The sequence below is a fragment of the Dermacentor variabilis genome, chromosome 5 (genome assembly GCF_050947875.1).
Source record: "Dermacentor variabilis isolate Ectoservices chromosome 5, ASM5094787v1, whole genome shotgun sequence".
Taxonomy (NCBI): domain Eukaryota; kingdom Metazoa; phylum Arthropoda; class Arachnida; order Ixodida; family Ixodidae; genus Dermacentor; species Dermacentor variabilis.
The window spans coordinates 136603801-136747563 of record NC_134572.1 but is presented as its reverse complement, the minus strand read 5'-3'; the positions used below and the strand labels follow the sequence as shown (position 1 = coordinate 136747563).

Sequence of the window (143763 nt, the reverse complement as noted above, 5' to 3'; positions counted from 1 at the left end):
TTTGTGGGCCACGTGACCAAGCCATGTTGCGTTTCCTCTGTGACGTCATAGCATCCCCCGGAGCCCAGAAACCGAAACCGAAATCACTCGGTATAATAATGCTATTATTAAATTATTTATCGGATATATATGAATCCCGCTGTGTGTATCGTGCTCCCTGAAGCATGACGCAACGTTTGAATCAACAAACGCATGAACGAAAATTTTGATGTCCCCACCCCTTTAAACAGAACCTCTTTGCTATTCAGTACAACAGAACATCGCTAATGCATTAGTTTCAGAGGAAAAAAGAAACACTTGGTTCTCTTGAACAGAAATTCTATTGATAAAAAAAAAAAAACTTTTCCAGATCTGCTTAATCCGGAAGTGAGCTGTAATCAGTGCTGGCATATTAATTTGAGGTTCCTTTTGTAAGAGTTGGGGTCGGGCATCTCTAGAGCCCCTAACTTTATGCAGTGGAAAATTTGAAATTCTGCAAATCAAAATAGAGAAATCTGCAAAATTCCGCGGAAACATTGAACAGACATAAGGTACATGTAACAGTTTATTTGTTAAGAACTTTCAGACTCCAATCATGCTTGCATATTTAAAGCTGAAGGAAGCTGTTGTGGCTGAACATCAGATGATGCTTTGTACTCTCTTCACTAAGAGAATGGCGCTTGTGGGACAGAATGTCACCATAGCGACCGAATGATCTTTCTGCGTCAACAGAGTTGATCGGCATTTACAGGTATTTAAGGGCAATAGAAGAAAGCGTTGGAGTGAGCTGTTCCGTCCCTAGCCAGAACATCAAAATCTACACCTGGATTTTCTTGTTTAGAAAGAAACAGCGCTAAGTCCCTGTCACTAGACTTGAGTTCTTGGGCAGACTTAAGGTACACTCTCCATTCAGCAGCTAGCGCTGGTGACTCTTTCCCAAGCCCAGGAACACCTAGAAACTCTGACCTCTTCTCTGAGAGACTCCCGACTTGCAGAGGATCCAAGCACCTCACACTCTTGAAGAACTTCCAAGTGTCAGATTTCTCCAAATATACTAGTGCTTTGCTAGCTGCTCTACTCATTGCAGCCTTCATTTTGTTTGCAATCCAATGGGCCTTGTCATGTGCAATGTTTTCTTTCTTCAGTTGTGTTTTAAAATCTTCCTGTGCAGCTGCTTCCAAATATCCCAATAGTACAAACAAAGCATTGTACATTTTATGACAGGCTACACGCTGACCCTCAGCTGCTTTCAGCAGGCTGGCAACTTTTTTAACAAATACTGCAATGCACCGCATGCTGTACTTAAGCTCAGTTGAGGGCTCATTCAAAAGTTCCAGAAGAAAATCAACACATGCAGTTTCTCCGTACCTTTCGTGAACTTGCCTTAGCAAAGAAGGATAGTACTCAAAGTATGCAGAATGTTGCTCAACAGCTTCAGTCCACGAATTCCACCTACTTTTGACAGGTGCTGGAGGTGTCTTGGCACACTGAATCCTGCACTTTTCTAGATGAGATTTATAGAAAGCTCTCTTTCTACTCGACGGCTGAAATGCCTTCTTCATACAGGCAGCAAATTCATCCACTAAGGGAAAGGATACCTGCAATGTACTGCCTAGAATGTTTACTGTGCGGGCTACACATGTAATGTGAACAGCACCTTCGCACAGTGGCTTTATGCACTCATTAAATGATTTCACCATATAAGCAGCGTTATCGCTTACAAAGCCTGTTACGTTCTCGAATTCAATTCCATACCTCGTCAGTGTTCTTGTTACAATGCAGCCTATCACAGACGAGTTCACTTCATCCACGAATTTAAGTTCCACAAGTACTACAGGTTGTAGCGAAGCACTCGCGCTTGTGGCTGACTGGACGAACAACACGTTCACAACCGATTTTGATTGGTCATCGGTGGTTTCATCAGTAATTACCAACACTGTGGTACCTTGAAAGATAGCTTTCAAAGCTGTTTCGTGCTTCTCAAACAATTCTGGAAGTCGGCGGCGGATCGCATCAGTACCAGGCACCGAACCGCCGTTCCGAATGTGTGTCTGCAGAAACGTTCTCAGTTTCGGATTGTCCACCTTCTCTAGGGGAATATTCCAGGAATTTGAGCACAATGGTCGTGCCTCGCCTCGCCAGCGGTGATTGCGAATTCCAGCGTTTGCAGTCGGCTTTGTTTTCTCAGCGTTCCTGAGCCCCCAGCGCCGTCTTCTAATGATTCCTCGCCACTTTTTCGCTCGGAAGAGTCTCTTGCTCCTGCATTCTTACGATGACGGTTGCTCTCGATGTGCTCGTCAATAGTTGACTTGCACTGATGGTCAACTATTCTCAACTGCTCTCGCACAAACTCGGCAAAAAAGGACTCCTGCATCTTCGTAAAAGCTGGCGTTCTTGTATTCTCGAGCACATTCTTTGGCTGTCTTCTTGCTAAAATGAGATCCTGTGGGAGCCATCTTGATTACCAACTCGAAACACAAAGCAAACAGTAAAATGATGCACTTTCTGTTGAAGCAAACGTTGGATGGATTAATGACTACGGCTACGGCTGAGCCCTTTGATTCAAGTGGCGGCTGCGCCACGTTGCCAATTTTTTTATAAGGCGAGAATATTTTAATATGAAATTTAATTTCTTCAGTAAAAGGTGCCAAGGCAATAGAAACCCTCTTACTATTAATTACTAAGAAACTACTTTTCCGTCACTTTTATCAACTTTCACTTGATCTGTCATTAAGATGTGTAGCGCCATCTTGTGAAAACTGCGAGAAACATCGTTTCGCTGCTACTTCAAAAATGTTTAAAAATTGCATTTCCACGAAAAAAACATCAATTCCATGATTTTTTGTGGAATCACGGAAAGCTAAGGCCTCTAGGCATGTCAAAAGGGGTAGCTGGCCCATGCTGTCGTTTGCCTCATCCATGCTCAGGCCAATTGTTGAAGAGAGGAATAGGTTCTCATTGAGAACAAAGGGTAATGGGTTCTTTTACAATATTGAAAATGTCCAGCGCCTTGAACAGGCTCCAAGCAGCACGCAATAGCCGTTCTAAGCCTAATTTCAGCGTGTTCAGAAGTAGAAATACGATGAGGGCTGTGTCAAACGGATGCGTAGGAGCGAGTGTTGATTTTCTGATGAACAGGAGTAGCACAGCCAAGTTTGCCTGTGATAGCATCAAGCGCCTTTGAATTTCTCCAGCAATGCTTGAATATTAGACTTCTCGGAGGACGTTGGGTTTCGGTCGAAATGGAACATATTCCACTCGACTGAGTCATTGCCTCTCTTTAGAAGTACAGTGTTGCACAGCTGCGAGGATGGAGCAGGACTGAAGGGCTTCCCCTGATGCCAACACAGTTCCGGAGGGTAGTCGCAGCGGGCTGTCTGATAGGTTGAACACTAGGACATCAAATGCAGAAGAGGAGCGCAGTAAAGAGCATGGGATGACAAATAGATTGTCCGGTCACGAGCAGATAGTGCAGTCAACAAAGACATCTGCATCTAAGCATGCGCATATGTCGCAGTGAACAGGTACCCATGCAGCAGAGGACAACTGTATAGTTGCCATAGATGTTGCCAGCTCAGGAAAAGAAAGTGGTGATGATAGGCAAACATGTTCCTTTCTTTTTTTAGGCCTTTGGTAGAAGCACGGTTGTTAGAACACATATTCGTGCTGAGAGGGCGCATACTCTCGTACGAAAGGAAGATAAATGCTTGCACAACAACGAAAGTACATTGCTCAGAAAGGAGCAAGCTCCTGCAGCCGCTTGGCTGGCCAACTTAAAGATTGAGTGCCTACACAAGGACAGCACTTTATTTGTGACTGTGTTGGTTGCCTGGTTAGGTGTCGGATCCTGAGGGAGTAATCCAATTGTGCATCTGGCGTGGTTAAAAGTCCATGCATGCACCCAGTCTTGAGCATCAGCTGAAGCCCAAAATTAAGGGAACGCAGAGGTTTTGCATCACAATCACAGTCACAAGCAGTCACGGTCGAGTTTTCTCCAAGGGATGCTAGATAAGTTCCTTCAGCTAGGAGGAGGCTGGCTGGTGCAACCATAGCCGTGTTCAGATGGCAATGAATGGGGAGCAAATTTGGTGTCATGAAATTAAAGACTGCACTGGTGTCAATTAGGGCTTCAATGTTTTTTGGTGGCTCACCTAGGTGAACTTTCAACGTGGGCATACCTGTAAACGGACCCAGTGACAAGAGAGGGACTTGACAACATACGCGAAGTCCTACCCTCGGTAGCCTGTGGTGAAATTTTCCGACGAAATGGTATGATGCACACAGTCTCGACTGTAATGGCAGATTTCGCATTGATAGCAGCGCATGGCTGGAGTGCACTGATGGTATGTGTCGGAGCGACTGGCTTGGCCTGCTGACACTTGTTAACTTGGAAAAGGGTGGGTGCGTGGCCCTGCAGTTCAGCGTTCCACTATGTGAGACTCCAAGGCAAGAGTTAAGGCAGCGTGAACTGTAGACAAGCGGGTGAAGTGGACGAAGTTGTTGAACGCTGAGGTCAATGATGTCATCGATGAAAGCTCTTTGGTAGCAATGAAGCTGGCGGTAGAGTTCGGACAACCAGCCAGGGCCTTCCACGACAGGTGCTCGACATGAACAGTAAGCTCTTACAGGCTGTAGAGATCCTCTTGCATGTGCTGTAACTCTGTAAGATGTAAGTGCTCGAGATGGGCATCACCATGGCAGGACTCGAATGGCGAGACGAGACTTGTTGTAGCTGGAACATCTGGATGCCGGCAGGAGCTCCAGAAATTCAGTGGCAGCAGAATGGAGCTGAGCCACGAGAATTTTAGCTTTGTGGTGAATTGACCAGAAGTGGAGAGCTGCGACAGACTCAAACTGCATACGAAAAGTAGACCATGACATGGTACCATCAAATGTAGGTGGAATTGGGAAAGGGAGACTGAGGTGCCGAGACAGGTGGTGTTTGACCAATGGAAGCAGGCGACACGAGGCTTGAAACACGTGGGGTGAAGTCGGCGACGCGACTCTCTGCGAAAGACATCATCATCATCAGCCTGGCTACACCCACTGCAGGGCAAGGACCTCTCCCATACTTCTCCAACCACCCCAGTCATGTGCTAATTGTGGCCACGCTGTCCCTGCAAACTTCTTGAATTTTATCCATCCACCTAACTTTCTGCCACCCCCTGCTATGCTTCCCTTCTCTTGGAATCCAGTCCATAACCCTCAATGACCATCGTTTATCTTCCCTCAGACATACGCTGAACGAAAGTTCTCAACGCAAGCAGTAGCTGGTCAAAGCGTGCTTCAATAGAGCCACTAGGCCGGGCACAGGCTTACAGCGAGTGGAATCCGAATAGGCAGGGTGAATTTTTGATGGTATTGTACCAGATTCTGAAGCCTGAGATGGCGGCAATGGTTGGGTAGTGGTGGCATCGCTCGCGGAAAGGGCACGGTCCAGTTGAGTGTCCGATGATTGTGATGGCATAGATTGCGGAACCGATGCGGGTGAAGGCATCATACTGGTAAACATCTCGCTGCAGATTAATATGACCACTGCCACCAAAATGTAACGGCAGTCCGGCACCTTGAACAAGTTCCAAGTGATCCACGACACACCTGAGTCTAAGCCATTCTGAAAACCAACTATTCCCTTGACCCACTGTCACTCTATCCTTCTGCTAGCCCCTCTCTCCATTTCTTTCACTTGCAGCATTCTTCGTTATGTTGCAATATCTACATGAGAAATACAGATTGTTACGTCTCAACAGTCTAGCAAGACTGACTTGAAGCACTCATGAGGAGCTGAAAAATTCCACTTAAATTTCCTCTGTCCTCTCTAGATCTCTATGCCAGGGCAATCTGCCATCACACCTCCCTTCATCCTGAGCATCCAAAGTGCCAGTCTCCACCTTGAGGGCGGGGGTTTGCACAGTCACTCCGTCACTTTTGGTCAATGAAAAAAAAAATTATGGGGTTTTACATGCCAAAACCACTTTCTGATTATGAGGCACGCCGTAGTGGGCACGGACCCAGCGAGCCGGCAACGGCGAGCGGAGACCCGCGCCGAGTAACCGCACCTTCGAGGATGACGTAGGCCCTCGTAGGGGCGCGCGAGCGCCCAACTGCAGGCATAAATAAAGTTTCTCCAATCCAATCCAATCCAATCCGTAGTGGGGGACTCCGGAAATTTCGACCACCTGGGGTTCTTTAACGTGGACATAAGTCTAAGTACACGGGTGTTTTCGCACTTCGCCCCCATCTAAATGCGGCCGCCGTGGCCGGGATTCGATCCCGCAAGTTCGGGCTCAGCAGCCCAACACCATAGCCACTGAGCAACCACGGCGGGTTCTTTTGGTCAATGAACACAATCGGGGAAATATTCCCAGGTGCACCCAGTTCACTGCTCTAGAGAAAGGAGAGGGCACTCGTAGACAGGAGGGGTCACTGTTGACTGAATTAATGCGTCTTGGCTACTGGAATGGTCCAGCAATTAGTTGATTCGTCTGTCGATCAGCCTTGGTGGCTAGCAATGGCTGTAAGGAAGCAGTGTAGAATGCCATTTTCCTGGAGTTTCTTGCTCCCAGCATCGGTGTCGGGGCTGTAGTCGTCAAACGAGTCTCGCCTTGGTGTTGCCGCTGGTCTGTGCGATTGGATGTATTGTTCGCTTCACAAAACTGATTCATTGTGGCAAAGCAGAAGAGGCTCAAAGTTCGCTGCCCCCACTGGCTGATCATAACAGCCTTAATAAAGGTAGACTACACTGTACACCTTGATTTTTATCTACCTAAGTTCCCGATAGCTTGCTACATTCTTGTTATGTAATGCTAGGACATTCCCGAGCATATGCAGCACCGTATTTTCTTGCCCAAAATTTCTAAGTATTAAATTTTGTGAAAAAAAATTTCTTATATTCAATTCAAAATCTATTATTTGGTATTCACACACCTGTAAAGAAAGGCATTGCAGCAGAATCTTGGTGTCAGTGTTAACAGCAGTAGCTGTTCATCCACTCATCTTCTGTAACCACATTTTTATGACATATCCCTATGACTTACCTTGTTGCTATAGTAAACTTATGCACATCTCATTGCCAGTAGAGAAGCAACTTCAGTCGTTAAAGGTGGCACGGAGGTTCTGCTTTTGTTGTCTTAATATGGTAGATATCCGTTAACTTGACTCTGCTTAATCAAATTTTTCTGTTAATTCAATTTCTAATGAAGTTTCCAGCTGGTACCTATATATTGTCCAAAAGCATTGTCATTCTTTTTTTATTTTTGCTTAGCCCTCTTTTTTTTTGTTTTTTTGATCCCCCCAATCTTTATTTTTTAGGCATATATTACTGTTTTGAGCATCTTTTTTTTTCTTGTTAAGATCTCCTTATGCTTGGTATGTTCGGCAGTTCTTTTTTTCTCCTTGTACTGTGCGCTAGTTATTGTTCATTTCCTTTATTCTGTTGATGTAAACCTTTCTTTTTCTTAGTTCTATAAAAATTTACTGCTGTTTCTTTTTTCCACTTTATTGAATGTACTCACTACCCTCTGTAATGCCCTCAGGCCCTGATGGTAATTAAATAAATAAATTAATGAATATATGTCATTCCTGTGGGCACAAACTATAGTCATTTCAATCCTAAAGTTGGCCTCCGCCGGATAATTAACTTGACTAGTCAGCACATATGCTGCTATGAGCGGCGAGCAGGGGCAGCGACCTTCTAGGCTCCGCTGCACCACCGCGGCGAATCGCTTCGTGAAGCTAACAATGCGTTCATTTGGACAGCTTCTGCCGACAACAAGGCGAGACACGTTTGGTGGATTGAGTGTTGATTGGTGGTTCACTGTCGCCGTCATTGATGATGGGAGCAAGAAACTCCTGGTGAAGGGCGTTCGACACCGCTTACTCACGGCCTCTCGAAGAGGCCACTAATCGATGACAGAGTCATTGTGAAGGACTTGGGAAGGGATGTCAGTGGTGGGTTCACAGTTCGCCATGTGGCTGCCTCATATTGTGCCACGTTGGAGACAAGTGTGCCATGTTGGAGACAAGTGGGGCTTCGGCGTTTGTGATTGGCCAGTGAATTCCATCAACGATGGAAAGAGGGAAATAAAGGGCATAAAAAGCAAATCCGGACAGCTGTGAGAGTAGAGGCTCTAACATGCAAAGACTCTAGAATGTAGTGTGCTCCGAAAGTTGGAGTCGTGCGTGTAAAACTCAACCATGTACCTTTGAATATAAACCTTTTTCTGTTCTCTTAACCGTCACTCGGAAGCCTTCTTTCTCCTGGCACCTTGCGCGGTACCATCCATGGAACCTTCTTGGCCACGCGGACCCCCGACTTTCACAGCACCGCTTAGCCTACGTGTGACGCCTCAGTTGCTTAGAGTGACCCTCTATGTGAAGCCAGACTCTGAGGCCAGGACCCCCCGCTCCTACAATGTGTCTGACCCCACCGGTGACCCCAATGGCGACATTGATAGTGGCAGCATCGTTTTGGTGGTGCATATGGGACAGTGAAAACGTCGAACAACCATTATCTCTCCCTAAAGATGTCTGTTTTTGACCTGCCCAAGAAAGATTTTCTAGCGAGAATGGTAGCTTGCAATGAATAATTACAGTATATTTGCGCTATTCTAATGCCCACATTTTTTTCTGAAGAAAGCGTGTCTGAAAATTGTCTGCGTGCTACAATCAAATAGGAAACTAATACAAGGGTGAATCAGAAAGACTTTTATCCTATTTTTTAAAGCCAAATTATGGTTGTAAATGCGAAGTCAACATATCCATTCCTAGCGGTGGACCTTTCTTGGGCCCACTTGGCCTTATCTTCCTTATCTGCCGGCATGGCACTGCTGTCAGTTGTTGAAGATTGAAGATTGTTGTTGAAGCTTCACATGCCCATAGCGTATGGGATTGCTGAGGACCGATGCTGCTGGATTTCATGCCACAAGGTGCAACCATCAATGCCGACAGTTATTGTTCCACGCTGTCACGTCTGCTGGCTGCCATAAGGCAAAAACGCCGAGGCATTTTCAATCTTGGCAACACGGTTATCCTCCAAGATAGTGCGAGGCCACATGTGGCAATTGGAACCGCTGAAAAGCTCCAGTCATTTCACTGGGAGAGTCTGGACCACCCACCATACAGTCCGGATCTCGTCCCTATTGATTTCCAGGTTTTCGGTCTGCTGACGAAGTTCCTGACAGGATAGCAATTCACGTGCAACGATGAAGCCAAGACAGCAGTCTGATGGTGGTTCCACAGTCACTGGACGAATCCTACCACAAAGGCATCTCAAATTTAGTACTGCGATGGGACAAATGTCTGCATCATCATCAGCATCAAAGCATCATCACCATTGCCATCACAAGATGGTGACAGAACAAGTCGTGTAGTGTGACGGTGAACAATGGACTGCTTTCACTTTTTGTTTATGAAAGCAAAATATTTTACGTGCTAAGCTAGTGGCAACAAGTCACTTGATGTGTTTTCGTGTTCTAGAGAGTTGCACGTGTTGCAGGACAAACCAGCAAAGCGTTTATTCTAAGCAAAGGCCACCATCTCATTTGTGATTGTTGTGGAGTTGTTTGATCAATGCAGAGTATCAAATGTGCTATGGACCGTATGGAGGACATATGTTAGTTTATAGACAGCAATTAAGTGCTGTCTGAGAGTGGTGACAATGAACATTAAAGACAAACACTGAACCAGTTTAAAATGATAAAGCATTCTTGAAGAACTCAAGAAGTAATAGGTTGATTTTTAAAAGAAGATGACAGTCTTAAGTTTCAATTATGAATTTTGTGCCGATACCTTCGGACTGGTACATCAGTGGGGCATTACAGATTGCAAAGTATGTTTGTGTGAAGTGCCACATTCTTTTAATAAAGTGAGTACATTGCTGGCTACTCTCCTACATTGACAGTCATCATCGATGGTTCCTGCATAATTTCTTTTTGTCCACTCTTGTATGTGAGGGAGCAATCCCCTGCTGTGCATGACCCTGTCATCTGGTATCACTCCCGCAGAGCCAAAGTTCCTGGCTGCCCTGACTGAGGACGGCTCAATCAACGAGCAGGCTCTTTCTGTGGAGATGCTGGGAGAAGCATATGGTCCTCTCACGAAACAGGTTTCGGAGAGTATTGCGAAAGAGCAGCAAGTTGTACAACGCATCCAGGTGAGCCACAGTCTTTAAGAATACACAAACAGCTGCAGCATTTTCGAGCAATCACTTTCAGGGGTACAATCGCTTCTGGGAGATTTTGTATGACTAGGGGTAGGCGCATTGAAATATATTGCCGACAGCGTTCCTGACACTGCAAAGACAGCAAGCTTGGCACAATGCAAGGGAAACTGTGGGCCACATACACGGACACCCCCATGCCCGAGTCGCACAAAGTCTTTCAAAAGTGGTCATACCTCCAGAAGTGATCGTCCTAGAATACCGCCCCAGGTTACCTGAGAGTTCAGACTCGGCAAGGAGACCACGACTGGGCTAAAGTTCTTTTTTTAACTAATAACATTTTATTTTCTCCTTCAGGAGAATGAGAACTGAACAATTTCTCAGAATTCTGGTTGTGTAAATTTTTATCCTGGTTTTACAACTTCAATTAATAGAGAATTCTGGCTTATTCATATAACGTATTATCCTTTACTGAATACAGCGTAAATAGAGACGTGGGTGGCGGCAGCAGTACTGCTAGTGGCATCCCATGACGCGTTGTCTAATCATAATTAATTGGAAACGTTTTGGTGTTGTATGGGTGTTCTCACTAAGAAAAAAATGGCATGTTAGCAATTATGTAGGTGCTGACTTGTTACAGAAGTAGCTAGTTGTAATATAGGTGGTCACTGCAGTAATAGCTCTCTGCCCTCCACGGCCTCTACGCCACAGCATGGCACCACTGACGTGGCTTCTCACATTTGTCTCTGGTAAGCCAGCATTCCATAAATAGTAATACGTATATTGACAGACTGCAACTGCCTAATATTGTTATGGTTACATGGGAATATAGTCTCTTTTGCCAGTCTGTTTTGCACTTTTTTGCCCGAAATGTTGTTACTTTTTTTCTAGGCTGCAAATGCCGAGTTCTGTCAGGAGAAGCAAGGAAGTGGTGGAAACAATCGCGAAGCTGTCCTGAAGGATCTTGCTGCCGCCCATGACATGTATATGGAATTAACGGCAAACTTGGAAGAAGGCACCAAAGTATGTTGGCACTGATTTACTTTCTTTAGTTAGTCCGAAGTCGAGTTCCGAGTTACTCTCAACTCTTTCCCTCAATAACTTGTTAAAAAGTATCCCCTTGTCTTATTTCAATTATATTGCGAAAACAGGTAGAGCGCATCCTTTGGGGATGATTGTGTTAATGTAATTGGTATTCAAGTGGTCGCGTATGTGTGGTTTGGTGATGGGAAGTTCATTATTATTATAAATTTTAATGATTATGTTTACACGATGTAATTATGGAGTGTAAGTTTTCAGTTTGAGCACATACCCAGTGACACATGTCTGCTTGGCAAGACAGCAGTCATACCTAGTGGCCCAAGCTAGTAGACAATTTGGGTCACTGGGAAGAGGGGTACCAAGAGGCTGATAATAGATAGAAAGTTGCTGAAGTAGGCTAAGAATGCTAATCACATTTTAGAAAAATGGACACATTATTGCTGCTGCTGTTGCTGCCGTTACCGCTGCCGTTACCGCCGCCAGCCGCAGCAACTGCGCGAACTTCGTAAGCTTCAAAGAACCGCACCTTCAACTGCCTTGTGGTGCAAGATAGACAAGCCTTGACTCCAATTTAGCGCCCACTTGAAAACATCGTGACAGAATCAGCGCAAGCAAGTGGCAGCACTGCACCGTTTTATATTTTTGGAGAACAGAAAGTGAGCCAGTGAAACTTTCAACTTATGACTCCATGGACACTGCGTTCTTCACACTCAGGGTGGTGGCATTCCTTTGTGGGCACAGTGCAGAAATTCTACAGATGTTGGTGCAGTTGATCTGCAATATGGCTTAATTCCCTCGCGAAGGTGTTGCTTCATCAAACAGAAGGTTTTGTCTTCACTGGAAGACTTCCATTTCTCAAAAGAAGGAAAGTTCACGGCTTTGTAATCTGACTGTGCGGGAGGAATGGTTACTTACTGTCCAAGACAAATCAGCAGTGCAAGCACAATTCAATGTGCTGTTAGACACTACGATCTGCAAACACAGGGAAAACAGCTTGGAGATGCTGTTGGCAAGAGACCAGCACTACATGCTCGTGAACAGCGTGACAAGGGAAGGGTCAGTGGCAACCAGAAGAGAGCTACAGGCCAGCTGCAGAGATCACCCTGCCTTGTGCATCTTGGGCGACCTGCTTGTGTGTGTGTCAGCAATGCCATATACGTCACTTGTAATGAGCTGCTACAGGAGGTGAAAAATAACAAGCAATCTTCCTCGTATTAAAATTTTGACTGTTAAAATCAATTGCAAATGTGTTTTTCATCAGGAGCACTTACATGTTCATGTGGAATGACGTCTGCTCTGCTCTACCTACCATTGTACTGAGCTTTTGTATCGGCATGACCTCAAGATTGTATGATACACCTCTCTATTGCTTTACTTATCTTGAAGGCCATAATATGAGTGCTGTGGTGTCATTCTCCACCAACAAATAGTGGCACTCCTAATGATGAAATTTCTCTGCTTTTGCTTCTGCCAAAGGTGCTGCTTAGTCATGACATCTAAGGGACTCTGCCAAATGGCCATCATGCTTAAAGGTGCTTGCAAATATACACAATAAGTGATGAGGACTTCAGGAAGTTGAAGGGAGGACTGTGTAGCTCTTTAAACAGATCTGTTGACTCCTGCTTCAAGTACAGGATTAGTATTTATCTTCTTTCTTTTTTAGATGAAAACAAATATTGGAGTTGTTGCCATTTACTAGTAATGGCTGTTACCCCTTTCTCCTTAATAATAAAGATAAAATTTTTTTTATTGTATAGAAAAATATTTTCATTCAAGTAGTATTACTTAATGCAAGATTATTTGTCTCACATATGCTAGCATTGTCTATTTACGAAGCAGGTATATTTATTATTTACCATGTTCAAATACTGCTGCCGGGCTCCTTAAAGAACTTCAAGTGTTTAAGATCAATCTTGAGCCATGCACTATGATGTGTCTCATAGACCTTGCTGCTTTGGGTCTCTGGTTAATCTCTTGACTAGTTGTTAGTACATGCCACCATGTCTAGTTTGCATGCCACCATGTCATTGACTACATATGCAGTCGATGAGACAGCAGCTTAAACTTAAGTTGTGGTCTTTTTGGCCGAAGAAGTTTTTGCCCCCTGCAAGTTTTGTCCAGCCAGACAAATTTTTGCTGACAATGTTTACTTTCAAACTATAGCTATTGCTTCTTCTGTTCATTTTGTGTCCTTAGATGTTGCTTTAAATATTACGTGTTGTTTTTGGGTGTTAAACTTCGTGAAGAAATTGCGAGGCTGAGCGCTCTCGAAGTGTGCAAGAAGGCATCCTCGTAAAGTTCACCTGCTACTGTGCGTCCCCCTCACATGTGTTGTTTTGCGTGTCCACGTTTGTCAGAATTCTGGTGGCGCAGCGTTTGTGAGCTGTGTTTCATCGTTGTTCTGCGTGTTCAGTCAAAAGGAATTATTTGCAACCACCAGACTATTGTTTACTTTAGCTGCCCTCGTGTGGTTGCGCTGGCCAACAGCCTTGGCATCTGATGATGCGACCAGCGTACAACACCCAAAGCTTTCTTTCGCCTGGAAAGAAATGATTATATATGCTGGGTGCAATTTTGAAACACATTCAACAGACGTGTTGCTGCATCGTTTTGAGAGCTAAATACTCAAAACACCGATCGAGTCAAATTGTTGGGCTTTGGAAATACAGCTCCACTAGTAGACCACGAAAACAAATTTCCCACCTTTGACAACTAAAATGACGTCACTTGTGTTTCTTTAATGGATATGTCGTCGCAATATATTTTTCTTTGTTGTTCTGTTGTTGTCCTGTTGTTTGAAAGTGGTCCCACGTCACATAGATAGCACTAAGCCACATGAACTAGCAGTTACAATGTTTTGAACGTATGGGCTTCTATGGAAGCTTCACTACTAGGTATATTTACCTTGCAAACGAGCTGCAGGCTCAGAAGGCTGAAGCCAGACAGCAGGAATCATAGCAACATCTTGTTGAATGAATTCATAGCGCTTAGTCTTTGCATTTTGTCTTCAGGGTTTTTTTGCTCATTTGAAGTATGTAGCACTCATGGTTTATGTGTTGTTCAGTGTCCCTTTGTTCACACGGAACATTATGGTTGCCCACTGTGAGCTGCGTTTTGTTTCTCGATAAGGTGCAGGCAGGTTCTTTATTCAACCACTACACACGACCTTTTTCTTTTTTATTGACAGTTTTACAATGACCTCACCCAAATCCTGCTCGCCTTCCAAAACAAGATCAGTGACTTCTGCTTTGCTCGGAAAACCGAGAAGGAAGAACTGATGAAGCATCTGCAGCAGTCGATTGTCAACAAGCCTCCGCAGCAAACCCCTGCACCACCGTCGCATTATGGTAGGCCACAAGGCACATTCTTTCTTGCCTTTTAAAATATTGCAGCCTAAATGGTGCCATGAAATTCACATGTTTGAAGTCACATATTTTGTCCCACACATTGGGAATTAATATATCGAACTAGTGTCCCTGGAAATTCATTTCAAGTGGATTGATCTTGCTAACTCACCGGCTGCTATTTGTAAATTGCAGTATGTGCTGTAAAGTAATTAAGAAGTTAATCAGTGTATTTATGTTAATTACTTAAGTATGTGTTTCTATTTCTCGCACTAGTAGTATCTGCCTCCTAATAATAATCCAGCTCAAGAACAAAAATTATGCTATCTGCCACAGATGGTTTTTAAAAATTCTGTAAAACTTGAAGGGCCCCTCACCAGGTTTGAGCTGACAAGCGCAGAGCATACAATGTGCGATAACGACCGTGTCTGCAAAGTATTGCAACACTACACGCCGTGGAAAGATGTGAAATTTCAAACCGAACAATGTTTGCCCGTCTCCTCACGGCCGCCGCGCTTCAAGCCGGAAGGTGATGTACACGTACTGGTGCGCCTGTGCACACGTTTGCGCTGTGACGTCACTTGTGGTGATACGTGACTTCAAGGATTATTCAGGGCAACATCTGTTATTTGTATAATATGTTGCTTGGATAGACGAATTAAAGCTTAGAGAAATAATAAAACACACAAACTGAATTTCTGAGTGTTTTTGTTTTACTTCACACCGCAGCAAAAGAGATGTACTTCCCTCTCATCTGCTCGTTCCCATGTCGTGCAATCACCCGCGCAGACACCGAAACCTTGTCATTTTCTACTGTGTTCCTGCGCGCGATCATGCTCTGTGATCTGCTTGTGTGTGCTTCAGTATTCGTGTTCCACTGATTTATACCGCTAGTCAGGCGTCCTCGTGCACAGCTCGCGCGCGACACCATCAGCGGAAGCGTGCCACACTGCAAAAAAACGAGGAGGGGGGGAAAAAAAAAGAAGGCGGAGCCCGTGATGTATACGTCACGCGATTCTCAAGCTCCAGTATGGGAGAATGCAGGGGAGGAATTTTGCTTGCGGAGGGCAGACGGGGCAAGCGGAGAGAGTCTCTCTTGGCAGTGGCCCTCACCTCCTGAGCTCACCGGTTCACGGCACTGAAATATTTCTGTCTTGGCTATTAATGAACCAATTCGAAAAATGTTTGCGGCAGAACGCTCCCTAGAAGGCACATAACAAATTCCAGCACATAACCGAAATTTGCTGTGTGGCCTGGCGAGGGGCCCTTCACTAATGCTGCATATTTCCTTCCTCTTGGCAACATTTTCAAACTTCTTTGCCGGTGCCATTCCCAGCAGGTGGATCTGCAGTCAGCAAGACGCCGCCACCGCGGCCCCCTCCGCCAGTGACGACCAGCAGCACTGCGCCAACGGGCGGAGGGGGTGCCGGGGCACCGCCCTACCCACTGCATGGTCCTCAGGGGATGCCCCAGCCCCAGGTGGCCTACCCAGGATACCCGCAGTACCCGGGCTATACACCCTACCCGGCTGTGCCCATGCCCACCGTCTACAACCCTTATGCACAGCCGGGATACCCTGGGGGTGGTGGTAAGCTTTGTGCTGTGTTGCACTAGAAAAAAAGAAAACTAGGGCATGGAAACATTCATTTTTAAAAGTAAGGAACTTGCTATCTGAGAACAAAAGCTGTAGATGGATAAAAATTTGTAGGCGTTCATTTGGCCTGATCATCGACGACAGTCCACTGACATCCAAAAAAAAGTATGTGATGCGTTCAGCCAGTGGAGATTAACAAAGAAAGCTAGGGATTGCACATTGAACGAAAGAACATGGTTGAAAAATATTGGAAGTATATAGGGTGCCAGTTCTGCCGCTAGAAAGGCTGGCATGACAGCACCACGTCATGGCAACCATGGCTGGTGTGAACTGGGAGCAAGCCTCTAGCCTAGAACAGTGCTGCTCAAGCTTGTTCTTTTTTTCTTAATCTAATTTGTAACATTACAAGCGAGAGGTTATCTAGAAACGCCAAATGCAGCAGTGTACTGTTCTTGGCCATCATACCATGCACCTATGCCACTGCGGCCAATGTAAGCCTCCACGAAGATCCAGAAGGAGGGCTATTTCAAGAAACTGTGCCGGTTCAAGTAGGTAACTAGCACTATTCAAATGGAGAAATGTGTTGTGTACAGACTGAAGGGGCTCTGCAACACCTTAAAAAGGTGGAATATTGTCACAATACAGTAAAACCTTGTTACATACCTGGCAGGAACATGGCATAACTACACACTAAATGATGGCACACTAACCGCCAAGTACAAATTTGCATCTTTTGATATGCCCCGTTGCTACCAACAAAGAAATAAATGCGATGTCATCTGTAAATGTGACTTAAAATGTGCACAGGGAGTTTTCTTTAATTCTTCTTCCAAAGTTGCAAGAAAGTTAATATGGCTCCTTTGCACGACCATGCAATAGCGCAAAAGTGATACAAAGCACCATTTTTTTTATATACCAAGCACATATGGCAGCCGAGCGGATGCCTCATAAGTCATTTTGAATCTTTAGCAGGGAAGACAATGGCAGACATAGCAGCAGAGCGAACAACTCATCCCAATTTCCCTTATGCATATGTGCGCATTTGTACAACCGTCTGCTACTGGGTGAGGACCAGTGCCGTTTTATAGAAATGTGGTTTTTGCGGGTGCTTGATGCCGATCTTGCCGTGCAATTTGTTTGCAGCATGTCGCCTACTAAACGCACACCATGCCAAGACACTTGCTGTACGATACGCATGCGTGTTTATCGGCAGATCTGCACCCACATTTCGTAGGAGTGCCTGTGCAGTCAGCTCTCTCCATGCCCGCGCCACTCCTGGCCCGTGCCAGGGGTGTGGCGCATATCTTGTAGAGTTGACGCAGCGACAACGGGCTGCTTTTGTTTCTGCAAGTGGTGCACACTTTGAAACAGTCCGACTCAAAGCGGCGGCAGAGAACGGCGGGCGCATTCGGGCTATCGCCAATTATAAAAGCGTGCAGTATGCTTAGAATGGCACCACTATGTCACATGCGCTGCTGAAGGTGCTTATCGCATTAGGGTTGGCGGTGATAAGGCGGTGGTGTGCCAGTGGTGTGCCCATCACCACCTCCACATGGCTGTGAATTTCCAATGCTTATCACTGCATTCGCACTGAGGTCGGAATAATTGTAGTTGGACCAGTCTCTGCACTTTTTGAAAAGGTGGTAGATTTTTTATGTCAGCTACACCGTGAGTCGAGGCAGCGCAGTTGACCTTTACATAAAAAAAAGTGACCGTGGTATGCACAAACTAGTAGACATGCGATGAGCCACTACGGCTTTAAGCGGCCAACCAATGTTCTAGGCTCTTTGAAAACTAGGTGAGGGACTCGTTGCACCTGCATCTTAGCTGTTAAAATATTTCAAGCAGATACATATTAACAAGGTTTTACTGTAAAGTCATGTCGAAGAAGCTGGAGACACTACCAGAAGTACTGAATAATGAGTCTAATGTGCACTTCATTGGTTGAACTTGTGCCTAGCAGGCTATAGAAAACTTCAGTGACGATAGCTGTGATCCGGACTGAGTGACCGATCGATATCCCCAGTGGACTTTCTCTTCTTTTTTTAATCATTCCCTCCCCTTATCCCTTTCCCCAGTGTAGGATAGCCAACCGGGCTCAGTCCTGGTTAACCTCCCTGCCTTTCATTTATAATTTGCCCTCTCTTTAACTGACGTTAGTGGTGGGAATTGTTGGCAGTTGGCAAATATAATCTTTTGGCTTAAGTCTGTCCGATATATTTGCAGATATATCACCATACATCACAGAGCTACCACTATTGATTATATAGATTTCTGAATATACAACACTGTTCGTATCACACATAGAATCTTTCACTCTTTCCCTACCATGGGAAAATAGGTGTTTCTTGTAGGTTATGACAGATTTTTTTTTTCTGAAGAAACTGCTACACCCAACACTTTATGTACAGTCGAATCTCGATACAACGAATCACGCAGGACTGCCGAAAATCGTTCTTTATTTTGAAATATTGTTGTGAAAAACTTGCACTTATAAGCCAGTGGACAGACCTAGGAATGAAAATGATGTACCTTGGCAGTAGACATGTGTGCAGACAAGCATACACTCAAATAAAAATGTTTCACTCAATTCAAAGCTGCTTTATTTGAAGAAATCAGTTATTTTCTTCTGGTGCTTGCAGCAGGAACGACCAGATAGGAAATTGTCTACATCTTCCACTTTGCGCAATACCTCATGGGGTACTTCATGGCACCAAGCGATGAAGGTGCGGACTTTGTTCGTGCGCACTAAAACATCAGTGTTCGACATGATCTCATCTTATGTGTTCGGTAACCCACAGTCGTGCTATTCAGTAAAATTTCATTCTGACCGTGGCTAAGGAGGAAAACTTCTGCCACCTCCCCGAAGCATGGACTTCATTTTTACTGACAAGTCAGTAACTTGTAGCTTCTTTTTCTTTCAGCCGTACCCCAGCAGTACCAGCCATATCCGCAGTATCCATCAGCCCAGCACCAGTACCCTGCGTATCCTTACCCACGGCAGCCACAGTGAATGCAAGATCATTCCAGTTCTTCGGCAGCAGGGAGAATAGATTAGATTGCACAATTGTGGCTAACTTCGTATGCTTGTTTTTCTTTACTTTGCATGTCATTGCTACTAACAGATCTGTGACTTGTGTTTTACTTTGCAGCCAGCTTTTTATCTGTTGTGGCCAAAGTGAGCTCTGATAACCAGATTGAATTGAAATCATTTGCATGTGTCATTGTGCACTGTGGAGTGCCTGAAAAACTTAATGGGTTAGTTTTTTAAAGAAAGTGCCGATAATTGTTAGTGCCTTAAGAGGCTTGTTTGTTGGTTATTTTCTTTTTCATGCTTTGAAGGGCTCTATGTATACATCACTTTCACTTTTTTGAAAGTATTGATTACTGTTAATGTGATCAACAATAAAAGCATCCAGTATCAATTTAAGGCTGTACATTGATTTGAAATTGTTTTCAGTCTTGTGTTTGAATTGTACTTTTTGTTGCCTGCTAATTCAGTGTAATTATGCCTTGTGATTAAAGGAAAGCGTGCCACCCAAGAGTTTGACCTGACAACGTGCTTCTTGTATGCATTTGTGAAAATTCACAGACACCAACTGTACAAAAACAGGAACAGTTTATTTTTCATTGCACGCTTCTAGTCACTAATGTACATGCATCCACACACACAGTATTTGTTCCATAACTGCGTCTGAATGTATAAATGGCAATGTGTTGAGATCAAAACTTGCGGTATATCATGTAGTAAATGTTTAGAATGGCTGCACACTTTGGAGCAAATGCCCCATACCAAAATTGCACACACAGCCACTGCTGATCTGTGTAAAACCTTCGCAAGAACATTCAGTACATCAATCAGAAAAATGCGCGTAGTTGTAGACTCAGTGGAATGCTCATGTTTGCATACACTTCGTGGCTTGGAATATTAGCTCGCAGAATTATTGTACACATACTGAATATACGAGGAACAGGTCGGTCTCCTCAATTTTTCCGCACTTTCTTTTTTGCACTTCCCCATGGAGTGCAACACACTTGTTATTGACAACAGTCTAGTGCATGTCACCCGTACTGCGCTGCTGAATTTTACATTGCACAAAAAAGTCCAGCTCATAATGCATGACACTGGAACAGCACAATGTGGACCGTTATGTGGCGGCAGTGGCATTAAATCTATGTTCCAATGAATTAACTGTGTGCCTAGGCATTTAAAAGCCAACTACAATGAAATTTCACTTGGCTAAATTGGTTATGAATGGTTGGCGTATACTATTGAAGCAATCCTGACGAACCAGCCAGGCTTTTAAATAACTATATTTGCAGCCTTTGAACAACACGTGCACCTGGTGGTTAGTGGATACAATGCAAGTCCCAGCACACCGGCTCCAAGGTTTTTACTGTGTCACGAGTGTCGGCTAATCTTCGGACGTCGTGCAAGGAAGCTGTACTAGTTTTCAAGGTTCTGGGTTGTGCATCACTTCCGGTGAGCAGTGAACATGGCGGTTGTTTTGCAAGCTTGGTATAAAGAATGTCTTATTTCTACAAGCTTTTTATGATGCATCTACTAATATTTCAAATGTAAAATTTCACATAGAGGCTGTTCTATATCTAACTCGTGTAAAACCTCTCAATTGGCGTATTTGGGTATTGGATATGAAAGAATAGGCTTTTTGCACAGTCCAAAATTGCATTGTAGCTGGCCTTTAAGTTATGTGCCTGCAGCATCCTCCTGCTGTCTGTGGAACTCATCCTTTTTAGCAGACAAAACCTTTCAATACTTCAGTTGTGGTAAAACTAACCCTGCACAAATTTTCAGTTCTGCATTTGCCACTTTGTTGAGTGTAGTTACAGCGCAACCGCCCCTTTTTTTTCCTTAGCTTTTCAATAAGTAATGTCCAAAACATGGCGATCATGTCTTGTTTCCGGCTTTGGCCTTTGCAGTACACAAGAGTATGGCCTTCAAAATTGGCTTACATCAGTCCAAGGAAGCTGTTGCTGGAAGGTTCGATTTGAACACCACCTATAGGAGCAGTCCACTACAGCAAGCAACTAGGAGGTTGCTGGTTTGGAGCTTCTACTCTTGTCAGAACTCGCTGGTAATGATGTAGAACAGCATCCCAACCTCCTTTCATTTGGACAGCTCTTTTGTGCTTGCATTTCCTGACCAGCAGGCCATGTCCACAGCTGCCATTTCATTGCTACAGCAACATATCACGCTAATGGAATGCAGTAATATGGAGGGCGAGGAAAGCCAACAGCTTTAATTACCTGCAGCAAATGGCAATATTGGTACACTGCTGTACATGTTTGCTCAACTTGGACTCTAGAGCTGTAGCATGCTCACAAGACATGAAGTTGCCGTTCGTGCAGAAAGTGCTGCCAAATTGAGGAGACTATGTCTCTCGTTAGCTATACCTAAAAAACAATGCTTCCTGCTCTACGTTTGTTAAACAAGGACACAGACACCCAATGAGCATAATGTTCCAGTGACTATAGATGGATTGCGCTGTCATCCCAGCAGCCATGTTGGAGCACCAGAGCAAGGTGAAGAGCTGCGCCTTAGCCAAATATGCTTGTTTTCCAGCAATGCACTTTAAATGGTGAAATAAGGCTCCACATGTTCTTCGTGATGCCACATGTAAGCCGACGAGGCTACTTGGAGCAACCAATACAAAACGACATTGAAAAACGCGACTAGAGACATCACATCGAAGAAACGCTGCAACAGTAATTTGGCACAGTTAACACTTGACAGTCACGTTACAGTATTGTTCTTTGTGCTCATTCCACAGATACGTGCTGGTTTTTTTTTTCACCGACAAGTTTACAGACCATAGTGGAATGCCATTCCTTCCTTCTCGATGGTGACATTAGCAGAATTGAGGCAGGTGATTTCACGTTACTGCACCTACAGTAGTGGAACAGCCATTTGACTTTTTCCTGCAGATATTGGCACAGGAAAAAGGCATCTTGGTGCAGTGTCGAATGTACATCTATACACCATATGGTCTCAATTTTAATTGAAGGAGATAATAAATATAGCGTAGTTTGCTTTAGGCGCATCAATAAGGCATTCGAGATAACAATTACCAGTTTCATTATTTTCAAAAGAATGGCCTTCCCTGCAAGTATATTGTGATATAAAGCCGCTATTATCATTTCAACTTGCGACAGGCATTCAGAGGGGCTTCAAATGAACAAGAAAAAAAGAAAACATTGTGCAACAAGGAGGGTGTGCGGAATACCATGCCCTAGAACATGCACGAATTAACTGAAGTCGCAGTGATGACATACAGACGTTTCCTTATTTTTAACATGATGTGCCTTGAATCGAGTTAAAGCTGTTTTAATTACAACCATGAAATCTACTCTTCCTTTCGGGTAGCTTTAAAAGTCCCCACTAATAAGCAAATTAAATGTCAGTAATTGGGTACGCAATTTACAAAGTATTTTTAAACTGGCACTGTCAACATTTATACTAAACAAAGTGCAACCGAACATTATTGGAGACTTGTTTTTGATCCGACAGCATCCTTAAGCAAGATCTGTAAGTGACACGTTGGTACGAAGGATGCAGAACTGCAGGCAAAATGGCACAAACTAAACGGCACAACACTGGTACATAAGAGCCTCCACCAGAGAGAAGTACCACAAAATAACAAAAACAGCATATGGAGGATCAACGGCATCAGCTATATCTCCATGACTACGACTACTCCTTTTACTTGAGTCCGATACTAGGACTGTGTCCACATCTGTCACTGCCACAAAGAGCGATTCGTGCGCTAGTGTAGTACTTGAAGTACACCGATTTAAGAAACCGCTTATAGTGCTCTTGTGCAAGCTCCCCCCATGTGCTCTCGGTGCTCACTCTCTTCCTCTTTCTATTCCCCCTTTCCCTCACCCCAAGTGTAGGGTAGCAAACCGGACACTCATCTGGTTGACCTCCTTGCCTTGCCTCCTGTTGCTTTCTTCTCTCCAGCATGATGTTTGGGTTTTAGGTTTCGGTATCAATTTTGCTAGCAAACTGGCATACTTAACATGTGGCTCTCATTCTTATGCTTCCTTTGGTGCAGGCTTGGCACAAATTTTTGCTAAAATACTGTTTTGGAGCAGGATGGCAGAGAGGACTGTTCTTCGCACAATTAGCACAGTTATTCCACCACTGCACATATGAATGTATCAGTTTTGGGTAGCAGGAGGTAGAGCTCCCCTCGCACACCCTAAATGCCTGAAATAAAAACTCAGCTATACCACTTTGAACAACAGAAAGCTGAGTTAGTTGGTAAGGATTCATAATGCAAAGAAGGGGTGAGGCGTGCAGACACGGACACAAGAGAAGTGCTGTGTTCGTGTTGTCCACTTCTCCTCTTGTGTCCGCGTCTGCATGCCTTAACCTGTCTTTGCATTACAAAGCTATACCACTGTTGCTTAGATGTACAATTATAAAATTGAAACATGCTCTGCAGTCCTTGCATACACAAGTGAATACTGGAGTCCAGCACATACTGTGCCTGTAAGAAATCACTTTTGCTGCTACATGGTTTGTAAACTTATGGCCATAGCACATTGTGAGGGCATGCAAATTCAATATCACAGTTGCAATGGAATATAGAATATTTCGCAGAATTGCACAGCCCTGCACAAGAAACGGCACCTGTACAAAAAGACAGCGGGAATTATGTATAAAAGTGGCATGCAATGCATCAATGCTGCCATATCTGTGCACTATTTAAACAAAAACTAATGTGGCAGAAAACCTTGCCACTTCACAGACATGGTTTGTAAGTATGAATGGCACACAATAAAAAATAAGTGGAATAAATAAGTGGGTTTACATTTGCATGACTAGAGAGGGCAAATGCACACTGATATGACTTCAAAAACAGCAAGGAATGCCTCATGTAAAATTGCAGCCATTGAACAAGTGTCACTGCTTACACGTACACAGTGCAACAGGTTGAAGCAGTTGCCCTGGAGGTGGCAAGGTACCCAACACCCTGCATTATGTGCATAGGTATGCTTATACGCACTCTTCTATCTTCACATCACATGACATATACTAAAGAAAAAGTACTTTGCTGTGCTCACACAGAGCATTGTAAGGCAGCATAGAGCAAAGTGAAATTAATCCCCTGCATATGCTGACACCAAAACTTCCTTTCTCTTCAAATGCCAATTCCTCAGTTACCTTCATGTGTTTCTGATGGGCCTCCATGAAGGAGCCAAATAGCATTGAATATGATCATGGTAATTTCAACACAGAAGCACGTGAGTAATTAAAACTACTGGCAGCAATAGCCATTCCACTAACGATAAAAGGAGGGCCGGAACCTGAGAACACGCCCTCCAGGGTGGCCGAGCACGCGTATGCGGGGACGACGACGAACAACCTAGACAGGGGTGTCGGCCGTGGACTTCTGCGGCTGTGCTTCGTCGGCCCGCTGCACGTCAGTGAGGATGACGACGTCGTAAGGGCTGCACTCCTCCATGTGTAGGAGGCAGCAGAGCCAGCCGTAGAAACCCTTCTCCCAGTCGGGCACCTCTCGCTTCCACTTCTCGTACTCCCACGAGATCTGAACGGCCGCCGCGTACAGACCGAGCCCGACGACGGCCGGCGCGATGAGGAATGGGTAGAAGATGATCCAGAAAGGACTGAGCAGCACCTTGTGGAATATCGAGCGCTTTTCGCTGAGCACCACGAGGATGTTGTACCACGTCATGGTGCCCAGGTAGAAAGAATTGCCGGCGGAGATGATGAACACCACCGGTACGAGCACGAACGAAAGGAACAGGACATGCGGACCTTTGTTCATGCCGAAGAAACAGTCGTCCTCCTCGTCGCTTGTCTGCTGGTCTTTGATGCTACTCTCGATCTCGTCCAGTTCTTCGCGCGAAATGTTCACCTTCATGTCGATCGTGGCGCCCTTCTTTTTGCCCCGTTTGATAGTTCCCGTCATCGTCACGTACCGGTCACCGTCGGCCCTCAGCGAAGACCGCTCAGTGACGCTGGACAGCTCTCCGTCCGTACTAGCGTTGTCCGTCCCCTGCGACCTGTCCGTAGTCCATTGGTCCGGGTCCCGCTCATCCGGGTCAAGCTGAAACTCGACCGACAGCTTGCGGTGCGGCCGCGCAGCTGGTGTCGGCCCGCAGCTTCGGTCGCTGTCGGGTGTCTTGATGGGGCTCGTAGCGGCGCTGCATGGCCTAGCCGCCGGCACCGCGCGGTGATCGGAGGATATTCCGTTGTTATGCTTTGCGCTCGCTGATCTCGGGGACGCCTTGTTGCCGTTTCTTTTACGAGGAGGAATGAAGGCGGGGCGTTCCACCTCGGTCATATCGCGCGTTTTGCTGTCGTGTGGGCCTATCCACAGCGTGTACTAGACCTCTGGAACGAGTCCAAAATGACTGCTGGCCCCTATCGAATTGATGGGGAGCGGAAAGTATCAGCAGCTGACACGATCGAGCTCCTTCATTATGGACGAGCTGGGCACCAAGCTGTCACCACTAGCACGCCGTATGAAACGTCAACAAAAACAACACTATTCGATAAAAGTAAAGTACTTTACTTTAGTTAGCGATTGCGATGGCGCTGCTGAAGCGAGCTTGAAATAGGCTCATTCAAAATAGTAATAAAGTGACTAATCTGATAAAACCACGTTGAATCATTATCATAAAAACGTTTACAATAATAATAAATACATATAAGAACTACAGTTAACAAAAATGCTTTTATTTTCTCGGGCTTGTGTATAAAACTGATTCGAAAATTATATTGAAGAATTGTTTTTATTAAGCCTTGACCAAATTCATAGCATCATGATAAAGTCCTGTATGTGCAACAGCATGATAACAGCTTTATTGTGGCCTCCAAGATTGCAGCCTTAGGAGCCTTGTACTACGGTTGCGTCACAAGGAGCGCCAGAATCTTAAAGGCCATGCCTTTTTTGCACTGCATAGTGACCGAAGGATAAAAAGAACGGGTGGCGCGCGAACTGAAATGCTTGTTCTGCTGCATAGAATTAATCGTGTCAAAGGCTCCTGTCTTATACTGTAAAACTATAATTTTACTACTTATAGGACTTACACCACTGCAAAGCACCTGGCGTTGCCCAAACCGTATCGAATGGCTCTCGGCTCTTTTGTGCAATGTAAAGCCCCTGCATCTACGCGCCACCGCCGCTTCCTGCATCTACGCGCCACCGCCGCTTTCTTAAGTAGCGACAACCTTTGTTGTGCGCCGACTTTTCCCCTCACACCAAATCCGGTTCCGCCATTTCCGGTTCCGGCGTTTCCGCTTCCTGGAGTTGTGCTGCGGGAATTTCCGCTTTGACTGCTGTTAGACGATGGTGAGACGCCCGCGCGTGCTTAGCAGAGCTGTGGTAGTCACCATAAGGAGAATGCAAAGGGGACAAGTTGTATTCCGCTGAAGTAGTAGTTCGCGGTCGCTGTTGTCCAAACGCACGAAAAACGGCAGTGGTCTCCAAGCGCCCAGGCACTACATTCCACTGTACGTTGTCGCTCGTGCCACAAGCCGTCGCAGGTTGACGCGAAGCAGCGAACACGAGCAGATCGCTGGTTACAGTAGGCGGTGGTTCTCGGATGGAATCGCATTCAGAGTTTCAACCGAAGCCTCTCCAGCGGCGCTAAAACACCTAAAACAACGCTAAAAAACAAAGTGTCACTTCCACTCTGAACAGGAAGCTGCAGCTACGTAAGTTCCGCTTGACGCCGGAAGCTAAGGGGGTGAGTGAGAGAGGTGCGTGAAGGAGGAGGGCAGGTTGGCGGTACTTAAACTGGTCGGCGGAAACGTGTATGGAGGGGCTTTAGTGCAATGCAGATCAATGGTAGGTAGCATGGAGGAAGGAAACTTAGGAGAGGTCCTGACGTCACTCTTTGTGAAGCTAAAGTGAAGCCGGAAGTTCGCGTTGCTGCGCCTATCGGGCCAGCTCTCCTTTCTTGTTTACATTTCTCGCAAAACCATGCCGCGCTGGGAGCAACCGGGCTGATCGGACGCGCGCGCTCCGCAGTAATAAACAATCGCGATGTCTCATTGCATTTCCGTTGCCGAAGTCATGTTAAAAAAGTTCATATTGAACTTCGCAGATTGGGCCGTGACGTCGAATCGGCTGCCTTTACCGGCTTTCATGAAAATAAACAAGCCTTATAAGGCCAGCGAACTGTTCTCATCAGCCGCAGGTACCGGCCGCAGCCCAGTTCTTGCGTGTTTTTATAGAAAGGTCACCTATCGCTGCCTTCTACTTGCTTTTCTCTGCTTGGGCTTCCTGGGGCCCTCAGACGGACTTGCGAGCTAGACGTCTGGCGATACGAAAAAAAAATGTACGCATTCTCACTGCACTACAAGAACGTACTGGAGACACGACACACCGACCCATTTGCGATCCATTTGGAGTTTATGAGCACAAACACAATCTCGCTTGAGAAATCGTCGTGCTTTGTTGAACAAAACTCGGGTGGCTGCGCATCACTACGACAGCGCGCCGGCGAGGAGGCAGAATGTCATTTCTGACTCCGCGTTTAGATTCATTGACTGCGGCCTGAGGTGCCTTCTTACCACGGTAAGTGAAGCACCACGGAACCAAAGTTTTGCGATAGCCGGCGCACGGTGCAGAACAGTACGCGCGTAGAACCGGCCTACGTGGTATACCATGGAACAGCCGCGTGATGTGTTTGCAGGCGTACGTTCTGTGGAGTCTTGCCGACTCTTGCAGCGCATCCGATAACCTTCATTCACTTCCCTGCGCTTCTCGCGCGCACAGATAAGATACGCCTGCGGTAGGGAGGATTCGTTCCTTAAGTCAAAGCAGCCGCTTCTTTCCCATATTCCAGGATGAAGCTTCGGCTGGCAGGCGCACGGTGCCGAGGGCAGCAAAATGCACATATTCTGCGTAACGCTCTATCAGCACATGTACTGAGGTACACCTGGGCAGGTGTGCATGAACCTCGAACACGCTCTGCTTACAAGACTTCGTGCTGTCGCGAATACTGCGAGGAGCAAGCAACAGTTAAGCAACGTGTGTTTTAAAGGGACCCTGAAACGATTTTGACGATTTTCTACAAGCGTACTGAGTCGTTAGAATAGGTCCTTCTGATCATTAATTGACGCATCTAAATGCTATGCGTAAAGCGTGTAATTTATTATAAGGTTTTAAAAATGCACATCGCTGCCGATCGCAGCACATTGCGCGGAGGAATTTTGAGCCGCCCCTACCCATATGACGCAAATCACCCATATGACGTCAGTGGGGCGAGCTATCCCATTGGCTGACCAGGGCGCGTAATCGATAATTTTTCCAACTTTATGGTAAACAAATGATGTTCGTAATAGCTGAAATGTTAGTTAATTTGTTTTTATAAAAAGAAAGTAACATAAAGGGAATGCACAAGAACAATTTTTCAGTACACTTAAGCACTTCCGGCACACAGCAAGTGTCGTCTGCTTGTGTTACAACGTGCTCCGTCTTTGACGAGAGCTCCGCCGTCAGTGTCGGTCTGTCTTTTCGCGAGCGCTATGATTCGACTTTGTTGCGTTGTGGACTGCAAACGTAGCGACTGGCAATATGTCAAGCTGCGACATCGCGTCCCTCTGCAAGCCAGTAGACGAGCGGACTGGCTGCAGCGCATCGGACTGCCGCTATCCGATCGGCGCCAGGATTTGCGCGATTGTGGCCGTCACTTTACACCGGAAGTTTACTAACGCAATAGCGTTTCGCGAGCCCGGTATTTTAGGGTAAACGCAAGCGCAAAGGGGACAGGGCCTGGCCGTGTCCCCTTGGGTGTCGTTTCAGGGGATGAACAGAAGCACAAATGTGAATGGTCTGCACGGTGCAGCCACCTGGTGGCATAGAGCTCAACCAGACACAGTAGCAGTAACAAAATGTATTCTTCTTTGCTGCTGGTGTAAATGTTTCGCAGGAGTGTAATCGTTAACACGTTGTTTTTGTGAACGTTTAAAATGTTTTACACTTGGTTAGAGCAATATTAGCTCTTTCTTTGGCTGGTTAAGCTCTGCGCCAACGGGTGGCTGGACCGTGGAGACCGATCAGGCAGCTCACGTACGTCTACGCTAAAGTTCCTTCATCAGCTTCAGTTTATGCTTCCACTGTTCAGTCGAAACGTTCCGCTAGTGCGTGGTTAACGGAATACCAGACACGTTCGGCGCTGCGACAGAATGCTCGCAACGCACGCTGCTTCGATAGCGCTCGCTTGCGGTCGACGGCCAAGCGGCTAGCGGAGAGGTTTCCACCGGGCGGGGGCGGGCTCCAAAACAACCGGAAGTGGACGATGTAACGTCGCATCGTGACGCAGAACCAGTGAAGGCGGAGCTTAGCCCCGATGGCTCGGCGAACGAGTTGAGGAGGAAAAGCATAGCTAGGGAGGAGGGTAACTTGTAATCGCTTGTAGTTCCATTAATACGTAACGCTTCACCTAAATTGTGGTGCGAATGTTCTACTTAAGAGGAAGCTTTAGCTCGGGCCCAACTCCGACGCGGCCTATTCAAATACATGTAAAACGCAAAAACGTTTTTATGAGATAACACCTGGACCGATTTTGATGAAATTTGTCGCATTTGAAAGAGAAAGTTAAATTCTAGTGACTGTTGGAAGCGGAATTTCGATTTAGGGCTTGAATTTTCTTAAAACTATTTTCAAATATTTGACCGTTAGAAAAAAATGGAATCACGAAGTTTACAAATTCATAGCTTTGCATCAAGAACTGATATCGCGGTTCTGTAAACGACATTCATTAGATCATTCAAAGCGGACAAATGCAATATGTCATTTTACATCTTACGTGAATTTGTTACGTTGGTTACAACGGTTTTGCAAAAGTTGTATTTCCCTATGATTAATTTTTTTATATTCATGTGTAACATATCAATTTTGTCCGCTTTAGATGTACTATTAGATGCAATTCACAGAATTGTATTATCATTTTTAGTGGTTAAGTTACAGAGTTGTAAACTTGATAGTTTCGGTTTTTGAAAATTTCCGATTTTTGCCAATTTTTAATAAAAACTTGACAATCTAACTCAAAAATTCGAAACCAACAGTCACTAGATTTTAAGTTTGTCTTTTAAATGCAACAAACCTCGTCAAATTTGGTGCAGTGGTTGCCGAGAAAAACGAATTCTCCTTTTACATGTATTTAGATAGGAGCACTCGAGCTAAAGCTTCCTCTTAAGTTCCCTACGCGTCTACTAAATTTGTCCGAACCGTTTCAGGGGCCCTTTAAGTTGAAAAAAAGAAAAAGACATTGCGCTTACTGCTGCTTTGTTCTTGCTCCAATTTAGCAGTTAGACTACATATTATGGGCGGGATAGTTCAATATAAATTGGCGCTGTTACTTGGAATACTTCGTCAGAAAAAGAAATTCATTCACAGATGTGTGCCAATTTGAGCAACTGGTACATTATTGCTAGAGAAGCTGTTCTCACACCCATAGGACGTTATACCGCGCTGTAACGGCAGCAGCAACTGCTGCTGCGCCCATTGGCTGTGGCTGGCTGTTCAAGGGGAAGTTTAATGAATCTTGTATCATGTTTATAACTTACATGCAATTCATTCCGGCATTTTATAAATGTTATACAAAATGGCACAGACTCATACACACAAAAAAATGTGCGAAGAATAAAAGATAAGGAAATGTTATTTTCCACGAATGAGTTACAAATGTTCGGTAATTTTATGATGTTGTATAGACCGTTTTCACGGTTACTACATGGGCGCCGCCACGTTTGATCACGTGGTGACACGGCCACTCCTTGCCTCAGCTGCCCCCGTCGCCTCCGTCTTTACAATGGGTGCTCATGACGCCGGTGCAGATCATAAAAGCTTTTCTTTCGGCGGATACCGTTGAAGGTGACTGGGTGGACGACACGAAGCTTTGGCCACAGGTTCGGAGGACGTATAAACGCTGTCGGAGCTCATTACTCCTTGCCCAAACAGCACGAGCTGCGTATACGGTGCTTGTACTAAAATAGGGGCTAGGAATGTGTTTCAACTGTCCAAACTTTCCGCTTATGAATTAAATCAGGATCAGTTTGTTTTGCTATGCGTTCTTTAGTTGGAAAAGTATTTGAACCATCGGCTTGTCAGATTTTCTGACTTAGTAACCTTCCTCGGTGCGGTCAGTATCGGATTGTTTATTTTCTGCCTAATCGCTAGAGGATGGGCTCAGTTGGGATATATTTGTTCTTGCTGCGCGCAAGGTTTGGAACGTAGATGTTCTGTGAGTTTTAACAGCTTGTAGCAAAGACGTATTATCGCTAATCACTCGCTTATTCGTTGGACCGTCACGAAACGTTCAGCTTAGGACATTCGTGTGCTGTTGCTGTAGTCCCCATCACCCATGCTTCGGGCGCAGTGATTCAAGAGTGCGCCCATGCATTCGCTAATTTTTGATACGTTGGCGATAGAGTAGGCGTGAGTTTGCGTGGGAGTTGGGGTGGATGTGTGTTGATAACGTGCGGCAAACTTACTACGACAGGAAGCGGCCCTATACTCTATTTGTAACTGAGTAAAGAGCAGTACTTACTCTTACCGACGTTCCGGGATTGAAGTCCTTTCTTTGGAGGTTAGTCATACAGGCTGGCAGATCAGTCATTTATTATTATTATTATTATTATTATTATTATTATTATTATTATTATTATTATTATTATTATTATTATTATTATTATTATTATTATTATTATTATTATTATTATTATTATTATTATTAAAATAAAGCTGCTATGACTAGCTACCTAAAAGGAAAAAAATGAAATCGGGAAAGAAACAAATTAAGGTAAGTCAAAGGGAAGCTCCTTACTTTTCGAAGCGAGATCAGGATGTCTTAGAACGACAGAAAGCTGAGCTATATAGTTGGTAAAGATTCATAATGCAAAAAAGAGGTGAGGTGTGTTGTCGGCGTTCGTGTTGTCCACTTCTCTACTCTTGTGTCCTTTCTGCACGTCTCACTTCTTTTTTGCATTATGATGCCTTAGAACGCGTAGATTTAAAGCGAGGTACCCTAAAGAAGAAGCCCATACTTTCTGTGGTAAAGCTAGGGGAACGATGGACCATGTGTTGTTAATTAGAATGTCAAGACATCTACCCAGCTGTCATCGTAATCGGCGCTCGTAATCGGCATGGCGCTCGTAATCATCCAAATCGTTCTTGCAATGCGGTGCTTCCATTAAAGTGATCGAGTAGTATAGGAGTACAGTACGTTACGCAGCTCGTCGCACTTGCGGTGAGGCAATTTCGCATGCTTCATATGGAATACTATAGGCACCTTGCACCGGCCAGAGTGCGCTACGACGTTTTAAGTTGCCAACCAAGTACAGGGTAACTGAAAGTGTAAATAGGCAACCAGGAATAACAACAACAACAACAACAACAACAACAACAACAACAACAACAACAACAACAACAACAACAACAACAACAACAACAACAACAACAACAACAACAACAACAACAACAACAACAACAACAACAATAATAATAATAATAATAATAATAATAATAATAATAATAATAATAATAATAATAATAATAATAATAATAATAATAATAAAAAGAGAAAAAGATCATGGAGATTTACAAATACGGCAAGACAGAAATCAGGAGGGAAAATCTGCTCGATAACACAAAGGGCAGTGCCTTGCTATATGAGGCCCGAGCTGGCTACCTCAGGACAAAAACATACCGGAGCAAATATTTGCACCAATATGAGGCATGCGTCTGCGGCAGCAAAAGCGCGGGAACGACGAGTCAGCACATCGTAATGCAATGACAAATTAAGACATTCACCCAGCAGGATCCGTAGGAAACGTCCGCCTTCCAGAAGCGCTGGGACTCAAAGCTGATGGAAGCATTAACTGTGCAGCAGTAGAGATAAGCAAGAGACGTTTACAGTATTGGAGAAAAAAAAAGAAAAGCAAGGAAGAGATTGATGAAACCGGAGCCTTTACAGGCATAAACTGCCCAATGTATATAGATAGAGGTTTTAATGAAGAGCGAAAATATCAAGGAGAGGTAGGCAAAATGCTATAGACTGCTATGCATGTATACAATACATGGTTAGCTCAAGCAGGCTGGGGGACTATGTGTCTCCTCTTCGTATCGAAGGAAATGCAATGGAGATCATCATCACCAATTCAAGATCGCCAACATCGGTCTACATAGGAATGGCAAGAAAATGAGATATTCCACACGATAACGACCCGTTTTATCGCTCGTCTGAGTATTATGCGCCTATAGCTTTGCCACTCACGTATGTTCGTGATTCTCATCACGGTCGCAAGCGTCTCCAGTCATACGTAGAACATGCGCAATTCGATACTTTCACATCTTGGACACTGTTGCCTCGCGACAAGTAATCGGTGTTTTCACGGCGAATGTTTTCATTATTTTGCTTCCACCAGAACACACAGTTCTGGCGCTGCTGTCAGCTCTGGAGAGCATCAGCGCAATGTGCGTGTGCAATCTGGCATTATAAGCATTTGAACGCTATGCCATATATATATATATATATATATATATATATATATATATATATATATATATATATATATATATATATATATATATATATATATATATATATATATATATATAGCTATGCGATCGAGCGAAAAGGCGTGTTTCCGAGTGTGTGTGCTGCCAGATTTATATTGGTATTAATAACAGACAAGAAACACTAGGCTGAGAGAAGGGCTATGTATACATGACCAGTTTCTACACATCATAATACGGCGCATGCATATTGGCTTACATTGTCAACACATTGTACAACTGCTTGTGTAAACACATTTATCAGAGCAAACTCCTATTACGTTCTCGTTCACTCTCAAAAGCGAAGCCTGTCACACTTTTCCTTTCTCAAGCGATTTGTTTTCTTTTCAGTGTGATGGCCCCAGGCGGATCGACAGAACGCGCGTGAGTATTTAGGTTGCCGAAACTCAATAGCGTTGCAGGAACGTCAGGAAAACGAAATTCAAACTCTTTATTTATGTGCTTTAAGAAACATCAAATGTTTGCAACAAACAGCGCATGCTTCTTTGAACAATTGCTGTCCATTCTTGTAATGTCCTTAAGTACGACCCCCCCCCCCTTGTCTCCTCTTATTTCTCGGTCTTCATGACGTCATTCCAGCGGGACGATTCCCGCGGTGCATCCCGGAGGGGCGTGCTGTCCGCGTTCCTCTCATCGGCTTCGGCGCTCGCCAGCGCGGCCAGGCAGGCGCGCATGCGCATCAGCAGGTACGACCTGGCGAAGATGCAGATGACGTGGTCGGCCAGCGTGAACACGGCGAACTGATGCCTCGCGGCTGCCGCTCTCCGCAGCCTGTTTTCCTCGGCCAGATCTTCGCCATTCAGCGAGTCCCGCGGCACTGCGTCAGTGTTCGAACTCGAGTTACGTCGCGCGGCGACTTCGAGATGCGTTCCTTCGATCAGTTGCAGCCGCCTTGCCAGCATGGCGGTTCCCTCGAGGCCATCTCTTTCGTTCAGTTGCCAAGATGTCACGTGTGGCTCCGTGTGCGCAGTCAGTGCAGCACCGTAGGTTTGCCACCTAAGCGACGACGAATTCTTGTCCGCTGCCGCTGTGCTTAGCCTTTCGTGAAGGCGCGCTACGTCACCTCCGCTGGAGCCCTCTGTCCCACTTCCGGCGCCCTCACGTCCATCAACGTGAGGCGTCACGACGCGGGCCTCGCTACGACTGCTTCTGGGAGTCGAACGCGCCGGCCCTGCGTAGTCCGCCCCGAACATCTCCTCTGCCTTAAGCAAAACGAACGCTACGGACAGCGAAACGTCAGCGGGCAGGCAGCCCACGTGAGCCCAGAAGCACCTCCTGAACAGTGCCGGTCGCGGACACACAAGGCTGGCGAGCAGCACGGTCGAGACGAGGCTCGCGGCGCTCCGGAAGCCCACGTCCGCGGCGCTGACGAGCAGCTCCTCGCCTCGCTGGCCCTCCCAGGTGAGCGCGCAGCTAGCCACGAGGGCGAGCAGGGTGACGTCCTTCAGCCACCAGGCGGTCGCCGTGGGACGCAGGTCGAAGTCGCCGCTCCGCACGGTCAGCTCGCGGAACAGTCGGCGGTGGCTGCGCGGCGGCGCTTGGCCCGTTTCGGGAGTCGACATCCGGGGCCCGTCGTACTCGCGGTCGGTCGCTTTCATTGCCGTGTGACGCGCTGCCTTGTGTAGGCTTAGCCAGTCAACGCGCGCTGAAAGAGTTCATCGCTCCTGAAAGTGATCCACTGAGAATACTACACCCTGTATTCTGTGGGAGGCATCGCGCGCTGTGCAGGCAGCTTGGCTTCTGGACGGAATGAGTTGCAAGAAACGGCGCGCGCAATTGCGAACAAGATCGCGTGCAACGATATCTTGGAGCCCGCTGACGCATATTGTAGAACGTAGTGCGAATACTCCTTTAGCCACGTAATCACAATCTCGGAAAGCCACAGAGAGTGCGGATGCATTCCTAAAGTTATCGCCAAAGAAGAAAAAAAAAATGGCCGTGGTGTACTCGATATATCGGATATTTCCATGACGCGTTATTACGAAAGAAATGAGCAGGACAGTGTATACGTATTGTTGCGTGGTGGGGCACAATGCGATTGGCAGTTGTAAGTGAGCGTCTGTCCCGTCCACTCCGTTTCTTCCCGCCCGTATTACCGCTCAACGACACTATACACGATAAGGATAAACGTTCGCCTGTATAGATTAATAGAGGAATCGTACTGTATTCTTGTAAAGAAAAAAAAAGCTGAAAGTTGAGAGCACCTTATTTCGTCAGGAACTCATATCGCACACGTTATGAGTGCTATAGTTGGCATGCGCTTAAGAATACATTTTTCGGTCGCCACATGCATGCATGACGCGTAATTTTTGTGAGCAACTGCCAGCTGCAGGTCATGCGCTCCTCCTAGCCTGCAGGTCCCTTTTTAGCGGCACGAGCACCGAGGGACACTATTGCGCAGCACTTCCGGTTCACCCCTTGAGACTACTGGGGACGAAATTCAGAATAAATAAGTGAAAAGTACAGCACAAAATTAATGGATTTCGTTATAGGTATGATATCAGAGCATAAGTGTAGTTACTAGTTGCTGCAGTGTCTGGAATAATTAGAATGAATAACAGATCACTGATTACCGCACACTAAAGCACAGAATCGTAGACTTTAGAGACCCGCCACGTAAGAACGACTTTGGCGAAATTCCTGGAAGCCACGCTGGAAACCCATAGGTAGAAAGCGGAAGTAATGACGTCACACAGAGAAAGGTGGCATGATATATAACCGCCTAATTAATGGAAAACAGTTGCCTGGCATAGACTGAACATCTGCCTAGCAGAGCGGATGTGACGTCACTGTCGCTTCTCCTCTCCCGGCGCGCACCTGCTCGCTTGCTCGCAACAGATGGGCGCTCGCGCTCGTCACGTGGTTTGACGTCAGCACCGGAGAGATGCGCTTCGTACGCCGCTCGCTAGGGGGCTACGCCCCGCCAGGTGACGAGCATTGCGCGTCTTCATTGCCCTCCCAAGCTCCTCGCCCGCATATCGGGCGAGGCGAAAGACGTTCACCCGCTTAAAGGGCCCCTCACCAGGCCCCATAGCAAATTTTGGTTAACGTACCCTGAAAGTTGTTATGTGTCCTCTAGGGAACGTTCCGCCGAAAAAGTTTTTCAAATCGGCTTATTAATAGCCAAGATAGAAATATTCCAGTGCGGGAAACCCATGATTTCAGGAGGCGAGCTCCACTGCATAGCGAGACACTCTCTCCACTCGCCCCGTCTAGCCTCCGCAAGCGAAATTCCTTCCCGGCGTTCTCCCATACCAGACCTCGAGGATCGCTTGACGCATACGTCACAGGCCCCACCTTCATCTTTTTTTTTTCTCCGCTGACGGCGTTGCGCACGAGCTGTTTTGATTGTCTGGTTTCGCGCAGCGCACGATTTTGCGCGCTGTGCACAAGGACACATGACTAGCGGTATAATTCAGCGCTACACGAATACTGAGGCCGAACATGCGGATTGCGGAGCATGATCACGCGCTGGAATACGGTAGAAAATGGCGTAGTTTCGGTACCTGCGCACGTGACTGCACGACCGTGGGAACAAGCAGACGAAGCGGAAGTACATCTGCCTTGCTTCGGTGCGGAGTAAAAAAAAAAAAAAAAAAAAAGAGACACTCAGACACTCCGTTTGTGTGTTTTATGATTTCTCTAAACTTCAATTCGTCAATTCAAGCAACAGATCACACAGATAACAGATGTTGCCTTGAATAATTCTTGAAGCCACCACGAGCGACGTCACACTGCGGACCCGAATACGTAAGCGCAGCGACACTCAGCACGTCACCGTCCCGCTTGGAGCGCGGTCGCCGCGTGGGAAAGGAAAAACGGCGTTCGGATTGAAACGTCAGACCTTTCCGTGTCCCGTCGCGATGTAATTCGTTGCAAACACTATCGTTAGCGCGCATTGTATGCTCTACGCTTGTCGGCTCAAAACGGCCAGACCTGGTGACGGCCCCTTTAACCTAAAGAACACCAACGCCGGGGTGTGAGTGCCACTAAAAGACACGGAAGTCAAAGATTAGGGTCGCCTCCTTGTTTTATTTTCTAAAAGCGCTAAAAATGTCCGATAATATCAAATTTTGAACTAGCCTAACTTTTGGCTATAATTATACCGTACTTTGCGGCATCATGTCAATTGGCGCGAGACTTTAGTATTCTTATGTATTGTCTCCGCAACCACTCTCGCTTTCTGAGTGTTTCGTAGAACTCAAACGGGGAATGGAACAGGTATACACCTCGTTGCTCTGGACATTGACAATAAGTGCACGCACATAAATCCGCCGCGACAGCTTGTAGTGGCGATGGCGCCGCGCTGCTGCTCGAGGTTGTGGGCTCGAACCCCGCCGTGGTGGTTGCAATTCGATGGGAGCGAAATGCAAAAACACTCGTGTGCAGGGAATCCCAGGTAATCAAAATTATTCTGCAGGGGAGCATCCCTCTACGGCGTGCCTCATAATCACAAAACTCCATAAAAAGAGCCAGGAAATAGTGTCACGCACTCTTTTCGCGACGGTTCTTTCCACATTTTAAAGCCACTTTTTGTTGCAGATTACATGTAAGCGCTTCGATAGAACGATTCAGATCAAATAATCTAATTATGGGGTTTTACGTGCCACAACCACGATATGATTATGAGGCACCGCGTAGTGGGAGAGCCCGGATTAATTTCGACCGTCTGCGGATCTCCAACGTGCCCCCATTGCACGACACAGTGGTGTTTTTGCATTTCGCGCACGCCGAAATGCGGCCGCCGCGGCCGGGTCTTGATCCCCCGACCTCGGGCTTAGCAGTGCAACATAATAGCCGCTAAGCCATTACGGCGGGCAACTAATTCAGATCAACATTCTTCTTTAGTGTAAATTTAAAGGAACTCTAAACATAAAAAGAATTTTAGCTGTGTTACTAAATCAGTTTTCTACAACAAAAAAGAAGAAAAAGTTACTAATGCCAGAAAAGACAAAAACGACAGATAGGGATTCCGAATGCTTACGGTTCAGACATATTTAAAAAATTATGAATTTTCAAAAAGGCGTACGCAATATGCTTTTATCACTGAACCATCTGAGTTTTTTCAGGTATCGTGGTCAAGATTCCACAGCCCCCAGATATTATTTGTGCAAGCACAGTTACAACAATTGGATGTGTCAATACGCCAAGTTTGTCATTCAAATAATGACTTAACAGACCTCCAAATTGAGTTCGAGGACATATTTCCGAATCATGCTAAACTGTTACCAAGGCGAGATTTAATTAATATCTTACACGACCACCTATACCAACTAACCACTGAAAATGTAATAGCCACTGACACTTCTGTGTGCAATGAGAAGGCGGGAGTGGGGATCTTCTCTGAATCTCTACAGTGGTCTTACTCGCTTCGCCTTCCCGATTTCACACCTATATTTCAAGCAGAATTATTAGCGATTATATTAGCGTTACGAAAACTTCCACAAAACGACCCATTAGCTGTTATTGTGACCGACTCGCTATCTGTATGTGCAGCACTGACTGCATCTTTAGATACAAGAATTCAAAGAACCTTTCGTTCGATGGTACCTCCGTACTTACGGAAAGTATGTTTGCTTTGGGTACCGGGACATCATGGGTTACACTTGAATGAAATGGCCGATTCACTCGCACGAGCATCCCTCAACGGCCCTATCATATCTGTTTTGCCGACATCAGCTTATGTCACCGCGGCTAGGTACAGAAATTTCGCTATATCCCAAAACTCTGCAACATCCATACTAACACCGTCTTCTGATTTCCACCATCTTGGCTTCCCATGAAATAATAATTGGTGTCCTTCAAGACAATTGGAAGTTTCTTTTACGAAATTGAGATGCCGTATACCTCCTCTAAATTTTTACTTACACAGGTCTGGTCTCGCTTTCTCCCCTCTATGTTCTTTTTGCAGTGCACCTGAAACTATCGAACATTATTTTCTCTCCTGCCGCCGCTTTGTAAGACAAGGAAAATTATTAGTACACTCATTCATCAAACTTGGGCTATCGCTAACCTCACCAACCATTCTTTCTTTTGGTGCGACCTCACTGGGATCAAGCCACAGGGATGCTTTTCTTGCAATTTACAATTTTATTAGAGATACCAAAAGAGTACCTTGCTGACTTTCTAAAATTATCAATCTTTTCTATTATTTCATTTATTTACGTTAACTTATTTTATCGAAATTCTTCACAATATTTTCATCACACGTCTAAATTACAGTTCTAGTCTCACGCTCCACAATTTAAATCTAGTTTGGCTTTACTGCTAAGCATACGAAAAACCGCCTGCTTCTTGGCCAATCCCCCATAGTGGGTATGCGCCACTGTCTGGGACACAAGACAAGACAAATCCGCCTTGATGTTCCCGCTCTGTATCAAGGTCGTCATCATCACCGTAATCATCATCATCATCATCATCATCATCCTCATCATCATAACCATCTCGCCGTGATGTCATAGATGTTAACGGTATGTTTCCGCTCAGGCTTAGGTAACTTATCGTTGTCCATCGGTAAGGAGGGACTACATTGCATTCTGGAAGGGCCAAAGCCTGAAGTTCAAAGCCTGAAGACCACAGCGGCCCATACACGAAACGATCCTTTGAAATTCGCTACGTCGCTCTGACACACCGGCGGGAGAGGTGGGGGGGTTATCGGCGAGAATATAAGAAAAACGAAACTTTACCTTTATTTTCTTTTAATCAACTTCATACTGCCACATTAACACTATATAATTTTGAAAGAGTAATTTAGTAGCTTTCCGGAAACTATGCCTTCTGCGCCCCAAACTCAAGACCGCTCCGCCTATTGTTAAACTACTCTCTTACTTTTCCTTAATTAGGCCAAAACTTGAGTATGCTTCCATAGTTTGGGACCCTCATACAAAAAATAACATTAAGAACCTAGAAAGAATTCAAAGAAAAGGAGTAATATTTATTTAAAGTAAATTTAAGGCTACTGACTCCCCAACTGCATTACTAACCGATAACGGCATTGAACTATTACAAATTCGTAGAAAGAAAAGTCGGCTAGAGTTTCTTTCAAACTTAATCATAGGCAAGCCTCAGACATCGCAAAATACGTATCCCCCTTGAGACCCACTCGACACCACTACCCTCATTCTCTAACGCCAATTTTCGCAAGGACTGACACTTTTCGGTATTATTTTTTTCCACAAACAATAGATGACTGGAATGAACTAACTGAAGCATACTCCCAGCGCCCGTGAGCTGTATACAATTTGTGTAAATAATATTGTTATTTCATGCATTAATTATAGTTGTATTGTAATCAAGCTAAAATTTTTCTTAATGGTCTACCTTATGACCAAACAGTTTGTGTGAAAAACATGTTACACACTTGTTTCATCTTATTCTTCTGTGTATATAATTTTTTGGATTTTTTTCACCCTGCTTGGACTTCTTGTGCCCAGTATCGTATAAATAAAAAATAAATAAAAGAAACTGATTTAACCATTCTCTTTAGGTGACACTATTAGACTGATTTAGCCTTTTCTTTGTTTATCTATCTATCTATCTATCTATCTATCTATCTATCTATCTATCTATCTATCTATCTATCTATCTATCTGTCTGTCTGTCTGTCTGTCTGTCTGTCTGTCTGTCTGTCTGTCTGTCTGTCTGTCTGTCTGTCTGTCTGTCTGTCTGTCTGTCTGTCTGTCTGTCTGTCTGTCTGTCTGTCTGTCTGTCTGTCTGTCTGTCTGTCTGTCTGTCTGTCTGTCTGTCTGTCTGTCTGTCTGTCTGTCTGTCTGTCTGTCTGTCTGTCTGTCTGTCTGTCTGTCTGTCTGTCTGTCTGTCTGTCTGTCTGTCTGTCTGTCTGTCTGTCTGTCTGTCTGTCTGTCTGTCTGTCTGTCTGTCTGTCTGTCTGTCTGTCTGTCTGTCTGTCTGTCTGTCTGTCTGTCTGTCTGTCTGTCTGTCTGTCTGTCTGTCTGTCTGTCTGTCTGTCTGTCTGTCTGTCTGTCTGTCTGTCTGTCTGTCTGTCTGTCTGTCTGTCTGTCTGTCTGTCTGTCTGTCTGTCTGTCTGTCTGTCTGTCTGTCTGTCTGTCTGTCTGTCTGTCTGTCTGTCTGTCTGTCTGTCTGTCTGTCTGTCTGTCTGTCTGTCTGTCTGTCTGTCTGTCTGTCTGTCTGTCTGTCTGTCTGTCTGTCTGTCTGTCTGTCTGTCTGTCTGTCTGTCTGTCTGTCTGTCTGTCTGTCTGTCTGTCTGTCTGTCTGTCTGTCTGTCTGTCTGTCTGTCTGTCTGTCTGTCTGTCTGTCTGTCTGTCTGTCTGTCTGTCTGTCTGTCTGTCTGTCTGTCTGTCTGTCTGTCTGTCTGTCTGTCTGTCTGTCTGTCTGTCTGTCTGTCTGTCTGTCTGTCTGTCTGTCTGTCTGTCTGTCTGTCTGTCTGTCTGTCTGTCTGTCTGTCTGTCTGTCTGTCTGTCTGTCTGTCTGTCTGTCTGTCTGTCTGTCTGTCTGTCTGTCTGTCTGTCTGTCTGTCTGTCTGTCTGTCTGTCTGTCTGTCTGTCTGTCTGTCTGTCTGTCTGTCTGTCTGTCTGTCTGTCTGTCTGTCTGTCTGTCTGTCTGTCTGTCTGTCTGTCTGTCTGTCTGTCTGTCTGTCTGTCTGTCTGTCTGTCTGTCTGTCTGTCTGTCTGTCTGTCTGTCTGTCTGTCTGTCTGTCTGTCTGTCTGTCTGTCTGTCTGTCTCTCTTTTTCTTATTTATTTTTTTAGTGACATCATCCCGAAATCGCAAAGTGAAGGGTTGTGTGGGGCCTTTAAGAGCAACAAAAATCGGAAGGCTTGGCGTCCTGAAACTGCAGAGTGTATAATGAAGGACTCCCTAGCGGGGGGGGGGGGGTTCCGGATAAATTTGTACGATCTGGGTTTATTTAACGTGCATCCAATGCACGGCACACGGGCGTTGTATAGCGCCCCCATCGGAATGCGGCCGCCGCGGCCGGAAAATGAACCCGCGACTTAGAGCGCATATAGTCACATTGCGCAAAAAATGATGTGCAATTGATGATACACAATTTGACATTCGAGATTACGCAACTGCGCAAGCACTTAATATCTTGGGTAATTATTTTTCGCTAACCTAAACAATGACAGCAGGAAAGAATTGTCCCGTTCTCGTATATCGTAGCCACCCCTATACCCCCTCCTTTATTTTCGAAAATTGTAGCTTGGGGGCCACGTTAGCCGGGCACCATCGTCATCGCCAGCTCACTCGGCAACAAGACACACGCACTCTCTATTCGTCGCGTCTACACACACCGAGGTGTTTACAAAATGTGCAGGCGCGCGCGCACGTTCTTCGCGGTTTCTCAGCGCTTGCGTCGAGGCGCAATCAGGATGCTGGAACTGCTGGACGTGGTGCGCATCACGTCCAGCAGATCGCGCTGCTGCCGGGCTATGGCATCATCATCATCATCATCATCAGCTCCTCGCAGCGGCGGACGTCGCTGCTTCTCTCCGTCGCTTGCGTTCGAGACCTCTTCGGGCGCATCGCCCGACGCGGACGCGACCGGGTCAGCGAGCTCCGCGTAGGGGGCGCCGTCGTCGGCGACAGCTCCGAGATCAGCGGCGGCGGCGGCCGCCCCGCCGGCGGTGGCGCCGAGCATCACCTGGTTGCGAACCAACGCGTGGAGGCATTGGTTGATGCGCCACACCAGGTGGCTGCGCGCGAACACGCACACGGCGTGGTCGACCACCAGGAACACGGTCAGCGGGTTCTGCAGGTCGACGGCCTTGATGCCGGCCTGCTGTATCACCTGCGACGATGGCGTGTGTGTCCTCGTGAGGCTAACTGGACGTCGATTGAATCGTTTAAAATTTTCTTTCAACATTACATGGGAAGCTATAGGTGAAAAAAAAAAATATCGCAACATTTCAAGTCTTGACACTGTTTCGTCTGGTATCGGTTCGAGGGAACATTCAAAGATGCGTGCGAGCAATCTGCATTCGAGAAGACAAGTTTTTTCGATGTCGACTCTCTATAGTCCGGGCGTTGCTTTCCTCTGGGGAGGGAGGGTGGCGCTTCCCCGTTGGCATACACAAGGTGTGAGACACGTTCCCTTCCTTCTCTTTCCTGTTCTGCCACTCGCAATTCTTAAGTCTTCGTTGAAGTTTTTTCAACTCTGTTTATAGATCAGCTACCAGAGGTGTGGCGACAGCCAGTCGTTGCTCTCCTGGTGCATTATTCTCGTGTGCTCTGTAACATCGGCGGTAGCGCGACGTTATGCGCAGTTATGCACTGTTTCGTCCAATATGGGCTGGAGTAAACATTCGCACTTGCACGTGGAACAATCCCTTGTTGAGAAGAATAAAACTTCATTCGTTGTGAAGGCAATATTCGCTGGAGATAAAGAGAGAGATGGATTGTGGAGAGGAAGACGTGATCTTTTCTGCAACACGTCGTATATATATATGTATATGCTATCGAAACAATCTTGGCTGGTATTCACCGCGACATTGAAAGGCATCCGAAATATGTGTCATCATATGCAGCGAGATGACACCGCAAACCAGAAATCAAAATAAAAAAAATCACCAGCCACACGATGTCACGTCTTTATCTGTTTGTTTAAATAAGCTTAGCGGCGGTCCTTGTCCGAACAAATTAAAGGAAATTGTGGCGATAGTCCTAAGTACGTGGAGATGTCGTTTTGCGCGTCTGACCATTGAGATTTGAACAGTGGGTTTTCTCACCCGTAAAGCAGGAGTCGATAATGACTAAACCGGAGGCATCGTATCGCTTAGTTTCTTTCAGGAGGACATTACCACGAGGTATGCGGAGCAGGTGCATATACTCTAACGCAAAGAGTAATTGGATGGACGATCCAATCTCACTGGAATAACTTGTGGCCAGAAATCGAAACAACGCTTAAATGGCTATGAAGGCATCCGGCACGAACTGTTGTCGAATAGATGCCACTGTTCAGGTGCGTGTGCACTACATACATGTGTCACTTATGAAGTCGGTTACATGTAGTCGGATATGTAGTCGGTTACTCAAGCTTACAGCGGCCCTCGGACTTCACGAAATATATGAATTTCTGCTCTCCTAGAACACGACGCTTCCAATTTAATGGATCACTTTGTGGGCCGGAGAGGCTACCACGCACAGAAACTTTTCGCTGCTATTAATGATTGCTACAGCACTGTATGTGCTGAATCGTTTTGTTCTTCATGACTCCCGCCCCCCCCCCCCCTTCACCTGTAATTTCATGAGACGCTGTGATTATGACGCAAATAAATAAATAAATAAAAATAAATAAATAAATAAATAAAGAGTTATCGCAAATACAATGTCCCGTGAGCTTTTTTAACTCGCTGTACATTCCAGAGCAGTCAGTTGTATTTTCCTATATTCCAAAAAAAATTGACGAATGTCTCGCCATCAAACTGACTACATCTACGGGGTAAAATATACAGGAGCGCCGACTTGCCTATACCGTGCAATGCATTTGGCGCGGCCAACTAACGTCCCAGCGATAACAGGCGCCCAGTATTCCTCCCTGCTCTCTGCCTCCGCTCGTCTCCTCGCTTCTTCGCGGCTTTCGAATGCACTCACTCACTCCCTTCCTTCCTTCCTTCCTTCCTTCCTTCCTTCCTTCCTTCCTTGCTTCCTTCCTTCCTTCCTTCCTTCCTTCCTTCCTTCCTTCCTTCCCTCCCTATATCTGTTGGCGGCAAATATTTGCGCCGTGCGGTGGGCAAGTCGAGAAACGAACGTGTCGAGTGCCGTTTCGGCTATCAAAATATTAAGTGACCGGATGGCGAGAATTTCGCTGTTGTCGCCGCTTGGAGCGGCATATATCACTGCGGCTCGTTTTTTGATTGCAACCACAGTTTCGTACATTTGCTCGAGGGAACTGTGGCGCTACATGCGTACAGGAGCTACAAAGCAGGGCAGCTCAACCGGCACGGGAATGATGGGTAGTATATAGTACACGGGTTTGCCTAAACTTGGTCCTTCTGGCTCTGAATGGCTTCGTGACTTTGCAAAGGGATCATTTCAAAGAAGGTAATGTGTTATAAATAATTAAATAAACATTTTTAAATTGTCCGACGGCAGGATTCGAACATAGTGCCTCTAGCAACTAACCCCCCTAATGAAGCCATTACGCCAAGGGCGCATGGACAAGCGGAATCACTGCAATTAGCAGCGATTATGCGTGCTACCAGAGTCTTATTACATTCCGAATTAGAAAAAAAAACTAGTATAAATTGCTTTGTAATTTAGGCCAAATTTAGGCCCAGATAAAGCGCTCTAAAGGAAGCCACATGAACGTCTGAAGCCCCAAGCTCGAAGATCTAACAAATCCATGCACTGCCCATCATTGCACTGTATGCCATCATTCCCATGGTTGCCGAAGGATCGCAGCTCCAGAGGTAATTACCCTCTGGTAATTGTGGGAAACTCTATAACTGCAACAAGTAAATATGTGATCAGCCCATTTCTAGGTGTGCAAAATTCTTGTGCTGCCGAATTTACCTATCATAGTCCTACTAGCGGAGATAAACGCGACAACGGAGCAACAGCGGCATATTGACTCGTGCTGGTGTTTGCGGGGCACTATAAGACCATGTGAGTAGAAACCAGTATGAAATACTTTGAGCCACCATGGGTGCAAGTCTGGCACTACACATTTTACGACCATCACTTGAACAAAATTGAAGCTGTTTTAAGCAGTGCACTAATTTTAGTGCACTCTTGAGGTTATTCACCGAACCAAGTTGTGAAGTGTGTGGTAAACACACATGGAAAGCTTTAATCAGAGCGGAGGAGGGAGGGGGGGGGGGAGAGGTGTTAGCCTGCAGTGGCAGGACTCACATGATGTATCACATGCCGGCTAAAGCACGCCACGACACGGGTCGAAACATGCCGTAAACTGCAGTTCATGAACACGCAACAAATACGAAAACACGCTCAAGTAAGCAATTAGCTACACATCAGATTTTCTCTCAGTGATATTCTGAATGCACACAGACGTGAAGCAGTTTACAGTTTCTCATTTATGTTTTTCGTTAACAAATGTAACTTTAGCAAACGCATACCAACGGACAAAATCGGATTGTTTAACAGCCGCTACCATAGCACTGGCGCTTACAGTATAGTAAATAAATATCCCGCAAGCTTCAGCAGGGGACATGCGGTATAACTACCGCACAGTGCCACGCGGATAACGGAAATGCGTGCGTATTTCTGCAACAAACAAATTAGTCAACAAACAGACAGCCCACTGTCGCGCTACACGCTACACCGCCCTTGGACCGCTGCAGGCGGCGCAGCTCTATAGTTGCTATGGTAACAAGTTTCCGCACCATCTATGATTTGCGCTACAAAGCAACATTCTCGCGAGGACACAAGTTGGAACGCCTTGTCAGGTTGTCAGGTGAGTCGGCGCCCCTGTTCATCCAACTCCGTGACACAGCGTTCGCGAACTTTCCGATACACCAAGACCGTCTTCCGCGAATGTGATAACACGTTAGCAGGGACAATTTTGTAAAAGCGATAACCGGGAAAATGTAAACTATAGGCACCCGTGGCAATATGATGCATTGAAATACGGCGGATCGGTACCGCTCGCCGCAATAGCATCGATATCGCAACGCAAGTACTACGAGCCTAGCAGCCGTGGCTGCGGCTAGCGTGCCATGATTTCTGGCTGTGACATAGGATAGCGGACTGGACATTAATAATGATGGCGATCAGCTTGGACGGCAGTGGATCGAATCGAATCCCTCTGCTCAGGTGCAATCTGTGCGTGCGCATACACACATGCGTGCAAGTGCATACGTCGCTATAAAACATTCGTCACAGGTGGCTTCTCTGCAACAAGACTACCTGTCAGGAGAATCCCGCTTTACGTAAAGGGTGTTTCAGCGAGCACTTCCAAATATTTTAGAGAATTGCCTCAGATAGCACAATTATAGTCCATGGGTGAGCTGGTCTACTCGAAGAGGCGAACATTTCTCGCACCAAAGATTGAAATGCTTAATCGACTAATCAACAAAAATTCGCCAATTGCTTTTTAACTGATTACCTATGGCTCATATTGCAATTTACAAATTCTAGCGGGTGAGACTGCAATGTATATCCACTTGAAAATAATTGCGTCGATGACGCCACTTACGAGACCTGCGCCGTCAAACTGGCGGAAAAAAAATGCACTGCACTTCCACTTACTTTCTTAACAAAATGTTTTATGCACTGAAGCACAAAACTAACTGGGACCCTAATGCATTAATCTGTAAAATTCCGGAATTAGTGTCTCGAAACTGTCATCCTGAAAATTCGCTCCAAGTGGATCCGGCTTGCGAACTCTCCGGCTAGAATTTGTAATTGCAATGTGTGCCATGAGGTAAGTAGTGAAAAAAAACTTAATTAGTGATTTTTTGTTAATTAGTCGATTATGCATTTCATTTTTTTGTGCAAATAATGCGCGCATCTTCGAGTAGACCAGCTCGCGGACTAGAATTGTGTTATCTGCCACGGTCAAATGAAAAAATAAAATTTTTAAATATTCGCTGAAACACCCGGTATTCTAATATGCGTTGTTCATATTCATGACCTCTGTAATAAATAATTGTATATGTTCGTAAGAGCCATAAAAATAAATAAATAAATAAATTGGCGCTCTTATGCCTTTTTAGTTCTATTTGGGATCCGAACACGACAGCCCAATCAGCCCGATCAATAACTAACTGCCTCGGTCATTCTGCCCCGCACGGTCACCTGTTCTGCGCCGCCGCTCCTCCGCAAGCGCACCAGCTGCCACACCGCGGACAGCAGCGGACTCACGCCGGCCCGACCGGCGGCCCGCACGGCGACTCGTCCCGCACCGGAGGCGTCCGGGGCGTCGGTGCCGTCGACGAGCGTGGCGTTGAGCTCGAGTCCTCGCGCGGCGAGAGTGGTGCCCCCGGAAGCGACCAGAGCCTGGCGAGCCTCGTACTCGACCATGTCCTCCTTGAAGAGGACGAAGGCCACCGCCAGCGCCAGGTCGATCGGAACGCAACCCATGTGCGCCCAGTAGCAGGCCTCGAACACGCGAGGTCTGCGCAAAACGGAAGGAACCACCCTCGCAGAACGGCCTGCGCGTATGCACACCATGCAGCTTCCCATACGGACGATGCTACGGAACTCTGGCTCTGCCTACCGGAGCTGCAAGTATTGCGTATATGGTTCGGCGCCATGATGGGAATTATATGCGCACGGTTATACATGAGGGCTTGGCCTAATATTCGTCCTTCTGGCTTCAGACGGCTTCGTGACTCTGCAGAACCCGCCGCGGTGGCTTATCAATTCTGGGGTGTTGCGCTGCTATAAGCACGAGGTCGCGGGATCGAATCCCGCCCGCGGCGGCTGCATTTAGATGAGCGGCGAAACGAAAACAAAAAACAAAAAAAAACGCCCGTGTCTCGTGAAAATTGGAGGGGGTGGGGGGGAAGACGCGTTAATGACCTGTGGGTCAAAATTATTCAAGGGAGGTATTCTGTAGGAGTCCACCTATAGCTGCCGCTGATTGGCTGGGGCCGCTCGTCTCCTCCTCGCTCGTACAGCTGCATCCAATTCAGCAGAGGCCGAAATGGACAGCCCACTAGGTGGACTCTTACAGAATACCTCCCCCCTCCCCCCCTTGGTGTCTCCCACTATATGGCGTGACTCGTAATAAAATTGTGCTTTTGGCGTGCAAGACCCCAGGGTTCATGATCGTTCACTGTGCAGATTGATCCATTTCGGCAAGACATCGCGTTATAAGCGCAATGAACTCTCGCGGGTGATGCATGTGCGGAGAAACATTTTGCCTTCAAGCCCTCAGGAAAATGTGATTTAGTTGAAATTTGCAAAGCCAAGGCGTAATAACTGACGCCACGAGAACGTCTGAAGCGTAAAGCACGAAGATTAGAAAGAAATTAATGTGGTATATACAGCCATTCTTCCCATGGTAGCTGAGTGATCACAGCACTGTGGAGTTCACTCCACACCTTGTAGAAAGTCCTGCCTGTCAAAATGCACTTTTCTGTTGACGAGTGTAAAATATAAATTCTGGGGTTTTACGTGCCAAAACCACGATATAAGGTTATGAGGCATGCCGAAGTCGAGGACTCCGGTTTAATTGTTATCACCTGGAGTTCTTTAACGTGCTCCAATTTCACGGTACACGGGAGCTTTTGCCTTTCGCCCCCAAACGAAATGCAAGAGCCGTGACCGGGTTTTGGTGCCGCGCCCTTGCTAGTGCACTCTTAAACAAAATTACACCCTTTGAGTCGTATGTTGCCGCACAACAATAATCGTCATCTGTCTTGCTCGCGTTTCCATTCTTGAAAACGCTGCGCTCGCCACTTTCCTGTCGAAAATGATCTGTCATGCTGATAATGTGCATTCCGTTCGTGACTTGGAAGTACCGGACTCGGGGCGTTAAAGAAAGGAAATGCGGACAAGACAGATGACGTTGTTGTGTGGCAAGATACGACCCAAAAGGTGTAATATTGTTTAAGAGAATCAATCAATCAATCAATCAATCAATCAATCAATCAATCAATCAATCAATCAATCAATCAATCAATCAATCAATCAATCAATCAATCAATCAATCACGCAAGCGAGCAAAGTACCTTATGGTTCATATTGCAATTCACAAATTGTAGCCGCGGAGTTTGCAAGGCGAATCCACTTGGAACAAATTCTCAGGATGATATCAGTTTTCGAGATATTAATTCGAGATCATTGCGGAGAAATGCATCGGCGTCCCAGTTACTTCTTTAACAAAACGTCGCTTTATGCATTGAAGCACAAAAGTAAGGGAACGCAAATTCATTTCTCCACAAAGTTCAAGAATTAATTTCTCGAAACTGGAAATTCGTTCCAAATGGATCTGCCTTGCGAACTCCCCGGTTTCAATTTGTAAATTGCAATATGGGCCACAATGTAATTCGTTAAAAACTTCATTAGGGAATTTTTGTTGCTTAGTCGATTTGATAGGGGCCACAATGTAATTCGTTAAAAACCTAATTGGTGAATTTTTGTTGATTATAGTCGATTATGCGTTTCAATTTTTCGTGCAGGTAATATCCGCCTCTTCGAGTAGACACGCTCGCGTAGTATAATTGTGCTATCTGCCAGAGGCAGCCTTTAAAACATTTTTTTGAAAGGGTTCGCTGAAACATCGCGTCTGCGACGCCAGATGCTATGTTACTCATGCATAAAATGACGCCTGGCTCTGAATCGCTTCTGCGAATTTTCATGACACCGACGCTACCATCAGACCTAACGAAAAGATTAGCAGAATTCCCGTATAGAAATGTCCAAACGTGCATGTTTGTAAGCGTTACGACATGTGTTTACGGTGTATATATATGCGCCCTTTCGCCCATGTAAGCGTCACGTGTGTCCCGTCTACGTCAGCCTCCGTCTCCCTGTCGTTGCTTATGCGATAGAACGTGAGAATTAATTAATCAATTTATTTATTTATTTATTTATTTATTTATTTATTTGCTTCATCGCAGCACAGTGTAACAGGAGGCGGATAGAAAAGCCGTTCAAAGACTGCTTGATGGATCCTTTGCCCCCTTTATTAACAATGACAGCAGCATGAAAGACAACACAATATCGCAGTGCACGATTTTCTTCTTAAACTCCGTGTTGTTTTCAAGAATGATCAAGTCACAAAAGGAAAGGAGAAGGAAAGAAAATACGTTGCTTATGCAACAAAGAAATCGGCTTCTCATTCTCCTACACTCACATACATGCCTAGCTTATGCAACAAAAACAGCCGCTAATTACGCCGTAGACTTAAATGAGACGCATCCGTCCATCTGCTATCGTATAATGATTTAGCATTCGCGGAAGAGTGCGCACGTATATAATAACCCCGCGGCGGCAGCAAAGCGCTCGCGAGCACTTGCTTTCCGTCCAGCAGGCTGGCGAGCAGGGCGGCGGAGACGAAGCAGGACAGGCAGCGGAAGACGAGGTCGCACAGGTCCAGCGTCAGCTCCTGGTCCAGCAGCAGCAGCGAGCCGGCGACGAACACGAAGCCGATGTCCTTGAGGAGCCAGGCGGTCGCCGTGGGCACCAGGCTGAAGGCGCCGCGCGGACCCGTCAGGAAGGCCAGGATCGCGCGGGGCGTCACCACGGCGTCGGCCATCTCGGCTGACGGCGACGACCGTGCGCCTCGAGGCATGTGCGCACTACCTGCGAGTGACAGCCTGGCGTGAGAGCGATGGTCGGTATAGGTCGGAGCACAAACTTTGCGGTCCTTGTGAATACATATTTGGATACACTGTCTATACACACCTCAGAGCGATTGAGCATTCCACGAGCTTCTTCTTGTTCTTCTTCTTCTTCTTTTGCTTGCGGAATCTATGCGCCTGTACGCGAATAGAGCGCTGCACGGGCTCGGTTCTATATAACCGAAAACCCGCCCGGCCCACGGACCAGGTCTATACTTACAAGGGCTGCACATATTGCAAATCAGTTCTACGGAATCCTGCAAGGTGGAGAAAGGTTCACGAAGGGAAAAACTGTCATTCACCCGAATGTGGTACGAAGAGACAAGGGAAACTCAATTAACCCGGACCAGGACGAATTTTTCCTCATCTCCGAAGCTTTCTCTCCGACAAACCATGCAGTATACGGGTTTCTACAACTTCGTGCTATATCGGATGGATGAGAATTTTCCCTTTCAAAGGGCTACACATATAGTGCTATACATGTATATACACTGACGTATGCTACACGGTAAATTAGCGCTCTGCACAGTTCCCTCGCTTCGAACATGAAATTGCTAACCGAGTGCATGCACAGCTACGAAATTGTATGATCACTAAGAGGTATATCTCCACGTGCGTCATGCATATAGGTGCGCCTGACGCTGCGTTCGGGCAGAAATAAAACATTACATTTTTATGAACGAATTCAGTGGACACCGATCATGGATTGCGTTTCCCGGAAATTACAGTTCCTTATGTCCAATTTTGACTGTATCTGCAACAAAGCAGATAAATACCCGCCGCAGGGGCTTAGCGGCTATGGTGTTGCGCTGCTAAGCACGACGATGCGGGATCAAATCCCGGCCACGTCGACAGCATTTCGATGTGGACGAAATGCACAAAAAAAAAAAAAAAACGCCTGTGTCCCGTGCATTGGGAATTAATCCGGAATTCCCCACTACGGCATGCCTCATAATCAAATCGTGGTGCTGCAAATAATTTCGCCTGCTACGAAATCTGCTACAAAACCCTCTCGACAATTCCCACCACTGTACTTGCAGAAAAATAAGTGCACTATGGCCGCAGCTGAATAAACGCTCATCGTACCCTCTCGTCATCTTTTACCACCCTGAGGCTCTTTTGCAAAATAAATTGTTGAAGGTTAAGGTACATAAGCATGGGCCAACAAAACAACGCTCCAAAACCTTGCCCTCGACGGTACGTCCGGGCCTCGGTCGGACATTATTTGCGGTCAGGACGGCCGGGCCCGGGCCTCGCTTTGAGCCACCGACCCGGGCTCGGGCGGGTAAACATCTACAAGTGCTGAGCCCGGGCCTAGAACCACGGCACGTGCAATGCCCTAATCTATGTATTTAGATGTATATAGGCAGATCTTTGGAGTTAGTGGCGCATGCAAACAGCCGTATAACTATTTTCCTGATTACTGCGGGCTCTTCAGCGTAGACCATGCATCTTCATAGCTCGCGCGTGTAAGGCCTATCCTATGTATACATGTTACGAAGCAACGCCTGTCTTTCTGCGTCAAACTGCAGGCGTTACCAGTTAAAGTGTTCCGCATCACGGATTTCATCACATAAAGCACAATACGGGGAAGCGGATCGTCCAGTCTTAAACAACCAAGTCTGGTTGTAAGCGGAGTTAGTTCTGATGCGATACAGCATCAGTAGCTCATTCGCGAGTAAGTTCTTCATTGGACCGCACAGGCTTGTTGTGGAGTTTCGTGGAGAGCCTATATACATGCATGTAAGCCTGTACACTGCAAAATTATTTACACGCTCGAAGGCGAAAAAGGATGTAAATTGGTCTATCACTCGCATCCTTGCGGGTCTTGCAACCAAAATGGTGTAAGGGTGTTAGTTGTAGACCTACTTATCCTCTTCATTACTTTTAATTGTCTAAATTATTTTACAAGTACTTGCGTTCATGCTGTGAGGTTTGTTACAATCGTTCGTGCGAATATGTTAGTTTGATGTTTCAGACATCGACATGTCAAAGCACGGACCCGCACTTCTCACGGAGACTTCTCACGGTTTTTCTCTCTCTTTTTTTTTTTTAGGCAGCCATCGTGGCAATTCTAGCCTGTGCTGATTCCTTCCTAATTGCTCTGCAGGGTGGTGTCTGCTTTCTACACGCGATTGTGTCCTTTTTGCCACGACAGCTGCCTCGTAGTAGGTGGGTCTTCTTTAGTGTGTGTATTCGCTACCTTTGCTGGCCATGCCGTACAGTGCAGAGCTGGCGAAAATAAAAAAAAAATATTTGCTTGAGTCATCGCTCCGCTCTAGTCTTGACACTCTCACTAATGATTTAACAGTTAAAATTAAGAAGCTAGCTCAAGGAGGCCTCAGGGAACATACGTCCCTAGGTGAGAGTGTGCGATTTTTGTGCGACAGTTTTGACTGTCAAGGTGAAACAGGATGAATTCACACTAGCTGACAAGGAACTGGTTGCGCAAAATGAGGCGCTAACCAGGAGAGTTGCGGAACTCTAGCAATATTCGCGGCTAAATAATGTTGAAATTAAGGGCGTACCAGTCACTCAGAGAGGATTACATGTGCGGCCATTGTGAAGCGGATGGGTGAAGCTATTCAATGTTCTGTCGCGCCCGGCGACTTTGATACAATCGATCACGTCTCGACTAAATCAGATGAAAAGAACATTGTCGCGAGGTTTTGTTGCCGGGACAAGGAAAATGACTTCCGTAAACATCTGTAAAGGGCCTGAGGCCCGTCCGAGCACTTCTAATGTTGGCTTCTCCGGTAGCTGTGATATCGCAATTTATGGGAATGATCAGCTGTCTCCCGAGAACAAAAGATTGTTTGCCAAGGCCCTTACAATGAAAAAAGCGCACAAATGGCAATTTCTGTGGACAGACAATTGTAATATCAAGGCCCGAAAATCAAGTGATAGCAGGGTATATCGCATTGTCAGAGAAAGTGACCTAAGCATCTTCACTTAGCCACTGGGTTCTTTGTTCATCTTTGTTCCAATACTTTCTTCGCGTCCATTCTTTTATTATGTCCCTACTAACTCCTGAAGAGGCGAAACACATGTTAGCTGAAGTTAATTATTCCCGGCTCATTTTAACGCACGAAGCCTACGCAAAAAATTCTGATAGCACCAATAACCTTATAAGTTCTCTTGCTCATTCCTTCTCAATCGTTTGCGTCTCTGAAACTTGGCTCTGCTCGTACGACGGGAATCTTTTCCACCTATCATCGTACGAAGCTGAGTACTGCCACCGTTCGTCAGGTATAGTTATGGTGGCTCAGCAATCTTCATCGCCCCAGATCTACCCTACACCCGCCGACAAGATCTTTCTTTAGACGTCGTACATTGTGGATCCGTATGGATTGAGTTAGATCATTCTTTTTTTTAATTATAATAACAACGTTATTCTGGGGTACGTGCATTTACCGCTATCCCTCCTTGAGCGAGAGGGATTTCATTTCAGGCCTGGGCACCATTTTGCATAAGTTATCATCTGAAAGCAAAGGTGTTCTCATAGTTGGAGACAAACCGCCGTGGTTGCTCAGTGGCTATGGTGTTGGGCTGCTGAGCACGAGGTCGCGGGATCGAATCCCGGCCACGGCGGCCGCATTTCGTTGGGGGCGAAATGCGAAAACACCCGTGTACTTAGATTTATGTGCACGTTAAAGAACCCCAGGTGGTCGAAATTTCCGGAGTCCTCCACTACGGCGTGCCTCATAATCAGAAATTGGTTTTGGCACGTAAAACCACATAATTAAATTAAGATTAATTATTAGTTGGAGACATCAACATCAACTTGCTGGATATTGAAAACGCTCTGTACACAGAATATTCTGATTGTCTCACTGGCTATGATTTTGAGTCTCGCATCTCATCTCCCACTAGATGTCCTCTTCCTGGTGGTGTTTCATGGCTGGGTCATGCGCTTCGTAATTTCTTGCCTTCTCCCTATGTTGGTATAATTGGCGTGAGCATTACTGATCATTATCCCATATTTATTGCATTCAACGTGGTGAACCCCTTTAAAACACTTACTTATGTTACTTCCATATTTGACCAGGAATCATTATTTAATTCCATAACTACAACTGATTGGTCTAGCGTTACATCGTTATGTGATGTAGATCAGGCCTTCAACAAGTTTTCTTTGGTTTTTCTCAGAGCCGTGGACCAGTGCACAACAACAATAAAATATAAAAGGAGATGTAAATATCCCCAGAATCCGTGGTTATCGCACGGACTGCTAAAAAGTATGAGGAAGAAAGATAACCTCAACAGAAAAGTTAAAAGGCAACCATTTAACGGTGCTTTAGCTTCGCGCTATAAGAAATATTTCAACACTCTTTCATGTCTGCTAAAAAAAATGCTAAGAAAATAAACTATCTAATGCCTCAAACAGTTCTAAGAGACAATGGTAGCTCTTAAACGATTTCTTAAATCGATCACCACAGGGTTCATCTGTGCAGAAAGTAATATATAATGGTACTACACATGGTAGCCCTGCCAGTGTTGCTGACGTTTTTAGTGACTACTTCTTTGAAATATTCAGACAAAGACATAGCACTTCACATTGTAACCTAAATCGTTCTAAGCACTCCTTTGTTTTTGTTTTTTTCCTGTGACCCCTGTTGATGTGTCGACAGCAATAAAAAAATCTTAGAGACCGGACCCGGTATCGATAAAATTTCATCGCGGCACTTAAAATGTGTAGTCGATGGCATTTGTGAAACACTTTCTGTAATTATGAAGCTCGCGTTCAAGGAGGGCATTTTTCCTAATCCTCTAAAAGTAGCTAAAGTTCTTCAAATATAAAAAGGGCGATAGACTGTCAGTTCTCAACTACTCTCCCAAATGTATTCTCACTTCCTTAGTAAAGTTATCGAAAAATTATAATTCGCCTTAAAAAATACCTGCAAAAATTTAATTTACTGAAGCCATGCCAATTACGTTTTCGAGCTGGAAGTTCTACTAACCTTGCCCTGCTTTCCCTAGCTGACTATGTCAAACGCTCTATTGATCCAGGATGCGTAGTTGGCTCTGTTTTTTTTTTTTTACTTCACAATAGCATTTGACATCATTAATCCCCTCGTCTTGTCAACTTGAAGCATACGGTATTTTAGGTCCAGCCCAAGCGCTTTCTCCGCTACTAATATAATTAACCAAGGGGTGCCTCAAGGCTCATTACTTGGTCCATTACTTTTTTTTTACTTTCCATCAATGATCTTCCTGACAGGATAAACATAGCTAACTGCGTTTCATTTGCCGACGATACGACTATTTCCTTTGCTGACACATGTATTAACACTGTCACTACCAAATTAAATAGCGTGTCCAAGTGGTGCCACTTAAATAATTTATTTATTATAAATCTAAATATAAATCTAATTTTTTTAAATAAATCTGAATTTCTGGTTTTTAAGTCACCTTAACGTAAGTTACCCTCATTACCAGGCATCACAATTGACTCGCATTTGATTTGTGTCAGTGATAGTGTATCTATCCTTGGAGTTCACCTCGACACTATTAACCATATTGTTCATATTAGAAAGGTGGCAGCATTAGGAATTCGTGTATTGCATAAAGCGCGTTCATATTTTTATCGTCAGACCCTCCTTTGTCTTTACTTCGCGTTCATTTATACTCATATCAATTATGGCATCGTACCGTGGGAAAATACTCATCAGCATCATCTTCCATTCCTTCAGTACTTTACAAAATCGAGCTATTCGGATTATTTTTCACTGCCCTCGCGACGGCAGCGCCTATGCTCTTCATCGTTCCAACGGCGTCCTTATATTAATAACTTGTTTCGGTTTAATCTAATTTTGTTGTTGCATAAACAAATAACAAATTAACTTTCTATCAATTTTATTGATTCTGAGCTTTTCAGTAAACACCAACTGTACCAGATTTGCTACTAACAATAATTTTTCGCTACCTAAGGTCTCAACTAATTACGGTAAATCATCCTCACCCTTCTGCGCGATCACATTATGGAACCATTTACCCACGTCTCCAAAATCCAAAGTTCCTCTAATCTCATTCAAGAACTCATTAAAAGATTATTTGTTAAATTGTTGATGTTCTTGCTTGTTGAGTTGTACCAGATTTGTGTTCTTATATACAGTATTTATTTTTCAGCTTTTTTTCATTCTTTGCTCTCATGCGTTTTTATGTTTTCTATTCCGTTATGCTTACTGTTATTTCTTACTTGATGTATTTATTCTATTGTTCGCACTGCTGCTAATCCTTGTATTGTTTAACTGTCATCTTCAACAAGGGTCCCGTTGCAGTTTCGTACTTCGCGACCCTCGTCTGTATATCTTATATGTCGTAATTAACATACGATGTAATAATAATAATAATAAACTTGCGATGAATTGCGAAAGGCAGTGCTGAAAAGAGCCCAACCAGAAGTGACGCTGCATATGGGTGATCATGGGGTCCGTAGTGAATCCTTTCCCTCGATTCCATTACTTTCTTATCTTCTGCCGTTCCCGACCAGCCGACGCCGCTGATAATGTACGCGGAGCACCGCTTTGACCACTGATTAAGCGCGAAAATGTATATTATTCAAATTTAATAGACGGGAACAATGTAGCGATTATATGCCAATGTCATTCCTTTTCGCTCATCACCAGTGGTCAGACTGGCGCTCCGCCGGCGTTATCAGCGGGATCGGCCGGCTGGGAACGGTTGATGATAAGAGTGGCATAGAATCGAGCACAAGGTATGGCTACATTATACCGGCCATGCATGGTTAAAATTCTCTGGCTTTGTTTTCGATTCCTGCCTATACAACATCTGCCAGCATAGCTACGTACGTGGGAGATATTACGTGACCAGCCTCTGCCAGCATAGCTACGTACGTGGGAGATGTTACGTACACCTGACCAGCCTGTACGTTCAGAAATTGCGATTTTATGTTTGTTTACCTGCCTATACGCAGCTGTTTTCTCGGCGTGCACGAATTTAATCTCGACGTCTCGCCAACTAAAATAAAAATTCCATTCACAACCAAGTCTACCGCTGGCACTCCATTCTGGCGATGGCGTTCACCTGAACATATTTTATGCACGAAGACATATTGAGTCCGTCTCCGCTTGGGGAATATTTCATACTTTTTACTGAGAATGTCGTATAACGATGCATTGCTTTGTGTGTTATATACTTCATTGAATGCGACGCAACGCATTTCCTACGCCAGTGCCAGTAGCAACGTGCTTAGACTTGCATTTCCCTCCGCGCAGGTCAGCGTGCCACGCTCCTCCACCACAAGCGGAACCTCCCTTCGCGATTAATCAGAGCCGCGATAGATTTAGAATTCGCTGCATATCAAATCAGCCGGCAACCTCCACTCGACGACGCCGAATCGCGCTCGGCAGGGGCATGCGTACCGCGCCGTACGCGCCACTTCGAGTAACCACTCTTTCCGCGTTCCGCTCGCATCCGTGCCCTCTCCACTCTTCCGTCGTCCAATGGCCTCGGCGAGGCGCTCTTTTGCCGGCTACCGTTGGTTCGATCATTGGGGCATTCCCGGACCGCTCGCCGCGACTCCTCGCGTCCGACAGGAAGCAACGTCCGCGCCGACCAATACGAGTCCGGCGCGGCAAACCAGTCCAGTGGCACGGAGCTCTCCGACTCTGAATAATCTGGCTTATTATTCCCGCTTTCCGCGTCCTTTCCGCTTCTTCTCCGGCGGGCTGGCCGCCGGCAGCGCTTTAGAAGATTCGCTGGCTGCATAGCCTCGGGGCGCTGCTGTCGCATTAGCGGCGGCCGCTTGCTTCTGTCATCCACCGCCGCCGCCCGCTTTTCATCTGCGCTTTCCTGGAGACGCTCGTTCACCACAGCGTGGCGGCGCGTAACTTTATCGATGGGTTTAATGGCGTCGTAAAAATATGTTCGGTAGTGCGAGAGCCTCGAGGGCAAACGGTCGAAGTGGAGACGCGCTGTTTCGGGCCTTGGAAACGAACACGAGTCCTCTCGTCGGCCCGGTTCGAGCCGGAGATGCGTCGGATCTTGAAGAACGTTTGAACGATTCTTGTTCGTGTGCGCGCTGACCCCGGAAAGGCGGTTGTGTTGGAGAGCCAGTAAGCATACACATACGAGGACGAAGACACGCTGACTCGAATCAAATCGAGTACGTCGAGCTTATTGGATGTGTGGGATGCTTGCTTGCATGTCGTGTCTTACAACTGCCGAGCGCACTGCGCGTTGGAGCGCTGCCAGCTGACACCGTAGTTAGTGAGCGAAGTTAGGTGACACCTTGAAGCGCGCAAAATGTCTCCCCAACTTCAAGAGGGGACACAATTTCAACTCAATATTTAGTCTAATGGCGGCCGTACCTCGAGCGCCTTTCTGACTTGTATAGCCAGGCTGCATATATAGCCCAGCTCAGCGCTTCTATTTCAGACTGTGCGACGAAGCGCGCTATTATTCCGTATCTGTTCTATGTGGCTGCCATGGCAAAGACTTCAGCCATTACAAAGGCACAGCCATCTTGAGACGCTATATGTAGGCGCGCCGACTCTCGGGGGTGACGCTATGCACAGCATATGCGCCAGAACGTAGCTGTTTGCGATAACGTCTATAGCTGATTTCGCTTTGATCCCCTCGCTGTTTTCTGCTTGTTACTTCTCGCCTCACCATGGGTGGTCTGGTCCTCGTCCCGAAAACATGCATCGTCCCCCGGTCGTCGTTATATATACACCTATACAGAACCGCCCCGGAATTCCAGCCGCCGCGTCATAGCGTGGGCACCTCTTCCGATGTTGCTTCCTTCTTTCTGTTCAATTCTGCAGTATACATGGCTACAGCACAGGACGTCGAAGGAGATGAAAGGGACCGCACGATTCGGCTTCGAACCTGGCCGTGCACGCCGCTGTACACGCGCCTTCGTCTCACTCGGTGGCCTCAGGCGGGCCTGTGCCTGACTCAGGACCCCAAGCTGAAGCGCAGCATCAGCGGCGGCGGCGGGAAAGAACGCCCTTGGCGGAATGGGCCGTCCTTCACGGCGGCTAGACGCATGCTCCCCTTTTTCCTCGCGTTCTTTGTTTCTGCTCGGGCGCCCCGCGAAATGCGCAGACACACACACAAAAAATTTAAAAAATAAACGGAGCGGCGCCGTGTCCCGGCGAGACTTTGCGCAGGTCCACCCTGCGGCGAGCACGAAGACCCGCCCGCTCCGCCGCTCGAGCGAAGCCTGGTTCTGACGGCGCGGTGGCCATTAGAGGAGATTTCTGGTGCCGTTGAACTTTAGGGCTGCTTTCTTTTACAGCTTCCCGACTCCGGCGCATGATTGGGACCGGGCCGAGTTTCAGTTTTTTGTGCAAGGACGCAGCCGCGGCGTTCGCTATGTATATACAATAAACGCACGCTGCTTGTTAGACTATACGTGCATTTTATTTTTTATTTTTTTTCGCTGAAAGCTTGAAAGGGTCGGGGAGGAGTCTAGTTGCCGCGGTGAACATGTATATGCGTGAATGCAGGCAAGCAACGCAATTTCCTCGCTTGCCGTATGGCGCTCTTCTTTTTTTTTTTTTTTTCTTTCTCGACTAACAAGCTGGCTTGGGGTGCCACGGTTCGTCGGAAGATGTCTTTCTTTCGCTCACCTTTCTTTTTCCTATTTGTTTACTGCTAGGTCTTGTCTGCGTCAGTTAACCATATGTTGCTGGCCCATGCTGCACCCAAGAGGGATGGACAACGCACACACAAGCACCGTGGTTGCCGACATATCCCCACCCACCCTTGTTCTCTTGGGTGTCGCGAAGTCCTCCCAGCCAATACCTGTCGTGCTCCTTTGTCTCTTCTCAGGTGCGCCGAAGACGCTTCCTCTTCCACGGAAGCACCGCCCAGCGCAACGACCCGATGCAGGCCTCGCCTCGACGACCCTATGACCTGCAGAACCATTTGCAGTGTCGACAAGGTGGCTGGTACACTGCTGGACAAGGTGGCTGGTATACTGGAACCTGCAAGGAGTCAACGGTGGGAACTGTCAACGCCGCGTCCGGGAAGTGATCCTGCGCTTCCAGCAAGGTTCGACTGCTGTTGTCAATAACTCAGGTGAGCCGAGGAGAGAGCAACTGACGAGTTTGTTTTTGCTCGATAGGTTTTAATTACGGAGCGCGTTTTCTTACTTTCGAATGGCATGCTCTTTTCTTTTTCAGGCGTTTACCTTGTTATATCTTGTATACGTTTTAGGCAACCCTGAAAGCAAACGACGAGGAGGCATGCATCGACTGCGAGCCACGCAGGCTTTTGTTGGCGAAAGCCGCGGTTCTCGACAAAACAATTGCCTCAGGGCAAAAAAAAAAAGCAACACGTTGTATAAGATCCGTTCGTAGGCGAATGATATGCTCGAGTTATGCCACAACGTCTTTCGTAGTGTGCGGAGCTCTCGCTTTCCGTAATGAGCTCGCATGGGAGGTATTCCATTCTAGCATTTCCACGTTAATGAGATCGTTTGTATCGCACAACAACTGCAAGTACTACGTCCGCGCGATGTGTGCGAATGACGCAGCGTAACGCTATCTATACTCCCTGGGCTTAGTTTGAAGAAAGCAGTGTGTAGAACTCTGAGCTCGCGGAGCGATGGAGGTTTGCGCGCGTTAGGCTGCTCCTTCCGCTCGCGTGCTGCGTGGCGAAGCAGACGCGGTTGGATAATTTTGTGTAGGATCGCTGGAGCATTAGTGCCGTGCGCAACGGTGAGCTTTCGGCGGAAGGACATTTACACATACTGACTGGCTAATGTCGGTGAGGTGAAGTAGGAGAAAAAGTCTAACGTGGACGAACACATAGACGCAGCGCGATAGTGTTGTTCTTGTGTGAGGCGTCTGCAGGGGGCACGCGCGTGTAGCTCAGCGACACGACGTGTCTGCGCTCTGTCACATTGTGCTCTGATATATGCTAGGCTTAGCGAAAGCATGAATTGATCGATCGATCGATTGGTTGTTTTTTAACGTGCCAAAACTATGGTCTGCGCTACGAGAAACACCGCGGTGAAGAGTTTGTGCCACTTCTGTTCGTTCTGCGAGTGCATCCATATTTTGCCGCAATAAACGGAAGTGAAAGTTTGTCACATTTGAAAACTATTCCGAAGTGAACTGTATGTGTCCATCACCTTAGTGTGTCGCGAAGTCGTTGAAGACTGCTGGCGCGCCGCTGGTTCGTACGGATCTCTTTTGCGCACACGGATGTGTTTGTCAATAATACCCTTGTCATACGCACGCTTTTAGAAAGTGTTCAAACTGAAGACGATTTGAAATCGGTGAGTTCAATTGGTTTCCTTCCACGAGCTTGTGCAAAGGAGCCAATCGCGACCGAAGGAATTCTACCCCGCTCACGGACTCGAGCGCGATCGAAAGTGCCCCATGTGATGCCGGTATAAGAAGCGTTCACCCGCTGACGTATACGTATCAATGACACTGGGATACATGATACATAATTGCTAGCGAGAGGCCGAACGTCCAGCGTGCAATGGAGGGTCCGTACTAACAAAATATTTAATACGCAAGACTGGGTCGTGCGAATAGGCGCCAGCCCAATGGACCGCAGGTCGACCCATGACTTCTTATTGCTGCCTCTGTCTCTGTTTTTACACTGATATCCACGATAATGACATTTCATGGTGTATACGCGTATTTTGAGGCATAGGGCGTTGTTATAGGGTTGCATTGTGACGCTGTAAGTTGCCACCGCTGTACCACTTTCTGGATAGGCACTGTAATGTTTTTTATTCAGTTAATCAAGAAGAGTATATAGCCAATTATGTTCGTCCTATAACTATGAAAGCGAACGAATAAGCGATGGTGAATGGCGCTCCGCAAAACAGTTATGTGATGTAGTAACCTAATATGTATTTTACTGCGTGTTTTCACAGTAATATCACTGCCTATGTACAGATTGTGATCATATCACGTGCACAATTATGCACTGAATTTTTTTACGTGTTGGCTCACATGCCTGTGTTCGGTGAGCGAGAAAGCCTATCGTTCGAAACTGCATAGGTGCGCTGTTTTGAATACACCTGATAATAAAATTGTTTCGCCTTCGCTACGTTAAGCTTAATTTAAAATTTCAACGTAACTTCCGCCTAGAAAAAAATTAAAAATTAAAAAATTAAATTAAACTTTTCCTTCGCTATGCTTGTGTTTGTTATTGCAATTTTTTTAGCAATCGGTGTTTTGTGCTAAACGCATTCGTTCATGGTGCATGTCTCTCTCAACGTTATAGTAAAGTGTGGCACGACCTTTTTATTGGAGTAGTCATAAAGCTTGCCCTAAGTATTGTCCTCAGGAAATTTGTCTGTGGCCGCATTGAGGGCAAAACTAAATAAGGCGCTGAACTAAAGCAAGAAAGAAACAAAAAGAAAAGGAAGAGCTCCGCGAGGAAACGTAGATTAAGGCGGTCTCGCGTGATGCGCCGATACGTAGACGATAAACAGGCCGGCAGTCGCACAGCCGCTTTAACGGTCCATCAGTAACTCCTTTCTCTGTTCTGCAGGCCATGTAAACTTGTTGTAAAACCATTTGTATATGCTTCCATTTTTTTTTTCAATGCGCGACTGCGTCGACATGAAAACAATCACGTCTTAATACTGTGGCGGCGAGAGCAAATCAGATTTCCCGGCCGCGCACATGAGAAGGTGGGAAGACAATATCGAGGTAGATATCAGCACCAAGAAGCTGTACACATGAGTACAACATGAGGCAAAGTACAAGGTCCCGAATATTTGCATACGCCCCGTTCTATGGAATCCCCTGAAAGAGGGCTCTAAATACCATTATTAAAGCGTTTTAGGCTAATGAAGTCTATTTTTTTCTTCAGCCCTATCTTAATTTATTTGGCCGAAAACGGTTGATTATCAGTAAGAAGGAAATTAGGGCGAAACTTGTTTTTCGTTTTTCAATATTTTATTATTATTTCACGCCGAGGACTCGGCACTGGTACGTCAGTGTGACGTTACTTATTTCGGGCTATTTTCTTGTATTTCGGTTCATTCTGGAGCACACAGAATTTTCTTGCTAGGTTGAGTCATCGCTTTCTTTTGAGTGCATTATAGCCATTATTTACCGGTGAACGACTTACTGGTACGAGGAGACCCGACAGAATATAGTCACCTGGTCTTTTTGTTTCTTCGTCTTTTTTTATTTTTCTTTTGCGTCTTTTCTGGCTTAATTACCGAACGTCCTATCATGGTAAGAGTACCAGTCTTCATGCTGCAAAGGCGTGACTTACTGATACCATTTTGTTTACCCGTGCTCATTTAAGCGCCACCCTTAACCGCATTAGATGGCCCAAAGAAGACGTCAATGATTGCATTCAGAACAATGATGGTACATCGGGTTGAAAGGGGCAGCGGGTGCCATGAGCCTACGCAATGCCATCGCTTCTTCAATATCTGGTATCTATTTCATCGTTGCCAAGGCGTCGTTGCCATGACAGCTTGATAATTCCATTTTTTTTTTAATGGTCGCATTGACATACAAACAAGCCGCAACAGCGACCACCGCAAAACACCGATACCGTATATTTCCTCTGCAATGCGATACAGCTTACAGACGGAGGCTGTCATACAATGTGACACGCGCGAACAGGAGAAGCGCGCTCGCACTCTGTCCTGATGTCATTCGTTGCGACGGCGGATTAAGATAAAAGTATACGCGAAACGGCGCTAGCAGAGGCGAGCAGTAAAACACCGGAAAAACCTTTTGACAACGAAGAGAGCGACGGAGAGGCGTCACCCATCGCGTCTGTAGTTTCTCCGTCATCCACCAGATGGCGACAGCGCCGCCTCCTCGAGCGCCGCGGGTAGTCTCGTCCCAACGAAGAAGCGCATCGCTCCGGCTTTGTAAGGAGTGCTGCATCGAGACGGACGTAGTATTAGCTCTTTGTCTTGCAGAACACAATGCGCGGAGGTTGCGCTATGAAAGAGTGATTTGTGTTCGTAAGATTTTTTTGTTTCGATGCACAAAAGTCGGACGTTAATGTCTGACAGAAGGCCCCAGTTCTTTCGGCTCTTTGCATATATTATTACTGTATATATGTTCTTTTTTTTTTTCACTGCAAATCACATCAAGAAAAAGTGACACTTGCCCGAAGCAGGATGTTATTTTTAATTCGATCCTCAGCTGGACCTACATTCAGCTAGAACTGCGTTCCTGTGCTGCTTGGTCCTCTTTATTGCAGCATTACTTTTTATTTATATTTGAAAACCTGGTGGCATAGTTAGAACGAACCGCGTAGTTCTTGTACATGAAGAAGTTCGCATCTTTGTCAGCATAGCATGATGTATTTATAATGAGGATTCTCTTGCATTAAAGTAATAGCGGTAACTAATAAAAAAGAAATACAGGTAGATTAGATGCGGTGCTGTTCTGGGTGAGTAGCGAGTACTATCTTTTTTTCCCCTCATTCTCTATTACTTCTCGGCCTGCCGTTTTGCAGTGTATTTTAATGACACAAGCCGCTGTTATATAACACTAATCTAAGACTATTGCGTACGCCATCGATGGAAATTGAGGCTTTTTTGACCTCAGTTTTCATTGTTTTAGCTCTGCTCCGCCAAACCGAAGTGAACACATTGTTGAACAGGTTCCCTGCTTCTTCAAAGCCCTATGTGCCGTAGCTTCTTCTGTCACGCAATTTAATGAGAGAGAGAGAGAGTCAAAACAGTGAACTGAGACGCTTCGATGCGTTTATATTTTGAGGACAGAAATGCGAGCATGTCGAACTTAGCTGGCAGTTCACATCGCGAGCTCTTATTCATGGCTGCTGGCACCACCGAGCATGTATAGACCTTTAAGCAGTGCATGTTGCGGGGGGGTAGTGCATTTTTTTTTTTTCGCGACGAGGTTTTACGAAATCTCCGTTCCACAACTCTCCGGACCACCATGGCGAAATAAAGATATAAACAGTGAACCTTCGCACCGGTTTATTGGTGTGTATGTGCCACGCGCTTAACGTCAGCCACGTTTGACCCAGACTATAGCGAGTTCACGCGTGACCGCTCGCGTTCACACCATATAGAAGGTTCTGCGCTCCTCGCACCCGAACTGCACCTTTCCTTTGGCTTAGTGCATATATCCCGTGTAGCCAGCCCACTCGTCAAGGCAACGCGCTTTTCATTGGACTCACGTCGCGACGTGGGAAGAAACCCGCCGCCCGGTGCATAACGAACGCACCAGAATCTGCAGCATGCGCGCGAGACGCCGCGGAACGCGAACACACCTAGGTGTTCACACTTGGCGCGGCAGCACTGCATACGCGACCGGCTTGCTTTATATATAGTATATAACGCAACACCTACGTGCCTTCTGGATTATGATGGCGGCGCCTCGTTAATGGCTCCTTTAGCAGCGCGTATTTTCCCCCTCAGCTGTCATCACCGCGCCATTTCCGCCATGAGTAGCGTTGCCAAGTCGAGGCCTTGGTTCGCCGTTCGCTTCGCCATGTCCTTGTGGCCGTGTGTGCGCGCGCGAGGAGCATTTCAATGCCTGGCGCTGTTCTGTGTGACAGGTTAAGAAAGGCACGGCGTTCTGCTCGAGGGCTTCTTTTCTTGCTTGAAGTCTGCTCGTTCTTCTGTCCTTTTGAAATGTGCGCGCATAGGGAAATACCACGTGAACAGCGGTTATAGACGTGCTGGTTGAGCGCATTGCACAACGCAGCTCGCTTTTTTTTTTTTTCCAGATTCAAGTGCGTGAGTCGCCTGCATTCGCCGCAATGCAGGCATGCTTGCTAGGTGGGAATATGTGAAAGACAAAAGAAAAGAAAGAGGAGAGTAAAGAAGCCTAAAGAAGTATACGCGAATGGAGGTCACGTGATTGATAATACGAATACAAAAAAAAAAAAAACGACTGCACTCAAAGTTCGCAGTGCAACGTTACCGCAGAAGTTGGAGCACGAATGAGCAGGCAGTATGTAGATCCTTCATACAGGACGTTAATTCTTGGAGGTTGAACGGCTGGCTTTCTCTTGGCTTCAGAGGAAATACGGAAGTGTTCTCAAGCATTGATTGCCCTACAAAGTCCCTAAGGGGGAGGGGGGTGCAAGCCCCTTTGTTTTTCTGAAGGCACCCCCTTAACCCGTAACGATTCTCTTGTTATTGTTCTACAAAGGGCGGGTATATTGTTTAATAGCCTCAGAAGAAGAGCATGTACACGGACGAACACATTATCCATAGCTGGCTTGTGTTGAAGAAACCACGGCTTCCACACGAAAGAACGTACGGGCGTATACGATGACCACTCGGGCTTTTATGTAGTCATTGTTGGAGTGAATTGCAATTGTTCACAATCGTTCTCATGAGTGTTAGTCATAAACGTTGCTGGTCTTACGCTACATATTAACGACACAAGTAATTTAAAGGGACTACCGCTTACATCCCCCCCCCCCCCGTAGAAATATAAACACGCCCTCTAATATCAAACGCTAATCGCCTTGCTGAGGTTTACACGCAACGATTTGTCCATAGCTCATCAACAGGCTAAGCGTTTCAGAGGCCGCGTACCTCTGTGGCATGAAAGGCGCGCGCAGTGCGTGTCGCACCTCCTCACCGGCGTGTCTAGCGGTTGCGGTTAATGACGAGCGTTGTTGGCCCGCATTCAAGAACCGTTTATTGAACGCCGCACTCTCAAATCCAACCTCGTGAGAGCTTTGAATGCAGCGTGTTTTTATAGTTCGCAGCCATTACTCTATAAACGCAACACTTTACAGGCCATATTTTACAGGGCTGGTAGAGAGAGAGAGAGAGAGAGCAGAGTGAAGAGGGAAGACGCGCTCGAGCGCGAAGCGTGTACAAATACTGCTTCGGGGTCGTTTGCGCGCCAGTAGTAAATAGCGAATGGCGCGGGCCATTTACGTGCGTGGTAACTTCTGACATGCAGCAAGCAGCGCTTTCGACGACCTCCCGGTTCTTTTTTTTTTCTTTTTATGACGAGGCTCTCTCGCTCGCACGCGTTTTCTACGACTGAGACAGAAAGGGGAAATCAGTGGTTTCATCTTCCTCTTCTTCGACGACCGAGAAGCCGAGCAGACGACGACCTTTAAAACGTGTCGCATCGAGCAGACGTGCGGTCAAGTTCCTGTGCCACGCACCATCGCAGTGACGGTTATCGCTTACAAACCCAACCAAACTTCCGGACGCGACGGACTACCGCGCGAGCAGCTTGTCACTCCGTCTCCAGATGGCGGTACGGGCTTTGTGCTGGCCGTACTCTGCGACTCGGTTCTCCTGCGCGGGCTGCGCCGGCGAGGTGGGAGAGAAGGGCAAAGACGAGGAAGAGGAGACCACTTCTGTGTTGGGCGAGCGAGAGAGAAAAAGAAAGACGCGTCCGATCGAACAGCGCTGTGTGTGCGCCGAGTGTAGAGGTTGCGGAGGGGGGGGGGGCATTCACGAGAAGGAGGAGGGTAATAACTGAAGCCTGAGCGAGAGAGAGAGGGCACGCCCGAGGCGGCACAGCGGTGGTGGTGGCGGCAGCGTCGTCGGGGCAGGCGCAGGCAGGCAGGCGGTGAGGGGCTGGCTGACTGCCGCCTAGAAAACGAAAGCGGAGCCCGGCAGCAGAAAAGAGGGAGTCGCGCTCAAACAGTGATCATTGGGGAGCGCGCCGGGATGCCGCGGTTCGCCGCCACGTCGTCCTGCCGCCGCCGTCGCCGCGATCGTAGTCGTGCGCCGTGCCGGCCTCAGCAGTCCGTCAGCCGCCCCGAAGTGCACGTGCGTGCGCGCGAGCCACCGCGCTGGCTCACTCGTGTGTGCGCGTGAGCGGAGCCATGAAGCTGCAACGACGTCGCACCGCCCGTAGCAGCAGCAGCAGCAGCGCGTACCCGTCGCGACGCCGTCGGACCGCGTCGTCGGTGTGTACTCGGGCAGCGTCAGCATCGTCGTGCGCGCCCCTGCCAGCCATGGGCTGATGCGCGCACAGCGCGAGGACTCGGCGTGCCGCGCGTGTGCGTGTTGCTTTCCCGAGAGAAACCGCAAGTGAGCGAGAGAGAGCGAACCTTGTTTTTTTGCTGCAACGACGAGCTTCTTCTTCGTCTCCTGTGGTGGTGGGAAGACCGTGCATATCTTTGCCAAGAAGTTGTTACACACACACACACCTCATCGGCACTCGGAGTTCTTCTGGACGGGAACGACCGCAACGTTTGAGTGGACATCCCGTCGGACGCTGTCGAGTTCCTCTTCCTCTTGGAGCCGTAGCGATAAAAAAAAAATATACCTGAGAACCAGATCGACTGAAGCCTCCTTCGTCTTCTTCTGCGCTACTTGTTTGGACACAGCCGCGAGAAACTTCAAGAAAGCCTCAACGACACTACCCGTCCCAGCTCTGCAGCGTCGTCGCGCACACTCGTGAGTACCATTATTCACTGTCTGTTCGCTTGCGCGAGAACCGCGTGCGCCGCGGGTCGAGCACGGCGTACGGCGAGACCGCGCGTCCGAACGTGGCCTACGCGAAGTCCGAGCCGAGCTCGGACGGCGGGTTCAGCGTGGCCGGTCCTGTCCGGCGGCCGCGACCGATATTTACGAGAGCGGTAGCCGCGCGTTTTAGGGGCCTTTACGACACACGACGACGGCGCGCGCGCTCTCTCTCCTCGTGAAGCGGTCGGTGCTCTGTGCCTGGCCCTTCGGGAACCGTCGGCGCGGTTTTAAAGATGGCCGGATAAATACACGCTGTCGGCGTCATTATACGGCTTGGCTGCTGTAATTTATACGCTCCCATAAAACGGATGCTTCCTGCTTTATTTGCTGCTGCTGCTCTCGCCACGAGGGAGCACACCGGTTCGGCCCGCGCGGTTGTATAGAAAGGCACGGTGTCAGCGGCGTGATGCGTGCTGATGCTTGCTGCAGCGCCGATCTGTCGTGTCAGTTCCTTTTTGCGTTTTTCTTTCTTTCTTTTTCTCCCCGGGATATCAGCTATGGCGGCGATCGGGTATGCTCTATAGACACCTCTAATTGGCACGTCATTTCAGAGTTGGTCTTGTACATCTTTCTTTGTTTGTTTCATTCATTTATTTCATTGTTCCTGACATCTAAGCCGAGAGCATCAGTTCCTGCGAGAGTAAAGTATTGGACGGACCTATACCTCCCAGTGGTCAAGACGTCCGTGGTCGAGCGACGTTCGGAGACGCGTTGTGTATTGCTGCACGTCACTTTCAGCTGATGAGTCATGCGCTGTTGGTAGAAATTCGGCGGTTCGCGCTTTTTTTTCCCAATTCTATAGGCCGTTTGCTGTACGGCTTCACGTTGGAGCACATTTCACTGTTTGCTGGGACCTTGGAACGACATCAGTGGGTTAAAGCATTAAAGCAGCTACATTTGGCCTTCAGTGGCACTATATCATGTTATGAATGCAAGAAAATGTGATCTGCTTGTAATAACTCGGAACGTGTTTGCCCCAACAAACTGACACCTTTCCTTAGGGATGTGATTCTTTAAACAAACTACTTCATGTTTTTAAGAGAGATAACGCTTCTGAAACAACGTCATTTGTAATCAAAGTGTGCGAGGTTATTCTGCTACCACGGCTCTTGTGAGTGCAAGTGGGCATAATATGCCGTAATGACGAACGTTAGCTTCGACTACTAAATCGCGTTGAACGTGTGGGTATCTCTCTACATTCCCCTACATCCTTTCTTGGCTACAAAAAGAAAAAAGAAAATACAGACTGTACATAGTATGTGTAGGAACTCGACTTTTGACTACCTTTGTCAAATTTAGTCCTCCCCCCGACAGCCTATGACTGACCCGACATTAATGTTTTCATCATATATAGCGCGTACGAGTCAGTGAATGATATAAGCACAGTTGCCTGACAGAATGCGGCGGTTTTCAAGTCGCGCTGCACTTGTATCCTGTATATATCTATATATATAAATTTGTGCCGTTCGTGTGCCAGCACGGGTGTTGAGCTACACCGGTGATCATGACAAGCTGCATCGACCCCGATGCCAGCTTCAATGACCTCCGCGTCATGTTTGAGCAGGGTAGCTGGTTTAATGGCTCTGTTTACGAGAAAGAAGAGCGCCCGTTAGCCTACATGTAAAAAAAAAACGTGAACCGAACGTCGAAAAAGCCGCGCGGAGTTTATTGGCATCGTCGCGCAAAAAACAGAGCAGAAGATATACACATCTGGCTTCCCCGCGTTGTGCTGATGTTAAATTAATTTCCTGGCCAAGTTCAAATCCCCGTGTACGCTGCACACAGGCGCGGCTTCGGGGCTCGGAGGGGGAGCGCAGTTTCCGGTGATCATTCATTTCTCTATACCTACACGATGGGAGTTGGTTACTTATAAGCTTTGCTCTCGTTTATTAGTACACCGCCGTGCATACATCGTCTCCCTGGAGTAATCCCGGTGGCGTGTTGGAATACATTTAGTGCGTGCTCATTGCGCGCATACAAGGTCACCGCACTGCTAAAACAGATGACGTACGTATGCATATCTCCATAATTCTTTCGCAGCGATTGTGGCGAGCGCGTGCGAAAAAACAACATTCGCAACCGAGTTACAGCGCCGTTCGAACAGTAATGCGTGATCGCCTATTATTGAACTAATGAATGATAGCGAAGCCCTACGTCAGCCAGTGCGAAGCAGTCATTTGGGGCTCACAAGCCTTCTGAATCAGTTCGGTATTGTATCTGTCTCGCTTTTATATCCCCTTTAGCCATTCAAAGTCCTTAATCTATATTCTAAGCATGCAAGGTTATCGAAGTTCCGCGATGTTTTGGAACTTTACTGCTGCGACACATAGAACCTGCAGGCGCGCACTTGCGTGTAGGTTGACGTGTGTTTAAGGCTACCAGCATTGCTGAGACCGAAAAAATTTAAAAAAAAACGCCACTGAATGTGCCCGCTCTCGCTCGTCTGCCTGCGTTGATCCAATAGCGAGCTATTCGCTTAAATCTCGCGTAGGCTGTCCGCAATGTCAGCGGCAGTGTTTCTGTCGCATAGGTATTTGGATTTCTCGAATAGATGTTGTGGAACAATTAACTATTCAACGCCAACAAGTTAAGTAGACGTTATCACTAGCTTCGCTTCCTTGCTTGCGTTCGCCGAACGTTAGAATTCGCTTTGCGTGCAGCTCATGCCAGTCTTTCACCGGGACGAGCATTCTTTGAGGACAGCGTATTGAGCAACGTTACAGTGACGGCCGACGTGCCTGTATAATGCCCCACTCATTTGAAACAGCAGCGACCCGAATGGCTGGCTGGGTAGTTATCACCGCATCAAACGAGTCGTAGCCTCTGAAAGGGATGTTTATGACGACCATTAAGGCATTCCTCGTGGGGCCATATACACAAAGAGGCAGTCATTTGATAGGCAATAAACGCGTCGTTTTCGCAGCTGCCTTTGATCGGTGTTAACATCTATGTATGCTTAGTGGTTAATTTTGATTGCCCGTGCGGCGTTACTTTGGGCACGCGCTTCAGACTAAAGAATGGCTTTTACTCGAATGCTTGCAAACAGTCGTGGCGTATCGAGACCTCAAGGCAGCGTGTAATAATGTTCATTCATAATGTCAATTAGGGAGTACAAAATATAGGCGGAATGGAAGACTAAGTTTTTATTCACGAGGGACTTCCCTGCGTTGTTGCTTTCGCGCAATTATCATTGTTTTTTTTTTTTTCAAAATGTAGCGCTTTTCGCGAGCCTGCGCATCGACTTTTCCCACGATAGGCAATGGGTCGCCGAGCGGTGTAGATTGACGTTTTAAATTTGAGTCTTCTTAAACCTGCTTGTACTATCAGTACGTATCGTTAGGGCCTTCAGCCGTGCCACTATGCAGGACTTCCACTGCATAACGTTCACAAGTGATCTCAGTGTAACACACACGCACGCGTATATACACACTCCGCTCTATAGGGCAGCGATCAACTTATAGCGCATATATCGATATTACGTGGTTATATACCCTGTGTATATCCCTCGGAACCAACTTGTTGGCGTTGTGACTATGAGCGTATCGGCGCTAAGCCCGAGCTTGGGGGATCCAATCCTGTCCAGGGCAGCCGCGATTCGATGGGGGCAAAATGCTAAGAAGCCCGTGTATCGTGGTTTGAGGTGCACGTTAAAGAACCCTCGGGTGGTCAAACCGAATCCGGAGTTCGCCACTACGGCGTGCCTCTTAATCGTATCAATTGGATTTGGCACGCAAAACCGCAGAATTTTATTTAAGAGTTTAAATGCTTCATGCGTCTCTCGGATCGGCCGCCGCTTACATAGGCGACTGCCCACGCATGCAGCAGGGCGCCGTATACCGGCAGCGGTCTCCCCGTTCTGCCGCGTCCTCTCGCTTCTCCTACGCAGCGCTTTCACGCGTCCTGCAATTTCTGTTTGCCGCATGTCTCCGTTTTGCAGCTATATAGTGCCTTCCTTACTTTCTTTTTTTTTTTTCTGTTTCGCCGGCTGCATACCTTCCCTGGCCGCTTGCCTGCGCGCCTCGTGGCGGTTGTTCGTCGCACGGTTGGCGCATGTGTCGTGCCTTGCGAGCCGCCGTGCATGCAGCTCGCGCGCGCGAGCGAGGAAAGGGTCGGACCGCGTTTAGAAGCTGACCGCCGCGCTCTCCCCGTGTCTTGGCGATGGCTATCGGCGTGTGCTCGCGGCGAACGCGAGCTGCGACGGCTCTTGAGAACCGCTTGCGGGACACGTGCTCGTTTACGGCTAGTTCGGCCGCAAGTCGACAGCGAATGCGATAGTTGCGCGGACCTTCTGTGGTATGCCCTTGCTGTTGTGGAAAGGCCTTCTCGCCCTGGTTCGTTCTTTTCTTTTCTTTGTGTGTGTGTGTGTTCTTTTACCTCCTTTATTTCCTCACTAACGACGTGCTTTTCGAACCAGTGTTTCCCCGTAAGGAGGCGTTTGGTAAGCGTGCATAGGTGTACGCTCTTACTATGCTGCGGTTATTTTCGTTCGCGTCCCGTATGCGCCACGAGGACCTTGTAATCGCGGTAATCCACGATTTGTTGTCGCGCTTTATCGCCTTTCATTCGTGGGCGTCAAGCAACGAGATGGAAAGAGATAATAAATCTATACGGATAGGCAGAGAGATATGGATTGGCCTGAACCCAGCTTCCTCTATAGCCGGGGAGTGTGGATGAAAAGAAGTGGCTGTGGTTAATAATGTGGAGAACGAAGTCCGTGCGGTGCAACAGCATTACTGAAGCCACGGGTTCAGTCCGTTCTCCCTTAAACTGATAAAGATTGGGAGCTTAAAGCCGTGATGGAACGACTAACACTCATAGAGCTTGCCGTATACCTCTGAGCACTTTTTTTTCCTTCTTTTCTTTTTTATTTCTTTTCTGTTCCTTCTTTATTTTTGTTTATAAAGTACAGGGTCATTCATATACTTCGCGTAATGTCAGCTCGTCAGTTTGTCTGTATCCTCCCGCGACCTGAAGAGAGCCCGGAAGCATATAATGGCTTTTCAAGTCGGTTTTATTACCGACTCGCATGTTAAGACAGTACACATTTTAGAAATAGTGCAACGGTTAAGGACCAAACGCGGGATCTTTATACATGTGCACATGGTCATATACGACTGTGCGCCGCCTGTCTTTGCATAAACATGCCGGTGAATATGCAACACTGTGTGATACGTGGGTGGCCATGTTGATGTTCAAGTCCGGGATTTCTATGTCATCTCGCGGTCTTCAAAATGCGCTTCAGGATTGATCTTCTCTTAGGACAACGCGACAGTCTGTATCAAATGAGTGTCAATTTTCTCGAAATGCTCGCGGTAAGAATATGATTGAAACGCTTTCAGTCGCACGCATTTCATTTCGTATCTTGGACGAACATTTCACTTAATCACTTCCGAGTTAATCTGAAAAAACAACCAAACTATTATAGGCAACGTGAAACGTGCATAATGTACAAGCGGCCTGAAGAGGCGCGTTTAGAGCACTGTTATTGGATGCTTTTGTGCAATTGGCGTCACAAATTCATACAAATACAACTATTGTGACCTTTCATGATACCGTGATGTCATTCGCTTGCCGTGCTGCAGCGTATATCGAATGCAACGGCAGGAGTACCGGGCTATCTTTGTTAGGAGTGCTCACGTCATGTCTCTGGCACGAAACCTATGGCGCCATTGTACAGCATATATATCTTAAGCTGCAAGCGCATGGTTGCCTCCTCGGTCCTCTGAACTCTGTGGTCGCTACCTCAAAGGGAATCATTCTAAAAAAAAAAGTTTTTATACCTTCGTCTCGTACTCGACTTTATGCTTGATCCCTGCTATATCAGACATTGTAGTTGTTCGCCTTCATGGCCACTCTCTATGTAATGCCACTCGGGTCAATGCGCACGGATGCTTTCGGCACGAAACTTATTTTTAAAAAAGTGATGCGTTGTCGTTTAGCATATATGTTAAGGTGGAAAGATGTGGTATTGGTGTTGGCGAGGCCGGTGATATAGAAGCTTTTGTTGTCGGAAAGAGTAGTCCAGCACGCACTTAATCCGCCCTTCATTGTCCAACGTATTTCACAAAAGTGCGTTTGAGGAGCACACATGTGGCAGTGCGCAGCTAATCTGCCCGGCACGGCTAGCAGGAAAACTCGTTAGCCGTATAGGGTGCCGTATATTATAGTGTATATGAATCGGTCTGTGGTAAACACATTGAGCACGCGTGTGTTTAAGTGCACGCTATGTACACCTGCATAGTATCTATCTTAATACGTTAGTACATTAGAGGTGTCTGCAAACGCTCACTTCAGGCGCGGAAATCTTCTACCACATGCAATGTTGGGCGCACACCTATGTCGTAAGCCAGCTGTTTCCACGCGTGTGCGCAATATAGGAAGCGATTCGCGGGTGTCGTGTGTGTGTACCACGCGCATGTCTATAACAGTGCCAGCTGAAGCCACTGCTAAACACGCCGTTCCTTTGTTTGATTTTATTTTTAGCGTGTTTTTTTTCATACGGGAGATCCAATTTGCAGAGACGATGAGTCTGTTCGAATTGCTCATTCCTTTCTCTTCATGACGAGCTTGACAGGATGTATGACAACACGTGTGCGTGCGTGTGTGTGCGTGTGTGTGTGTGTGCGTGTGCGTGTGTGTGTGTGTGTGTGTGTGTGTGTGTGTGTGTGTGTGTGTGTGTGTGTGTGTGTGTGTGTGTGTGTGTGTGTGTGTGTGTGTGTGTGTGTGTGTGTGTGTGTGTGTGTGTTTGAGTTCCTTCATGTGTGAAGCTGCACACAGACGTGTATATGGCAGGGAGGGCACCACAATGCAAGCCGTTCGTACTATACATATCACGAAGGCATAATTGGGAAACAGGGCGACAGTGCTTCTCCTCCTGTTTCGTTCTCATTTTGTCTTTGCTCATTTATTGTTACTTTTCTTTTCTTTCCTTCATTAGTCAAGCACTGTGTACGTGCGTGCATTCTTTCTCCAAGCGCTCAACTGTATTGCTGACATAGCGCTGCTGCTGATGTCTCTTGTCGCCGGCGGCTTCGAATTCGAGACTCGGAGCTTATACGTACAGCATAACCGCGCGTTGGCACCCGCTCATTATGTACCAGCTCTTATCAGCGTTCATGCGAAAGCTCGGCGTCCTCTCTCGGGTATCGCCGACAGGAGCCGTCAGCCGATATATAATTCAAAGTACTTCGTAAGTACTCCCCGCGATGAGATCAGTACTGCCAGCTTTGGACTTCTGCGTACGCGGCCGATATGCTGGAAGGCTGCCTTCACATCCTTTACTAGACGACCTGTGAACGCATTGCCCAAAACGTTTTCTGGATTATGATGTATATCGACTTTGCGGCACACATCCTGTTTCGGAAATCCGTGGACCACGATATAAGTATAATTGTCAATAACTTAAACATCATATAGTATATATGCTATAGATATACTAAATAGTATATAGACCATAGGCAGGCATAAGAAATACTGCACGAGAATGCAAAGCATTCTATACAAGAAGTCTATAGACGGCCTGCAAGCTGCATAAATTCATTCTTATATATAGGTGACGATAAGTTCTTTTACTCCGGGCTCAGGCCATAGTCGCTATATCGCCGGCGGACTTTGATGCGCGGAAGTCTGGGAGTTATAACTGAGCGCTTAAAGTGATGATAATGTTGGTTAAGAGTGAGAGCGGGGGGCCGGCTTCGTGGTGTTTGTTTTGAAGCAGAACGCTTTTTAAATGTTACCAACGGAAAGCAGTCGAGCTGTAACGGATATAGAGATAGACAAATAAAACAAACGCAGAAGGATTATCCACTCGTATGACCGGTTGGTTGTACCTCGCATATATATCTAGGGTGAACTGATATTCTTGGCCATCACGCTATAGCAGTGGCTGTGTACGTTAAAACATAATGCCTCCCTACACATGTGTCGCGGGTAATGACACGTTCTCTCTGCTATATAGATACCCCGCTGTACCACGCTATCGTAATAGGATTTGTGATCGATACCTCGATTGTGTCTGATTATTCGGGGTCAGTAAACGAGAACAAGGACCTTATACCGGAAATGTAACTTTCGGTTATGCCGATTTTGGGTCGGACAGCATCGTTTCGCAAGCCTAGGAAAGTATATTTATTGTTCACCCGCATCAGCAATAGCTTGGCTGCGTTCGTTAATTGCGGCCCTCCACTACTCATTCACAGCACTGTAGTCTTAGTATTTACGCGCTAATCGAGGAAATTAAGTATTGAACGCTTGCATCCGTATACCTGCAGTGACGGCGACTCAGTCAGTGGTTATGTGGTGTTTTTCAGCTGGACGCGCTGTCGCTGAATGAGGGCCCGTTTCCACAAACCACCCACCTCACGATACATAATTGTTCCGCGTAGATTCGAGCCAATGCACACATATTAGCGAAGGCCGTCGGCCAATGATAACTCAAGCGAAAAGCTGTGTGAATTTGGCTCCAGATTCCTGCCGCGGCGGCCGCACTTCGATGTGGGCTGATTGAAAGAACGCTCGGTCGACGTCATCATCAGCTTGGTTACGCCCACTGCAGGGCAAAGGCCTCTCCCATACTTCTCCAACAACTCCGGTCATGTACTAATTGTGGCCATGCCATGCCTGCAAACTTCTTAATCTCATCCGCCCACCTAACTTTCTGCCGCCCCCTGCTACGCTTCCCTTCCCTTGGGATCCAGTCCGTAACCCTTAATGACCATCGGTTATCTTCCCTCCTCATTACATGTCCTGCCCATGCCCATTTCTTTTTCTTGATTTCAACTAAGATGTCATTAACTCGCGTTTGTTCCCTCACCCAATCTGCTCTTTTCTTATCCCTTAACGTTACACCTATCATTCTTCTTTCCATAGCTCGTTGCGCCGTCCTCAATTTGAGTAGAACCCTTTTCGTAATCGGTCGACGTGATCGAGGTCTATACGTTAATGAACCCCATCTCCTCATAATAAACTCCGGGACGTTACATATACGGCAACCCTCACAGTCCACTGTGCTGCCAGCTTTGGAACGTTAAACTATAACATCGCTTATTTTGCTATATACTTGCTATATACGGTCCCGAATAGGGTCTAATTTGGGATCGCTATGTGCGCGGAATGACTGCGACGCGAGTTGCACATCGATTGCTCGCTTTCCCGAACGGTTCTTCGCGCGTGGAAAGCGTTATTTGGCCCGAGGTTACACTCTGCAGTCTTGCGGAGGTGAGCGCGTGGACACCTGGACGCAGCGTATACATCTCCAGGTCGAAGAACTGCCGCGAAACTATCTTTAAAGCACCCATCACGGTCGCTATAGTACACACATTGTGCTACGCGGTCGAGCGGCCAAACGACCGTCGTTACTTTGCTTGTCGTCGCCTCTCTCTCTCTCTCTCTCTCTCTCTCTCTCTCTCTCTCTCTCTCTCTCTCTCTCTCTCTCATGTGGACTATAGAAAACGCGCCAAATGCGCTGTGCCATTCGGCATTCGTTTTTTTACGCGCGTCTGTTACAAGACATAAAACGCGTCGTGCCCGATTATATGGCTTGATAACGTCGCATGCATGTGACGTATGTGCGCCGAGCTTTTTTGGCGCTTCCCATTCAGCGTGAGCGCGCGCGGGCAGTCGGCTGCCTGCTTTTATCAGTCGAGCGATTAAAGGGCAATTAAATGACGACCTTGTTGAGCCGCGGTGAAGTACTCTTGTCTCGATTTTGTCGCGCCGTCTCTCCGTTATATAGGGGTTGTCGACAGGAAGATGCGACTTCCAGCCCCCACCCCGACGAGTGTTTATGTTGTGACTGCCCCTGTTTATGATCGCAATATGTAAGCCACGCCTGCTCATGAATTTATTATTGCCCTACTCTCTTTCTTTATGGTAGTCATAACTTATGACGAATGAGGCCGCGCACAATTTAACGCTGCCTGTGGCTTCAGTCTTTGCTGAAAATGAATGCGCGAGCAAATTACACGCGTAGCTGGTGGCAAGCGTTGACAGAAGAAAACGCTAGCTGCCTTTGGCTTACCACCTGATTACCGCCTTTTCAGAATGGTGTACTGCATGTGAAAAACAGACAGTTTCAGGCCTATTTCCTAAATACAGACTATTTTGAATCTGCTAAACATAAAATGAGGGTGAGATCTCACCAGCGATGCGTTTTACAAGGATTAATGAAGGGGCTTGTTAAAGCGAAAACCACCAGAGAGGAGGTAAATTAAAAGCTACCTGCGCTGTGTTGCGAGGAATATTGTCAGCTTCGGGAAGTTGTCTGAACTACTGTATATACATTCCGTATGCACTTTAGGCGCGAAGTATAAGTGCGTTCACGTATGTTCCATGTTCTTTCGTATACAACGCACAGGATGCTTGGTCTGTATTCCTGCAGGCTAGCCTTTATGAGGGGCTGCTGCTTCACGTCTCCTAGTCCCGAAGACGTGTAAATCATAGCTTTGCCTTCTTCTCCTGCCAACTAAACTTGCGAAAGGTGCCCTTGCTAAAAAGCTTAAGAAATCTTTGTCTTTTCTTTTTTTTCTTTCTCTTATCTCAGCTCAACGCTAGAGCACTCTCCGAGTTTGCTGCTTATAATCGCGGCCTACACGATACAGTCGAACCCGGATATATCGAACCCAGATGTATATAACGAATTATCGTGTAGAACGAACAGCTGTAAAGACCCATCGAAATTTCTTTGATAAAATTTTCATTTTATATATTTAATTACTCATATATCGAACTTTTTTGCGATACCCTTCAGATTCGATAGGTCAGTGTTCGACTGTATATATTCCTACAGCGCCTTGGTTATTGTGCTAAATGGAGCAGCGATCTCGTGTTTGAACCATGTAATCCTTCGGTGTCGATCAAACTACACGGTGTATATAGTGCATCACTCGCGCAAGTGTATACGCTCTGCACACGTAGAAACGCCGACTGACCTTCGTTGCTCTCCTCGCCGTTGCCGTGCAGGTGCGGCGTGCGCCCCAGTTCGGTGCCGTAAGCGCGGCGAGCGATGAACGGCGGCGCCGGCGGCAGCCTCTACGAGGAGAGCCGCTCGAGCCTCGAGGCGCCCCAGCCGCTGCACATCCCGGCCAAGCGGCTCGCGTACGGCCAGGCCGACTGCGCCGTCGTCGCCGACCCGATGGCCGCCGGCGGCGTGATCCGCCAGTCGCCCTGGGCCTCGCCCTGGCCCGGCGCCGAGGCGGCGTTCGAGGCGCCGCACCACTACCAGCAAGGGGGCATACGCGACTCGGCCAGCTACTTCTACCCCGCGGCCGCCGACCGCAAGCCGTTCAACCTGTGGCCCGCGGCCGCCAAGGGCTACGAGCTGGGCCCGACGGCTGCCGCCGACGCGTGCCAGGCGTACTCGCAGGCCTGGTGCCCGTACCCGGCGGCGGCGGCCGCGTACCCGGCGCCGCAGGCGGCCCGCGTCGTCGAGCCCAGCGCGGCCGCAGCCGCGTACCTCCAAGCGGCCGAAGAGCAGCAGCAGCAGCAGCAGCAGCACCGCGCGGTGCCGCCCCCTCCGCCGCCTCCGCCGCCGCCGCACCCGGCACCGCCGCCGCCGCCCCGCAGCGATGCCTTCGCCGCGGCCTACTCGGACGGCTACGGCCTCAGGGCGGCCGCCGCGGCCGAGGCGCACGGTCCGCCGCCGTACGTGCCCGTCAGCACCGGTGAGTAGCGTGTGTCTCTCGAACGCTCTGCCTGCGTTGACGTCGGGTCTTGCGATGGCTGGCGGGTGTCAGGTGCCGTGCGGCTGGACGCGGGACCTCTTTACGGCACCTGCGTGGAGACGCGGAAGCATGCGTCGTCTGTAAACACCATCTTGCCTCTGCTAATTAAAAAAAAAAAAGAAAACTGGCTTCTTTCTGACGTTCGCTCGGACAGCGTTCTCCACAGCTGACTGCAAGCATTACTGATCAACAGCCGTGCAGGCGCAGAACTGGTCGTTAGTAACTTTTCTTGCGAGGAGCACGGTCCACTGTGGACGTCTAGATCAACTGCAGGGCACTTATCGTGTTTAAAGCGTCTTCTTTGAGTGCGTGCACTGTAAAATAATTTGCAACCTTAAAGGTTAATAAAGGTGTGAGTGTGTCTGTAACTCATACCCTTACACCCTTTTCCACACCCTTACACCCGAAGAGGGTGTAAGAATACGAGTTTTATACCGATTTACACCCCTGTTTATTTCTAAGGGTGTAAATTATTTTACAGTGTATACGCCCTTCATCCGTGCTTCAACACGACCTGGCGCACCGCCTCCGGCGACCGTGGACCTGTTTCTGTGCGTATTATTGGCGGACGCGCGGACGTCGTTTCGCAGATAGTTAGACATTGGACATCGAGTATACAGGTTTCTTGCGGCACACATTAATTGGGCGTCATGTATGCGCTGTCATCGCGTGCCAAGGACAACGGCAGTCTAGCTGGGGACACATATCGTGCTGCACACTTTGGAATACTTGTGTCGGATCGGCTGACCCAACAAAGACGAAACGTGTCGCGACTGTATGCATGCATGCGTGTCCTCGTCCGAGGCGCTTTCGCACCGCCTGCAACGTTTCTACCATACGTGACAGGAACCGTGCCGTTCGTCGATGCGACGCTGCACGCGGCCTGCCTGCCTGCCTGCATGCGTGTGCGGCTCATTCCTCCTCGGTTTGCACAACGCTGTCAGCACTTGCCGCTAATGCGCCGCACGTCGTTTTCACAACGATCTCGGTTTCTTCAGCCCACCGCGCGGGCATGCATGTGCCAGTCGAAAGATTGCACGGTAAAGCGGCGCGTTGGCTCGCATGCAGATGACCGCGGGCCAGACCGTTTGCGTGCCCCCTTCTCTCATCACTGTATTCGTGTGTGGCTCCTGCCTTCGTTGGCACGCAGATGGGAAAGGCAAAAAAAAAAATTAAAAACTATAAGACGTCTTAATCTGCCCCGAGAGCTGTGATGAGAACGGCGTACGTGACGTAGGGGTGTGCGAACGTTTGCGATCGCGGCTTCCAGCTCTGTAAACGAATATATATATATATATATATATATATATATAGTCGTGTTTGAGGTGTACATTTTGCTCCGTCGATTTGACGCCTTAAAGCAATTTGTTATCCTTAACAGGCTTTGCGTCAGTGTGGGGATTCTAATTCTATATTAGAGTAAAAGAAGCAGAGGTCGTACACGCCTGATATGTAAGGCAGTTTTAGTGTAGCGTGGCTCCATCTGGTGTTGAGAAATCGAAGCACTTTTGCTGCAAGGGCGGTTTCTTTTGTTGGCTGGGAAGCGTCAACATAGCTGGCTCACCTTAATAAGAACGACAAAACGCCACCGGTAGTTTGTCCTCAAGTCGAGATAATAAAAAGGGCGAAAACTCATCTCCAGTTATGTTCGAGTGTCGCGATGAAGAGCAAGTAACAAAGCCCAACCTTGACTGAAGCGGACGGCCTTGCGCCGTTGTGTTGTCCCGGTATAGTCTACTCTATAGCCACGCACGCAGAGCCAGTAACGCGAAAAGTTAGTGAGCGTACGTAACCCGTGAAGTTAATCATATAGCCTTATGGGCATGCGCATTATAGACCCAATATTTTATAGCGTGCACAATACTAGAACTGTGTATAACAACAAGATACAGCTTTTCAAAAAAGAAAAACTAGAATGTATAACCAGATGTTCCTCCATGTATGTATCCACCCGTCTGCCAGACAGAGACACGTCAACATCGAGCTTTGAACTCCGTCATTGCCTGAGCAAGTGCTGCCGTTGTCACTTCTTTCTTAGACGCGTCGCTGTTCATTAGTGGCTGTGCTGCAAAAGGGAAAGTGTATTACGCGAACGGCGCTATGTCAGACTTTCTGGTTCTTTACACCGGTTTCCTTGGCAGTTATGGTGGTTGTACGAATGAAAACGAAACGAAAATGAGAGGTTCTTCAGCTCAACGCTGGGTTGTGCGATTGAATCCTTGTCCCTGTCCGACCTGGGCGGGATGCAAAAAAGAAAAATGAACGAAACAAAACAAAAACACTTATGTGCCTTCATTTAGGGGCAGATTGAAAAACTTCACGTGCCCGAAGCTATCTTGAGGAGCTTCCGACTACGCCGTACCTTACAACTCCCAACTGAGCTTTGGGAGGCCTGGTTCTTTGAGAATTAGTTCTTCAAGGTACCACCACATTGTTGGGAGCAAAATAATAATAATAATAATAATTAAGGGCAGTAATCTGTAAGTGGCTGCGGAAATGCCCAGTCGGCTAGGACATAAAATAATTCGTTGTTCTTGTTTATCAAGTGATGCCAGCCTGGGGAAATACATAGGCTACCAAAGGACTGGGTATCCCACGAACTCAATATATAAACTGCTTTAAATCAGTAGTGGATAAGAAAAAGACAGCAACAGCAAAAACAACAAAGGCAAAAAAAACAGGATCGGTCGACTTGGCTGATGGGGAATGCAGCATCACACACGATTTCAAGTTGTGGTCTCGAACGACATTAACCGGAAGACTTTCGAGTCTTCTTGCTAAAAAGAGAGTGAGAGAAAAAGTAATGATAGAGTAAAGGAAACGGCTGAAAACTTTTAAAGGCTATTCAAGTGGGACACTATAAAACGAAGAACTAATTCAGTTTAGACTGAACATTCTTTGACAACTCTATGTTCGTTAATTTTGTGGTTATGGGTTAATTATTACACGATATTAAGAACGCCAGCTTCATTTCCTTTATTTATAATTTCATACTGAAATCCGATTGCCAGTACGTCAGTATCACGTCAGATGTTTTAAAGTTCTTTTTTTTTTTGCATTTGGGCCGTTGTGGTTCAGTAAAGGTTCTTGAAACTTGTGAAGCTTTGCTTTTGGCTCTTTTAGAAAACACTGTAAGAAAAGAACTTTTTGGCTCTTGCTAATCAGTTGTCACATTCTTCACAACCTTGATATATAACTGCATTTGGTAACGGCATAGTTAAGTAATGTTACTGATTAAACAAGCTAATCGCTGTTACTAATGGGTCTCAGCTACCTATTCCAAACGCAGTTCAAGTAATTTTTGTCTTCTCTTTAACGTCCCTTTAACGTCCAGCAGCAACACGCGGTGCTATATATAAAGCTGCAGTGAAGGTCACGTGATTAATTTGGACCCCTGAGGTTCTTTAGCAAGCACCTTAAGGAAGGTACACGAACGCTTTTAAGCATGAAATGCTCTTAGCTCCAGTTGTAGACGTCCTTCAACTGGTCTTTAGCCAGAAGCCAGAGCCGTTATTCGGGCACTAAAACGAGAACATACAGGCAAGTTGCGAGAACAAAATGAGATCATACGGGCAACCAGTCAAAACTTCGGAAAATGCTGTCTCTCGCCCCGACCCTTCATACAGGACTGCATTACACACGCTAGTTACTGTACAAACAAGTTACAAAACATTGCTTCCGAGTTCTTCCTAATGTTTGTTCACAATATCACTCAAGCTGTAACTTCTAGTAAGCTCAAATATTATTTGTCATTTCCAATAGGGATGTTCAAAAGGCAGATGCAGGGAACCATATACTTCGTTGTCATTTTTTGGAACGGAGACAGAGTTGTCTGTGCTCTTTTGAACGCCAGCGTTCCGTCAGTTCCGCGGCGCCGCTTTTGCATCGCCTCGAGAGATGGAGCCACGCTGCGTGACCACTCTTTAGCCAGTTTTCTAGCTGATCAGCGTCCATATGGATCAGTGCACAGTATGGCGTGGTGCGGTGTGGTGGGGTGAGCCGTTGCGAACGTGCAGTACACCCATTTTAAGATTGTGGCTAGTATCATCTTCAACCAGTCTGCGTTGCCGGTTCCCATTTCATGCTTACATCTACTCTCGATTGCGGAAGAGCCAGTAATTTTTTTCTTTTTCTTTTCTTTTTTTTTGGTAGTCCACCCCAACCTGAATGCGTCTCCTTAGGCAGGCAATCAAACCGCAATTCCCCGACTTATCTGTATATTTTTTTTCGCAGCTGCTTGCATAATATAGCGTGTGCACTGGGAATGAAAGAACGGGTGTAAGATGAGGATCTCTAACACCAAGCAGGACGTGTATATAAGTCACTCGCATCTATCAGCTCCTTCGACGTCCTGCACTCGATACTGACGCAACTCTCCCAAGTGCAACGTATATAACGCAGATAGAACACGCTGCAGCTGCAGGCAACTCCGCGATCGACCGGGTCGGAAGAGGTTCGTCGCGCAACACGGAAACCTCACCGATCGTTTCCGTTATCTTTATGCGCCCGGTCACTTCATTCCCGCGAAATGCTTCCGTGCGCGCATGCGCGACGGTCCGCCGATCCTATCGCATAATCGCATTCTGCGCCTCCCTTCGCTCTCGCGTGGCCCCCGGCTGTGTGAGGCAAGGCGCGCGTTTGAGTCGTCTTGCGAAACACGCACACACTAGAAGCTTATACACACACCTACATATAAGAGGCCTCGGTTCTACACAGTTGTGAATTAACGCAAATGGAAAACTGCCCGAAGCCGCCCTCACTTCGTCAAACTGAGAACCGCCCGCAGGCTCACTTTCTTTTTTTCGCTCACGTGTGCGTGCTTGTGTGTGTATGTGCGAGAGATAGAGATAGAGAGATAGAGAGAAAGAGCGTATCAGGTGCCTGGAGCCACTTCATTCAAGGCTGTAAATGTCAGTCTGGCGGTCGGTGGACTTCGATTAGGCCGATCTGTTCCAGTAAAGTGCATTGACACACAACTATATATAGGAGGGTATATACCCATGAACTGTAATTCTTGTTTCGAGCCCATGCGTGGATAGAATGGGGCTCGACTTTTTCCTGATAGCAAATCGCACGTAACATCAAAGCTTCCGTGCCCGTTGTTTACACTTGCCGCCAGAAACTGCTGGAACATTCAATACGTCGGAGTTTCCTCTCAACCGAGACATTCAGCAAAGATTCCTAAGTGTGCATGCATGGTATGCGCTGGTGCGCAATGTTGGCAGGCCTTTATTAAGTTTATTTTTCCTTGCGCCTTTAGCGGCGTCACGTCATCTTTTTCTTTTTTGCCTATGTACCGGGGCACAAGTGCTTACAGGCTATAGGAACAGTTTATGCCCATCGGAGTCGCGAACGAATTTAGTGGTTAACGCTATAGTGGTTAACGCGCAGCATCTTTGCTCGTTACTATCGCTGAAGGCCGGGCGAATTGGTTAAAGCATTGCTAAACACGTTAACGCCGCTATTTAGACGTCCTGAGCACTCGATGTTTTTTCACGCGTCCCTAGCGCTGTTAGCACGTTTCACAGCTTGGTCCAATGGTTCGAGTTTTCTCGGCAGTCGGTAAATTGGCGCTCATTTAGAGATACGGTCTATAATATACAGAAGACTGAACACGCTTGCATGCGTATACCATGCAGCCTTGAACTAATTTTGTCAGATGCCCGAGCGAGACGACGTCGTCACTCTTTTATGCGGAAGCTAAGATTGTTCTTCCGTGGCACTTGGCAGGCTGTACACTGGTTGTGTGTATAGTCGGTTTGTTCGTAAAGGCGTTTGCTACCGGCGGGGTTAGCCTTTTAGTCAAGGCCGGCAATTACTCCACCTGAGCGCCTCTTTCATTTGCTGGGAAACATGTCACCACGTGTCCTCCATATCAGTGTCACGTATGTAGACATGCTATATACTACAAGAGGGTCGAAACCTCGCGCACTATATATACCGCCGGTCGTTCGGAAATATTATCCGTTACGTTTTCTCTGAAAGGTTTCTTCGCAAGTTGAGAAGAAAAGTACTCCTTGCGACAGTGAAGCGTGATCTGACGAACGAATGAAGAGTGTTGCATCGCCAATTTTTTTTTTTTTTTTTTTTTTTTTTTTTTTTGCGTTCTGCAAGCAGTTAAAGCTCGTTCAGTTGTGAATGCCTATCTTCCAGCATAACTTCTTGTTGCTGTTTTAAATTACTTCCGATGAGTTTCCGTACTGTTCATTGTGCTCTCTGTCGACATCCAATTGAACGCAATGCACGATTTTTGCAAGGGCCTGTAGTCTGTTCATCGGTACGTATATATGCAAATGCCATTCGCCGTCGGCTATGTATAGTCAAGCCAGCTAGGGGGGGGGGGGGCACCTTTTTCTTTATTGGATGCGCACCACCTCATTACAGCCGTCGTGTCGCAAGAAAAAAAATAACCCCCGCGCCCTTCCCGCTGCTCGACGTTGCTTCCACTTGGACCGCGCCGCCACTTGAGAGGCACTCGCTGGCGTTGAGTGCCAGCCGCCGGGCATGGATCGCGAAGGCCGAGCCATCGACGAGTGTGCAAATAGCCGATATGGCGGGGCCTTGCGGCTTGCCTAATAAACGCCTCGAGCGGCCAGCGCTCGGTAGCTCTTTGCCATCTTTCCCTCCTCCTCCTCGTCGTCGCAAGGCCCTTCTTTCCATGGGCGGGCACTCTCCCAGCGTATGGTGTTTGCCGGGGGTCCGCCCGCCGCGTCTGCGCCCTACACACTCTTATCGCGATAACCGTTATCCTAAATATGATTTTTATTTTCTCCCTCTCCTTCGCGCGTGCGAGTTAGAATTTGCTTGGAGCGTTGGAGTGTTTTGGATATCGTGAACTCAAGTGGCCATTTGCGTATATCCGAGAAAGTACGTCAGTGGCATTGAGCATGTGTGCGGAAACAAAGCTATAGTCATAGGTACTGCACGTCTATACTCTGCATGCCTTGTATCCCTTTCTGCTTTGCTGGGATTATCCTTTTTAACAATGCGTGCAGAGTTCGTTAACTTTGGGTCCGCTATGTATAAGTATTCTAATTCAAATCTGTCAACGTATTCGTCGACAACACACGCACGCACACTCACACACACGCACGCACACAAACGCATACCCCGACTGGTATGTCCCGGGACGCACTCGCGCCTTCAGGAGCAGCACAGTAGCCGGCGGGGTCTCGATTCTAATTCCAAGGCCGGTTCGCGCTCCCGACCTGCCCGCATGGCCAGTTATCTCGGCGCCCTCTCTCCAAATGACTAATGAATGTCAGCCCGTCTGCCGCACCCTGCCCGTGGGCTTTGGCCGCCGGCGACCCGCTCCATTCCGCGTATCTTTCCTTACACTGTGCTCAGAAGGCCGATGTTCTCCACCGAACTTCTTGTTTCCCCACTCGCGTGCCTTTCGCTGCTTTCGTTGCTTTCACATGTAGTAGACGAATGAGGTAAGAAAGTAGAGAAAGAAGCGCGTTGTCCTGCCATTTCTTTAAGCCTGTACTCTTTATCTCTTAGCGTCGTAACATTTGACTTCTTTTGGCAATAGCTTGTAAGCTGTCAGCTGCCGGTAGTGTTCCATAAGTTATTTTCAAAGTTTCTATGACAGCGCGCTCTTCAGGGACGGGTGGTAAGGATAAAAGTGCCTTTCCTATGCATCGTCCTTGCCCTCCATAGTGTATAGCTGCAACTGGACGAATTCAACTGAGTGAATACGAGGAACCTGATAACATCTGCTAACTTACACACACACACACACACACACACACACACACACACACACACACACACACACACACACACACACACACATATATATATATATATATATATATATATATATATATATATATATATATATATATATATATATATATATGTGTGTGTGTTTGAGCCGCCGTTCTCCAATACTTCCGAATGCTTCGACCGATTGCTTCGCTGTTCGCAGGGTATTGTACATGTTGGCCGCGTTTCTTGAAAACAGCTTTGACGTGCTGGCATTGCACACTTGCGAGCCTATCGTCGCGCCGCTTGTTCGGCGTTCGTTCATATCGATCGCGGTACATCGTGGCACCACACACTTAATCTCGCTGCTCATTGCAAATGAAACAGCCACAAACAACTCTGTTGAAATTTTTAGTTGTATTTGCCTTAACCATTTTGGCAGGCTTTCGTACATTAGCCGCAAGAAAAAGTTAATCGATAACTTCGCTAAAAAACTAAGATATGCTAATTATTTTTCTAACTGTTAAGTTTAGGGCGCGTGTTATAGTTGCGAAATTGAAGCCGAAGAGTCGTGAAATCGTCTGCTTAACAGAAATAATTTATCTATCGCACCACTTTCGAGCTATGCGGTCACATCCACCGCGGTTGCTTAGTGGTTGTGGTGGGCTGCTAAGCATGATGTTGCGGGATCGAATCCCGACCCTGGCGGCCGCATTTCGATGGGGGCGAAATGCGAAAACACCCGTGTGCTTAGATTCAGGTGCACGCTACAGAACCCGAGGTGGCCCAAATTTCCGGAGTCCCCCACTATGGTTGCCTCATAATCAGATCGTGGTTTTGGCACGTAAAACCTCATAATTTATTTTTTTTTTTGCTACGCGGTCTACGACATATACGTGGACATTCTAGTTTACAATTTCCTAAAAGCGTACCTCCAACAGTTCGGTACGATCTTGACTAAACGCCGAAGCATTTCCCTTTTTAGCAAGTTCCTACAACTTGTCTCTGTCATAAAAACTATACCCCTTGAACCGTTTGGGCCAGCAACGTCCCTTGTTCGACTGCCTTTGATTACTTCGAGCTTCCATCTATATAGCTGTGAACACGTTGAACTCCTCTTCAAATCCGTCAAAACCTGACAGTGCACCTCGTATAATGACATTTCTCATTGGATCTCCGTGCCAAGCTGACTTACGGCGTTGTCTTTCGTTAGCAGATCGAGTGTTACTTTTGCATTCAGCGCCACGCTCAAGCTTTCTTCCTTGTCCTCACTACTAATAAAATTCAGGAGTTGCGTCTCCATGTAGGCACATACACACCCTGACTGAGAGGGATGAGCTTCGCCACGTCTGCGTATTGCATCGCGTGCCGTCTGCACATCGCCGGAGGGAACAGCGCACGTGTGCGCCGTCTGTTTCCGACATGTGCGGAAAGAAGGCCTGGCGAGAAACCCTGGAAAGCTTGGAGGTGTGAAGGGTGGGGAGGCCCCAGGCCTTGAACTGGCGCGGCGCGCACGTTGTTGGCCCCGGCGGGTCTTGCAAGCGCGCTCAAGGCGTGGGCGTTGTAGATATACGTATACGCGCACGCATATACGTGTGCGCGTGATCCGTGCAAATGCGACGGCTGCAGCAGAGAGGGAGAGGGGGTGGGGGAAGGAGAGGGTTGCAGAGACCCCACCTCCTGCTGCAAAGAGGAGCGATTGCGACGACGCTGCGAAGGACCGCCCTTTTTTCTGCAGCAGCCGCGCTCCTGCTGCATGTATACGTAGCCCTCGCACTGCTCGGACCGTCTTGTAAGCAGTGTGTGGGTCGAATGCTGGTACCGACCGTAGAAAGCACTACTGCTGAAATCACTAGATTTCACTACCACTACTGCCTACTGAAATCGCTAGTTGAACTCTGGCGCTGCGTTCGTTCAGCCCCCATGGTAATGCGGCTCGTGGCTTCAGACATTGTTGTGGCTTTGTTTGCTATGTTTAAAGTTGCTTTATTTGCCCAAATTTCCGAGAATTTGTGTTTCTATAAACGCTTGAAAGCAATAAGACTCGGCGAACATGCATAATTTGTATTGTGTACAACGCAACATTCGATCAATTTTCTGAAGTCAAGAGAGAGAGGAGAATTCAGGAAAGGCAGGGATGTTAACCAGTCAATAGTCTGGTTGGCTACCCTACACTGGGGGATGGGAGAAGGGGAAGAGAAAGAAGGGAGAGAGAAGGTGTAGATATGCGTACGGACAGCACTTCAGTTAGAGTCGCTCGAGCAAACCAGAAGTTCTGAGAAAACACAAAAGTGCCTTCACTGCCTTCTGAGCCGATGATCGGTCGGGACGGTGCTCTAATATGGACTGTTCACTCAGAGGACGATCGTCTAGTTTCCTCAATGTGTTGGACAAAGACTGTCTTTGTGCTTGAAATTGTGGACAATGGCACAATAAGTGGTCAATGTTCTCCTCGCATCCGCAAACATCACATGCAGGAGTATTAGCCATTCCAATTAGTGCTGAGTAGGCATTCGTGAAGGCAACTCCAAGCCATAAACGACACAGAAGAGACGCTTCACGTCGGTGTAGACCCGCTGGAGGTTTGAGTTGAAGTGACGGGTTTAGTCTGTGCAGTCTTGTGCGCCTTGTATGTGCGGTGTTCCACTCTGCCAAGGAGATCGTGCGTGCTAGAATGCCAAGTTGCCTCGCAGCGTCGGTCCTTGAGAGAGGAATGGGGACGCAGCGGTCTTCTTGGTTTGACGTCCGAGCTGCCTTATCGGCGTCATCATTTCCAAGGATACCGCAATGACCTGGTATCCACTGAAAAGAGATATCATGTCCTTTTGCTATTAAGTGATGAACAAGTTCCGCGATTTCGCACGTGAGCTGATCGTGAGTTCCATGTCGGAGAAACGACTGCACACATTGCAAGGCCGGCCTTGAATCGCAGAAGACTGCCCATTTTCTAGGACTTTCAGCGTTTATCACTTGAAGCGCGTCGCGGAGAGCCGCGAGCTCTGCAGCTGTGGACGTAGTGACATGGGAAGTCTTGAACCGCTTGGTTATTCTCATTGCTGGTATAACTAGAGCGCCGCCGGAACTGGTTGATGTAGTTGATCCATCAGTGTAGACGTGTGTGCAGTCGCTGTATTTCTCGTACAAGAGAAGTAAAGTTAGTTGCTTGAGCGCTGATGATGGCAAGTCCGACTTCCGACAAAGTCCGACAAAGTCCGACAAAGTCCCTCGAAGCCGTAAGGACGAAATTTAGGCACATCCGCTTACTACTCATCGTTCCTATACTGTCTGAAAGCGCTATACTTGCAGCTGCCGTAGAAACTAGCGCCGGATATTCCTCTGGTAATTCCTGTAGGAAACTATGTGGTGCCGGCATGGCCTCCGAGATTGAGCGGCGTGCGCTGAAAGAAAGTGCGCGCCAACCGATCTCGGAGGCCATGGTGTCGGCCACAGGACGTGTCTGTACCAGCGTGAGGAGATCGCAGCGGAAGCCGCATGGGTAAGTTGCGTGGCAAGCCGAATGTCACGGGCAACGTCTGTTACTCGTCTCCCGTCCGAAACGAACACGTGCTACAAATGTATGCAGGAAGAGAATATGCGGAGACAAAGGTATAGGGAGGTTAACGGTCAAAGTGTCCAGTTGGCTACCATGCACTAGAGAGGAGAGGAGGGAAGAGAAAGATGAGAGAGAGAGAAAGAAAGATAGAGATAATATTCTCTGAACACAGTCTCTTTGCCCCACTAAGGCCTCGGGTCATCCTGTGCGATTAAAGATTCATTCATTCATTCATTCATGCACGCGAAGGAAATGTGTCATGTTGTAAAAGGCAATCACACAGGCCAGTAGGCCTTTCGAAAAGCAAAATAGCGTTTTCAGAGCCTTGCGTGCTGATTAGCGGTAAAATGTAGCAATATCTTGTCTGTAGACCACGGCCGGTCGTACAACCGTGCCGATTCCATCGATCGTCTATTGTGCAACTGTCCTCAGTTTGATACACAGGGACAGGACGTAAAAAAGTCGTTTGGGCTTCCCATGGGAAGCCCATCTCATGTTGACTGTTTTCTTTCTTTTTTTCCTTGTAAGCAGTATAGTGAGACCGCTGCCTCTATATTTCTTTTTTTATTTTTGTTGTTGTAGTGCAGCGATTAAGTTATGTAAATTACGAGAACTTGAATTGTGCTGTCCCACACTATATAATGTAGACAACGATGTGGCTTCTACGGAGTGAGGTTGTCCGAATAAGTTATTTAGCAAAGAAAAAAAGCATTTTACCGCCTTGCGCAGCTAGTCTAATGGAATTAACCCAGAATTACGAAGAAATGAGAACCTATAACGCTCGTTTTCGGCGTTCCGTTCAGCTAATGTGCAGAGTCTCCCAGACCGCCGTGGTCTCTGCAGAAGCGCAGCACACAAGGCCCTCATTCAAAGCACACGGGACAAGAAGCCCGTGTGCGATGCATCTGGAACTGGGACATTTGTTAGATAATGAGAAACAGCAACAACATAAAATAAGAAAGCCTTGAAGGAGTTGTGATCCAGGGCGTGGTACTTGTCAGCAGGGGCTGACAAAAAAGAAAGAAGTAAATCACGATAAGTAAACTTCTAGTCTTCTTGGGTGGCCCTTGTGAAGGGGTAGCCATGTAATTGTTTTTTTTTATTTACTTTTTTTTTCTTGCGCTGGCACTTTCGCGTCGAAGCTTTTCGCGCATAACTTTATAGCGGCCAATCGATACAAAAGACAGCATTGTTTTCCGGTGTGGACGTCTCCGCGCGGTAGTCTCGTGTTTTTACGGCGATGGGGGGGGGGAGTATATCGTGACCTGCTGTTATCTTGGGCCTGGATTAGGTATACGCACGCCTGCCGGCCTTATAGCGCGAAACGCATATTTTTTTTCTCTGGCCGTTATGTATATACGCGCCCATCGTGCTGGGCCATCTGCGGAGATATCGTCGTAAAGCTTCGATATATGACCATAATTATTGAGCACGGAGCGCCCATTTCGGTCCTCCCAAGTCAGAAGCAAACAGCCAGCCCGAGGACACGTGCTTGAAGTATTAGTGCGTTGCACTAATGACCACTTGTTGAGTGGAGGTAATCGATTGTAGTACTGATATGCTTGTACGACCATGGTGTGTACTCGAGCGGCACTGCAGATTAACAAGCCGGCACGCAAATGCAAGTACGCACGCACAGGCCACGTGCTAACGCGTGCTGTCATGGGTTCATCTTCTTTTTTTGTGTGTGGAATAGTCATTGTTATTTAATGTTCCAACAGCGCCATAGATAAAGAGAGAAATGTATAAATGAACGGCAAGGTAGTTAACGAAGACTTTCGTCGTTTAGAATAGTCTATAGCTGGTTTAAGTAAAGGCCTCCCGTCTAGCTGGTTTAGAATGGAACTGAGGGAAAGCATATCATTTTTGAAATACATGCTTTAGCATAGAAGGTGATTTATAAATAGCTGCTGATATCTGCACTTCTTATATACGTGGAGCAATGGAGCAGTGATTCGGCAGAAACAAAGGGGAAGCCGGTCAGAAAGTCGCCAGCTTTGTATCGGTGCAGGTAATTTGCGCGGTATTAAGAAGTTAACCAACACGAAACAACCTCGGAGTGGAAATACCCCTTCATCAGCTGCGTTAGTGTAGGCGCAGGATCTGATATAATACACGTACCCTGAAACACATAACCGGTGCTGGCCCGTCCGAACGCGTAAACCGCAAACTTTGTTCGCTACAGTTTGCCCCGTATGTATAGCATTGTACATGCGTATGTTATGTGTGTGCTTGGCAACTTTCTCCGTGGTGCGCCAATTTCGTCCAACTGCCTTAATACTTGTTTCTCTTTCTCGATCCGTACACGCTTGCCTATACGTGCGTTGCCGCGGACTGTTCGTTTTGGCCACGCCGCGGCCCAAATTGGGCGCGGCGTTCGCTGCGAGATGTGCACGGACTCCGCCAACGTATATATATATACACCACTATCCTGCTCTCCGACTGCGCCCGCCGGCTTCTCCGATAGATAGCCGCCCACGCGCACCAACGCCACATTAGGCGCGCGGATAGATATATAAGTGTACGTACGCGCATAGCAGGTATAGATAGATACGTGCACTTCGGAGATGAGTTCGCCGCATTACGATATTAGACCGGGCCCACCGCTGCCAGCATCGCACCGTCGAGTCGATGAGCGAACTAACGCGAGGGAGCTCGAGCGAGCGAGCGAACGGCGGTGTCTGCGGCGGCAGGGGAGAGTCACTCGCCGATCCGTTTCTGCCCCACTCCCTTTGCCAGCTTCGCAACGCCCTTTTTTACTCCCTCTTTCGTTTCTCCATTCCCGTCTTTCGTGAGTCAATCCTTTCTCCTCCCTTCGAAACTTGCGCCATCGGGGGGCGGGAAAGTACTGTATGCCAAGCAGGGAGGTGTGTGTGAGGTTCAGCATTGCTTTTTTTTCTTGCTAGGAAGCACAGGATTAGCGGGAGGGGGGGGGGATGAGGTGGCTGTTGCGTTGTGCGCCGAGTACGGAGGGATAGGGAAAGGAACGGACGAACGAACGTTGGCTGCGCTGCTGCCGTTACGCCGCCTCTGCGTGCCCTGCAGTGGCAGCGCCTTCCATGAATATTCTAGGCCGCGTACCGCTGCTAAACGCTCCCTAATTGGGGAGCGGAATGCGCGTACGACTCTCCACGCCCGCTTCTCTTGCTTACAAACGCAGTCGCGCCGCACCTCGCGTTTTACTCGACCGTTTTGATTCTGTTTTTCATTTCACTTAGTGGCTTGGATGAAAGCGTCGCGCGCGCCCTCTGGTTGTCGGTGGCTGCTGCAGCAGCCCTGTGCCACCGCGCGAGGCGCGCGAAGTGCAGATTTCGGGCGCGCCTTCCTTCAAGCCGGGGCCAGGGCTCGTTGTCCTGAAACGGCGCAAAATCAAAACGCACTTAGCGGCGTCCGCTGCGCGCGTAGCTTTTGCCGTGCTTTATGGGCACCTCTTTCCTCTACAGTGGTCGGTCGCGGCTGCCGCCGCTTTTTTACTACTTCGCGGGCAGTTTTCTCGCCGGCCCTATAAAGCCCGTGAAGAGCGAACGCGCATAGCGACGTGCAGCCTAAAACGCGGGCTTCAAATGTTGCGCTGTTTAGTACGATGCGGTCATAAGCTCATTGCGCACATTCGGGAGCTGCTTTATTTCTCTTACTCTCTTTTCGTATGTATAGTAGCTACTGCAATAAATGGTGCGTGTTGTGAGAGCCGGCCCTTGGAACCTATCTATAGGTCTATAAAGCGATGACTGTTTCCTGTTCTATTTTATCTTTCCTTTCTCTCTTCACAGAGAAAAAAGAGTCATTTATCGTGCTTTATTCGTCCCCGATTTGCATAATGTTGCCGCGGAATTTCCAACGGTGTCTTACATTGTAGCCCCTATAATGCTAGATCCATTCACGTTTCCCCTATATATCCAAAGTCCACTGCCTGGGCCAGAGTAGCTATACCACGGCCACATTACCCTGGTTCGCTGCTCCAGCAGCTATCTGTGAGGCGGATCTAACGGCGTTTGTTCAGAGTCCGTATATTGTTTGCGTCAGAGTGTTCCTTACACTGCACGGTCCAGGCGTCGTCATCTTTGTTAGTTACACGCCTCACGACAGTGCGGCTGAGCGCGCGCAGTCTTGTCGCGGGCGGAGCGAAACACTAAAGCAAATGAGGCTTTGTGTGGTTCTGCGTTTGAGACAAGTGTGACAGGGTGTCGCGAGCGCCCTCTCACCCGTACGCCTCTTTGTAATTCACTACCTGTCGCATCACTCGCACATCCTTCCCCACTGTCCCTCCCCTTCCCAGGCCCATGGGCGCCACCGTCTCGTCTCGTCTCCGAGTTCTTTGTTCCAGTCTGTCTCTTTGTGTCGCGCTTCGACACAACAGCTTTCGCACGATGGGACACGAGTAACGGCGCGTCCACATGTATGTGTGGCGTTTGCGCGATTGCTTCAAGTCAGTGACGCCTGATGTAAAAAAAAAAAAAAAAAGTCGCGCGCGCGAGGCCGACGTGTGGTGGTCGGACTTTGCGTTATCGCGAAGAAGGACTAAATGATTGAGACTCTTGGAAACTGAGCCAGATGTTTACGAAGTACTGTTTACATATTTACAGGAAGCAGCAAGTGCCATTAGGTAATTTCAGCGTGTTCGTAAATGTATTACACTTTATGGAATACCGGAACAATGGGAACTCATATTTGCGCACCAGCGTTGGTGGTGCTGTTTTGGGACGCTGACATCAACTAGAGCACAAAGAAGTACAACTGAAACGACTCTTTTCTACCTGACCACGGGTGCAGAGGCGTGGGCAGGAACAATTGTTAGCCTATGATGGATTCATTTCTCTCTAGCTCTCTCTTTTAGAGCGCAGCTCTTAGGCACCTGTTCCTGCGGCGAGCATCGGCCTCGGCGTAACCGAGCGAACGAGCATAGCGAAAGATGAAAGCGAACGCGAGGCGCAGCGGGAAGTATGAAAGACGCGAGGAGAAAAGTGGAGAGGAGGGTGCAGCTCAACTAGGAGGCTGAAAGCGGAGGAAGGTATGGAGGAAAACGGAGTGCCGGCACGAAGAGGCATGCGGCCAGCGCGGAAGCAAAGCGCTGGCGTGAGCTTCGGAGCCATTGCGCATGCGCTTTCCCGCCTGCGGCGCCGCCGCCGCTAGAGAATGAGCTCCGCGCGAGCCACGGGTTCCCGTGTTTGCGCTTTCTTTTTGAACAATGAGCGACGCAACCGGTGGAAGTGTTTCGTCTGCCGCTGCTGCTAAACGAACTGCTCGAGCAGAGGCTCAGTGCCGCCGCCGAGAGCACCTTGTTCTTCAGAATCAAATTCTTCTCCATAATATATCGCGAATTCAAAACACCTAAACAGCTGCGCTCGAAATCCGCGTTAAGGAGTATCGTAGTCGTCCGTGAAATTTTTTTACGACTGCGCTGCAGTAGTAGATGACGTGTGTTTAAATGTCTGTCGTTACAAGTGCCTGGTGCATTTCGGCCGTGATGATAACAGCTATAACAGCGTGCTTATCGTACGGCATGAAAGAGGCACGCCTTCGCCGAGACTACACCGAAGACACGTCTGGTCGCCCCCGTATTCGCGAATAGATAGCTTCGTGCATCGGAAGACATGCTGCAACACCAGCAGCCGCAGCAGCGGTGACACTGTATGTATACACCTCTCGTCGAAGGCGTGGAGGGCGAGGAGAGGAAATTAAGGGTGAGATAGAGAGGTAGAGAGGGGTTACTGGAGAAGAAGAGAAAGGAGAAAGAGAATAGAAAAAAAAAAGAGAGAAGAGAGTGTCGCGCTACGCCAGCGTCAGCGGCAGCTGCTGCATGAGCGTCGTGAGCGAGCGACTACAAATCCTAGCGGCGCGTCTCGTGGACGCCTCGGCGGCTTCGCCGCGCGTGCGAGCGTGAGCGACGCGCGGCCCCCTCCGCGCCCTGTCGTGCTCTCCCCGCGCGCAGCTTGCGGCACGACTCGGGCTGCCGTCGTCGAGGAATCCATTTAGACCGCCCAAGAGTTTGCCATACGGTTTTGCTGGTGTGCGATCTTGGAGTAGTACTGTATAGTGTTGCGAAAGTAAGACGAGAACGCACGAACGGTGTACACTCGCGCGAGAGCGCAGTGTCTCGTGTGCTCTTCTTGGGCCCCAAGGATCAACCTAAGGGCGTGAACCTCTGCTTTAAAATACCTTTATTAATGTTATCTGGTATTTCTCGCACTCGTTTCTCGTTAAGTGAACGTTGATGGTGCGGCCTGAGCTATAAGTAATAGTGCACGCGGTACTGCATGTCCACGTCGTCGGATCTCCGGCGGTAGAAGAGGAACAAGAAACGGAAAGAGAGAAACGGAATGATGAAGGCGACCATTGGAAGAAACTGCTTGAAGTGTGCTATACTTGCTGGAGCGACTGTGCAATTAAAGTTTACCAATGATCATCCGTCATTGCAATCCGTTGAATACCTGTATGCGTACATCTCCCTTCTTTGCCGTCCTTGTTTACCCCCGCGTTGCGGCGATTTCGCTATGCCGTATTTATACCAACTCGCCTAAACTAACGCTTCGTTTTGTCGGGTAACGTTGGTTTGTAAACTCTGCGGCCGAAGAGACCCTATATTCCTGCAGCGCACGGCCAGCGAGGATAAACGTTGACCGTACGATACAGACTCGTAAGAAACGAGACTTATCAGTACAAGGTGCGCGCTATATAGCTGTGTAGCTTACACAGAAGGCGCGATAACGTCGCGCCTTCTGGCGACCACACTCGCAGTTCCTGGTCGCACTGTTGTATTAAGAGTATACAGGGAGGAGGGCTGCGTGCGTTTCCGCGGCCGGTTGCGCCAGCCGAGGAAGGCGGCGCCCAAGCGGTGGCCTGCGCGCTGACTCGGGCAACTTATCGATTTGTCCTCGATTGGTCGTGTGTGTGTGCGTGCGTGCGTGCGTGCGTGAGCCTTGCGCAGCGGCCGCCGCTGCGAGAGTAAATCATTCAGGCAGGCTATGCCATGCCTCCTGGGGAGGGGGGGGGCGCTTTTTTTTGTTTGTTTTCCTTATCCTCGCTCGCGTCTGACTGCACTGCGTGCTCTTTCGCGCGTATATATACTCGAGCCTTCGCGACTCGGCCGGGCGGCTCGGTTGCTTTCGAAAGACGGGGGCACGCCCAAGTGCGTGCCTCTACCCGAAAACAGCTTCCTATATAATTAGTTATCAGTAATTTATGGAGCCAGCACAGATCTTAGGAAATAGTTTTAACGAGGCACGTTAAGGCGGTCTTAAACCGGTATACGTAACGTGGGAGCCTTACCGCTTTAACCGGATTGAGGGACTGTAGTGTGTGTGTGTGTGTGTACGTAATCCATATAGGTGTGCACTAGAGTGGAAAGATATGTAGATTTTTTTTACGGCGATCATAAATAATACTAAATACATAAACGATAGCGAAAGTAGAGAACGGACGAAATTGCTTTCGACATGTGCTGCTTTTACAGCCTCAAATGCAACGGTAGCGCGAGTGAAATGAAATACCGTATGTTTGGCTTTCAGCATCGGCCTTTGATCAGTTTAGTGTAGCTAAGCGGCGTACGAGAGCTAGAACTAAAAGAACTATAGAGACTCCGTCTTCCTTTATAGTGGCTGCCACCGATATGAATAATGATAATAATAATAAAATATAACTTTCGCAGATGTACACAAATCCGAGCAGCTCATATACCAAAGACTGCGAAGCTGTTTCTAAGTGTTGCATGGGTCTGGTTCGCCCATTGCCCGCAATCTGCCCAAGACTTCGCAAGCGCTTCACTATAACTGGCGAAATTTCTTCGCTATATAACCGAGTATTTTCAAACGCTTTGCTATATCCGAGCTCTATGCACTTATCTATACTCTCCGCTTTATCTGACGCACGTCCGTGTACATGATGCGCCGGCGGCGCTCTGTACAGCGTGCCCGTGCACGTTCTCAATACCGGCGCCCACGCCGCTTTGTATACACGCTGTCGCCTCACAAAAACCGTTGTGGATCGAACTCCCTTCTCATTTCGTATATTCGCATATACGTATTTCGTTTCGCGTAGGACAATGTTGTACGCACAGCCTTGGCTCTCTCTGGTCGTACCTTTCCCTAACGGGAACTGTCCAACGATCGGCGAAGGAGGCCGCGTGAACGAAGCGTATATATATCGATAGCTCGATCGTCGGATTGCTTTAGCTGCGCAGTTCGAGCGAGCCGATTCATAGTTTTGTGTGGTCGTAAGTGCCTGTCCTGCCGTGTTTATCTTTTTCTTTCTCTTTTTGCATACGCGTGTGTGTGCTCTGTGGTCTGGTCTATTCTGCTGTTCGTCGGTTCATGCAGATGATGCCGGAGGACCGTTTCTTATCGCGTGGCCAGGTCTCCGGTTTCCACCACGCCCTCCTGAGGGTATAGTGGCGCGTTGCATGCCTAAGAGCCGTAGCTTCGCAGGCAAAGCTCCACATAGGAGGAAGTGGACAGACGTACTGTCACGGATGCACACAGTCGGCGCGACGCGGCGATGCTTGCAGCGGTCGCGAACGATTCTCAGGCGACGCATCGCGTGCAGCAACAGTATATATAGACGAGACGGTGAGGACACGAGGCAGCTCAGCGCAATACGGCCCCTGGGCACGCCAGCGCCGATGCTCGAGCGTCTCGTGCCAGGTACACGCGCTGGCAGACAGACGCCCGCGCATCAGGTGTGCACAGTTGTACGACGACTGCGTACGCGACGCTAGCGGGGCGAGCGGACGGCGCGGTGTGAAGCGCTCGAAAGTTGTAAACAACGCCGTCGCGTTGTTGCGCGAGCTTTTGGGTGGCAAAGGTTTGCGCGCTGTGCTCTTGATGAAAAAAAAAATAATAATAAAGAAGGCTTTCTCTGGGAAGCGGCCTGCGGTCGTTCCTTTCCCTTTTGTTTCTTATTTCTCTCTGAGATTATCATCTATTCCATGCGGGATTTAACCACATGGAGTACCTCTGTGCGGTAAGGCAGAGGGGGAGAGGGAGGGAGGGGGGGACGCGTTGGAGCGTCTATTCTACCTAACCTCTCGCGCGTTACCTGCACGAGTTACTCTAGGCTTTAAGCGCGCTCCGCTGAAGTGGCTTCACGGAAGGGGATTATACGAGATTTCTAAGCAACAAGCACAAGGCGATTGATCTCGTGACTTCTCGCGGCGTGCGCGGGAGCTCGTTGAACAACTGGAGGTGCTAACCGCTAGAGGTATCTGGATAGGCGCATAGGCATAGAGCCAACGTTACGTGGTCGCAGAAAACGTAAGTGAGAAAGAGCCGCATGCAGCCAACCTGTTCCTCTTCTGTGCCTTCCGCTCGTGGAGATTGGTTTTTCTTTCGGGCCCCTTCGTATATTTTTGTCCTACCCTCACCTCCCCCTTCCCCTTCCCTCCCCCCGCCCCTGTTCGCGTCAGCGCTGCGTGATAGCTGTCACCACGTATACGGTGAGTGTCGTGGTCCCTCAGGGGACAGCCTTTAATTCTCGCCGCACGCAACCGCAACAGCCGGCGCTGCCGTGCGGTCTGCTTCTCTGAGGCGGCTCGGTAGCAGCCGCGCGTCGTACGCTTCGGGCGTGAGGATAGCGCTCGACGCTTGACGTTTCGTTTCAAGGAACGACGACAGAGGAAAGAAACAAAGAACGTACAAAATGGCGCCGCCGGGAGCGAAGGAGGCGTGCGAGCGACTCGGTCTCCCTCCTGCAGCGTTTCTCCCTCAGTCGACGCCTTCACTTGTTTCCCTGGGTTATTTCGCCTCCATGGCGTGCTCGCCTGGCGAGCTCTGGCGTTGAACAGCTTAGCTAAAGTAGCTGGGACGCCCTATACATGTGAAGTTGCAAGAAATCGAGAAATACACGCGCCAAGCGCAGTGAAATGGAATATTGAAGTTTCGCAAGTGCAAGAATCATTATGCACGCCAACTACGGCGCTAATACCTTATGGACAGCGGTAATGTATTGAGGACACATGGTAAAATTTATACGGACATAACTTATTTACAGTGTACTGGAAGAGTTGTATGAGGGAAGACATTCACCCTAACGTCTGTACGAAAGGAAGTATACATACAGGGGCCAGAAATCATTGTGGCCATTTATCCTCTTGCGAAGGGTCTGCTTTATGATCCGTCAAGAAATCCGTAATGTCGAAAAAAAAAAGAAGGGGGGGGGGGTGTAAAACACGCATTTTTGCCGTTTATTCATTATGGCAAATCATTTCTATTCCCCTTTCCCCCTCCCCAAGTGTAGGGTAGCCAACCGGGCACGTCCTTGGTTAACCTGCCTACCTTTCCCCTCTTCGTTTCTCTCTCTCTCTCTCTCTCTCTCTCTCTCTCTCTCTCTCTCTCTGTTCTGCGAAAACCATAAGGTGGTGTAAGAGGAATCAAGCTGCCGTGTCGTGTCGCGTTTTCTTTGTTTTTTTTTCTTCTCTTCCCGTGAGGGCGCCTCGATCGATGCGCACTGAGACTCCCTATATCCCACTACGTCGGTGCGCCGACTGGTGCCGTAATCTGCTCGAATGGTGCAGGTGTGCAAATTCATGCACCGGACAGTATAGAGTCGGTTACGTTCCTGAACGCCAATTGAGGCTTTTGGGAAGTCAGCGCTGCTTAGTCGCTCTATTGGTGTATATTGAACGGCGAACGGAGGCGGCTATTGATTTATTAGCCTTTTTAAAAAGCGTTATTCCTTCGGAGTTGTAAACAGCATCGCTGAATTGGCACGTGCATTGACAACTGCTCCCGACACGCGAACCTGAGTCACGCGATCGTAATAGCGACGCGAATGTGGAAGCGGAAAGACCTCACTTTGACTTATTTGACTTATTTCATTGACTTATTTGATTGACTTATTTGAGTGTACGTCTCCCAGTTTGCGTCAAGGAGCGCCCGCTCGCATCCAAAGGGAAGATAAAAATCCATGCCATATAAAAAATGTTTTTTTTTTGTTTTGTTGATTCAGGTCTTGATTGACCAGTTCCCTCTTTCTCCAATGACCATGTTATCGTTGATCTGGAAACGCTGAACGCCGTGTGTGTGGACGAATAAAAAACAATAGCTGGCTAGCCCATCATTCAGTATGGCAGCGTGACGAAGAGATCGATTCGAAACGCCCGCATATACGACGGACTCTCTCCTCATCTGCGCAGCATCGATATCCAAAACGTTGGAAGGCAGTATGTAAACCGAAATAAGCACGTTGGAAGCTGAAGGACACCGTCGTTTCTTTCTGCATACAGTACGTACACGCATGCTTGTACGCTATAAGATTCCGCTCGAGAATTCGTTGTCCCATGCTTATCTGTCAACCCGGGCCATGCAACCCGATCCGGCTATACAATGCGGATGTGCCGGCCGCTCTCGCTTCTTGAATGACGGTCGCCTGGAGTGCATCAGATGGGCGCTGCACGTATAATGCGATCGTCCCGTTTTATGGGCTGCGTGCGCGAGGCACCGTTTGTACGCATACCCGGTTGTATGTGTGTGTGTGTGTGTGTGTGTGTGTGTGTGTGTGTGTGTGTGTGCTATCCGTGGCGCTCGGCGGAGGCGCGTGATCGACGTGGTAACGCAGGGCGACCGGACCCGTTGCACGCGCCACAGATGCGTGCCGGCGTCCACCGCTGCCGCTGCGTTATAGATCCGGCCCTGCGTCGGCGACTGCGGGCGCAGGCCACGTGGTGCGGGCGTTTAACGATCGATAAATGCCACTCTTCCGTCGCGGCCCGCAACGCGCTATCGCTGTCGATTCGTCTCTCTTTCCCTCGCAGTCTTGTCTTATACCGTTATTTTCTTTTTTTGGCTATTACATTGTTTAGGCGTATCTTCTTTTCCACGCCTTGTGTCCCTTCTTTCTTTCTTGCTAGGTAAGGGCTTCGAATGGGTTGTTGCTTCGCTGTTGGTATCCGTCGGGCGACGGCTGCTCGTATTATGTATCACTGTCTGCAGAAGCGTTGTCTGGCTGTCTATAGTATACACTCACGCATATAGCTGGCCTCTTGCCTACGTACCTTGCCCTTTGTATTAAATTACTTTGGCTTTTTGGCTTGTGTATAATGTCTGACCTAGTAGCTACGCACGTATACGCGTCGAGAATTGATGAGCATGCACTTCGACGGATGTAAATGGTTGTTTAGCGTTTAAACGTCGTGGCACTTTTGTTCGTCTGGTTGCCCCCCTGCCCCCCGCCCTACACACACACCACGCTAGCATACACCACTGGTGACACCTACAGCGCGTGAAACATCATCGAAGTTTGTTCTAGCTTCTTGTCAATACTGCAGCGTTAACTCCTCTCCGCACATTTTTTTACGCCAGCGCACACGCAATTTGAAAGGCACCTCGTCCGCAGACGACCCCATTCAGCCACAACACAGCGTGCCTTTGGGCAGTAATACGACACCAACTGTTATTATAAGAAACGAAAATGTTTTTGCGCTAGAATACGCGGACGAACAAAAGAAATGGGGGGGGGGGGGGCTCTAGCGCAAGCACTATTTAGCAATGCATTACCTACTCGTCCAAAGCACCACTTTGATTATCAGAAACGTCGTTCTGGATTACTGGATACTTAGTTGCCAAGTTTTGTTTATTTTTATTAGTCCAACAACAATCGTATATATGCTTTACTCTGCTTCGAAAAAAAAAAAAAAAGAACACTTCTGGAGGAAGCTTCTACTGTTTATTTCCGGTTCATGGGAGCAGGCACCGTGTGACGTCGTCATTTGTATAGTTAGGCGACGTAGTCCAATCAGTCGCCAAGTGTGTCTGTTAGTGACGATGTCATCGAACCCGCGACACAAAACCGGGCGCCTTTGTGTCCCGGGGGCGCTCAATCCGGTACCCAGTGCTCTCTAGTATGTATGCACGGTGTTCGAGTACGCATACGAAGGTCGCTGCACGATAGGCTCCAGCTAGCTGCGGGAAACGAGTCTAGCACGCGATATGGCGGGCGGCGTTGCATCCGACCAGAGCCTGGCGTGGGCGGTCCGACCGGGCCCAACCCCGCGGTTCCAGCGCGAGGCCGCGGCTTGGGGGGGCTAAATTTAGGCTGTGCCCGAGAAAGACCGCCTCGGCTCGCGTCCTCCGTCGCTGCACGCGTGCTACAGAGCGCGGATAGACGGTCGTGCGCGCTGCGGTCCTCTTCGCTCGTGCGTGGCTGTGCGGGAAAGCCCGCAGTGCGAGCTTTTTGGCGGCATTTCGTTTCCTCCAAATTCTGAAGAGTCACGGCCCGAAGAACGCGGATCCCCATGGCCGCTCTCTTACGACAAGTTGCGACGATGAGCTGACCGCAGTGCGCCAGTGCTATGGTCGTGCATATATAGCAGACGGGAGAGGAAGTACCATCCAAGCGCATCCAACGTCTGTTGTGCTTCAGAGGCAATTCGATCGGGCTATACTTGTTACGAGCCCGTGGGAACAGAACAGCTCCAAGCTTATGAGGACACAACATCAACGAAACACGACCCGATGCTTCCTGCAGTCAGTGTGCTTTGTCCGGGGAATTTAGTGTGCTTTGTCCGGGGAAGTTCATGTGTCCTGTTTCAGTTTGCCCGATACGCGGACTGCCTGAAACTATACCAAACCGGAGCGAAAGGCTTTGGTGAGGTGTTTTGCAGTGAAGTGTTGTTTGGACGAGAGCTAATTGTTCGCAGCCTAAATTAATTTCTCAGCTTCACTGCTCGTGAAGCATGTACCAGAATCGCGCGCATACATGAGAACAAAACGCACACATGTAGTACACGTGCGGTGTTTGAATTACATGTATACGTGTATGCTGTTCTACGTGCGTATGTGCATATCAGCGCGGCTTGAAATTAAGACGGGCTTCTTGAGTCGCCCATATGTCAGGAGAAAAATCCTACACTCAGACTCAGCTTTCGCTAACCGACCAAGCCACTCAAACTGAACGGATGCCAATGCTTCTGTTCTTGTTGCTTGGCTTATAGCGAATTTGAGAAAGCGGCCACAGTTAGTTCTCTATGCTCTGTCGCGCTAAAATCATGTCATCGGTAGTCATCGGTGCGAATCCTTGGCGTCCGGATTGTTAAGTGCGGTATATCGACTAGTGATCACTTCGTATTCATGACTGGCTTCGTATTCATTACATAACTGCATGCGTGCGACTGTTTACTGAGGTAGCATCAGTACTAAACCCGGCACATGCAGATGGCGAAGTGTGGCATCGAAGCTGGATATAAATTGCTAGACTGGGCGATACTCTCCTCACACGCCTGTACCTTAAAGACCTTGACGTTTAAACTGAAGCGTCTTGCGTCGACGCCGTTGAGTAAACCCCATGAGAGGGGGACATGTCGAGAGTGGTTGGTGGCAGTGAAGAGGCACACTTCGCTAGTGTAAAAACATACAAGCACAAATTTCAACCGTCGTTTGTTGCGGACCACCTCCGGAGAGCCGTCATATAAACTCGTCTTTCGAGATTAGACCGATGCAGAGAATCTAACAGACACGAAGCAGCGCGTATAGCGATTGCATAACGAGCGGCTTGTTAAAAAACGCTCGCGGGAGCAACGCCAGCAAAATAAGCAGCGCGTGAAGCAGCAGCAGCGGCGGCGGCGGGATCTGGGCGGCTCTCGCACGCACACGCACACTGGCTCACACGCGGTCCTCGGGAGGCAAGCGCTGAGGCGCGGACTCTGCGGAGCCTGTTTATTTGCGCGCTCAAGACGGCGCTTCCCGCCGCGTGGTCTGTCGGCAGGCTCTGCGGCGGCAGCGGCAGCAGCAGCAGCGACGGCGGCCTGCCAGGGGGGGGAGCGAACGCCCATGCTGCCTTCTTTGCCAGCGCCGACACCGCCTGCCGTCCATGCAATCGCGCGAACGCCGAGATGTGCGCGCTGTCGCTGGAGCGAGGCGCTGGACGAAGGTTTCCGCAGAGAAAGAAACAAAGAAAGCCTGGGGATATTGAGCTGGCAGTCGTTTTGTTCGGCCACTCCACGCAGATACCGCAGTCACACACGCCCAGGGCGCTCTCAGTAATGATTGAAATCAAAGGCCATTGAAATCCGCGCGCCTCATTGGCTCCTATATATGGGAGCTCTCGGAAGGGGAGCCAATGGGGCTCGAGCATTTCAATTATATTTAATTTCAATTATATTTGATTTCAACGACATTTGATTTCAATGGTCATTGAAAGAAAGGATGTGACTGCGGTATTAATTACGTTGTTGATTTCTCCCGTTGCGTAAAGAGCACGGCTTTGCGACACGCTAAAAAAAAAAAAACAACAACAACATGAGAACCGTCTCCTTACGGAGTGATAGAATCCCTGGACCCTGGTTCCTACCGACGTCAGCCCGGGCTGCTTTAAGAGCCCTGGTGCTTACTTATTTTTATTTCTTAGATCATCGGGGCTTTCGGAAATACTGCAGTCGTCGTTAAGGGCCGTCGTCATGTTTGTGCGGACAGATCGTTTTCACCATCTCTTATTCTCCTCTTTCTTTATTTCTTTTTTTTACGCCTTCGTCTTCCCCACGTTGCACAGTAGCTAAACGAATAGTTAGTCCGTTTAACCTCCCTGCTTTTCAGCTTTAATTTTCTTTCTTCTGCTTGTTCCCCCTCCCCTATTTTATTCTCTTTTCTCTTTCTCATCTTTCGTGCTGGTTTTCTCCATCCCCACTGCAGAGTAGCCAAATGAATATATCCTCTATTTAAACTTCTTCCTTCCTTTTACTTTTATTTGCTTCTCCATACACACAGGTAATTCGTATATTCACGTGTGATACACTTGTGAATCTCACTGCACAGAGTTTGCGGTGCTCGGTTTATAGCGTTCTGGGCCGACGAGTAAGCGATAACGGGGGGACCCGATTGACCTTAGCTATATACTGTCTAATCGGCCCAGCCTAACAGAGCCCGCTGGTACCGACGTCGCATATCGAAACGATGGCGAGCGACGCTTTGACGAATGAGATTTGTTTAAAAAATAGCAAAAACAAAGAAAAGAAAATCGTCACGAGGAACACATCGCGCACGTTTGGCAGACACTCCGGAGGCTAGTCGCCCCCGCCGTAAAGAAAGCTTGATCCTTCCTTGACGACATCAAAGAGCGTGGATGATGCGCTCGCAGGTTGCGCCACGGGGTCGTTACGCGCACCTATTGTGCTTCTGCGTGCGATCCCGATTAGCGAACTATCCGTCACCGGCCCTTGCAGGCGTTGATTCCAAGATAAAGGGCATTCTGGCAGATACACGGACCATAAAGACAGGAGAAAGGAATTCAAGTGCGAGAACCCGTTCGTTTTCCCAAATAGGAAAATAAAAACAAAAGCCCCCATGGAAATCTTGAATCTGCGACGTCCGAGACGCTTGATGCCATTTTAGAAGGAAGCGGACCTCATTACGTGCTTTCCAGTGCAATTGAAAGGCGACCGACGTGTCCTCTTCCTTTCGTTGTGTAATTCTTCGAGGATCAGAGGAGTGTATCACCGTTCTACTATATGCGTCACGATGAGCACTGACACCCGCGTTACGCAATCACTGTCCGGCGAATTCGACGACCGCGACTTTTGCCATTTATTGCGTGTTTCTACAAGCGCAACTTAGTAATCGCCGTAGCTTAGCACCCATACTTAGTGTTTCACACTTAAGTGGTCTACAGTCAGTACAACAGGCGAGATTTGGTCGAACCTCAAAGCCGTTCAGTACAAGGATCACCGAGAAAGGCTATCCGTGACGTCCAATATACGAGAGCAACGAGAAAACGATAGCAAGTGGCAGAGAAAGGAAAGGGAACGCGCCGTCATAGAAGAGAACGGCGCGGCCGTTCCCCGAAGGACGCGGCCGTTGAAACCCGACGGGGAGCTCGTGTGGTTGAAGCGCTTCTTGGATCGCCGCGCGGGAAAACGGCGCGATATCTTTATGGTGTTCGATGCGGATATCGCTGCGCGTATGGCGAGATTTCCGAAGGCATTACGTTGGCGCGCGCGCAGGGGCGGAGGGGGGGGGGGGGGGGTTGGAGACGTTTGTCCTTCTTTCTCGCGGTGGATGCGCGTATCGGTCGAGCGAGCAGTTAACGTCGCTTTTTACAGCTCCATTAACGAGCATAAAACAAGACTGTGGAGACTGCTGCCGCCCATGGAGCGTCCGCTCGCGCTCTCTCGCAAGGCTTATAACATGTATATACGGTCTGCCCGGCACGGCGTGCAGAAATTAACGCCTACTCTCTCTCTCTCTCTCTCTCTCTCTCTCTCTCTCTCTACCTTCGCCCGCGGACATCCTTGTCACCGTCGTCGCATTTGTCGAAACCGGATCGCCCTGGCACATCCACCTCGTCACCTGCTGCTGTTAGAGGGACTACACTCGACAGTGTTAAAAAAAAAAAATACAGCTTCGTATGAGAAAGGCTGCATTCCTTTGTTTATTTTAAACATTAAATTTTAACTTTACTACGTACTAGAGACCTTCTACACGCGGGTCCGACGAGGGGGGATGAAGAAAGCAAACATTGACAATTTCAGTTGTACATAAAGTCAACGCAATGGGAACGTTTGGTGCACATTTGGCAAACAGTACCATTATGTAATCATTCGTGAAACCAGGAAAGAAAAAAAGAAAACGACCGTATACTTTAACGTATCGCTTACGGTGACAGGGAACGTGGCTTAATTCGATAGCTGCATAGTGCCGTTGCCAGGGGTGATGGATACTTATTGGGGTCGAGAACAAGTTTGCCAGTGAAGAGTAAAATTGGACTTGTTATCCGCTGAGATTTTCTGCCTAAGGAATCTGATTGACTTACTCTATCGCGTTAAGTTTTTGTCAGTTGGGAGGGCGAATGTAATGTAGCATATCCGTTAAATGTAACCCTTGCAGCTTTCTTTCGAATCCGTTCAAGGCTGTACATATTAGACAGTAGTTCGATCCCAGACAATGCATCCTCGCTCGTGTTTGGATCTAATCAGAATGAGGATTGTCGAAATCGTGAGACATTCGGATGCAACCCCGTCACGTCTGAGCGACTCATCATAAAACGGGCACCGCTCAGCGTTCAGCAAAGGGGGTTTTCTTGTTTTTAATAACGTGCATTTCATTTATTGCGACAGACTTAACCTAAAGAATGCAGTAGAGCTGAACATCCACGAATGTACGGACCCCCCTGGCGACGCAGTCTGCACAATAACACGCCCAAGCAGCAACCGTGCTTCCGACACTCGAAGAGAAGCCGCATTCACTTCGGTTTTTTAGTCGTCCGATCGATGCCAGCTAACGGGAGGCCGTGCGTAAACTGATGAAAAAAGACGTTTTCATTGCGAGTCTGTCACGCAGCTTTGGGCCTGCGGTGGCGTACGTACTGCACCTAAATGGTCGAGGTTAATCCCAAATCCTGAAACATATACCGCGTCCCTCACATCCCTGGTGCGTGTAGCTTTGGGACGTCAAAATTAATCTGTAACACGATTGGTTTTGCTTTGCGGGCGTTGCAGCATCTTGAGTGAAGCCACGTCCCTTCAACGTGACTCACGCCCGAAGCAGAGTCGATACACTTCTTTCGCTGTGTGCCTCGCCGGAATCGCGCGTAGTCGAGTTCCTCTCGGAGCACTAGGTTCCGAGCCCCGGTTCCTGCCTAACTTGCAAAAATAGGAGGATTGCTTCAAAAACGGAAAGAAAAAGATAGACACGATGCTTCTCTTCCTTTCGCTTCGTGCTTGTAGGAAAACCCGGGAAGTTACTGGCAGGAATTCAACTGTGTCGTGCCGGCGAAAAAGATGGGGGTGGGGGGGTGGGGGGGACGAAGTCGAGCTAAAGCAAGGATCCTCTCTGGAAGGCGCGTCGCAATCCCTTTGGTTTCTGCTCTTCGGTTCGGTTGCGGCGTCGGTATATACCAGCAGTCTCACCTCCGGCAGCTACAGCAGGCTCTCCAGTCTCTCTTGACATGTTTCAAATTCCTCCTCCTCCTCTTTCTCAACTCGCGTCTTCCCCTCTTTCTTTCTCTGCGTTATTCCTGTTCCGTTTTCTTCCTTGTGGCTGCTTGGCTTCCATCTCTGTTTAGAGCCGTCGGGCCCGGTGGCATTCCCGGGGCCAATATCGCCGCGGGCTTCGGTTCGGAAAATCAGAAAGAGCAGAAAAAAAAAAGAACAAGAGAACGAGCATCCGTTTTGCAGAGCCCTCTTGCGTCGCAAGCGAGGCGGTGCACCGGAGACATCGAAAAAAAAGAAGGGGGGGGGGGGGCTATGGCAGGTTGGAAAGGAGAAGGGGACGAAAGAGGTGTTTCCAACTTCCTTCTCAAGGTGGCCAAGATGAAATCAGCTTCTTCGCTCGTGTTTCTTTTTCTTTACTATTTCCTTTATTTATCTGTCTTCCACTTCGTTTCATTTGGCAGGTGGTCGTAAATATTACGCTTCTCTATTCCAACCATATACCAACCTGCGCTGTGCGCGTGTGTATATGTGTGTGTATATATACAGCGCTTCTCTCTTTCTGTTCCTTCTTTCTTCCAGTCTTTACGTACTCTGTCCGCTACACGAAAGGAAAACGCAATCTTTTTGGATCGGTCGGCGCGAGTGCGTATACTTACTCGAGGACCACGAAGGAAAGGAGGAGGGGGAGGGGGAGGGACGCGAGCAGCAGCGCGATGAGGAGGACGTGTGTTCGCTAAGGTTAAGAAAAAAGAACCCTGTCTTGCGCGCGAGTGAAATGTGTTCCTGTGCATGTGGGTTTGACGTGGTGATGCTTCTGAGCATGAGCGACCGCTGAGCGAACGCCGAGAAATTGAAACGCAAGGCGCGATTTCACAGTAATCGTGGACGGACCGTGATTTTTTTTTCTTTTTGCGCATAGAGGAGACAGAGGTGACGGGATAGAGGGGTAATGGGGAGGCAGGATGTCGCTGGCCAGCTTGTAGGAAATGACCTTGTCCCTCTTAGTATGGCGAAATGCTGTGTCTCTCCTAAGGTAAGCCGAACTCACCTGTACGTGTTTTGGGAAGAGGGCGATTCTACTTCCTCGGCGAGTGGCGGAGGAGGCAACCAGGGGATTCTCTCTCTCTCTCTCTCTCTTAAGATGTGGAAACATGGGAACGTTCTCTGAGTGGTTTAAAACCACATACTATTTAAGGCGTTTAGATATGTTGTCTTAATCCTACTTCCTCGTATCTGAGCACCTTGATTTATGTTCTTAGTTCCCAAGATGCCAAATGTGTGACACGGTGTTTCGATGGAAAGAAATAAGAACACGACAATCATAAACTACCAGAACAGTTGGGAGTACTGCTTTCTTTAGATAAACTCAACATTGTAATATTCAGTGTTATCGTAAACCTATTAGTCAAAACATGGTATGCTGTGTTACTTACTGGTCGCCATATGACCTCACTCTGTAGGTTACCCACTCGCCCTATGACGGAGTCCTTCGTGCCTCCTCGGTTGATGTTCTTCGTGATGTTCTTTGTATGCGACAACGTATTTTTCTTTTGGTAGGTTAATCCTATTTGTGACGCCGGCTCGAACCCTTACAGCTCCTAATAAAGAATAAAGGGCACACGTACGTGCAACTTAAAGTGCATATTCCTTTTTTCTATTGATTTTCTTTCTTTCTTTTTTTATTTTAGGAGGTAGAGGTGATGGGGTCGGTGGAGGGATCGAATGACGAGGGCTGCCTTGATTTTGGGGAATACGGCAGCTGAGACGTAAATCATAGCACCTGTTTTCATTCAGAAGGCTCATCAACCGCTGTCGACACTGCTTGGTGTGAAAGCATTCTCACCTACTATAATCACAAGGCAGCGCTTCGCAATGGTCGTTTACGAACGATAAAAAACGGCTTCAAGCGACGTAAATATCGTGAAAACTGAACGCAGTTACCATGTAGATCTCGCACGAAACGAACCGCGAAGCGTGGTGTCGCAACTTGCCAGCAACGATCACTGCCGTCTCTGAATCACCGCTTGCACGGGGGCCAAGCGAGAACCGCCATTCGCGCAGGCGGAGCGTTATAGCGCAGTTCTCCGTGAAACTCGCAAGCTTCGGGAGTTTCCGGTGACATCCTGTTCTCCGGCTATAATGCGAGCGCGCAGAGTTGAAAGAAGGCTTGGGCGAGCAGTTGCACGCGCCCGTGCTGATCGCGCTTCTGCTATTGACCCGCGTTGTGTGTCGGGCCGAACCGACATTCTGCGCAGCTGCTGACAGTGCGCGAAAGAGCGACATTAAATTTGAAACGAAACAAAACAAGAACAATGCGGTGCCGTGCGCCGTTGCATATTGCGCGCAGCTTTGGTTGTTTTGCCGGCGGCTGCGTGTGTATCGTTGCACCCGCGTCCCGTCTGCAATGTCGTCGGTCGGTCGGTAGGCAGTCGACGTGCTTCCACATGCCGCCGGTTTCGTGCGGCCGTGCAGCGCACGGCAGGATGTGACGGGGCTGCGGGGCGTTAGCGGGTCGGAGGTCGGCTTCAAGGTCGCCGCCCACGTGGTGTAAATTTAAGGTGCGCGCGCCCGCCCTCGTGCGCGGTTTGTCTCCGTGGCTCGTTGTGCTCACCTGGAACATAACTGAGTACACTCGTCGCTGCCACCACTATACCACCGCACATTGTTGATGCGTGCGCAAAGTTTCGTGCGCGTGTGTGTGTGTGCTAATGGAGGCCCTTGTTGTAAATTCTCTACGTTTTATTCCCTTTACCCCTTTCCTCAACGCAGGGTAGCTATAGCCGGTACTTACACTGGCTAGCCTCCCTGTCTTTCCTTCCTTTTTGTATCTCTCTCTCTCTCTTGTAGTAAAAAGTGTAGTAAAATTGCCTGTAGTAGATTGTTGTAGTCACATTACTGGCAACTATTAAAGTTAGCGTAGTAAATGTGCTCGGAAGTCTCGTACAGCCGTTACGCTACGTGTTTTGCACTGTTTTGGCTAAATGCGGCATCGAGTTCGCAGCTGGTGAAAATGGGAGGCTTGTTGGGGATAACCTGCGTACCGATTTGAATAATTGTCGATTGCAGGGTTTGCCGGTAATTCCTGAACACAAACTTATTTTCTCCCCATTCTCCGGCGCCACATATAAAACGCGTAGAAAGTTTGGACTTCGTTCTCATGAAACTATAAGTCATGGCGGCAAATTTGTACGATACAACTCACGAAAGATTCACGAAATGGAGAGGAAAGCACTACCGCAAGGAATGAGCCGATAAGTCGAAAGACACACATACACATACCCTACACATACACATATACACCTGAATGTTCGCCCTGTGTATGCGAAAATCACTTCGTATGTAGCAAAGACCAACTCTCCCAAGCAGGAGCTATTCTGCGCCAACTGCATGGGCATGTTTGGGAGATCCGTAGCAATAGTTAAATTTGGTAAGTTGACCACAACCTTCGCAGAAAATTATTGCACCATTTTAAAGCGTTGTACAGACGTTTTATACGCACGTTCTCAGAGTGGACTGGGCGACCGAAAAGTTTAAATGCTAGAAAGGGGGACCATGTACACGCTGTCAAAGTTTGAAAACGTGTGGTTGAATTATGGCCATCTAAAACAAAACAAAAAATGTAATACAACTGTTAAAAAGATGCAGCTTCGGTGGACACTGAGATGTGATTCTGCAAGTTCGCGAAAACCTGGTGATTTGTTTATTAGTTCGTAATAAACAACGACTTACTGCTATTACTCAACTAGACCTCCTGTGGCCTATCTACATGCATCAACTGTCCTGCCTAACTTCCACTTTGTCCTCCTAAGCTTAGCAGAGTTACAGCTAACCGCACTTGCTCTCTGATGCGTTTTGAATTTTCGCTGCTTCTTAACATTACGTCTAATGTATTTTTTTTTTGTTCCTTTGCTCATTGCGTGGGCCATAGCTTCTGAGTTTTTCTGGTGCGCTTACAGATGACCGCCTATGCTGTAATGAAATACCGATTTGTGAGTTAAAATGTCGTTACCTCTATAATCTCCATGTTGAAGTAACAGGGCGCGTGTGTTAAGTGAAAGAGTTCAACTCCATTCGAACTTTCTTGTATATACTTCATCAAAGAATGACACCTTTGGCGGCTCGTCTGCTTAGACATGAACTTCCGTCGAGTTGTCATAAACATTTACTAAGGTGACAGCAATACACATCACAATGATAAGGTCAACAGAATCACGTGATCCGCAGAGAAGCTGAATTGCAGGTAATTTTCAATTGGGCCTTGTTGCCCCCCCCCCCCCCCCCGCTTTCATCTGACTCGCCTCTGCTTTCTGATGAGGCAGCAATGCTGACCGGCAAGGGAATTAAAAAGAAAAGCAAGAAAAGTTTGCATATTACTTCTGCTATGCCTGACTATAGCTCTCACGAGCGTGGGGATCTATTGAACTGCAGTGTGCATACAGCGCCCCAGAGAGGGTTCAGCTTATATAGTTAAAGTGATTAATAAAATATGATTTGTGTTCGTTTAGGTCTTTTTCTTTTTTGCTTAAGCCTTTCGGCTAGTCCTCCTTGCCGGCACTCATGCAGCTGATCTCGCTTCTGGTCCACCGTATCCAAGCCACCACGCGCGAGAGGTGGCGTCTCGTACAGCCTCCGGCTATCAGGATGGATAGTTGGGCGTGTTGGTTAAGCATGATCTGAAGTGAAGGCGCCAAAATGACAGAGGACAAAGAAGAAACACACATACACCTGCACATACACCAAAAATGACCTCTCCGGCTAAGCCGAAGAGGTCATTTTTAGGAGAGCCTTAACGGGCGTAGGTTGCGTATCTCTACGCCCATATGCGTATAGGTTACGTGTCTTGACGGCAACGGGAAAGACACGGCCACACGCCGTCATCCTGCCGCTGTTCGATCTGGCGTCACCCGCCACGCCGCGGCACCGATATGGGGGGGGGGGGGGGGGGAGTCGTCTCTCTTTTGCGCTTCGCGGCACAGCTTCCCAGCGCAGACGTGCGTCTCGCCAGCTGGTCCGGATGCGCGCCTTGCGCGCGCCCTGTGACGTATGTGCGCGCACGGGCCAACGCTGCGGCTGCTGCGACGCGCCCGTGTGGTAATGGCGGCTTCTCCGGAGGTTCTCGCGTGTGCGTTAACGCGGGGACTCGGAACAAAGCGCTTGTTGGCTGGGCTCCCTTTCGGAGCAGTGGAAGATACATATTGCTTGAGATTGAGCCGGGGAGGCTTGCAAACAGCGAGTATGTAGAGTTTAAGAAAGATGTGGTGACCATGATAGGGCGGCACCAGCTCTTGCCCTCCTGCTTTATTTTACACTTATAGGGCGACATCCGCAATCACTTGTGGGTCGTATACGACATGTCTATATTGAAGCGCGTTTGCGGAATCTCGCATATCCCTGTTGCGTGCGTTCAGTTTGTGTACCCGTTTGTGTGTGTGTGTGTGCCTGTGTGTGCGTGTGTGGGGGGGGGGGCTTCTTTTACGTCACGTAATGCCGCGCACCATGGCCTGGCGGTGCCGATGCACCATAATGTGCTTGTGTGCTGTGCTGGGTGGCGGTGAGATCGACGGCGTCGCCAGCGCGCGCTCTGGCAGCTGCAGCCGTGCGGATTTCGCGCGCTTATCTCGCCAATAATTTGCCTCGCTACACGCTCGCTTGCACGCACACACACACATGCCGAGCCACCGTGGCCTTTGCGTCGCGCGCGCGCTGCCGCCGCCCTGTACCTACACCACTTGCCGCTCGAAGGGCCCTAATTTCGAATCGGCCGCAATGTCTTTTTCTTACTAATGTACGGGATTTAGATCCCCGGCATATCCAGTTTTATTTCTCTTCTTTCTTTCCTTCCTTCTTTCTTTATTTACGCTTGTGCGCAACTTAGTTCTAGGACACGGCGCGTGCTGGAGCGGCGATCTACCAGATGTGCACGAGTGTCGTTGACCAGGCAGGAACGGCTGCATGGCACCTCGGGCCGGTTTCGGAACCGCGTAGTGTGCGAACTGCCAGGGCCGCTTGCCGGCCGCTGCTGCGATGACGCTCTCTTTTCCCGGGGGCTGCTTCACTGACCGCTTTGAACGACGCATAATGGGCCCCAGTGCCCCGAGCGCACACTTCGAGATAGGCGACAATGGACAGAGTGTTCGCTCCGTGGCGACAATTCGTTTTGCGTCGTCGGAAAACACGCAACGCCTCGGGGGTGGAAGTTGGGGGGGAGGCAAAGACGCATCGAAGCCAGTAAAGCCGCCGCGCCACCGAGGCGAGGAGGAGAGGTTGTCAGTGTGCTTCTTTCTGGCCAAGAGGGGTATAGTATAATTGAACGCGGCCCGAGGCAGAGGGCCCCCCCCCCCCCCTCTCTCTCTATCTCTCTATGTCTCTACTACCTGGCGTCTCTCCATACCACTGGCGGCTAATTACAATACGCGACGGGCACGCTGGAGCTTCGCGCGACTGTCGGTCGAAAATCTTCCCTCCGCGCGCGGGCGACGATAAAGCGGCGCTTCTCGGCGGCACTGAGGCACCCGCGGAGCCCCCGACGAGAGGCTGCCTGGCTGGGGCAGGCATCGCGAAGCGGCCACCGCGAGGTGTGCACACAGAGAGGGTCTTCGGGCCTCGTCTCCCCGGGGCAGTGCCAAGGCGGCTGGGCCGAGGCGCGGGCCAAGCAAAAGAAAAGGGCCCCGGCGTCGCGCGATTGTGTCGGCGGCGCAAGCATTCGGCTGGCGGCGGCGGCGGCGTCGTCGAAATTCTTCGCCGGTTGCGTCCGAGGCTCGGCTCCGTTTATGGCCGCCGGTTCTCCTTCTTCCTGGTGGACGGCTGCCGCCGTCGCCGCCGCCGTGGATCGGTCGGAGACCTCCGATAGGCGAAGGCGTCCTCGGCATACCAATGAACCCCGGTCGCTGGCGGCAATCTCTCGCGCGCGCGCTATGCCTGCTCGCTCGCGCTGCCCACTCGTCACCCTGCAGAGGAGAGCGGCGGCTCCGCGAGGCCGCCGGCGTCTCCGTGCGGTGAGTGTGTGTGGTGTGTGCGTGTTTGCACACGCTTCGCGCTCGCAAGAGGTGAGGAGTTTAATGGTGACCAGCTGCGGCAGCACTCAGCGCGCTTGTTCTCGTTGCGCGTCCGTTGGGACACCTCCTCGCCCCTCGCGAACCCCCGCGTGGTATGTAGCTGTACCGTGTCGGTCACGTCGTTCGTCTCTGTATATCCCCCCCCCCCCCCACCCCTTATTCGGCAACTGCTGGCGGCTATAGAACAGAGCGCTTGTGCGCGCACGCAAACCTCGACCCGTTACCTGCTGCTCACGTTGGCGCAAGGGTGGACAGCGGGAAGATCGGGCGCGAATGAGCTCGCGTAATTTGCCAGGGGACACGCGAGTCCTTGGTGTGGGAGTCCGTACCTATAGCTGTTGAACAAACATTTGATGCGTGGAAGGATGGCGAAGGCCGCCTGTAGCGTAGGTCGCCGCGGGTACAGAGCCACTGATGGAGTGAGTGGGCGTGCGTTTCTTGTGTGTGTGTGTCCCAGCTCGCTATGTATACCGCCCACGGATCTTACAAAAGCGCCCTGCTCAACTGCCCCGGTGGCAAACGGCGCTGGTTTCGTTTGAAGGCCCGGGATCAAATCGCGAGTCTTTATTCGATTTCACCGAACACTGCCCAGCGGAAGTCAGTTGCCGCACATGACAACCGGACTAAGAGAGAAACATACGTAGTACATGCAGCGCTGTATATGCATGTATTGCGTGTGAGTCTGCCGCGTTGTCGAGCGCTACGAGTTACAAACTTGTCTCAACAGTATTTTCTAGTTAAATTTTGCCGCGTCTGCGACCTCTGTAAGTGACCATTGCGCTTGTCCGCAAAGGCCGCGGAGCAGCAGTAATTGACAATCGTGTTTTGCGCTAATGTATCCGAGCTCACGATCGACGCGGTCATTATTTCATGTGGGTCACGTGGTCATATCACGTGGTCGCAATAGCTGTGGTTCTGTTGAAAAGCGTCTTCTTGCGCTAAAGAATGGAAGTCCAATGAGCTACGGGTTTGCGGACTAGCGTGTTTGTCATGAGAGAGAGAAGTCACGAGGGAAAGATAGAGATGTCAACCAGGCTGACCCCGGTTGGCTATCCTGCACTAAGAAAGTAGACTGAAGGAGGCGAGAAATTGACGCTTTGCGCGCGGACATACACATAATGAAGTGCGCCAAACCCCTGGTTCGTGTCAAAGTGTCATGAAACACCATGCGCCTTCTGTTTGTCTTACAGTCATCGTCGTCATCGGTTCTCGCACCGCCTTCGCTAATGATCCGCTCGCCGACCACTGCATGCAAGATGGTGCATCTGCTATAGCTCCGTCATAGGAATATAAAAGCAAAAAAGCAAAAGGAAATTCTTTTTTTTTTTTTTTTTTTTGGCCGCGCTAGCTGCAGCCTCCAGACCGGACACTGGAACTTTTTTTGGCTTTCAAGGCTCGCACACGGCGAAACGTAAAACGTCGTAATCGGTGCTACGAACGTCTGCCGCATACCCCTCCCCCCCCTTTTTTTTTCTCCCCTTCTCCGTCGTCCGCGACACTTTGTCCAAACAAAATAGCCTTTCTTTCTGTGTTCTTGTTATATCTCTGTTTCGTCCACTTATGCGCTTGTGCCGCCACCAGCGCGCGTGCATTCGCCGTGTCCGGCAGAGCTGCTGTTTTTGCCGCGCAGCCAGGGGTAGCGAAAGAAAAGGGCGGGGGGGGGGGGGGGGGGGGACTATGCCTGCGGGGTTGTGTTTGAGGACGTTTCTTCGCAATCAGGTCTGCTGCGAGGCTTTGCCGGAAGAGGCGCGAACGTGAGTCCGTGCTCAAATTGCCCCTGATTCGACCGCGCTTGGTTGGGGACGGTAGGCGGCGAGGGGAGCGACTGATCTCGCTCCTTGGTGCGGATTGTCAGCTTTGTGCCTTCGTCTTGCCTCTGTTGTGCTCCTGTTTGTAGGCGTGTGCCGGGATTTGGAGAAAAGCGCATGCTGCTACAGGGGAGGAAGTGTAAGAAGATGTGGAGAGGCTAGGGATACAAAAAGAAGAGGAAAGCAAAGTTGTGTAAGACCGGCAGTTGGTCAGTCCTCAGCCGCATACCGAAGGCCGGACGCGTTCAACACAAGGCCAGAAGCAATGCTACTGCATGGGAGCTCAGCACAAAACGCGCGAAGAAAGTTGGCCGGTGGGCAGTGGAGGGAATGCCTGAGGTTCCAAAGGGGCGCATTTAAATAAGAGTATACGGGCGAGGAGGTGTGCGCGTGGTCAGCGCTACAGTAAGAACGAAGTGGAATACGTGACTGAAGGCCAGATGTTGGCGTAACGGCGCTAGCCTTAGCTCGTGTTTGCACTGCGGATGGCTCCAGTCTTGCTGTCGTGTCTCCGAAGCTGGCGGTGTTAATTTCGATCGATCACTCTCGGCGACAGTTTCACTTTGCGTGACGTAACAACGGGTATCCTGCCAGCGCGCTCGAAGGCTACGCTTCGTTGAAGTTGAAGTAAGGCTTACAGGATGGGAATGCGTGCGTCGTCCTTTTCGTTAAGTCCATTTCCACTCGCTTGCCCCGAGGCGCGCCAAAAATGTCCGCTACGATGAACGGCCAAAAATGCGAACCCGGTTCTGCTAGTGCTTTTTTTTAACTTCACAGTTTCGGACCGATCAGCAACCGGTAAATTTGGCAGGAACGCAGTATATTCTCTGCCTCGACGTCGCATATTGTCCAGGATGCGGTAAATAGCGCTTTGACTTGCCTAGCTTATACCACGGCTTCGCCGTCGCATGCTGTATACGTACTGTATGCGCTGAATGTGTCAGGTGAATAGTGTCTTGACGCCGGACGCGGAGATTCATGGGAACTTGCGCATGTACGCGAAGATGTTATCGCCCATCAGAATCTCGCACCCGTTCTGCCATCGGCGGCTGGCCTGAGAGGCCTCTTCTTGCCTCGTTGTCCTTATGCCGAACGCGTCTCCGCAGCCGAGTCGCCGCGGCGCTATACAGCGGCAGCCTGCTTTTGCGTTCTTGTTCCGCCGTGCCGCCGCATTCAGATCAACGGAGATAAGAACTTCGCATTTTTCCTCGCCTTTCGAACGCTTGCATTGATTACGCCGCTGCGTTCGCAATAGCTCTATGCAGTGAGCTATTCAGCCACACGGTAATGCGTGTGGCACGTTGTGCCTGCGATGTCGGAAGCGAGGCACTGGAACGGCAGAACGCTTTGCGTTATCGACAGAATAGCCGCGACGAATTCCCGATAACGAGACGACGCAGTTGCAGCTTAATCGCGCTGCGAGAAAGTGCTTCGAATGGGGCTTTAGTTCAAATGAGTGAGGTAAGTAATAATACGAAACACGAAAAAAGGAGACTAACCTTTATAGCAGTCAACTGACGCAGATGGGCTGGGTGAGCGCCGTTTGGGCGACATGTGAGCCTCACAGCCCACTTGCGGCCTGAATGTCCAACGCGCCTGAATGTCCAACGAGACGGAATGTGCAATAGTGGACATTTCGTCTTGTTTCGGATCCTGGACCTTCGGTTTCGGTATCCGAATTCAGGATCCGAATCCTCATAGCCCGAGTGTCAGGTGTAGCTTGTGCCCTGTCTTTGCGGACTTCACAGACGTTTGATCTCGTCAGCTGACCATGAAGTGGAGAGGCTAGTGAAGGGCCTTCAAGCATAGATGACTAGTGATAGGCGCGCTAGAGCCAACCCTGCATGTACTTACGCCATGGCGGTAAGGAAAGCAAGATGCAACAGCGCGTGGTGACTCCCCCCCCCCCCCCCCCCCACATACACACGCACGCACACACCCAACGAAAACAAAATATACCAGGAGTGAAGTAAACAGGCTAGTCCTGCCACTTTGACATCTGCGACCGCGAAACCTTCGTGTGCCTCCACCGCGCTGACTTTTCTCTCCGGCTGCGTGGCTGTTCTCGCGCGTGCTCCCTTCTTCCGTAGTGCTTCGTCCCGGCGGCCTGCTTTGCCCCGGCGTCTGTATGGCCGCCATCATTATTGTTGTGGCCCTCTTCTCCCCCTTGGGCGTCTTCTTGTGTTGCGCATCAAAGGAGGGTGGAAGCGTTTCTTGCTTCCATTCCCCCTCCCACGCGCGCGGCGTAGTATAAAAGGCAGCTCAGAAAAGAAGAGCCTCTTTTCCGCCATTGTCCTCCTGGGTTTCGCTTTTACGACTCTGTGGGGGGACGGAGGAAGAGGAGAGAAGGCCGGCTACGGGCAGCCTCTTCTTTGGCGCCCACGCTCGCCGGACCGCTTTGGCGGCGGCCGGGGGGGAATCGCGAGTGCAAGCCGGCCTGTTTCGTTTCTCAGCCAAGCCGAAGCCAAGGCCCCGGGCGTTACGCTGCCCGTGCCAGACTGTGGCAGACCCGCGTTACCCAGCGCTTAAGCCGCCGGCGTGCGTCGCTTCCTCGCCCGCAGCTCGCACGACGCGCGCCGAGCAAGTAGCCAGCGGCCGCAAGGCAGCAGCGGCAGGTTCGCTTTTTTTTTTTTTTTTTTTTTTGCGTAAGCCGCGTTTCCTCATTCGGCCTACAGATGGCGGCAGCTGTACCGTTAGGTGCGGCAAAAAGCGGAGCGCCCGTTGTATGCGTACGCTCGGCTCAAAACGCGACGCATCACTACCGCTGTTCGATAGCCGCGTTGCTTGCACTTCCTAAGCACTGAAGTTCTCAACCACTTATGGGAGTTACTGGCGCAGTTTAGACTGTTACAAACTGCTATGGCCGTTTTCACGATCCGGTGGCGTTTTGTTTTCTGAGCCGGCTGGGCAAAGCTCAACTCCTTGGGGACAGACGTGTGACAACCACCGAGATTGTCATAGCTGAGTATCGATACGGCCCTGAGGGGCTGAGCGTGGTGCAGCCGTGGTCGACGTATTTTTCTTTCTGGTTTTCTGTTTCTTTTTCACATGTGGAGATATAAGGAGCAGGGTCGTTCAGGTGTAATATTTCTGAATCTACTCGAACACGAATATTCTATAAGAACGACCATCTAATATCGAATAGAATGTAGAATATATATTTTTCTCCCATTTCCAAAACGACATTGAAAATGAAGTTCGCGTGCAATCGCTTGGCGAAAAGAAAATCTGGCTTGTGTACAATATTTGATACGTGCATGTAATACCATTCGCAGTTAGACGTCAGGACAACCGAAGAGCTTGCAAATTAAAAAAAGGAACCGCTTTCAATTAACGGGGGCATCTTAGCAACGACACAAGACCAACACGTCACCAGATATGCGTACAGTGTTGTGTTAATTGAAGAGGAGCAGTGTGACAGTGATACCATTACAGCACCTAACATTGTTTTAAGGGTGTGCAAAGCTGGTGAGACTGACAAAATAATAAATCTAAACAAATTCGTTTATCGGGTTGCTCGACAAATGCGAGCCATTCCTGTTGAATGACTGGCGATTATTGAGCAGTAGTTCGCTGTTGCAGCAAGAACCACAGCTCTCCTGTAGCAGAATCATTCGAAAAAGTCACTAATTGGATCGTTCTGTCTACCGCGAGACTCCAATAGGTGTTGTTATCCGTTACTTATAAGAAATAAACGAATATTCGACAACTTCGAAAAGTGAATTCCTGAATCGAATACGAATCGAATAGCAGCTGGGACTATTCGGTCCGTAATCCGTATTCGAAACTTCGAACACTCGCACACCTCTAATAACAAACGTTTGGCGCAAGCGAATTGTGTTCGCACTTGCATAAATATACATGGCGCGCCACTGTTGTCTACTTAATTGAAAAAAAAAAATAAGAAAGAAAGAATAGTTACGTTCTATAGTGCTAGCATCCGAACACAGGCGCATAGGAAGGTAACATCATTAAAAAGGAGCAATAAGAAAAGGAAACATAAACAGACCAAGCATCTGCATCTACATCTAGTTGAATGATAGCCGTCGTGCACAGATGCACACGGACATGTAGTCATGCAAGTTCTTATTCTTTCCGCGAAAAGTAAAACACGCGCATACCAAGATATGCGTTGGTCACTTTGCAGCGGGAGGTACTGATAGGTGTGTGTGTGTGTGTGTGTGTGTGTGTGTGTGTGTGTGTGTGTGTGTGTGTGTGTGTGTGTGTGTGTGTGTGTGTGTGTGTGTGTGTGTGTGTGTGTGTGTGTGTGTGTGTGTGTGTGTGTGTGTGCGTGTGTGTGTGTGGCAGCGAGAGAGAGAATGAAGGCCAGAAATGTATGCATATTTCGCGCAAGGCAAAAATCATTCCTTATTCGAGTATACATGCATAACATGCGCGTTCCGTGCAGGTGCATCGCTGCATTAGCGCTGCGCGTCCGTACATTTTCTTCTCTCCCACGGTTCGGCTACACACAGCAGAAGCGACAGCCAAGCCATGCAGGTGTAGTCAGAGAGAGACAGTGTGATCATGCGTGGCAGCGATTTCGGGATTGCTCGAACTTGGCCTGTGTTTTTCGAGCGAAGCGTCGGTGTACATGTTGTGTGCGTGTGAAACTATGTAGAGCACTTTTTTTCTCCCACCTCGCGTGCTTATCATGCGCGAGCGGGTAACCAGCTGCTCTCCGTCTCCATGTGATCGCCGTGGCTCAACGCATGCGCTACTCATCTGCGCGCATAAACGAGTACATCTCGAACGCCGTTACAACGAACCCCTTTACGCGGAATGAGTAGCATAACGAAGGTGTAGCAGCATGAACTGGCCACATTTCCATCTCACGCGTATATCGTAGGATCCAGTGCTATAACGAATAGCTTTACAAAGAACACGACTTTATTGCCGAAATAATATACACGTCGTTGGTTCACAATTTCGTGGTCACAATTATTGGTCATTTAGAACGACGTCACGCAGAAGCGCCCGCACGGACCCTCTGTTGTAACTTTGTGTCGGCAGTGTTGAAGTCTAGTCGATTACCCGAGAACAGTGACAAGGATTCGGCTTCGCGTATAATAGAGTGATCGCTTCAACCTGTTCGATTCGACTTCCTTGTGCTCTTGCGTGACTATCGGGACTGAGCACTATGTTGCCCTCAGCAATATCATATTGGCAGTAGTCAGTTAATCAAGCAGAGCGTACAGAAGAAAAAGACACACACACACACACGCACACGCACACATATTCACTTTTAAAAGTAAATATTTCAGAATGCTCGGAATAAAGTTTTATTTGCTGCATTAGACATGCTTATTTTGGCTTAGTGTTCTATGAAACGAGACTTTTATAACGAAGTAACCCATATAACGAAAAATATTAAGTGTCCTGTTCACTTCGTTTTAAAGGCGTCTGACCGCTAAAAAAAGAAAAAAAAGAAAGGGAGCGAGTTGAGGGGCGTCGCTTGTAGGGAGCATATTACGACAGAGTAATAGTGCCTTGTTCAATAGGAAAAAATAATTATTCATTTCCCCTATGGCCGCTCTTGGCTTGAGTGTATGCAGTGTCTGTCACCAAGTAGTTGCTTTTATCAAAAATGACGGCGCCTTCTTACCCTTATTGCTTTCGCATGTGCCTGCAATTGTTTATTTTGAAATGTTGTATACTAGTGTTGTTTACTTCTGTTCTATTAATAGAGAGTTACGGCAGACCAGGAATCCGGTCACGGTACAGCGCGCAGTACGGGTTTGGCGCATGCGCAGGTGAGTCGGAACCCGTTATGCGCATGCTCAGTAGCGCGGCCTCAGTGCCACGTATACCATACCGGGCCTGGATTACCGGTCTGCTATAAATCTCTAATATATTAGTAGAGCTTGTGTTCTCATGTGCGCATTTGTTGCCGTTAATGCATTACCTTGACGTCCGAGTTGCACACCGAAGCAGCACCGTTGACGGCGACGTCTTGTGACGCTATGTTCAACAAGGGCGCATAGAACTCTTACTGAAACGGGCGACTGCGTTAAAGCTGTACCTGGCGGCTTAAAGGCGCTGTCCATGAAGCTGACACAACCTCTTAAAAGGGATCCTTGCCTGTACCTCGCCCAGAAAGATATCGCAACGCAAGAACGGTCCTGAAGCATGCTAGTTGAACACATCGTGGCAATATAGTTGAACGCGCTGGCACTAGTACCACTGTAAACCGATGTACACCTTCAAAGGTACTTAAGGGTGCAGATTAATCTATAACTCACACCCTTACGCCTGTAAGGGTGTGAGTTACAGCGTCCAGGTCCAGTGTTAAACGCAGGGACTAGTTCAGTGTAGAGGGTTCACGCCATGGCCTTCCGCTGTATCATAGAAGTCAAAGAGCCGCGCTTTATGCCGAGGGACTTTTGAGAGCCGACTGCACTTTTCATGCTCACGCGATTGAATCAACTAACGTGCCTGTCTTTCTTTTTTTTCTTTTTGTTCTCTGTGCGCGCAGTGCCGACGGTGAGCGAGTCGCTGACGGCCAACCCGCTGGAGTGGACGGGTAACGTGACGGTGCGCAAGAAGCGTAAGCCTTACTCCAAGTTCCAGACGCTGGAACTGGAGAAGGAGTTTCTCTTCAACGCGTACGTGTCCAAGCAGAAGCGCTGGGAACTGGCGCGCAACCTCAACCTTACCGAGCGCCAGGTGAAGATCTGGTTCCAGAACCGCCGCATGAAGAGCAAGAAGAACAGCCAGCGTCAGAACTCCGAGAACGCCGCCAACAGCCACCACAACGCCGCGGTCGTGGCGGCAAAGTAGCTGCTGGCCTGAGCAGACCTCCACCACCACCACCACCACCTCATCGTTCACAGCCACCACTTCCTCCTGATGCACACGGTCGGCTCCAGGGGGCGCGCATCGCCTACCGGCCGCCCCGCAGGGAAACGGGGGAAAAGCATGCCAAGCTTGTCCATTGTTGCTTTGCTGGAAGCCAAAGAACGCAGCTGCCTACCGGCAGTGAGCGCAGTATTTGGGACAAATTGGAGGCAACGCGTCATCTGTAGCGAGCTTAGTTACGGTGCGCATAAGACCTGCTTTACTGCCAACGCATTGTCTGCCGCGCATCCAGCGTCGGTGAAGTTTCAGCAGTTTTGTCGATGTCCGCACAGCGATGCGCAACAAAATAAATGAGAAACTTTTATTCGAATCATTCCTGAAGTCTGGTGCTCCACTTCCCTGATCTGGTTGTGCAGAAATCTCTGTACTCATAAGCTAAAAAAATAGGCTTATTACCTGTCTAAAGCACAGTGGAAAGACAGACGGAAAGAAAGTGACTGTTGAAGATTATCAGCTGATTGGATTTTTTATGCCGCTGGCGGCAGCGGTGCCCCATCGCTGTGTCCGGTGAACATGACACGAGGACAGCCCGCTGCATGCCCCTGCCTCCGTGGGTTCCTTCTTGAACTGTGCCCTGGCTAGCGCCCCTTCGACGCTGTACGAGGTGCCGCCGCCTCGTGAGTGCCACCCGTATATATAGGCTGCGGCGGCCAACCTTCTCCTATGGGAACCACACACACACACATACACATATAACCTTCGTGCAAGCACGAGTGCGCGACTGCTCTGCTGAGGACGGTCAACCTCGAGTCAGCGGGCGCCCGCGAGCGCAAGCGATGATCTCTCCCTTGTTCGGCGGCCGCCGCCAGGACCTTCGCCGACCTTCCGGACCAGCCGGCGGCGGTACTGTGGCTATAGACCGCTGTGCCATGGCTATATGTGTGACCTCCTCCTTATGATACCCTCGACACGGAGACTGCCGTGGAACTGTGCGGGACACGAGATGACGTCGTGCTTTCGGGAGGGTGGCCTTCGGTTCAACCCCGCCGCCCCTTGCCCCGGCACTTAGCGCGGGGTTGCGTCTTTCTGTGCGTGTTCAGTGCTTGTGTGTACATAAAGAGGTGTGCGCGCTACGTGGGGATCCCTCGGGAGCTTCACGTCGTCCCACACGGACGGCGTTTTTTTTTTTGTTTTTTCTTTCCCGAGGCGTCCGCCGCCAACAACGTGGTCGTCGTCGCCTTCGACGAGTCATCATCCCGCCACCCAAGTCTCAGCCACTACCTCCCTGCTCTCAACGCGCCCTCTCCCCCTCCTCCTCGCCCGTTGCTGCCGCTCCCGAGTGAGCCTCAACCGCCGTCTCTGTTGAGAACTGCGTGAGTCCGCTCTCCTCCTATAGAGTGCGCGCGAGGTTTGCTTGTTCATCAGACTTTCATAATGTGACTGAGTGTTCGTGCGTTGTTTTTTTATTTGTTTTCGTTCTTGGCGTCTTGTGGGAAAAAAAAATGAAGCGTGCGTTTCTGGTGAAGTCGTTCCTTGCGTGAACTATATGGTATATAACCACGCTGAGTCGATCTCGAGGCCTGAGGCGTGGCACCTTTCTTACGTGCAATCCCTGTGCAATACAGGGGCACACTTCAGTATTGCTAGAAGGACGCCTTCGTTTTGTGGAATGCAGGTGACCCAATTCGTGTCTGCCAAAATCTCTTACTGTGGTTAATCATTGTGGAGCCGTGCGGTTTCGCGAATTCAGAGATACAATTTTGTTTGCCGAACGCAGTTTAATAACCTGCGCTTCGGTACGTTAGCATTAGAGGTATACTCGCATTTCCGACTTTGTCGTATCCAACAAAGTCTTGTGCAGCGCCATTACTTCTATTTTAATTTCAATTCGCCCGGAGTAACGATGGCGCTTATGATGTGAAGTGCTCATTCAATATGCGCTGCAGCGACTGTACTAAGCTCATCTCGCCTGCTTTCGCAAGCTCCCTTAGCTCATATCTAAGAGGTACGTGCGAGATTTTGGTGGGACAACGTGCGCTTCATCATCCGTTTCCGATTATACCATCTCGTTACACGTGGTTCCTCAGTGAGTGTAGCCCGTGCTACCATAAGCTAGGGCGCTGTCATTCTTGAGCCGGAACGACACGATGCGCATGGCGCAAGTTGCATCTCTCGAACAAAGTAAGGCGTTCATGCGAGGATTGCGAGGAATCAAGGACGTCACTTTTCCTCCATGAACTGCAACTAAGATAAACAACATAATAAAAATAATAATAAACAAAAAGGGAACAAACAAGTGCCCGCAGTGCCTTCGCCCAGGCCTTTTGATCGCTCAGCGCTTTTTGTACGCGACGAATCGGCGAAGCGAGAGTTCAGCATGGTTCGACCCAGTCGCTCGTTTCGGGCGCTGTCAAGGGACTCTAGTCTGAGCACCCCTCCTGATCATCTTTCCATGTGTACAGACCGTGTGCGTGTACCGCGAATGTAGTTTATTATTAATATTATATTATATATAAATATAAATATAGTATATGTGGTGTAGTCTTTAGTCCTTCGGTGCCGTCGGGCTTACCTTTCTCCCCTTCCGCGCCTCAGGCGCATGGCTCGTGGACGCTGGCGAGGACCCCCCATCGCCCTTCCATCACTGTAATCTTAGACCCGCGGCAAGCTCCAGGCACTGGCATATACGTGTGAAGCTCTCCGCCACGCAGAAGTATTGTGACAATTGTGCAGCGATTCCCTACCATGGTTTAAAGACGTTGCGCATGCGCAGTTAGGTGCGAGGAGTTATCGCGAAACGCGCTATGTTTGGTGCACGCGGGAAGGCCGACCATTGCAAGATCTCAGTCTTGCCAGGAGAAGATGGCGTTTGTAAGCCGCGCAAGCAAACTTTAATGGATGGATTTGTAGCGCTCTACCGACAAGGGAGAGTGGAACGCACGAGGAAAACATTGCAGTGGCTGAGACAAACTTACCGACACTGGACAATCGTCTGGGATAAACGGAAATGCCCATACGCTCTCCTTATAGCTTAGAAGCTCGCGACGAGTGATAGAAAAAAAAAAAAAAAACGATAGGCACGATTGGTGTAAAGAAAAAAAAAAAAACAGGAACGCAGCGATTTGTTTGTTCGAACACGTCTGTTATGCTTTTCAAATCACATTTCCGCTCTGGACAACTCGGATCGCGTTGGTCGCGGTCCTTTGTAACTTCAGGCAAGAGTCAGAACAACAAGATCGAGAAATGAACTTCGTACTTTACATCTTCCACCGCTCCAATTTCTTCCTGGTAGATGGGGACTCGCGCGGAGCATCACGATATCGTCACCTGCTCGTTGCGCAAGAGAACGTGCACGTTTCGGCGCAGAGCGTTGTCGTGCGCCCTCCGTCTCACGTCCCGGAGCAGAAGCGAGGCCGAAGTCGTCGGCTAATGGGAGGAGCCGCCTCGGGCACCGCCGCTGCTGCAACGCGTCGAGGACGGTCGAAGCGCGGCTGCTCTCTCTCTCGCAAGTCCCGAACGCTCGCACCAGCGTCCCCCCCCCCTCCCCCCCCCCCCTATATCTGCGCAAGAACCAAGCGCCGTTGCATTGCACGGCAGCGTGGCGTATACCCCCCTCCCCGCTAGCAGCAGCAGCCGACAGCAGCTGCCAATCGAGCCGCTGCCATCCCCCGTGTCCCACCCGCGCCCTGCCTCTCCTTCCCAACCGTTCCCTGCGGGGGCAAGCAAGCCGGGTCGTTCTGCATGTGGGGCCTGGGCTGCTTTCGGCGTCGTGGTGGTGACGGCAGCGGCGTTAATGCGATTCCGGTCACGTCTCAGCCATCCTCCTCCTCCTTTCTCTCTCTGTATTCTTTGTCTTTCATTTTTGTTTTCTGTTTTCTTTCTTCCGCGGGCTCCCTCAGTGTTTGCATCCTGCGCGCAAGTAAATGCCTAAGCGATACCCGGGGCCAGCGTTGATCCCGCTTTGAGAGCTCTACGGCATACGAACGCTTGATTTAAGAGATAGGTTTCGTAACGAAAAGTTTCGTTACGTGACTGCGCGAGGAACCGTATGCGCAGTCCTTGAATGACGTCTCCCTCGACGCGTTGTGCAAGGTTGTCCTTGTTCCTCGATACAGGAAAATGGCAGCCTTTTGGGGTTCGGTTAAATTCCGCGCTAAATCACCCCTGTGGTGTAGGGCTAAGCTATGGCACCTTGTATCTCTCTAATGCGAAGTTTGCAGGTAGCGGTAACGTCTATCTAGCCTTTTCTGATCACGCGTGCGGGGGGCTTTCAATTTTCTGCATTTGTCGCTGTTGCTACCGAGTACAAACGAGCAACGTACGTCTGCCGCCGTGCAAATACACGCATAACAAACACGCCGGTTAATCGTATCACGTTTATCGTGGGTCTTATGTACTTGACTCCTACACGAGACCTCTCGCTGCCCCAGCTGACAGAGTGCAACGGGAAATTTTGCCGCGTTCGCGTGTAGGCTTGCGCTTGGGTGCTGCCTCGTTCCACTCGACAAGGGTCTGGGGTTCGTCTAACGAAATTCGTTGTCATCATACGCGGGAGGTCGTTTCGCGCGCATTACACAAATCATAGGGATGACCGTTCCCTTAGGCCTGGGCCGTAACTCGAGGCATCATCGACGCCTCTATGGGACGCCACCATCAAATGAGACAGAACGCCGGCTAGTGTTAAAGTCCTAAAAAGAGAGAGAGAGAGAAAATGGTGTTTCGATCTCCACACGAGAGCCGTCTCCATTACGGAGGACAATAAAGTGAGCGCTGTGTGACTTATGGTGTGAGAGCAGCTCCAATTAAGACTTCCATAATTCCTGTTCAAAGTTCGTGTAGTTGAACCGATGTGCACTGACTTTAGATAAAGACGCTGACTCAAATTTATTTCACTCTCAAGAACGCCTGCGCTCTTCCATTCTGTCGGTGACCAGTGATGTCAGCGTGTTCCACAAGAGCGCTGGTGCCCACTTGGTGCTCTTTTGTGTCGTTGTGATGCTCGCTAAGCTTTACGAACAGCCTTAAGAAATCTCCAATGACAAGGCTTCTGCGTCCTAAACGTCGATTTCTCAATTTTGTAATCTTGCTCGGCGTCTTCGTCCAGTTTCACCACGATTCCTCCTGACCTGAAGAAATTTCGTCACGCTATTAACTTCAACCATGACGTCACGCTTTGCAGCTCGCCGGTGCGGTGTGGATGGTTGTCGCAGTATGAAGCGTGGCAGTGCAATGCTATATGGGGATTGTACGAAGGCTGGCTATAGAGCATACTACACGTTCGTCATCGATCGATGGGCAGCTGGAAATGCACATCCGTGTTCTTGAGGACCGCGCAAGCGACACCAGACTTGTTGTACGCGTGGGTGTCTGACTTTCGTGACGTCACATTAAGCATCTGGCTTCCAAAAGCACGAAACCGCTGAGCTAGGAAGACGTCGACAGGAAAGGTGCGTGACGGTGCTTTGTTGCAGTTCTCGTCCATTCATTTCGCTCAACGCTGTTAGTTGGCGAAGTGAAAGCTTCCGCACACCACATCGCTGGTAACGTCGTATGACGTCACGGATGGCTACATCAAAATGACGTTCAGACAAACTTGGTGACGATCTAAGTGAATAGGAAGCGAATCGGGCAATTTCAGTTTGGACGGATATGCACCGAACTGTCAAGCAAGAGTGCAGGGAGCTATGAGACGCACTTAGCTGTGAGTACGCCTAATTCAGTTATGCCTAAGCTGTCGTCACGAGGCGAATACCGGCCAAATAATTCTTACCCAGAGGAAAGGTTTGACTTTTTTCCCGCCTTTATTGCGTTCCACCTCCTTCACGCCGTCTGTGTGCATTTCTAATACACTTATACCTACATGAGCCGTTAGACAACTGAGGCTGACGGGAACTAAATGAGCATTCATAGCTCGTCTGCGAGCCTCTTAGCGCATTGCAGGATAGGGCTTTCCAAATCCTTGCCGCAGCGCCATCTCTTGAAAGAAGTGGCAGCACCCTCTCAGTGCGTTGCTCTCGATCAGTCCTTAAGCCGTTGACGTAAAACGTGAGTCTTGTTTTTTTAACTCTAGTAGGTATACCACATTGCACGCAGATTCGGTTACACCGGTGACCCACCATATCGGAAGTCATCACGATAGGGCTCACGATACGGCCATTCGGCCATGCATTCAGAAGTGCGCGATTTAGGAATTAGACGTATGTACGTGTGAATGTGTGCTTGCAGTTTGCAGTATACAAAGCCCGTCGGCGATACCAAACCACCCTTAGCATTCAGCTTCCCTGCAGCGCTATGTTCCTGCTCTCCCTCGTAGAAGCTTTGGTTTGGTCGGGTATCACTCGGAAAACAAATCCAAGCGATTAGAACGCTTGCAACGCGGGGCCACCTATTCGCGAGGCGAGTGCCATGATAGGGGTCACTAACCTTGTCCAGTATGCCAGTGTCTGGAGCTTTCTTCTCAGTAGAAATGTGCTTCGAAAGTGCCAAAAAAAAAAAAACGAGATAAAGAAAGACGAAAGAATGCCACCCCACGGCGGGCTTGCCACGGCGGGACGATTTCTTTTTTGTGAACCGTTGTTATAGAGACACGCACGTGCTTCCTCAGTAACCGTGCATGTTCTTCTATAGTGTTCCGTGACAAACGATTGCCGTTAAGTGTCAGGGGCCATTTTCTTCTTCTTCTGATTTATTGCTGTGCCATACACAAGTAAGCGGTGGGATGCTGTCCGCGCCTCCTGGCCAAGTCGGTATTTACACAATTAACGAGAATGCGACGGTCGTTAATTTCAAGCTTGTTTACGCAGCCCGAATAACAAACGTTATCTGACTGTGCATTCTAATGAAAAACGGCGCTTTTCGCGCGTTCCGTGTCACACCAGCGGCGGGTGATACGACTGTAGCACCAGACGACATTGAAATGTAGACTTCGGTTTCATCAGAGAACGAGTGGCTTTTTATAGAAATATATCGGGCTAAATGTTTTTGTTGCCGCCACGTTATGCTGCTAATTCGCGGACTTTATATCTTCATAAGGTTTTCCCAACGTTCGGCGTTACTAGAGACTTAAATATTCAGTCACCGATGGTTTTCTAATTGTCATGTGAGGATGTGGAGTTTTCCTCGAAGCAGACATGAAACGAAACGTTACCTAGATGTTATAATTCACACATGTTGGTGACCGCGTTGCCGTTAAAACTATTGAGTCGTAACGGAACTGAAGAGAAAAAAGCTTCACTTACGTGCGGGCGACATGGGTGTCCAGAATTGTGTACTACTCTTTTTCTGTTCTTTTTTTTAATTATTGCCAGGGCCTCTCGCTTTCGCATTTATTTGCATCTGAATTTCAAAACATCATATGGCTTAGTCAAGTTAATAAAAAGGACAAGAACATGGAGCACTGCTTGATTGCGTGCATTTTATCTCAACGTCCATGTGTCACGTCAACCGTGCGCTTATACAGATTGGTTCCTGAGCCTTGCATCTGCCGCGACCCTTGTGTGTGTAATATAGCAAGTAACACATCGATGTAAATGCGCGGCACTTTATTTCTTGCTTTTGTTTTTCTTTTATTTCGTGAACGCCACACTCGTCTGTATAACCTGTGACTATAGCTTCTTTGTCTTACTTCGAGACACAGTACAAAAAAGTCCGTTGTTCGTTTTTCCCAGTTGCCATTTTTTTTTTTTTGAAGGTTGTAGTATTTATTTCCTGTGACATTTCGCGAAGGAAGCTGTGTGACCGCGTTCTTGGCATTGTTTCACTGTCTTTTCGCCTTCTCTCTTTGTTAACTCGCCGAATTCCTTTTCTTGTGCGTGCTTGTGTGTTTGTATGTGTGCGTAGTTTCCCACTGTGTGGAACGTGGCTCGCGGTGGCACCGGTTCAAGAAAAAGAGTTCTGAAGCATGCTGAATTTGTGACCGTTGTTCGAGCGTAGGCATGCGCTAGCTTTTTCCTGCCCACCAGCGACACTGATGTATTGGCCCGCAGAGCTGGCAAGCTGTCGCCAGCAGTCTACTTGGTGTCGATCCTTTTTAACCCTGTGCTTGCAACCCCCACTCCTGCCCTCACCCACCCCTCGTAAATTTGCTCGTTTGCGGTGTCCGTGTCGCGTTTTCTTTGCGGTGGCAAAGTGCTTTTAGGCGTGGCCTTAAACCTCTCGTCGAACGAATTAATCTTAGTCGCGTTTGCGTGTTCGGCTTTTTGCTGCTGACATGTCATATTCCTCTTTCTTTATTTTTTAAAGCTTTCACCACGCCCTGACGTTCCTATTCACATCCACTCCAAGCTATGAAAGTTCGACTCGTAACGCTTATCCGTAACGCATACGGATCTCGTAACGCTCGGCATCACGCGTGATCTTGCTTCCATTGTCTTTCACCACGAAATTTTATCGTTATGCCGTGCGCACCAGAAATTAAGGGGAAAAAAAGAAAGAGAGAGAGAGAGAGAGAGAGAAATAAAAACGGCAATCTTTGCTTAAACTTGTGCGATAAGTAATTTTCTAGTACCCAACTCAAGCTTTTCTCTGGTTGCTGATATCTTTCTTGGAGGAAGACAATACAAATATTATGAAAGAGGATAAAAAAATTATAAAGGTAAAGCTGGGCCACAAGGTGTACTGCTATTTTTGAGTGTCATACACATTCAATGCTATATTTTTTCATTTTATGTCCTGACTGTTACATTCGGTTGGGTGCACCGGCCACGATTAAGGACAAATGCTCCCCCCCCCCTTTTTTTTTCTTTTTTAAACGAAAGTGCTGAATTGCACCGAAAGGTTCTCTGGGCCAACTCGAGTGCTCTCTTCTTTCGATCAGATTACAAACGGCGCTTACATTTACTTCACACAAGAGAGCCAAGCCGATAAGCAATGCGGGCAGGAATTTACAATCGAGTTCATGTAAGCTCTTAACGGACCGAGCCGGACTGGCGTCTTCCAACAGGTTGGTCGACTTGCTTGTCCCGATTGGCAGGTGAGCGTCGAGTCGACTCGACCTCCGACTCGACACACTCTCGTCGGCGCTTGGTTTGACGAGTCTGCGGTGAACCGCGGTCGATCACTTTGCCAGCCGCAGCGAAAGTGTCAGGGCCGAGTCCCATAAGCCAGTGTCCTTTGCTCGTCAGTTCCTCTTGTGTCGCCACCTGGGGGTGGCCAGTGTTACCTCTGCGTGCCCTCCTCCCTTCAAAGTGTGCGTGCTCGTAGCTGACTCTTCGCTCTGTCTCGAAAGCATGAGGTGAAGTCACGTGAACGGTGTGACGACCTTGAGGGCCCGAGCCTCGAAAAGTGTTGTGCCACTAGGCTGCTGGCGCTACGCGCACAACTCCCCGAGCTATTCTAGTGCTCAGACGCCGGGCTGCGGCGCAGAAAAAAAAAAAGAAAGTTTGTCTCTGTGCCGCGTGTGTAAAATTTTGTTTCTTTCGTATTGTGTCCAAACTGTGCGTGTAAATGTGTGCGCATGAGTGTGTATGCGTGTGTGTATACAAGTGAGTGATGAAATAAACGGAGTCAACCCATGACGCTGTCGTTTTTCTGTCTTCGGATGTCCTACGGACGTTTGGTTACAAAAAAAATTACACACGGCGGAAGAAGAAAATAAAGCAAGTGGGAAAAAGTTCTTTATCTTGAAGCTATAATTGTGCATGCGTCTCGATGAAGGCATCATTGAGGTGTCTTGTAAGCTTGGCCAAGACAGGACACTATTGGCTACAGAACACTATTGCAGCGATAGTAGATTATTTTCAGTTACAGGCTTCGACCGAGGAGTAAATAATAAGAAATAATAACAAAGAATAACAAATAAACCTTGAACATAACTTTTTCTTCCTTTCTTTCTTTACGAACTTTAACATCAGGAAGGCAGCTGATTGAACATCGCTTTGCCGTTATGTCATACCTCATAGCTTCAAGGTATACGTGGCGCCTCCCAATAAGTACTATAGTTATTTTTCCGTCTAATCCTCGGGGAAGGCGGGAAAGGGGGGCGGGTGGTGGAGGGAGGACACTTACGCACCTGCCATAACCTAGCTGTTGTCATTCTGCCGCCTGCAATATTTATCGTTGCCGTCTTTCGATAGCGGGACGTAAAACACGATTGTCCTGGAAGAGGACGCTACAGCCGTAAGCGCTGCAGTTGCATTCAGGCACTGCAGGATTTGTCTTCGTCAGAACAAGTCCCTATAATCAGGACCAGTTCCCTTGTCGAAACGTTAGCTCCAGCACGATACGTTCTTTGTTTGAGCACACTGGACCGCTTCGATCAACTGCATGCGGTCGAAAAGTTTCGTAAATTTCTATGCTGATGAATTCATTGCATGGCGTTTGACGTCCCAAAACAACACAGGGGCAGGAATAGACGTCACATGCAGGGGTCCGGATTAATTGCGACCACCTGAGGTTCTACATGCATATATATATATATATATATATATATATATATTTATATAATAGAACGCGAGCGGAGCGCACAGCTACTGCGGCGTCCTGCCCGGACTCGTGTGACTCGCATCCTAAGCTACGCGAGGCTACCGGGGATGACGACGGTGGTGTAGCGCAGTGTGACAAGCGCTGATGATGGTGACAGTACAGAGCTAAGCGTTTGCGGTGCTGCTCCGTCCAACGTGCTCGCAAATTGCGTCGCGAGAGCGCTTTGGCAACAGCGCTTCAATCGGGATGCGGTCGCCGCAAGGGCGTGGGAGCCATGATTTGCGACCTCGGGCTGCAGCTCCGGAAGGCCTTGACCACTTAACGACCGTGGAGTTCTCGAGTCGAGGTGTCGAACACGTGAGTAAAGAAACGTTCTACAACGCAAGGGTGTATCTGAAGAAATACTGTAGAACCGTATGATTTCGCTGCTCCCCCCACTCCCCCACGACGATCTCTCCATCGCCGAGACTCATTGTGTCTTGCTGAAGAAGTTCGACGCTTGGCCCGCATGCGTATACTCTGGCTTCGCAAGACCTGTCAAAAGCACGATACAACAGGCACCATCGCGATGTCGCCTATTCTCCATGGGATAATAATATAATATTTGGGGTTTTACGTGCCAAAACCACTTTCTGATTATGAGGCACGCCGTAGTGGAGGAATCCGGAAATTTTGACCACCTGGGGTTCTTTAACGTGCACCTAAATCTAAGCACACGGGTGTTTTCGCATTTCGCCCCCATCGAAATGCGGCCGCCGTGGCCGGGATTCGATCCCGCGACCTCGTGCTCAGCAGCCCAACACCATAGCTACTGAGCAACCACGGCGGGTTCTCCATGGGATATAGTCTGGCGGTGGTGTCCGAAGAGCAAACGCGGCCTGTGTCGGAAACTTCTCGCCAACTATATTGGCCCGTACGTTGTCGTTAACCAGCTACGTGAACTGTCGAGTTGAACGTCTATCCGCTATACTGGACGACGCTCCGCCAAGGCTAAGGTTGTACACGTCGCTCGTCTGAAGCCCTTCGCTCAGAGAACTTAACTGACTCGCCCGGCGGGCTTCGACTATAGGAGGGGAGATATATTACACTAAATGAAGCTGCATGAGGGGAAGAAGAAATGTGAGCGGGGGGAACGAGGAAGGAAAAAGAACAAAGGATGTTTTACCCCGTTTGAGGCTCGTCTAGAAGCCTATTAAATAAACCCCGTTTTTTTCGCGTCGTAATATATGACTCTTTAGCATAGAGTTCACATTTATTCCCTGAATATTTCGTGTGGCCTTGAATTTTGCGACATCGATCCTACAATCGCGAAATTTGCGCAAGCGAGGTAGATAGTAAAGGGTGTTGCGGGTATACCTAAATATCGGACATGGTTTTCTGGTGATAACTAGGTCCCAGATGAGGCTCCAGCGGTCCTTCTATTTCTGAAGTTGAAGGTAACCAGCAAGGATTTCGTTTGGTTTTGTTAGCCGAGTTTTAAGAAAGATTCGCAGAAGGAGACGTTCGATATTCCCGATGAAAAGCTCCAGAATGCGTTTCAAGGTTGGCAGAGCCGTTGGGAGCGATGTGTTGACAAACTTATGTAAGTTGTATTTGCCAATACATATATATATATATATATATATATATATATATATATATATATATATATTCATTTCTTCAACTTTTTTTTACATTTATTATCCTTCTATTTGTTTTTGCCGGAGCTCGTATTTACCCGTCACTAGCATTGTTCCAGTCGAGATCACATTTTAGAAGAATGTTTGGCGAAGCCGAAGAGCTTGCAGATGTCTTTCGGCGCACTTTTATAGTCGAGTTCGTGCTTGGCAACCACCAGACACGGCGAGCGCGGCATTGACCTCCCTGGAAGCGGAAAGGGCCGCGATTCTCGCTGCGAGCTTTGGCCGCTGCCCTGCCGTCAACAAGCCGGGGCGAAAGTTTAACGCACCGTCATTGCCGCACGCCTCTGTCAGCGCGGTTGTGCTCTGCAGTGGACAGCGCGCGCGCCCACTCGGTTTTTTTTTTTTTTCGGAGAGCACGCACCGTGAATCACGAAGCTGGAGAATCCAAACGTGCACTTCTTACAGTCGAGTGTGAGACGACTGAGACCAGATACAATGTATACATACTTGTCCCGGGCAACCACCCAAGGCGTAGAAGAAGGAGAGCTGCCCGCTCTCGTCTAGCGAATTTTTTCAAGTGCGTCCTGCTGCTGCTTGTCACGGCGGAAAGCAATATATATATATATATATATATATATCCTACTGATAGTACGAAACTGCGGTGTACATACCGCGCTAAAATGTCTGTTACGCAAAGCTGGCGTCGCTTTCCTTCGTGTCTCGAGCCACGCCTACTGTGGGCGGTAATATACACGATCACAGAGCTCCGAGTTATCGCAGTGTACGCCTCAAGACAGATACCCTCCGCGTTGTGGCAGCGCGCGCATGAAATAGCTTGCCATGCCGATGGTGGTCACGGGACCATGGTTAACCAGGAAGCCAAGAAGTTTATTTATTTATAAGAAGAAGCATATTACAAATATGCATAACCTTGTCGCTAGAAATTTTCATTGTACCCTTAGATGTGAATATAACCGCAACAATTAATTTTTGTTGATCCGGTATAAGTTTGGGAATTATAGCCATATTAGGAATTTTGACAGCGGAAACAGATAGTTCGTTTCATTTGCCAAAAGAATGCTGTGGAAGCGCACGAACTGAATGTTAGTGATGGTCAGTTATCGCGAAATTTTTTGGTAATATCGCTAGAACCGCAAAACTATTGCTAGCACTACCTACAGCAAACGCATTACCATCCATAATACGCTACTATCAATAGCGTAAAACAAAACTATATCGACACTATTTATAGTCAATCTATCAATAGCTTTTCGTAGCTACCTTGGACGCATTCCAGTGTTGTCGGTTGCAGATCCCCAGGTCAAGGAAACAACAGCAGTTGTCACGGCCACCTCAATGCAGAACCTGTGAAGACAAACTTTTTCTATTCGCGGAAGCTTGCGCAAAGGGGGCACACACACGGGGGTGTGAGCGCACGTGTGATATCGCTCTTGTATTGCACGACTGCTCTCTCCGGAACAGGAAGAATAAACATACTACAGAAAGCGATAGCAATTGCTCTGTTACGGTGGACGTATTCCGCGACTACCATATATATTTATACGTTGGCATAAAAACGTAACCTGCGCCAGGTTTGCTAACTGCAATAACAGTTCTGCGCGTCTGTATACTTTGGACACATGATCACGTCATGGTGCACCCAGCGCGGCGTCCGAATGTACGCTTTCCTGTGTTGTAAGAAGACGTATATTATAAAGGTCACAAAGCACACTGAAGCCGTGCATAAAAGCTTATCTCAGTCCTTTAAGTGACAACATCGCGCTATTAATGCAAATTACATTGACGCACGAGGCGAATGCATACACTGTGCAGACAATGAGACTTCGGCGCTTTCACGTGAATCACTTATGAATTACACCTAGTGTAGATACTATTCGACAGGGATAAATCTGCACGTTTAACAAAATATAATGCCACGAGATTGCGCGAGAAAGGCCTTAAGTGAAGGTGTATTCGCTTAGTTTGGCGAGCTGTGGTTCTTGAACGCGTGCGTCGATGTCTCGACGCTTTCGCGTTCCGAACCCATTGTTATGCCGTCCATACGGTCGGAGGTCAAACCCTCGACTCCGTGTCTAGCAGCACACTGCCTTGGCTCCCGAAACCCCGCAGCGGCACGTCGCAAGGCTCTGAGGGACTACTCATTTTGAGGCGTGATGTGACATCCCGCCGTAAATGTGCTCCCAATGGCTTTTCATTTTATTTCAATCACGGGCCCTATGTTTCGGTGTCCATATTGTTTGGCAGGCAAGCGGGCATTGTGTATACGCACCTTGAGGACCACGTTGTAAACTCGTTGCGGAAGTGTCACGCACTCCTTCGAGAAACACGACGTCCACGGGGCGCGAAAAGTGATGTCGTTTGCTCTGCGCACTTTTCCTTTATCTGTGCTTCTTTTTTTCTCTTTTTGTTTTGACTTTCTCTTTCGGAGGATTAGAGCGGGTGAGATTAAACCAGCGTTTAGCGCTCGCAAACCAATCGGAAAGTGTTGCGAACGCGTGAGAACGGCACGGAAATGAAACACCAATGGAAGAAGGGACGGAATACAGGAGACAGGAGAGGAAAAAAAAAAAAAAGTGTATACGTAACTCCATTGCCACAAAACCGCGTGCGAGAGTCTTACTGCGACGCTCTGCGCATGTGTGTGTGTGTGTGTTTAGGGCTTACGAGAAGCACTTCGCACGCGCCTACTTACAGCATAGAAGAAAAAAAAAAAAAGGAGGAAAGGACGCAACAGACTCGACTGGGCGAGAATGCAGTCGCCGTCGTCGGCGGCGGCCGCCTGCAGCATCGCTCGCAAGCCGGGCGCGCGCTAGCACGGATACTGCGCCACTGTGGGGCAGCAACGATTTACGAGTCGCTGCGGCGGTGCGGCAGCGCCTGCGCTTGCCGCGGTTGCGGCAGCGGCCGCTCCGCACGGAGACTGACGACTCCCGCGGACGCTGCGCGCGGGGGCCTCGAGAGCCGGCCACACCAGACCGTCGGGGCCACTTTCGGCGCGACGTGTTCCTGCTTCCCTGCCTGCCTGCCTGCCGGATAGGGGAGGCGAGATTCCGCGGTCTCTCGAACGCGCGCCGGAGGTGCCGCCGCCATGGTTGCGCTGCCAGCGGTCTCCATCCGATGGACGAGTGAAGAAGAAGAGGAGGAGGAAGAGGCCGACGCGCTGGCCCGCTTCCTCGCGCCTTCGGCGCCGTCGCCGTCTCCGCGCGCGTCGTGATTTACGCGCGGAGCCTTGACGGTGGCTGAGGCGGTGGCGCGCGGGATCGGCTTGCTGGCCGCCGTGTAGTCGCTGCCGCTGACGCTCTGTTGCCTCTTGCGTGCGCTGTCTGGAGGCGCGACGGCCGAGCTGCACCGTCTTCTTCTTTCCCTTCGTCTTCCTCCTGTTTTTTTTTTTGTTCCACGTGCAGAACGGAGGACAGGGTGGTCTGCTGTTTCCCGCAGTGCGAGCGAGGAAATGCAGCGGCGTGTTTGGATCTGACCGCTGGTACGATCTGTTGGGAACTCGGCGCTGACGCCCGTGGTTGTACCTGGGTCGCAAGCCCCAAGGGTAGCGTTGGCCTGGCGGCCTGGGGTACAACTGGAAGCATCCGAAGGTCCCGGCAAAGCATGAGTCGACTGGTAACAACAAAACAACTTGTTTATTTTAACATCGCAAAGAGTTGGCGGTCAGGTTGACCGAAGTAGAGAGACGGGAGAGCACTTCACTCAACAGAAGAAATCGGAGCCCTCCTTTTTTGGCGTCCGGGGGCAGCTGTTTTTATACTCTCGCAGTTGCGGGCAAGAAGGAACCCCTCAAAAGACGAGCACGTGAATGTACAATGGGCTAATGGTGACGCACACTGTCGTAGCGATGCCGTAGTACCATGTCGAGCACGATCTC

At 48.4% G+C, this 143763-nt stretch overlaps 4 protein-coding genes and 1 pseudogene across 7 annotated transcripts in view; 2 read left to right on the top strand and 3 right to left on the bottom strand.

Annotated features, from left to right (window-relative positions):
- Positions 1-19661, top strand: part of ALiX (programmed cell death 6-interacting protein-like protein AliX) — a 51969-nt gene extending 32308 nt beyond the window's left edge. Inside the window, exons 12-16 of one of the 2 annotated variants that reach the window (XM_075693539.1) lie at positions 9984-10132; positions 11030-11161; positions 14367-14526; positions 15863-16111; positions 19042-19661. In XM_075693539.1, coding sequence (XP_075549654.1) covers positions 9984-10132; positions 11030-11161; positions 14367-14526; positions 15863-16111; positions 19042-19130 — 779 coding nt within the window. In that variant the 3' untranslated portion in view covers positions 19131-19661. Of the gene's footprint in view, positions 1-9983; positions 10133-11029; positions 11162-14366; positions 14527-15859; positions 16112-19041 lie in introns of both variants that reach the window. The other variant, XM_075693538.1, reaches the window with a different exon arrangement.
- Positions 587-2435, bottom strand: LOC142583185 (uncharacterized; annotated as a pseudogene).
- A 58-nt stretch (positions 19662-19719) lies between the features above and the next one.
- Positions 19720-25672, bottom strand: LOC142583187 (transmembrane protein 169). The gene has a single exon (XM_075693541.1). The coding sequence runs from the start codon at positions 25450-25452 to the stop codon at positions 24511-24513; it is 942 nt and encodes a 313-aa protein (XP_075549656.1). The 5' UTR covers positions 25453-25672; the 3' UTR covers positions 19720-24510.
- Positions 25673-43019: 17347 nt separating this feature from the next.
- On the bottom strand, positions 43020-51842 carry LOC142583648 (uncharacterized). The gene is made up of 3 exons (XM_075694139.1): positions 51604-51842; positions 48434-48752; positions 43020-43466 (listed from the first exon to the last, which is right to left on the bottom strand). The coding sequence occupies exons 1-3, from the start codon at positions 51840-51842 to the stop codon at positions 43020-43022; spliced, it is 1005 nt and encodes a 334-aa protein (XP_075550254.1).
- A 10021-nt stretch (positions 51843-61863) lies between these two features.
- On the top strand, positions 61864-137336 carry LOC142583180 (uncharacterized). Of its 3 annotated transcripts, none has more exons than XM_075693534.1 (4): positions 61864-61977; positions 81287-81987; positions 126711-126776; positions 127499-137336. In XM_075693534.1, the coding sequence occupies exons 2-4, from the start codon at positions 81330-81332 to the stop codon at positions 127801-127803; spliced, it is 1029 nt and encodes a 342-aa protein (XP_075549649.1). In that variant the 5' UTR covers positions 61864-61977; positions 81287-81329; the 3' UTR covers positions 127804-137336. The 3 variants fall into 3 exon arrangements, with proteins under 3 accessions (XP_075549649.1, XP_075549648.1, XP_075549650.1); XM_075693533.1 differs by lacking the exon at positions 61864-61977 and adding an exon at positions 69385-70258; XM_075693535.1 differs by lacking the exons at positions 61864-61977; positions 126711-126776 and adding an exon at positions 69387-70258.
- The last annotated feature ends 6427 nt before the right edge of the window (positions 137337-143763 follow it).

What these genes read in the sequence shown, in the direction of transcription:
- LOC142583187 (XM_075693541.1), bottom strand. Translation starts at nt 25,452, where the DNA reads ATGACCGAGGTGGAACGCCCCGCCTTCATTCCTCCTCGTAAAAGAAAC.
- LOC142583648 (XM_075694139.1), bottom strand. Translation starts at nt 51,842, where the DNA reads ATGGCCGACGCCGTGGTGACGCCCCGCGCGATCCTGGCCTTCCTGACG. An exon ending in GCCAGCCTGCTGGACGGAAA is followed by an intron (nt 48,753 to 51,603) that starts GCAAGTGCTCGC and finishes CGTTTTGCGCAG; the next exon opens with ACCTCGCGTGTTCGAGGCCT. An exon ending in GGAGCGGCGGCGCAGAACAG is followed by an intron (nt 43,467 to 48,433) that starts GTGACCGTGCGG and finishes CCATCGTCGCAG; the next exon opens with GTGATACAGCAGGCCGGCAT.
- LOC142583180 (XM_075693534.1), top strand. Translation starts at nt 81,330, where the DNA reads ATGAACGGCGGCGCCGGCGGCAGCCTCTACGAGGAGAGCCGCTCGAGC. An exon ending in GTACGTGCCCGTCAGCACCG is followed by an intron (nt 81,988 to 126,710) that starts GTGAGTAGCGTG and finishes TTCTATTAATAG; the next exon opens with AGAGTTACGGCAGACCAGGA. An exon ending in CGGGTTTGGCGCATGCGCAG is followed by an intron (nt 126,777 to 127,498) that starts GTGAGTCGGAAC and finishes CTGTGCGCGCAG; the next exon opens with TGCCGACGGTGAGCGAGTCG.